Source organism: Apteryx rowi, unplaced genomic scaffold, assembly GCF_003343035.1.
Source record: "Apteryx rowi isolate R43461 unplaced genomic scaffold, aptRow1 scaffold_200, whole genome shotgun sequence".
Taxonomy (NCBI): domain Eukaryota; kingdom Metazoa; phylum Chordata; class Aves; order Apterygiformes; family Apterygidae; genus Apteryx; species Apteryx rowi.
The window spans coordinates 652519-795237 of NW_020448309.1; the positions used below are offsets into that span (position 1 = coordinate 652519).

The following is a 142719-nucleotide window of genomic DNA, read 5'->3' on the forward strand; positions in this document are numbered from 1 at the left end:
ATAGACTGCTCCACTGTATAGAAAAATGGAGTGGCTTTCTGGAGGATCTTAAATATGGTAAATGTCCTGAAGATTAGTGGGAGGATGCCATACCATTAAAATGTAAGTTAAAAATATAACTTACGGAGCACAGAAATTGGGAGCAGTGATGGAACAGAGGGAGACAAACCATAACAGGGCAGGGCTGGAATTATAGAGAGCTTTGAAATCATGGCCACGTTTGATTTTGAATTGYAGGAGAGGCTGATAAAAGGATTAATAATAGGAGATTCCTGAGTGATCTGATTTTACAGCAGCATTTTGCACAGACCAAGAGGTACTACASTGTTGAGAAGCTGATGCGAATATTGCCGTCACTAAGAAGAGATCAAGAAGTCTGGCCTCTACTGGTCTGACTTCTCTAATACATGGTAAGAAAGGTGGCATGTGTCCGACTAGCTAGTTTACATACTCTATTTACATGTGACAAGTGGAGCTGCCAAATATGATTTCTAGGTGGGAACCATGCTGATTGCTACTTGGGAATCTGACACAGTAGGATTATTGCATTTTCACTCTTCAGAAGTTACCAAGATAGGATTCTGTCACAAGACYGATGTATTCACAGTAGAAGCATATGCAACACAGAAGCCCAAGCCAGTAGCCCTTCTTTCTTTTCCCATCCTGCGTCTTTCTTCCTCCTCAAAAAATACATAGGTTCTCTCTCTTAAATCCTAATCAACAAAGGAGGGAACACCAGGAAATTAAATATAGCTAGAATTAAAACCACAGGATATATTGTAGGATTCCCGGCTGACTTTGGTTCCAAGCTCTTGTGTGCACATTGCTGCTATTTTATTACATGATCATATGACACTGGGCGATGTGACATACTGTTTGTAAACCAAATATTTACTCAATGGGACTGCATTTAGAAATGCAGTGTGCTCTCTGCCAAGTTCTTCCTTGACAGAAGTTGCTTGGTCCACCAGTGTACACAGTGCTACCAAATTGCACAGGTAGACAKGCAAATAAAATGCTCGTGCTGCTCAGGAGTTGTTATTGAAACATTGATGAGAACTGTTCTGCCCGAAAACAGTTGTGCTGAATTTGTCAGTGTATTAASTTGTCATGAAACTGCGCAAGTTGGGGAGGAAACAGCTGGATTAATGCAGATCCCTGTGATGGTACTGCTGATGTGAATAACTGTGACAATTGCTGCCATTGCTCCTGCGTTCTTCTGGGCTTTTAGCCATCCCCATTTTCCCATGTAGAGGTGAAGGGGTAATTTTCTTCTCACTCAGCTGATCTCAAGCAATTTCTTGGGAATTTGTGAGGTGGTTTAGTTGCCCTCCTTCCCGCTGTCCTGTACATATTTGTCATATAGTGGGAACATCTTGGAATACCAGTCATGGTCCAGGGCTCTACTAAATTTGATGCAGCCCCTGTTTGAGAGACCTTATTGACTAATGTTTTGGTGTCTAATTCCCATCAGAAGCAAAGGTGTTTGGGGAGAGTTCAGTACCTAAGTACTTCTGGTCTGGGTCCTAGTCTGAATAGCCTTATTTCTAGCTGCCCTTTTCTGAGGCTGCTCATGGTCCTGAGTAATGAAGTCAGCAGTATTTTACTGTTTCCATGTTGTTACTTATTGGAGTGTGACTGCTGGTCAAGTCCTCTGAACGTTTTAATCCTGTCTGGCTCCTCTTACTCCCTGATCTTGCTAGCCCTGTCCTATAAGGGATGCCCAGGAGATATGCAAACCGAATACCTTGGCAGGCAGTTTGAGCTTTTGCATTGCTGATCCTCGTCAGAAGCTAGAAAACACTTGTACGTTCTGCACGCTCTGAGGAAGGAGCAAACTTTAGCAATGCCATTATAATAATGAGCTTTCATTCAAGATAAAGATCAGATTTTTTTTTTTCTGGTAGTTGAACAAGCCTTGTCAGGCGAGCAGAGTTTTGCAGAGCTGTTCTGCAACGTGCTTCCTGGTGTTCCCTTTTCAGTATCGTGATGGAAAGCYCAGGCTTTAAAGAAGAGTGCTTTGGCAGTAGCTATTGGCCAAAAAAAAATAAAATAAAATGCTGTGAGTGTCCCTGGCTATTAAGGTCTACACCTGTTATCCAAGAGGGGGAAGCTAATATGCAGTATCTGCAAATTTTAGAAACTGAGCACTTCCTCCCTATGGAAAAACTGCTACAGGCTGGTCCCTTGCCAGGAGCAGAAGGAACACCGTGAGCTGGAGATGGAGACTTGCCCAGCAATGCCAGGGATTTAAATTGCATGAGCCAACTTTCTGCGAGTGTTTAGTGGGCAATTCTGGGCGCTGGATGCAGTTTGCATCAAAGGCTGCTCAAGCTGTAATACGTTAATGCTATTCCAGAGGCATTTGGAGCTAACCGACTGCCAAGAAAAATAAGAGCATTGCAAGAGGTTGGCCCGCTGAAGAGCTYGGACTAGAGGGAAGGGTATCCACTGTGTCCTCCCAGCCTGTCTCATCTCCTCGGTATCTCCTTATATCTCATACAGGTTAAGGACAAAAGGTAAAGAAGGAATGAAAAAATTAGAATTAAGAAAGGCTGAAATGCTGTGCTCTGTAGTTACCTTGCTTTACTAGCAGCCCTTGATGCGTGTGAAACCACAGCAGCTGAGGGTTAGCAGTGCCTAAAACTGAAAGAAAKAAGCCCATCTGAATATGCATTTTTCTTTCCGCAAAGCTTAATTTTGTGTGCAAAATAGGGGAGGGAGGTTTCCTCCATTAAATAACTACCTACTTAAAAGAYGATGTTAATTCTCAACCAACTTTTTTGGCTTTCTTTCCTCCATTTTGGGGGGGAGGTGATTAAAAATGTCTGCTTTATATTAATATTGCTGTCTGATGTAGTTATTCTTACAATGTTCCCAAGAAACACTACATCATATCAGAGGAGAACTTTGCGTACCGATAGATCCTCTCAGGTTACCAAACCTATCCAATCTCCTAAATTTAAGATTGCAGGATTAATAGTATTCAGAGGAGGACACATCTGCCCCTTTACTTCCTCTTCTTCCTCTTCTCCTTCCTCCCTTAACTCCAGGAAATCTAATTTGCTTATCCAGGAGTTGAACKTTACCCTCTGAATCTCTGGGAACGCATTTTTGTGTGGTGTGTCGTGGTGCTTAATTTTGGCAGATATGCTCAATAAAATGTAGAGCACATGTTTTCTGGAGGAGTGCCAGGGTCTAAGCATTCAGGGCTCTTAAGATTTGAGGTGGACAAGTGTGTGCCCCTGCGAGCTTTTAAACAGCAAAGACTTCTGTTTTGTAATTTATAGCTTGGTAAAATGATCTCGTGTGTGAAACTATTAATACCGATAAYGTGTGTACAAATATGAATTTTGAGTCAATATGGAAATGTAACTCAGTTGATACTTAAAAGTATGCGTAGAGATAGATTGCAGCTCCTGAAAGAGGCCATTTAATCTCTCATAACTCTTCCACATATTTTTTAATGCTCTTGAGGTTTGGAAGGTCTTTAGAACTTGCTGTGTTTGCTCGTTATCCCAACTGTTGTCTTCCTAATCCTTGCTCCAAGATGGCTTAAATATGTTAAGGCRTATTAAAATATAAGCAGCATTCTTTGAGGGTGTCTGACTAAAAAAAAAAAATTGTGCAAATAATTCCATGCCTGATACTTTCTGATGAAAGACAGTGGCAGGATTTTTCAGAAGCGGATAGGGATTATTCAGTACCTGGKTTTTGAATTTTCGAAATATACCCTCTCCATGGCACTTTTAAAAATCGTGGCCAATATGATTAGTATTATGTAATAYCACAAAAAACAATTCCCACATTTTGATATTTGTGGCAGGCAAGGAATCATACCTGGTGGTGTTCACTCAGCCTCAGTTCCCTAAAAAAAATAGTTCACGCTGCTCAACCCTGTGCTCATTTCTATTCTTGTTAGTCACTAACTAATACTAAAATAAATATTTGCCAAGCGGTGTYGCATTGCTTGTTCACAGCGTGAACAGCAGCTTTTCGTGGTGCAGAAGGGTGGAGGGAGGGTTATTTTTCTTAGATATTAAAGACTACGTTGCTGCTCCATTAAGGCCTTAATACACCTCTACGCCCGACCTTTTTTTCCTGGCAGACTCGAAGAGGAAGCRTGAAAATACTCATGTTATGGTTCCTCTGGGGAAGCGAGTGAATTTATGCCTGCTGTTGCCAGCACCCATGTAGCTTTGTCACTTTGTCATCGTTTTATGTCTTCAGCAGCCAGGCGAATCGAATTACTGCTGATTTCTTTGCGGGAACAGGTGGGGATTTATCCCATTATCCCTTCTGCTTCTCKCATGCATTCCATAGGAACCACGCTGGACCAAGACCGACAGAAGAACAAGGGCAATCCCAGGCAGAAATTTGAAAGAATGTGTGGGGGTTTCTTTTCTTGCATTAAACAGATATTTTTCAGAGCCCAGCCAGTCCAGTGGTTTGAGGGGAAAATTGTTCTCTTCTCTTGGCCTGTTCCCAGTACGTGCAGATGTAGTGGGTGGTAGCTATTTGTGTGGCTTGAATGATAAATGATGTAAATATAATTATCTATCAAATGCGTACTAAGCTCACAGTATGAAAACATTCTTGAGTCTAAATTTAGATTTGCGCTTAAGCTGCAGGTAATACTCAAAAGCAAATACAGCATTTAGCAGTAAGTATGCACAGGTGTAAAGTTTCTACCTGGCTGTTTTGTCAGAGCCGCAACAATAAAATTTATCTCCGAGGCTCTAATTTTTTAGTCAGCCAGAACTGATGGTCCTCAAAAGAAACCATCGCATGGACAAACTTGTCTCGCTTATTCACAGAGCAATACATTTCTAGATGAAATTGGTTTTATTTAAAAAGCAATGTGTAATGGTTGTGTTCCTAGGTTAAAAATGTAAATAATTCATCGGTAAAGTAGTAAGCGTAACTTATTTGAGATTTGTTGGGCAAAACTTAAACCATATCACGCTAAATATAGCTTGCAATAAAATACAGGCTAGCTCTGAATTTTGTAGACTCAGACTCCCTAAAAATTACTTCTTGAACCAGGATGGGATCATTACTTTGCTCTGTGTGCATTGCATACTTTACCTGTTTACTGCATTTGAAGGCACTGTTAAGGGCATAAGTCATTAAAAAATTATGCTGGTGTAATTTGCAGGATTAAGGAAATCTGGAGTGCCTGTCTCCTAGAGTGTGTCTTAAAATGAATCACTCGCGTACAGGGCACGCATTAGTTCCCCCGTGCCTGTCAGGTACAGCAGAAATACTTGGCTCAGATATCCTGCTCTGAGCAAAATGTGATGCCTTTCAGCCCCCAAGACTTAATTAAAGGTGAGGGGTGGGGGATTGCTTTGGGTTGGATTTTTTTTCTCCAGTTTTAGTGTCTGAAATAATGTAAGGGAAGCCCCCAGACCGGGGTTTACAGAATGAAACTGAGGTTTTGTGCCTGAGGGTATGGGAGTCTTGGARGACTGAGCAGGGTGGATGGAGCCGACCCAGGTGTGGTCTCATCCATTCTGCTTCTGGAGTAGTCCCAGGTGCAACCTACTTCTAGAATTATGCCTGCACTTTTTTCTGGCAAAGAGTGAGTTAAAGCAGCCTAAAACAGGGCCAGGAAGCATTCACACTTCAGCAGAAGCACAGTCTGGATCTGGGTGCTTGAGTCTGCTCCCTGGGTCTCCTTTACTAGCATGGTRGACGTACCCAGCATTTTCTGGGCTTTGCCAAGTAGCTATACTGCAGTCGAAGTTTCCAGAGCACGCTCCCTTTGAAGGAAAAAATTTAAAAGCTGACCTTTTGGATAGCTACTTGTGAACCAAACAAATGTACGAATAACTTGTGTGTGCACTGTAAAAGTCTAGTTTGGGTTTTCACTTGCAATACAAATATCAAGTAAGAGTATGATTTCCTCGTTTTCATTACTTGCCTCTAACAACATAGGAATGGATAGTCAGTGTTGCTCATTTTAAAAGAAGGATCGTCTGAAGTCATCTGACTTCCATARCTGATAGATATACCCACATCAAGCTATGTAAAAGGATCAAGTGCTGCATTTTGGAGCAATTTTGRCCAAGCTGATTCCATCTCTAATAATGAGGAACTACTTCTCTGCCTGTAGATGAACACAAAGTAAAAACCAGTCCTTTTGCCCCCTCGTCATGCTTGGTGCAACTGCATTTGGACATATGTATTAAACTGCCAGCTCATCCTTAAATAGCAGCCTCCAGTGAACTGTAAGTGAAACACAGAATGTGCTGTAGCCAGGAATTCAAGGAAGGAGGAATTCCACCTAATAGAAGTGCTGAGATGTGAAAATCTAGCTAGTTTTTCTTCCAGCAACATCTAAGCTGACTAGGATTCTGTAAATGCCGTCTCTGGAATTAGCACAGCGACTAGCAAAGGATGATGTTCTCTTCAATAGCTCMTTGGTTCTGTGGTGCCAACAGGAAAAGTTGTACTTTATTATAGTCCGGAAAATGAATAGATACTTCTGAATAAAGAGATTAAACTAAAAGTGCCCTTCTGTGTTCTCTGCTTTTTTATGCAGTCTCTTCTGTAAAGGACTACTTGAAGCCATCTGTAAAGAACATTATCCAGTAGAGAGAGGTTCTGATTTACTCCGTCTTCTTGAAATCATACTTTCTCTGCCCAGCACTACCACTAGGCATATCTCATTTTAATGACTGTTTTGACATTATTTCACTGACGTTTTGGGGGAACAGCACAAGCTAAATAAATACACAGCTTGCCTTGTTTAAAGGAATTTGATGCCAAACCTGAGACTAATACAGATTTATCATTTTACAGTGTTTGCCCTGCTCCAGGGACATAACAGTTTGGGAGAGAGAAAGCAAAAGAGATTGGTCCGTACTGGTCCGAAGCAAAGCCCGAGCAAGTTTAGAGGTTGTCCACCTGGGGACTCTGAGTTACAATTAATTTTTGAAAGCTCTGAAATAAATTCACGTTATTTCACAACTTCATGACAGTGTGGGAAATTCAGCCCAGGAATTCTCTGCTGCTGATAAACTGCAAATGAAGGTTGTTCACTCGATTTAACACCATCACTTCTTTTTTCCCCCTCTCTTCTCTTCATTCCTTCCCTTCCCTTCGTGTCCCCCCGCCTCCCCTTCTCCCTCAGGCCTGTATAGATGAGAACCTGGATATGGTGAAGTTCCTTGTAGAAAACGGAGCCAACGTGAACCAGCAGGATAACGAGGGCTGGACCCCTCTTCATGCGGTGGCATCATGCGGCTATCTGAACATAGCAGAGTGAGTGAGTTTCCGGCTGTTGCGGGTATTTATAAAACGTTCTGCATCCTCCTCCTTGGGACAGGTACCTATAGCTGTTTGTTGCTCTGTGACTCAGAACATCTTGGAAGCAAAGAAAATGGAGAAGATGCATTCCCCCTGTTACTGAACCCTTAATTTGTCAAGGTTAAGATGGAACTTGGAACTGGTTGCCTTTTGCTGATCCCATTAAAATGGTGTATAGACGTGTCAGGTGCTTTAGCTAAAAACATGCCGAGYGAAAGGGAAACACGGTGGTTGACAGGCAGGCACGTAAATGTGTAGAGCAGCGTAATGAAGCGCAGTTCCACTGCTGCAGAGTTACTTTGCTGCGCACTTAACGTCAGCGGGGAACCCAAGTACAATTTTAAATGTAACATAAGAGGGGTTTGGGATTTTACTTCTCTAACCGAAAGTAATCCTGTACTTGTATGATACAGAAATGTGTATTAGTGTAATTACATTTATATAGCTATTCTGGTGTAAACTGCAAATGTTAGATGCATTACACAGTACAGAATAATTCAGAGATGGATTTGCCCTTGTTCTGAGGATTTGCGAAGTGACTAGCTTTTCTTAATGTAGATAAACCTATGGGAGCAGCACTCAAATTCTGTTTGGAGTCTTTAGAGAGAAAAGTGCAATGTTCTGGGCTTCAGTGTCACCAATATGCTAACAACGTCATTTCTTTTTCTTCAAATTCAGATGCTATGTTTCCGCTACTTGCATACTGTTTGACAGAGATGGAGGAGTAGATAAAAGTAACTACCTGTTAATGAACCCGCTTAAAATGAAAACATTACATTGCTGTATTTTTTTATTTACAAAACAAGTTACTAGGCTCAGTATAGATATAATGAGGTGAAATTCTGTGGCCTGCCATGGAGAGATTATATAATTTAGTAAGTATCAGTACTCTAAAAATATATGTATATATAAAAGAAGAGACAGTAAATATAACTTTTTTGTACAGTCGATGACTGACTTTTGTACAGTTGATGTTTAAAGTGAGTCAGTAACCTACTATAAGCGACTCCCAACAAAAATTTGACTCTTCTTGGCAGGCTTACTGATTTCAAGGATTGAAGTAATATTCTGCAACTGATCTGAGCATTCATTATGCTCGCATAGGACTAATATTCTGCTTGTCCTGGAGAAGATACTGATATCAGACTTGTTCTTGTGCACCAGCAAGTGGCTCTGAGATTTTGAGAGTTGCTCAAATCTATGACCTGGAGTGGTGGAATAATTGGAACCGCAGAACTGGCACACTTAAGTGGTAGTTTCCTGGTTGAAATCTTTTTGTGATATGAAGGCTGCATCACAGGCTAGAAGAATATAGGAAAACAATAACATTTCTCAAGATTATCCTCCACAAAAAGGGATCCAAAGAAAGATCTGCTGCAACTCAGTTATTTCTGTGTTGTACTCCTCCTGGGTCAACTCTTAGTCTTAACTTTGGGTGATCCTGTATCAGTTTATTTTTTCCCCAAATGCTAGTTGTTCTAATAAAATATATTACTCTCCTTTACAAAACCTACCACACTTAATATATTTAAGCCACCACAGCTACCAAAAAGTTGCAACAATTTGAATACTAACAAGTATTTCTGAAAGGAATTGACAATAAATTCAAAACCAACCAAAACTTTTTTCCTACCTTACCCTCCTAGATTTATGTCCTTAAATAGATATTTCCTGTACATCCCAGGGTTGTACTTGTGACAAGATTAACAGGCTGAACAAGACATTACTTGCTCTTGAATGAACTTTTGATCTAGTCGTAAAGAGACAAGTGGAAAAAAAAATGAAGGCTCGTCTTTTCTGCTCTCATCTCCTTTTAAAAAACAGGAATAACATATCATCTTAGTACAAGATATAGGAGACTTAACTGGCTATAGAGAAACAGAAATTATTAGCATGAGCCACTGAGCAGAGAAGGCAGGACCTTGCAGTTAACAATGAACATCTTTAGACTAGAAATTTGATAAGTATGTGGAACACTCATTTGGTAATTGAACTTGAATAAGAAAAGTATTTTGTTCTGCCACTTGATTTACTGTGCAAGTTGCACTGAAGCCTGTTCACAAGGTCTAATACATTGGTCTCATTCACGTAGGTACTTAATTAGTCATGGAGCCAACGTGGCTGCTGTGAACAGTGAGGGTGAAGTCCCGTCTGATATCGCAGAGGAAGCAGCCATGAAGGACCTGCTTCTGGAACAAGTAAAGAAACAAGGTAAGTTGGCAGGGGGCTTGACAATGTGTGTGTTAGACCTGCAAGAGTTTCTGTGAGGAAATTCTATAGGCTGACTGGCTGTCTATAGGTACAGAGAGCTGAAATCTGGCCCAAGAGGCAGCAGAAGGATTTTGCTTTGGYAGCAGAACATTAGAGCAGATGCGGAAGGCTTGCGGCGCAAGATAGCAAAAGCTCAATATGCATTCTCTGTCCTTCTTAGTAGGATTCTTAAAAGCAAGACATCACAATACTGAAAGTTGATCCATTTGATCCATTTACTTTCAAAGTGAGGTTTAATTCTGATTTCCGGCATCAATGAATGCTCTTGTTTCACCCAGAATTGATAAAATAATACTGAGGCGAGATCCATATCCCTGTCAAGGGTGGGGACCAGGAAATGAAGGTATCTGGCCTGGACTGAGCTGTTTTATCCTGATCCTTCCCTAGACTTCTTCTGTACCCTGTCTGCTCTGCCGTTTCCCCTTTTTTCACCAGATGCACCTTTCTGAGGTGCTGTTGTTTGTGCTGTTCCTGCAAAAACATCGCTGCTACAAGTGACTTGAACAGTGTGTCTTGTGTCAAAATGTAGAAATGCTTCACCAGTGTAAAATTTTTTTTAATGCTCATCTGCAGGGGGTTACGTGTATATACATTTGCATAGGAAGAAAGCCTATCCAGGAAGTTCATCAAGAATGTTTTTGAAGGATGCATTTACCTCAACTTATTGGGAAGTGATGAAATGGTAGAGACAAATTGGGCAGATACGAACCAAATTATCCAAAATGTAGTCGCATTGCAGAGTTACGGACTGCATGTTCAGCCTTGAGAAGAGAAGGCTGATGGGGAGGATCTAATTGCTACCTTCCACTAGCTTGAAAGGGGATTATAAAGATGATGAAGCCAGACTCTTCTCAGAGTGACAGGATGAGAGGGAAAAATCACAAGTACGAACAAGGGAAGTTCTGACTGGATATAAAGGGGGGGGGAAATATTTCCCAGGAAAGTGGTGCAGTCCTGGACCCTGAGACCCAGAGAATTTGTGTAATCTCCATCACTGGAGGTCTTCAAAAATCAACTGCATGCAGCTCTGAACAACTTGATCTGGCTTTGAAGTTGCCCCTGCTTTGACTAGGGAGTTGGACTAGAGACCCACAAAGGTCCCTTCCAATATAAATTATTCTAGGCTGGTGCTGGGATTGTTTGTGTAGTGGAAAGAATGCAGTCCTCTCTAATCTATGTTTTCTGCTTGGTGCATGGCAGTTACTTTATTTTTGAAGTTAATTTCAGGGATGGTTAGGAAGAGACCAGTCGCTTGCTACTTTTGTCAACTATATTACTGCACCACTGATGAGTTTGTAGCTGTCTGGCTGAAAGCCAGTTGTGTTAGTTCTCCAACTGCCTCTATTGGAAATTTGATGTAGGATCGCATTCCTTCTGGTGAATAGAAAATTTTCAGTTTCTGGCCTAGCTGTGTTTATGACCAGCTTGTTCTCTGTTCCCTTCCTCCCTCTGCCAACCCACCTTGAGATAAGCTTAAATAGTTCTTTGTGTTTGTTTACTCTGCTCATGTATTTGAAGAGCAGATTTCTGTCTGCAGTCAGTCTTCGCTTTACTGGGCTGTCCAAACCACTTCTTTCTCTTCTTGGCAGTCAGGCTACCTTGGGTGACCAGAAAGATAGAGCCTTTCTTTATGTCCGCATGAACTTGTCTCTCTTTCAAGTGGGTAATAAGAGCTGTACATGGTAGTAACATGGTTGAGACCTTCCAAGGCAGTAGTTTGGTCTCTATTGCAGATATTTTGCCTGACACTTCTTAGGATTATGTTTGGCTTTTTCACTGCTTTGCCACATTGGTGGTATCCTGCTAGGATGCCCTAAAACAACCATCTGTCTCCACTGAGAAGCTTTCCAGTGGCACACTTGAAAAGGATCACAATTGCTGGAATAAATGTGTTATAAACTTCAGATAAGTGTCCACCTAGCCCTGTAGCCTGTCTTTAACAGCAGCTGAAAGCAGGTGTCTAGGGCAAACTGTAAGAACAGGATAAATGTGTGTGATTCCTCTCCTTAACATTTTCCCAGCTTCCAACCACCATGCCTTAAGGAATTCCTGAGCCACATGGGCTTTCTATGTACTTACGAATCCCCAGTGGATTTCTGTTTCGTGAAGTTGCACATTTCTCCTTGGAAGATTTTAGCATGTGTAGTGTTCTGTTCAGTAGTCACAGATGCACTGCTACCCCTCTGTGAATTTGTCTAATCCTTGTTTTGAAGCCATTTGGATTTTAATCTTTGCAGCATCCTGCTGCAGTGGGTTTCATAATTAACTCTGAGTTGGTAAGTGGGTTTTTTGTTTGTTTGTTTTTCTGCTCTGTTTTAAACCTAATGCCCAATAATTTCACTGGGAATCATCTTGTTCTTATATTGAGAGAACTAATCCCTGGCGATAGTTGCGCTTCAACACCATTCTTCATTTTTAGACGTGTCTGTCATATGCCTCTTCATATTTTTCTTCCGAGTGGAAGAGCCCTAGCTTGTTTAGTCTGTCACTGTATGGAAGCTATATTATACTTCTGGTTGGTATGCCATCCTTATGTGACCTCATTAACGTGAAAAATTCTTCAGTTTGTCATATCCACTTACTAAAACAAGGCTAAAATAGTTTTGCCTCTTGTTGGTTTAGTGACAGTTGAAGCAGTCCATCAGCCAGAACCACCTGGCCTCTCCACATCAGTAACAGTTGTTTGCTGGTGCGGGAAACTTGTCCCCCTTGTTATCAGAAGGTCTTAAACATCTGTACTAATCTAAAGCAGATCTTTTATGCCATCAGAGTAGAATATTTTGCCATCTATCCCCCAAATGCCTTTTTTTTCCTTTTTTTTAAGGAATCTGTTGCTTTGCTGCTCAGGGTAATTGATTAAATATTCCTTTCTCTGTGCATGACATAAATGACTCTGGTGCAATACGAGTTGATTGTACTGAGTTGTGTCTGAGGTTGTGCTGCTCTTGGAGATGTCTGAGGGTCTTCTCTCCCAACTTACACTGTAGGTTATACTCACACTATTGTTTAATTAAGTTTGCAAAACTGTTGTTCATGGCTTGATTATTTAAATCTGGGACACTATATATTTAGAATACAATCTTTCCACCCGTTATTGGTTCACAGTTTAGCTGCTCAGTAATTGGGCTGGTTTGCAACCAGTGGCTCAACTTTCAGAATTTTATTTTAAGACAGCCTTGAAATATCTGTCAGTGATGTATAAGTTTTCCTAACTCCTGGAAAATGTTTGTGCTGATCTTTTTGGTTTTTGGAGTTTTTTTGGTGGAGGATTGCAGAGAAACTACTAATATTGTATAGCAAGCAAAACATTGTGTAGGTTTAATAAATACGTGGGCACTTTCACTTGATAATCCCCTGTTCTATGCTTGGCCTTCTTAGGTGTAGACCTAGACCTGGCAAGAAAAGAAGAGGAGCAGCAAATGCTACAGGATGCCCGACAGTGGCTGAACAGTGGGAGAATTGAGGATATAAAGCAACCTCGAACAGGTGCCACAGCTCTTCATGTTGCTGCAGCAAAGGGCTATTCTGAAGTCATGAGGTAGGAACTCCTTTCCGTGGTGGATGCATTGAATTAAAGGTGGTTGCCCTATCTAGCTTTACAGTTGAGAGAGATTTGTTTTGCACCGAGATTTTTAGGCTGCTTTTTCTCAAAGGGCTTTATAGAATTATGTGCCCAACCATAAATGCTTCGCCTAGAAAGAGCTAGAAGATTCCCTTTCGTTCCTCTAGGCCGTTAGAGCAGTGAAAGCTTTTCAGAGCCTGAGACATAAATTAGGTGGTTTAATTGTCACTAATCGAATAATAGCACTAGCTATTAGGACTAGGTTAAACAGTGTTAGAGGGATAAATGTATAATTTCGGTCTATATGCTCCATGACAGTTGCGAGCACCCCAACAGTATACGTGACCAGCTTGTCAGTCCAGTGGAAAAATGCAGTGCCACCCCTATCTCACCACCACCTATCACTTAGTGCTCCTGCTCTTGAAGCCTTCTGCAGTGACAGAGTGATCCTGCTACAGACTGCTTCTGCTTCTACTGCTCTGACGCTAAAAAGCTTATTATGAGAGCAAACTTGCCCAGTGTAGTGTTTCCTGGCAGTAAAACATTAATATTCTTACAGGTAAGGCCAAATTAAGGTTTCCAATAGTAAAGCTTTTTCTTCTGCTCTTTATGTATGGGTGGAGTTACACTATGGAGCTTATGGAGCTACCCATAAGTAGGAAGACTACTCCATTGTCTGGGTTAAAACACTTCTGGAAATGTTCATCTCTCTTGATTCTTTATTTCATAGATTTTTGTGTCGTGACTTGATACATAGTAGCAGCTTCTTATCAAGCTCTAGTAATTTCGTTGTCCTCCGTGATCCCTATTTGTATGCATTCGTTAGAGCTTAGAATTGAGTTATAAGCTGTCTGAGGAAGGAACTGTCTGTGCCTGTGCTGTGCCCAAGGACACCAATTTAACACAGCTCATGTCGAATAGAAATCTAATATCTCCTGAAATTGAGGTGCTGGTCCGGTGGAGAGTTGTGTTTCCAGTACTCGGTGAAAACTGCAGTCACTGTTTGCAAGCTGACTAGTTCTGGACAGCTACCCCTCGGCATTAAATGTTATAACGGTAAACAGATCTCACTGAGAGCTAATATTGTTTCACTCCTGCGTGTTTTATGGCCACCCTCTAAGTTCAAATATAAAACTTCAGTGACTTGAACCAAAAGGGCTGAAAGCCAGGAGCTAGTTAACTCTCAAATGAGACATGGAATTTGCCTGTGACCTTGAGTCTCTTAACAGCTATGTTCCTCCCTTTTGCCAGCTGGAAAATCAACGTAAAGTCAGCACCTGATTTAACATTTCTTTCACAGAGAAACGCTCTGCTATATGATGACTGTGTTTTATTTAGCACAATGGTGCATCAGTGTAAAGCTGCAGGAGTTTCAAAACTGTTAATACCGTTCTGAGGTCATGCTGGATTTCCCCTGTGCTGAAGGAAGGCAGTTCTGCGTGGTGAAAACCCCACAATGTGAATTTTCAGTAGCAATTATACAGGACTTGCAGAATTCCCTTGGGATGGTCTTCAGTGTTTTAAGCAACCGGATAACACTCAATTTTGAGACGTGAGCTGCTCTGTACTTTCAGCAGATTACTTGCATACTCGTGCARATATGCCTGTGAAGCTTCAGACTACAGTTGTTTCTTTTCTGTTTGTTTTTACGTTTAAATCTTCAAGCTTCAGATGCTGTGAAACACCAGTGCTCTGGTCTGCTAGAGAGGGAGTGAGTGGAAGGTATGCAGGATGATACGTGGTGAGGGTGTTCCCAGACAGGTCCGCTCRGATACGACTTGCTTTAACCGTGCAAGGTCTAGTCTGCGGAAATGCATTTTTGGCAATCCTGAGATGTGAGTTGTTTAACTTAGAAATTGCACAGCTGCCAATCAGTCAGTAACATCTCTGCTTCTTACCTGGCTGTACTGCCTGTGTTGTCCCCTTCAGCCAGTTCCTACAGTATAGCCGCCTTCGCCACTAGAACCAACACTAGACTCCGGTAACTAAATGTCCTTTTAATACCAGGTGCTTGGCTGCTTGTTACGGAGATTACGGTCCGCAGAGATGCTGTTTATTTGCTTAGTGCCTGACAGATTGTGGTGTCTCTTGTCCATCGAAGCAGGAGTTCAGACTGGGTTGCTAGTGCCTGATTAGAAATTAAGGTGTTCTCCCTGAAAGGGAATCTTACCAGTTAGAGGCTTTCCAACAGCTTTTACAGTGACAGGAGGAGTTGCTTGTCCTTTCATTATACTCCCCCTTTCTGTTATGATTGTGGACACATCAAGTGGGATATTGCTTAGATGAACAACACGTTAAGAAACTACTGGCTTATTGTGTACCATGTCGCCTACTCTGTGGCTCATGGTGTGAATTCTTCTGTGCAGAGCCGTTCTCGTATGGGCAGAAATCAATATTGCTTATTTCTTTAGGCTTTTGATCCAGGCCGGGTTTAATTTGAATGTCCAAGACAACGATGGCTGGACGCCGCTCCATGCTGCTGCACACTGGGGAGTGAAAGAAGCTTGCTCCATCTTGGCTGAGGCATTGTGCGATATGGACATCAGAAACAAACTGGTTAGTAAGCACAGATGTTGGCACGTTTTATAGCAAGACGCACATAAATTTTATTACCTGTGCCTGGATGCAAGAACATGGCAAGGTTACGTGGTGAACAGTTCTCACATCATATGTAGTGGAGCATTTAAAAGCACCAGAAAACAAAGAATTTTTACTAGAGGAAGGCAGAAAAAGATATTTTAAGTATTACTAAGAAAAAGATCAGTGATGAATCTTGAGGACCAAGATTGTGAGAAAGGATAGATGCTAGTCTATGTTTTCCTTCTTTAGTATAGTCCTGCTAAATTAAGCTAAAAAGTCAGTTGTGGAGTGCAAAATAATATGCTAATATTAAAGTATAAATTATTGAAAACCAGCGAACCCTTGAGAAACTGAGAGCTTTAAATCCTTCCCGTTTTACTGTCTTTCTCATAAACAGGGAAGATTGAAAAATTCACTCAGGTTTGTGAGAAATGAGGGGGAGGGGAGAAGTAGGATATTAGCAAAAAGCCYTCCATCTAAACACGTGGGGGTGTTTCCTTGAGGAAGCCGTGGATTTGCAAGAGTCGAAGTGGACTTGTCTAGGGGTGCTTTCGGTGTTGCCCTCCCTGCTGCCATGTGCAAGCAGTGTCTGTGAACATTGCTGCTGTACCACGGCTGCTTCTGCAGTAGGAGATTGGGGACATATTTACTCGGAGCAGCATCAAGGAGTAAAAGTAGACAAGAGAATTTGCTAGGAGAAATGTGGCACTATATGCTGCGAGTGCATCTCCTGTCCTGGAAACTCATGTGAAAGAAATAGCTCTATGAGGAGGAGCCATTTTAGCATGGTGAGCTCTTTGGCATCCAAAATATGGGGAGTTTGTTTTGTTTTAAATACTATCAGGTATTGTCTCAAAGTGTTCAGAAAGAGTGTGTTGGGTCATGATAGACCTGAAAAGAAACAGACACGGTTATATTTGCTGCGCTGAATTATTTGATGTTCCCAATCTAGTCAAGTGTTTTTACCTGTCCGGGTCAGATGGCCCAGATAATCTGTATTTATTCAGTCACTAGCTGTCTGGTTTCATTCATTATTCATGTGTTAATAAAATGGTTATAGCTTCAGTTGTATTGAAACTGTAGTGAATTTCTTTTTCTTATGCCCCAAAGAAACTTTCCCTGGTTTTGTTTTATTTGTAAATGTCCATGGGTGTGAAAACGGTCCCTAAATTTTTGGCATGCTGATGATTGGCAGCCTATTGGGGGTTCAAATACAGTATAAAACAGTAGAGCAGGCTGATCATGTTCCTCCTCGGTAGAAGAGCGTGCCTTTTAGAAACCTGGAAATTCAAACATAGAAATCCTGACTGCTTGATTTGAGTAGCAGCAGACCGTCAGGCTGCACATCTTGGAACTGCACTCCTATGATTAAGGTTGGTCTGATCATGGATTGCGTCGTAAAAATACCATCACTGTCACTTGGTTTTCCCTACTCTAAAATGAAATAACTAAAACAGAGTTTGTTACCCAGCCTCTGGGGAGAGAGGATGTAGAATACGTTCAGTTTTGTTCTTCACTGGTAAAGAGCGCTTTTTTGACTCTTAATGCCATCGTGGCATTAATAGCGTCTTGGCATGCTGTCTTGGATAGCATCTTTTGTTTTCTTATTGCATGTGTCATCAGGGCCAGACGCCATTCGACGTGGCTGATGAAGGACTCGTTGAGCATTTAGAAATGCTGCAGAAGAAACAGACTGTGGTGAGTTTCTGGATGATCATTTTTCGCCTCTCTAGATACCTTTTCATGCATGGGTGTTCTCTAAAACTTATAATCTCAACAGAAGCATGAAGCTGAGGCCGAGCTATTTTTTTTTTATGTTAGTCTTTGGGAAATCTCTAATTACACCAGTATTTTTAATACCTAGAAATCTAGAAAATTGCATGACTCTCAAGAAAGTCAGTAGCTTATTGACATACAGAATTTTGTAGACTTCTAAGGTATGTACAGTTCATCTTCGGAATTGCTATTGCTTAGTGGCTTTTGAAGCTGGGGAGCTTGCAAGCTAACAAATTGCTCTTTGCTTAATGAACGATTACCCTCGTCAACTTTGTGTTTGTATTTAAGAAGCATGGAGTCAGTGTTGAGAAAGAGATTTTTTTACTGTGTCTCCCTTTCTTACAGTAGTGAGACTTTTGATTTCTTTTTGAGAAGAAATTATGAACTGCAGGGAGTTGCAGACTGAAATGTTCAGTGGTTTCAAAAACCATATTAAACTGTCATTTCATAATGCCATGGAGTTACTGGAAAGGGTTATAAGTAGAAAGCTGGTATGAAAGAAGGAAGGCAAAGAACATCTTGATCAAAGTAAAGCCAGTCATCAAGCTACACTGTTTTAATATTGCTTTCTTTCCTTTTTCATCTGATCTGCTCAATTCATTTGGGTGTTTCCAAGAAACAAACCAACCTTCTTAAAAAAAACAAAAACAAAAACAAAAAAACAAATCATAATGTATCATTTAAAATATTGGTTTTAGAAACATTCTTAATGAGAACGTTGCTGATGAAACCAAGTAAAGTATTTTGAGGAACTGACAATGTGGGTGGTAGAACTCAAGCTCTGATCATAACACAGCTGCTGTCATCCTTAAATAGCATCCTTAACATTCACAGAATCTTTTTAAAAATTAATAAGCTTCTCCCTAAATGAGGTGTTGATAAATACTATCAGTGTTGTATTTTGGATTTCCTCCTGTTACATTACCCCAGGATTCTGCAGATAACTACATTCCTCTGGAGAAAAGAAAAAGCAAAACAAGCACCAGAATTTTTTTTTAGGTCTCTGCTAGCCCATTTTTGGACCTGCTTAGCAGGGACCGGCGACCCTCTAATTCTCTGTATAGTAGCACTATATAAAGACCTTCCGAATTTGTTAAATGACTGTAGCAAGCTGTAGTAGAACTGGGAAGAGAAGACTCTAGACTTGATCACTTTTTCTCAGTGAATATGATTTTTTTGACAAAAATGTCATTTTCTCATGTTTTATTATGTCATTTAAAGTAAAGAAATTGCAGTTGTTAAGGATGAAACAGGCTGTTCCAAAACACATACATTTTTGCACTTTCAAAATGGCTCTCAAGTCAGTTTTTTTAATCTAAAGTTTAAATTTAAAAAGTATATCAGAACAAAATGATACCACCCTTGCCAAATAATGTTGTTGTTAGAGTGGAAAGGGAATTTTGTTTGCTGGAAACAGCTCATTTGGATTTGTTTTGGAATTAATTTTGGTTTGGGAATTTGTTTTCTGAATTTCCTGTGAACGGACTAGGCCGTTTCTTGCACTTCCCTTTGCTGTGTTCCTGCAGTTTATTCCATTTAATAAAATGCTGTACCCTAAAACTTTGGTCCTGCGCTGGATTCCATGTAGCTTTTCACGCGTTCAGAATTTGCAGAGCTTTTGCTTCATGTGCCAAGGGTCAGCTCCTCCTATCCAAAGAGGAAGAATAACTACACTAGACATGACATAAAAAAGAGGCTTGGAAGTGAGCCTTAATTGCAATTCTTTTTCTTTTTTTTCCCCCTTTTCTTTTTAACCTCAACTGTGTCTGTGCTAGATGCTACCAAAAACATTTGGCAGTTATTGTTTTATCCATCGATCTTGATACAATTCACATTGCTGCTACTTGAGCAAAATACTTCAGTTGCTGTGGTGATCACGCGTATTCTTGTGCAATGGCTTGTGCCAGAATTTGAGGGATTTAAGAAGTGACTCAGCCTCACGGGAGATCCATCAGTTGCCTATACAGGGCAGACTTAAACATTTTACTCTGAGAGCAGGTAAATATTAGCTACAGAGGCAGCAGGTTTTAAACTGACGCTAGGCTGATTTCATTTGCACGCAAATACATGTGGGCAGGGTGAGGACAGTACGGTGGAAGTCAGCGTTTGTCTCTGGGTCTCAAGCAGTGACTGCTGCAGATTTCGGTGGAGGTTTTATTAAATTGCAGCTTGAGTCTAAGGACATGCTCAGTGTGTAGCTGTGCCCATATGGAGCTCCAGTCCAAGACAACACATCCTTGAGAGCACTGGATATCTGTTRAATTTGCTTGTTAAGCCACATCCACAGTTATGATAAGGGCAGGTGTTTTTCATTTAACGAGGCTGGCTTGACCTTATGCTGTGATAATTATCAGATTGTGCTAAGGTGGCTTGTTAAAATGTGTATTTTGATTCTTTCTTCAATTTTCTCGGACTTTTTGACAGCTGAGAAGTGAGAAGGAGACAAGGAATAAACTAATTGAAGCTGACATGAACGGCAAGCCTCAAAGCGGACTCTTCACAAAGTAGGTTTCTTTCGTCTTTGTTGACAGCTGTGCAGAATGCCATGGGAGGCCAGCTTCATCTGTTAGCAGTCAGCTTGCCTCGGCTGGTTTTAAAAAAAAATATTGCTGTTCATGTTCATTTTATTGTTTCTTTCAAAGTCTTGAACAAGGACTTGGGTGCTCAGTTGCTTGGTGGTGCTCAGTTCCCCGGTCTCTGCTCTTACTGAGTATCTTTTTGACCTTTGGGCTGAGAACTGCACAGTTGCAGCTGTACAGAACTGTGCAGCCCGGCTGATGGTTGTGTCGCCCTAGGCAGAGACACCCCATTTTTTGGATGAAGAAATACCTGCAAACTTAGGAAATGTGAGACTGACATTGGAATCCGCAACAAATGGGCAATGCTGGATATGCAGATGTGGAKTCTATAGATCGTTTTTCTCCTTTTGCTTGTTCTATATGTAGCAAATCATGTGTATGTGTTTCTAAAAAGTAGAATGCAGAAATATCTCACTTCCCTGGCAGTCATTAAAAGTTCCTATTTTTTTCAGCAAAGAGAAGATTCTTTATGAGGAAGATACGCTGAAGTCCATGGAAATGGAGGAAGAGAACAAGGACTCTAGCAGTTCCAGTTCTGAGGAGGAGGAGGAAGCTGAAGAAGATGAAGTTTCAGAATCAGATGCTGAAAAGGAGTCAGGTAAGACACAGTACAGTCTCAGATTTAATCATTAGCAGAGCAGTAATGTGGGCTCAGTTTGACAACTGCATTTTTTGTTTAATTGTTAAAGACATCCTGAAATCTTTCTTTCAATGTATAGAATATGGAGAACTSTATAGCTAGTGTACTAGAAAGCTTTTTCTAAATGTCAAAGCCTTGGCTTTCCCCTGAAATTGTTTATTAAAAATATTTTCCTTAAAATATCAAAAATTCAAACTCTTTCACTTTGCAGTAGTTCATAATGACTGACACTGAGGCAATGAAGAATTTTCTTCTCCTTTTACACAGTGCCTGTAACACCCTTTAACATCATGAAAACATCTCCCTTTTGATTTCCTCGGTGTTCCAAACCAGTGCTATTCTTTTGAAAAAGGAATGTATTTCCTTTCTCCTTGCTGACTCCCAGACCAGCAGAAAAGAACTTTGGATAGAATTTTAACTTCTACTTCCAGCTCACTTGGATTTAAGCTAATACAGTATTGCATAAGTTTTTCTTAAACAGAATTTTTTTTATTTTACTTGGCTGAATCAGGGTGAATACTTCAGTTACCACAAGACTATAGAAAAGCAGTTGAACGTATGGGAAGGTAGTAATCTGCTGTATTTGGATCACAACACTGAAATGAAGAGCTGAAATTGTTCTGTGCAATTATAGAGACAAGGAACTTTTTTCTTCCTGATTATAGTGTATAATAATTGCAGAACACAGTGGAAAAATAAGGGTTAAGTACATCAAGTGATGTTAGGCTTTATAGTATAGCATATAGCTGGCATCCTATTCCTTTTCTTTCAATCCCATTCCTTTTCCATAATCTCCAAAGCTTCTTTAATTAGTTTAAGCAGCATATATGTGCAGCATGGATAGTTTAAATGAAGAACCTTAATTTTGCAGTAAGCCAATACCTATACTTAATATTTCTGTAAAGAGAGACAGATCTTAGACTATGACATGTTTAATGATTAAACTGCTTTTAACATCAGCTTATTTGGCCTATATTTCAGTATACTAATAAATAAATCCTTGCAAGAGAAGTATAATTTAAAGTTTTGTACTTCTGCTTGTATCAGTAAAATTGTTCTCTGTATTCTAATTGTATGAATTACAATGTTTATCACAGTATGAGGGACATCGAGAATCCTGGCTGATCTTTGCAGAGCTGGTACTTACAAAAGCTATTTGGGTATGACAGTAAGGAGATGAAAAATCTTTGGGCTTGTAAATCAAGCAAAAGTGGTGGAGAAGTCAGTGGCAGAAGCAGTCATGTAGTAGAAGTCACATTTATTTGCTCAATAAATCAGTGTTTTACTAGACAGTAGCCCTGTGTAGTGATGTACCAATTCTTGTAAACATGGCAAGGACTTGATCAAAACACCGCTCAAGTTGATATAGCTGTAAGAAATGGAGCTACATGGTGTTTAACTGTTTCAGGAACAACACAGGATCCTTCAGCAAGAGAAGTGCTACAGCATTCAGCATTAAATTTTGTATGAAGCCAGAGCAGGTGTTTTTATTGAATTAATTCCCTAAGCAAAGCACATTACAGTCTACTAATCTGTTGCAAAGTACTAAGGCCAAATCAGTTTGAGGACAGAAAGCTTAAGGATCAGGCTTTGGGCCTTGTTACCTGTGCTGTCCTTTCCCGGAGAGATTATTGGCCCCTTGGAGAAATTTCAATCAGAATTGAAGCTTACGCCATAAAMTTCTCAAACCTCTAAGAAAATGAACATGAATTTGTCCAAGGGGTTGTGGACATAGCTGTCAGTTGTTGCATATGTAAATGAAGTACACACTTTCAGTACCCCTTTTTAAAAAAAGGTTCAGAACTAGATAACAGCATCATCCCGTGTGTTGTACAAGTGAAAAAGTCCTCCAAAGTTAAGTAGGGATGAAAATTTATTTTCATAGAAAACTATAGATGTCACTGATATTAGCAGAGTTTCAAATACAGTCTTAACAATTATACTGTATCTGCTAGACATTTTAAATGCTTACATGGATACAGAACTGTTTTCGAAAATGGGGAAATTATCTCTCTACTCCCATTCATATGCCTCTTCAATTTCTTCTAATATTTAATATTTACATGGCTTTGTAATTCTGAGCAGTGCTGGACAGACGAAGAGGGTTATTGCCCTAAAGAATTTAAAGTCCAGATTAAGAATTAAAGAAGAAAAAAAAAAAGGCAAAACATTGTTCGGCGCGAACCCTTTAAAGGAAAAATAGGAGTTTAGAACTCCTTTGCTAACAGAGCATAATCTGGGACATAGCAGAAGCTGACAGTATAATACAGAAGCTTATTTTGAAGTATGATTTTGAAGGGCCTCAGATTGTGGTAGGTTTGTGGGATTTACAGGGCATGGGGGAGGTTATGAGATTTGAAGAGCTGAGCAGTGAAATTGCTGGAGTGCCTCAGAGTACCATGTCTCTTACAATCTGTGTTGCTCTTCAAACAAAAGCAGCAAAGTGCTTTAATGCTATTTTATTCATCTTGAGAACAATTAAAAGTTTTGCATTGGCCTATATATAACCAAGAGAAAGATCAGTATAGAAGTCTGTGGTCATTAGCTGGGGCAAGGACAGCCTTACTCTGTACAGTACCTATTACAATAGTCGATTACTGTGAATTAAAGCAGGCTGGGGAAGCTCGAAATGCTTCAAAAAACCCTCGAGAAAAATGACATTTAAAACTGAAATTTCCTGCCACATTTTGGAAGGCCTTGTTATACCGAAAGAGAGAACTAAATTTGCAGTCTCACCAAACTCATTTTGGGGAGATTGAACTAATCCTGACCTGTTTCCCTTTGATTGGAATTCATGATGTTTATCGCTCAAATTTTAGTAAATTAAAAAGCGGTGTCCTACAATGAAGACAAAGGTGCCTGTGATCATCCGATCTCTCACTGTGCCAGCGCAAGGTGCTTTCACTTATCCTTCATCTGCAGTTGACTCCTTTCAGTCACGTTGCTCACAGTTATAGTTCTTTCCTAACCTGTCATTACCACTTGGACTTTTGCCCTTGTAATTAGGATTGACCTTAAAAACCTGACCTCTATACCATAAACTTCCAGAATTGGTCACCAGTCACCATCTAGTCCAGCCTATAATCTCTGCTGACTGTCAGGTCACAGAATCACACAGAATCACAGAATGGTTGAGGTTGGAAGGGACCTCTGGAGAGATCCAACCCCCTTGCTCAAGCAGGGTCACCTAGAGCACGTTGCACAGGATAGATCAGGTCTGTTTGCTTTATAGTTCTCCCCTTCCTGCAGTGTCTTGAATTCTCCCATGTTTTACAGATTTCAGTCTCAAGAAATCAGCAAATGGCAAGCGTGTAATTTTTTTTGTCCAACTCTATATCCGTTTTCACGGTCTCCTGTAAACTGAGTCAGGCCTACAGGGAGAAATGAGTCATCTACCACCTGCTTCCTAAAAGGGCTGTGCAAAAGCGTGCAATATTTCAGAATGTTAGGCTCAAGAAATGAAATATTCGGTGCAGATGACTTTTGGAAGGTCTGAGATAATACAAAGAGAGGGAAGGGTAACTGAGACAGGTGGAGGTCAGCTTCGGTATCATGTAGACTCTTCCTAAGGGAGATGCATGCTTGTCTCTCTAATCCTGGCTCTGTCAGTTCTGCTAACTGCCTGTTATTTTTAAATGTTTCTCTTGGCTAGCTCTTTTGTGTTCCCTGTGTCCTTTGAATCCTGTATTCTAGGGGTGAGAAGGTTTGCTTCAGAAAGATTGATCTCCGAGCTCCAAGGTGCCATCCTCACAGATGCTCCCTACCAAACTGCTTTTTATATGTAATAGCAGAACACTTCATTGGTGTAGGGACATCATTTCTCAAGCATGTTGCCTGTGGCCATGTTTTGTAAGTAGCCTGTATTAGAGCCCTGTGCACTTCTGTCATTTGAACAGAATTTGATTTTTGAATTTTGTCTTTGAACAGAATGCCTGAAGCATAGTCTCTGGTTTCCCTGTGCCACAGCAAAGCCTGGCGGATGTTCTTGTGTCAGTGTTGGTGCATAGATATAAAGAAAGTTTTAGTTCTGGCCCATTCCAGTTGTCTAATGAGCAGTGAGACAGTTGTGAGTTTTGGTAGAGTTCAATTAGCTTGCTTTGGGCATTGTTAAGGATTTCTTTTGGGAATCAGTCCCAAAATGCATGTCCCTGGAGAGGACCTGAAATTATGCCCGCTAACATAAGCAACTGCAGTAGAACCACATAACGAAATCCACTAATGGGCTCGCTCRGGAGATGAGTGATGCGTGCTTTAATACATACTCATATACTGTGATAGTAATGGCACGCTCTGCTTTTCTTCCTGAATTTCKCAAGGGAAGAACAATCACTGAGAAGGAAATAAAATTGTGAATAAACTCTGTTGTCCTAGTTAAGATGTTTTCTGCAAAGATTTTGCTTGTCTCTGGGGGTCAAGTTCAAAAGCTTGCTACTTTACTTGGCAAACATATCTATCTTGTGACTGAGGAAATAAAAAGTCAGTAGAAAGTCTCCTTGCAGGAAAAAAAAGACTGCTTAGCTGTGGCACTGAAATCATCTTTAGGATCTAGAGCATTCTGAGGTCACAGCAACTCTGAATTTGAGGTTAGTGCACATTGTGCTTGTAAAGAAGAGCCTTGGAAGTGCAATACTGAAACATTTGGTTTCTCTTCTTGTTTAAAATTGTAGAAAGGAAGGAAGAGTCCTTTGCCAACCACTCCAGCCATGAAACCAGGCCTAGCATCACTGAACAAATACCACCACCAGAGCCCAACTCCTTCACTGCATCTGCCAGAAGAGTAAGTGAATTTGGAATCGATGGGGACTCCAATAGTGCTTGAAAGCAGTAGGTTTTACTGGGAAATAGATACTATGAAACTGATTTTCAGAGGAGCTGTAAGACTTGAATTAGAGAAGCACAATAGTATGTGATTACAATAAAGATGCTGTGTTAACAGTAGTGTAGGACTGGCACAAAGGAGGATATTTGTTTGCCTCTCCCAGTCTTTTATCCTCTGAAACAAGTTGTGCTGTTCACAAAAGACACCCTGCTACTGCAAGTACTTTGTGTCACTGTCAATTCTGAGATAGCTGATGCCAATCTCTTACCAGCAGGAGATCCTTCACCATCCTTCACCGGCTGGTTCCTGCCGCTGTATCAGCAGTGAAGTTGGCATTATCTCCTAAAGTGTCTCTGACATTGCCAAACTCGGTTGATTCAGTGGCATGATGTTACAGCCCAGTAAGCAGAGAGGATAAAGTTTGCATCTGACTAGATAGCTAGGCTATGAAAGCTTTTTAAAGGTGAAGCAGAGTTACTGAAATCTTATCTGAATTCTCCAGCTCTCACGTCACTCAGCTAGATGGCTCCAGGAGACTCCATGTTCCTCCGAGAACGATTATCTTGTGCTTCTGGTTTCTTTTTGCACCAGAATGTGGAGGACAGCTATACAATGCAGGCTACTTGCCAAAGACTGAAGTACTAGGTACATGTGAGAAGGGAAATATTGCTTGGTTAGACACATTTTTCTTTTTTAAACATGCTACTATGTCTAACTTCTTGGCCAGATGAAATAGAGCTCCTTTGGGCTTTGTTCACCTCCAGCTTACTTAGCTGGGGAAGCGTTAAAGGTAGAAGGGTGCTGCAAAGTGTGAGCAGTGCAGTTAACCTCTTCCTAACTGCAGAGTCTTGTTTTCACCTCATTTGAGCTGTTTGTACCCACAGTAATGCTCTTAGGGTACAGAAGTGGGCCTGTGTGCAAAGCCGTTGTTAATTTGACTTCAGTCCCTTAAGACTGACTCCTTTAAATTCTTCTACGTTTTTGTTGTTTTGTAACTGCCTTTGTCAGATTGGGTTTTATACAGGGATATACGAGTGCTTGTGTTGCCTCCATTCATGGAGATGTTAGTCTGTGTTGTCCTACGTTGTTTATAAACCATAGGAAGCAGTTTTTACTGGGGGATTTGACCTTTCTCTGAGGAAAGTGCCAAAGCTACCTAATAGTATTAGAGTTTTGTAGCTCAGTACACTGGAAGTGCCAAAATCAGCAGAGTACGGATTAACTCTGTGCATCTGCATTAAAATAATGTTAGGTAAGAAAGAATACTACAGAAATAATACAGTGCTAAAAGACTGGAGCGATAATTTCATCTTTGCAGTCTTTTTAGATGAGGGCAGAGCTCCTCAGTAGCTTCCTTTATTTTGGATAATGTCGGATGTTCTGTGTTACATAGAACATAACGTAAAAATGCTTTATCAGCTTTGACCAAAAGCCTGTCTACCTCAGTATCCTGCCCTTGACAGTGACCATCAAATGATGCTAGAGAAGATCTGAGAATTTAGCTGGACTTGCCTCCCACCTTCCAGCCATTTGCATTTCAAGGACTTGCTGAGCCTGAGGGTGGTATTTTTATATTTGATAACCCCTGCTGGATTTTTCCTCTGAATTTACACAGTCACTTTTTGAGGATCCGTAATGATTGGGAACCTACAACATCCAGTGGCAAAGGGTTCTCCAGCTTAATTACACATTGTACAGAGCTTCCTGCACTTGTTTCTTTAAGCCTGCCACATGCTGGTTTTGTTTGCTGCCCCTAGTTCCTTTATGGGAAGGAACAATAAATAATTGATCCCTATACACCCTTCTTGGTGCCACTTATGATTTTGTATACCTCTGTTGTATCTCAGCCTGAAGAGTTCTAATACACTGAATCACTCCTCATACGAAAGTTCTGTCTACTCATCCTTGTTCCCTTTTTCTGAATCTTTTCCACTTCTTTTATATTGTTTTTGAGCTGTGGAGTCCAGAGCTGTGTGCAGTTTTGAAGATGTGGGTGTACCCATCAGTAACACAGGGGCCTACTGATGTTCTGTTTGGTTTTCCGTTTCTTCCCTAATAATGCCTAATGTTTTGTTTGCCTTTTTTACACAATTCAGTGTTGAGCCTCTGTCTTTGTGGAAGTATTTATTGCGGTGCCCAGGCTCCATTCTTGAATGGCAGTAGGCATCACTTTGTGAGACTTTGTAATTGTAGCTAAAGTTCTACATTTGTACGGTTGTTCATTTGAGGAGTAATACACGCTTGTCAAAAGTGCCTCATGTAACAAAATACATGAAGGTCCATTCTGTAATACATATAGAACATGTGATTGCATGATCATACAAAGATTTAAGTTAGAAGGGGCCTCTGGAAGCCTATAGTCCAACTTCTTGCTCAAAGCAGGGCTAACTTCAAACCTGTATCATGTTGCTTTGAACTACCCAAGTCCAGCTGAGCATTGAAAGGTCTCTGAGGATGGAGATATCCCCATCCCTCTGGCTCCCTGTCCCAGTGCAGCATCATTCTTAGGGGAAATTTCTTTTTCCTTCATATCTAAATGGAATTTCCCTTGTTGGAACTTGGGCCTGTTCCTCGTTCTCCTTTCACTGCAGACTTCTGAGAAGAGGTCTAGCCCCATGTTTCCTGTAGCCCCCACCCTTCTGGTTTTTGAAGGGAGCAGTTAAATCTCTCCTTAGCCTCGTTTTCTCCATTCTAAACAAGCCCAATTTCCTCAGTCCCTTCCCTTTCATGTTTTGGGCTCCAGCTCCCTGACTGTCCTAGTGGCCTCTGCTGGACTCTCTCCAGTTTGACAGTCTGTGCAAAGGTTTTGTTTGCAGCTAGTTCTAAAAGAGTTGATTACTTTGGGGTGGGKTTTTTTTGCCTTTACTGAATAATTCCTTTTTCCTAAACCAGTGCTAATAAAGCTTCATTGTTCTTTACATTCTTACTACAGAGYGGGAAGAGGGCATTATGTGGGTGAGGGGAGCTGCACAGTGACACAAGATTTCTTTCATTAAATGTCCTTGGGGATGAGGGCACTACAGCAGCTTGCGTCCCTGTGAGCTCATCTTGAGCTATGTCATGTAATTAAACCTAAGCAGGAATTCAAATTGACTCAAAGTGAAATCAAAGTGTTATGCTTTTAAGTGTAGCCCAGCAAAAGCTGTGGCTTATTAATACTCTTTCAGAACTTAGATTGTGCTTTCGTGTACTTTTATTTCTTCCAAATGTCCATCTTTCTCCTCTACAGTTCAGTTGGCTCAACAAGTCAGAAGAGCAGAAGGATGAGTCACCTTCATCTTGGCGGCTGGGTCTACGGAAGACTGGCAGCCACAACATGCTGAGTGAAGTTGCTGCTACTCGTGAGGCACAGAGAGATAAGAGTTCTTCTATCTATCGTTCTTCATCGAGTCCTCGGATATCTGCATTATTAGACAACAAAGAAAAGGTTTGGCTTCTAGCAAAGATGTTTTAGTGCATCCCGCTAGCACGGTGCTTACCTCACAGATTTAAGACCCTTTCCCTTTGGGTTTGAGTTATTGACATTTTTTTTGTAGCCATAACAGATTTAGGTCTCTCTCATTCTTTAAATATAAATATATATTTTATATAATATATATATAGATATTTATTTATTTATATATAAATATATTTATTTATTTATTTATTTTTAACTATTCCTGTCCTGTCAGTTTTCCCTGCAGAATTGCAGTGTAGTGCCCTTTTTACCTACTTAATGCTGAGTTTGAAGTCTGCTGCCAATGAAAAATAGCTGCCAGTCTGGCAGGGTCCGTTCTTTAATGGAAACTATCTAATCTGGACAGTAGCACACATCCGCAGTGGAAATTATCCTTCACTGTCATTTAAATGGGTTCCTCGTGTGTCCACCAGCTGTACTAGTGAATCTCATCCCATGTATTCACTAGCTGTAGCTGTGCTGCCCATTTATAAGTAGTCCTTGATAAGTCCTTGTTAGAAGCTGCTTTTATTTACTAACATGCTGTTCAGAAAATCATTTTCAAAACTGATACCTTTATGCTGTCAGATTTCTTGTCCAAAAAATGCCTTAAACTAGTTGTTGGATGAGAGGAAATGCTTTCTTAATTGAAGAAAGTGGAACAAGAATTTTGTTGTCATTGAATGCACTGAAAGTATAACAGCTTTGCAGTTGAAATACTTCTTTTGCTTCATCAGGATAAAGACAACAAGAGCTATCTTGCCACGATAGCCCCCAGAAGACTAAGCAGTACAAGCGATATAGAAGAAAAAGAAAACAGGTARGACTGACTGAACTCAGCTTCTGTCCTGTAGGCTATTCCTCTGGAATATCTTTTTTCCTATGTTCATGCTTCATATCTTTTCTCAGCAGTCCCAAGTGCACAGGTATTTACAATGTTTGGAGCTATCTCTGACCTATAAAATGTTCTGGTAAGTTGCTTTCATTTAGATGAGCAGGACAGCAGGCTGGGTTCTCCACCTCTTTCTTCTTACACATATCGTCTTCATCCAGCAAATTAGATTTATGCCTGCTTTTTCCTTTTATGTGTAAATTCCTGATTTCTTTAGTTGGCACCTACACTTGCACTTCTGTAATATGCTCAATAGTGACCTTCAGTCTATGTGTTCACACATATTTCACTTTTTGATTCACGTGAGTTTGTGAACTCTCTCGTATATGGAACTGTTTYGATTGCAGGGGCTGTTTTTACAGTGATTCCGTACAGTTGCCCCTGGACGGAACCACAGTATAAATGGGATAAATGTCTCAAGTATCTTAAGACATGGTTGAGGAGCTAATCCCTCCAAACAGATTCTTCACAGTTTGTGCAAGAAGGAGGAAGTCTTAGGCTTAGCCTCATTTCCAGCCACTCCTACAAAAGTGTTAGAAAGGCACACATAGAAATGTCATAGTGAACTGTAATTGTTGTGAAGAAGTCATAGGAGAAGATGACCATGAGAGAGAATTTTAGCACAGTTTGAGATTCTTCACTGATCTTTTGCTGGAACCTCCCTGCTGTGTTCTTGCTTAATCTCAGCCAGCCACTGTGATTTGGAGTTTAGCAGACAATTTGTGTTTGAATGACTGATAAGCCCGAGTAGTTTTGGCAGTAGCTCGTATTGAGTGGCACATCCAGCTGACTGCTGATAAGCGTCCTTTGCTCTATAAAATAGAGAATGAAGAGGACTGGACTGCATGAACAGATGGTGGCCAGACATCCTCTGTAGTACAGTTTTTTTCCCAATATTCTTTCCTTTCGACACAGCATGAGTACCACTTCATGGAGCCCCCAGGTGTCTGAAAGGGCATCAGAATCAATAGTGCAGTTGAAAAATGAAAAATAATTACAGGCTAACAAGTAAATGGGTTAGTGTTGCATATGCTCTAGGCTGGCTCTAGGTCCAGCCCACAACCAGAGCAGAATATGGCATTTTGCCAACGTGGGAGTTAGGATAAYGAGCCCTGATTTCAGGTAACCATGATAAATAGGACTACTAATAATTTATTCATAAATTGTCAAGTAGTTTTAGATATTGACAGATATTTTATTTGTTGTTTTCTGCTGCTAAACATAGCAAAAGATGTGCCATACTGAATCACTTTTACTTCTGTCGGTGTCTGGATAACTTGGAGAGTAAAAACTCCTTACRGCTGCAATATTTGTCTATTTGTGCAATGTTGTGTGATGCAAGGTGGCAGACAGAATGTCAAATTGCATTATTTAATATATTAAAATACTGTTATGGGCAATCTAAACTTCAATTCCAAGTTTTCTGTTTTAAAAAAGGTCTTGCTCCTCCTCAAGCAAAACATCTCATCTTCTTATGATTCTTAAATAGTACAGCTGGTAATCACAGAAACTAATGTTAAGGCCAGCAGAAGCGTTTCAGTGAGTTGCGTCACCTGTAAACAATGGTGATCCTAAGTGGAGGAGAAGGCTTTGCGTTGTAAATACTCTTCAGAGCAGGACTGTAGAGAAGCCAAAATCACACTCCGAAAGTTTTTCTAAACCAACCTTTTGCTCTCTACTGCTTTAGAGAATCAGCTGTTAACTTAGTGCGGAGTGGCTCTTACACCCGGCAGCCGTGGAGGGATGAATCAAAGGGAAACGAAGCCCCTCATTCTGGTGCACCAGCCACCTATGTATCTACCTACTTGAAAAGGTATGGCCAGCTCTGTTTTATATGGGTTCCTGGGCAATCAGATCTGCTCTTCGCATGCCTGCCAAACTTCATCCTTTTGCTTTCTGTATTCTGCATCAGTGTAATTGGCCTTGGGACCCTCTCACTACTGGGAGCAGGAAACAAAAACTAAGGTTTGCCTACATTTGTCACACTAAACAGTCTTTCTAAAGACCATCATTTTTGTTGACTTGTAAATAGCTGAACTGAATTTAAACTCTTGTTCGTGTAATTCAAATGCAAAATCTTTTGTCTCAATTTTATGATAGTATTATGGATAGATAATAAAAGGAAAATTGATCATAAACAAAGACTAAAGCAATTATACTGTGAAATCATTGTTCAGATAACTATTAACAGGTAAGTTGTAGCTTCTCTATAATTTTGGTTTATATTAGTGCATGTTTATGGATTCAAAATTATCATGAAAAATAGTAGTGTTCTTGTGCATGACTGACACTTGTTAATGAGTATGACTGATGTCTCCAACCATTTTCTTGTGGCAGTAAGAAAACAGTTTCTGCACAGTGTATGTGAAACTGTAGAGGCAATTTCTGATTGCTGGTAGACTAGCCAAGCAGAATCAGGAAAGGAATCCTGTACATAACTTCTTTAATTGGTAGTATCTTTTACCTGTTTGGAAGGCAGAGGCTCAGTTTCCGTGAAGCACCAGCTAATGGCCATCTCTGAATGAGATGAGCAGGTGGCCTGTTCTTGGCCTGCTGTTGGAGTAAGGCAAATTATACGTTACTGGGTTTTCATCTCTAGTGCGAGAAGGACAACCATTCCCTTGTGCAAGTACTGCACCATCACCTCATCTTTATTTAAGGGGATACTGAGAACCATCACAGCATCATGTATAAGCTTGTCATGCTGCAAAGCCATTTGGTCTGTGCTTAATGAAAAGGCCAGAAATGTTTCAAAGTTTTAGATGGTGATTCACCAAATTCTAGATCCTGAACTAAATAACTGTCCTGAAAATGGAACAATTGCTTGAGGTATTTGGGAAGAGACGCATGTTTTATGTCGGTAGTGGTAAGCGCTCTTACAGGACATGTCTCTCCAATTGCTCAGCATATGCAGGCACATTTCCACAAAAGGTGAAGCATATCTGCTTCAAGCACTTCAAGCAGTGGATTTTTTTCGTGATCTGCTGATCCATTCCAGTGACTTCACATCTATCCTGGGACCTGATGACAGGCCAACCTCCGTAGCTTGTCTCTCTTTAAAGGCAATCAAACAAGCAGCAGCTGATTGCRTTGGAAAACTTTTGCTTCTTGCAGCTGGCATGCCTTATTGCTCCCTGTTCTGAAAGACAGTCCAGTCAATAACATCACTAAAATCACTTTGTCTGTGGAACTTTTACAAACTTTGACTCTTTATTTCAGCTAATCAAGAACCAGATTTAGTATTACAGTTCATATAGTTGTACTGTATTTCCTTGGTTAAACTGTACAGAGAGTAACTAAGCTGTTGACCGGCACTAGCGGATTTCTTGTCACAAAGGCTGAATTCTGGCCTTTTGTGGGAGGGTGTTGGATTGTGAGCAATTACAGAGAATAGCTTTGTCTAGTAGCAATCAAAAGTAGGGTGTTTTTTAAGATCTCAGCAGTTTTGCGTTTTATGGGCAAACAGTAAAATCTTAATCTTCCCACTATTCTCTAATAGCTTTCTATAGAAAAGCACAGAGGAATTAAATATAATAATTAAATATAACCATATTGAACCTCTGTTTTTTCCCAGCCTTGAGTGTCAACCTCTAAGACGAGAAAGGGAACCAGGTTGCCCTTTAAGAATAAGCTTTTCGTCACTTCCATGTATTAATAAAACTCTAAATACAATCCCAAAAGCTAAAATCTCATCCTGAGAGAGGAGGAATTAAAATGAACATGACATACTTGGATGTTACTGACAGGACTTCTTCTGTACATCTGCATTCCCTTTTACTTTAGCATTTAACTAATCTCCATAAAGGTATCCAGTTAAATGCTGTACGCGCTTCTATATAACCCCCACATAAAGAGTGAACAGTGGCAACAGATTTTCTTATAAGACATCAAAAATGGCTTTTCTACTGTAAAGGGGACAAAACAGCTTGCAGTGATATTGCAAGTGTTTGTCAGGTTTAGTGGAAGCACATGTTAAAGCTCTCTGTCTAATGATACTGACTGTCATTCATGCTACTTTCTCTGTGTGCATATCACTAGGGAAAAATCTCACAGAACCCTTTTCTGACAGCCTGGTCTCCATTTCAGTGCATATTGGCCTTTGAACAGCTCATTCACATTGCTTGTATGAAAAAGAATTTGGGGGAAAAATGGCACAGCAGACTGAATTAATCTAGCATCCTTCCTTTGACATCATCTCATAAGAGATGCCTCACAGGAAGGGTTCACATACCCCAAAGTGAAATAACTTTTTCACACAGTTAGTTTTTTCTTCATTTCCTCATATTTGCAGACACATGGTCTTACTATTTTTGTTCCACGTAAAAACCATCACAGGAGGTCAGGGCAACAGTCCATGCAGCCCAGACTGTTTCTGAGAGCAACCAGTATTGAGGGACAAGGTGCAAAAGTTAGGATAACTTAAGTGTGATCTTCTTCCCTGCTTGCAATCTCCTTGTTTCCAGCAGTCAAAAGTTAGGAGCCAGGGTTACACCTAGACCATTGTTCTTAATAGCCACCACTGTGTCTAACTTCCATAAGCAAATCCTATTTTGATCTCTGCAGTTACCCCATGGCAGTGTGTTCAAAAAATACTTAAATGCTTTGTGCAATCCTTTTTTTTTTTTTTTAAAGTGTATGTGTAAGCATCTGAAGAGTTTTGCGTTCCACTTGCCTTATTGGTTTGTGGCAGTGAGTTTCAGAAGTTAGTTGTTTTCAGAAGTACTTTTTTTTATCAATTTGAAATGTTGCTTTCCATTTCATCGCCCTTTCCCTGGTGTTTATGTTAGAGAATGCGCAGCAGTGTGTCAGTGCCTTTTTTTATTTCTGATGTCAAATTCTTTACTATAAATTCATAATCTTCCTTTTTATAAATTCATATGGACACAGGTGTTAATTAGCAAGATTTTCCAGCTAACCTTCTTTCTTGTAATTTTCTGGACCTGATAACACCAAATGTGAGCAATTGACTAAAGACATTAGAGTCCATCTCAAACTGTGATATCACCCATGCAAGATAACGGGATGGAGAGTTGAATTCCCGTACAGCTGGCAATGCCTTGGCTCCCTTCTTGTGAGCAGGAGTGTGTGAGTTGAATGTCCTAGCACTGCCGTTCTCCGATCCGGGGTGGGTATATGTAGGAGTGGGCACACTGAATAGCGTCACCATGCTCCTATCCTCTTTCCCCTCTTCTTCCCCTCCCAAGTCCCCCGCATCTCTGTTCTCCCTGGTGCCTGGTTCTGCTTCTGTTCTGCTGTCTCCTCTTTTAACCACTCTGTCTCCCCTTTTCACCCGTTACCTTTTCCCTTCTGAAAAACAGTCCATCACAGGTCTTATTAGATAACGCCCATATTTTCTCCCTTACTTCCTAAGTCCTTTGTCTCCTTTCCAGCCACCTCTCACACCCCAACCTCTGCGCCTTAGCATCCTTCTTCGTGCCAGAGGGTCTGAACATCCACATCGGCCCTGATCCCCCATGGTTGCCACCAGCTTTTCACCTCTTCCTTCTCTTGTTCATTGCCCTCACGCATGTTCCACCACCRTCTTCTCAGTATGCCAGGCCCTGATTTCTCCCCCTCATTTCTGCAACTTCACAGCTGCTTGCTCTGCAAACCCACACCAGCCGGGTTCAGCTCCCTGCTCTCATCCTCCTCCCAGCACATCTCCAAGGCTTGGCCTTCTCTTCCTGAGCACAGTCAACAAGGGGAGGCAGTTATTTCCATTAGGACTTCCTGCTTCCCAGTCCTCCAGGGCAGGAGCCAGTTTTCTAGAGGAAGCTTTGTTTGGGATCGGGTGGAGGTTGTTACCTGGTGACAATAACTTGATTGTTCCTTTGTGACCTGGGTATGGCAAAAAGCCATCAACTGAAGAGCCCAAATGTAAAAGATCTCCCCATGGAGGCCATCCAGGGTGCACCAGTCTCTCCTCTGGCTGTAGAGGGACCAGCTGCTTATTATGGGCTGTCTGGTGGTCTTGGCCTATGAACTTGTTTGTAAATTGGGTGTCAAAGTGATTTGGACTGGATCCTCTCCCGAACTGTCCTTGGCAGTTGACCTGTCCCCTTCAGGTTTTCTTTCAGCCTCAGGCTGCTCTGTCTGACTCGTGCTCCAGTCTTGACTGCCAGTTCCAGTCTGTTTACTCCAGCTTTCCGTACACCTACCGTTCTTTGTCCCAGTCTGTTCTTCCTCTAGGTCAACTTTTATTCTTGAATATTTTTTGGACAGTTTTGGTAGCTGTTTTCCAAATACACGGAGTTTGTGCCAAATGTTCCCTAAAGAAAATCAGAGCCTGAACCAGTCATCTTTGCCAAAGCTCCAAGCCATTGAAAAGAAGTTCTTAAAACTGGAAGTACTGGGCGTCCTTAGGAGGTGATGCAGCCAGATCTGCTTATGTCACTCTTTCCTTCCCTGCTTTAAGCAATCTGATCCTTGCTCATTGTTTCTACCTTTCTCCCATGCGCAGGGGTGCAGTGTGTGCTGCTTTCACTGCAGTAGGACTTTCCGCTTCTGATTTCACTGATTCACCTCCGCACCGTTATTCTCTCACTGAAACTCAGCTGGGCTTATCCAAAAGGTGTGATGCTAGCGCTAGCCTGTGCGTGAATGATCTTCAGTGACCCTGGTGTATTCTAATCTCTCTGCATACATTTTACTAAGATATAATATTCCCTCCCTTTCCAGCTGAGAGCTCAGCTGGGGTGATGTTCTGTTGAATATTAACTGTGCTCTGAAGGACGTGATTTTGTGATGTTTTACAGTGCTTCATTTGGTAGAAGTAGTGACCTCAACAGTCCCTACATTTCAACCAGTCGCAATACATCTCTAGCTACCTCACCCACTACCATTGGTTCATCTACCTCATTGGGCACCCAGTGGCAACCTGTCTCTTCCTGTCCCACATCTCTCGGTGCGAATACTACTGCATCAGCCCGCCAGTATACCAGGTAACAGCTCGCAGCTCAGATAATGCCGAAGAAAATCAGCATTCGGGTTGGAAGTTCAGAATGCTAGAATTGGATTATGGGTTAGAAATACACTTCCACGCAGGAAGCGCGGGTAAGATATTTCAGTATCAGTCTGTGGGACTGTTTCAGGAGTGCTTATGCACCAGGAAGCAGTTAAAATGCCATATGTGACCTTAGCTTCTTCACTCACTGGAGTGCTCAACTGTGCATTCTTACTGTCCTGTTATAGGCAGTGTTTTACTCTGGCTGCTCTTGGGCATTCAGTTTACAAGCTCTTGGAGTTCATTCCTTCTGCTTATTCACCAGTAAGATTTTCTAATCATTTTTTACTACAAACAGGGATGTGAGGTTATGAATTCCTCCTGCTTATTCTTCTCCATTTAAAAAAAAAAAAAAAAACATTTTAATGTATGCTGTTCTCTTCAAAAACAGAGATCTAGAACCAGAAAAATGAACTGTCAGTGCTCCCTTGAGATGTCTGGTCTCACCTGGCAGTCGAGTTCACTTGCTTTGCTTTCCATTATGTCTTCTCTATTTCAGAACCCCTTTCAGGCAACAAACCGATTCTGCTGTAGAGAAAAATACAGAGGGCATCTCTGCTAGCACCCCCCTAGGTGTAATCACAAATCGTGCTGTACTCGGCTCTGCCAATGGTATTGCGAATGCCGGTGCTGTCTCAACTACAGGAAAGGACTTCTCAGCTGAGGAAGCCAGGGAGCGCAGAAGGTTAGTGAGAAAGTGCCAGTTCGTTTCATTCCTCCTGTATGACCAGATGTCACATGTTGGTGATGGTGGGTATGTAAGAACTGTTTCGTAGGTGCGATGTGGAGTTAGTCTGCTGCCCTCGCTCCTTCTTAAAGTTTTGGACTGACTCATCACTGGGTTATAGGTGAAATTTAGTTTCATAATTTTCTACTTGTCTTTTCAGTGTCTCAGCCTTTTTCTTCGGTAGCCATCTCAACTACTAATCTCAGTCCTGAAAGCCTTTGTGTAGAGAGACAGATAGCACAGTAACCACTAGCTGTAGGTTCTGTAACGTGAATCCCATCTTGATATGAGTGTTGGACCAAGACACATTCAAAAAAAAAAATCCCTCTGATTCTTCTCAGCTGAGTTTACATGTGCCCAGATGGAGACATCTTTACTGCGCAAGTCCCCTAGGCTCCCTCTGTAGTTAATGGTGAAAACACAACATTTTCTGGAGCGTGATTTATTTGAGCCATTATAGACGTATGATACAGGAGGAGATGAACTGTGCTCTAGCAGCATATGCTTCTTTCTGTTGACTGTAAAGGAAGACTAGTGCAGAGGTAGAAGTCTGCCATGTACAACCAAGGCTGTTCCAACAGTAGCAGCATTTTGAATGATGCTGAATCTAGCTGGTCATATCTCTTTCTTATCACATGGTTTTATTTTAAGACTGGAAAAATACAAATCTTGGATAGCTGGTGCTCTTTTCAAAGGAAATTTGCCTTGTACATTTATGTAGTGCATTATTTGATACAGAATATCAAATAATACGTGCATGATATGTGATTCTTGCAAACAAGTTACCTTTGAAAGATCTATTTCTTCCAATGGCGTTGATTAAAATAAATGCTAGTAAATACCATGCAGTGATGAACTGTATACTTCTAATCAGCAGCCAATTCATGGGGTGTTTTCAGTAAATAGATTCTTCCAAACTAAAACAAGTTTTCCTTAAAATACTAAACTTTGTGAGTGGAGATAGTACTGTGAAATATTTTAAATGTCCTGAAATTAAAGGACATGAAAAGTAATAATGGAAATTATCACTTATAAGGATGAAGATGGCAGAGCTCAGAAGTGCTATGTAGTCTACAGTCAGCCGCCTGACCTCTCAGATGGAGGGAGGACATGCTTGCTGTGGACTCCTTTTGCTTTAGCTGCAGCAGATCTAAGAAAGAAGGCTAGACTGTGCTGTTTGGAAAATACTCAAACCTTTAAGGGTGTGGGTTTTTTTGGGGGGAGGGGTTGGTTTTTTTTGGTTTTTTGAGGCACTTCAGATAGTGCTTTGAAGGTATTGCAAGCTCTCTGGGTGAACCACATTCTTCATTTCTTTATGCAGGGAAATAATATGAAAGAGCTACTACAGAGCATCCTCTTTGCCCATAAGGACACTTATGTTTAAAATTAGGAGTGCCTCTGTGCATTCCTAGTTGTTTTGCTAGGGTCAGTTGGCTTGGTTTTATTTGCAGTTGAATCAAGATCAGTTGCCTAATGATACTCCTGGTGCAAAGTGAGATTGTGCAAAGAGGACAGGTTGTGTATTGTGCTTTCGGTTCACACTTTAGACGATTCCACAACAGTATCTCCATTTTGGCAAGCCCAGAATAAAGTTTCAAAAGCTTTAGATTCTTCCCGGGAAAAGTGGGCTCCACAAAACCCACCAGACTCTTGGCACAGTCTCCAGACAGGAAGCTTGACTGTGATAGTACTTGTAAATGCCAAAAAGAGCATCTATTAATATTACTGCATTGGCATTTATTACTGAATCAGTTTCTATAAATAATATAGAAGATCTGTTTAAGTCTCCTGCATTTTTTATTAGCGAACCAGCTCTTATGAATTATGCTAATGCAAAGACAAGCACCAGAAAAGTTCCTCCCACCTTTAACTGATGCTTTGAAACTACTGAGGGGGAAAAAACACAGCAATGATGCATTGTGCTTATGGGTGGAGGAAACCTTATTTATGAATGTGGAATGCTGTAATAGCAGGATATACCGAATGGGTAACTGCACATTTTGAACTAGGAAGTGTGGACTTAGAGAAACAAGAGAGGTCACCTAAATGGGAAAAGATTATTTTGGAAGCAGGCCAATTTTGGGAGGGAGGTGGGGAGAAGGAAAATGGCAAACAGTTGTCAGGGAAGCACTGTATGGATTTCAGTTCCCACCGGCAGCTGTTGCAGTAGCATTTGGTCTGCTTCAGTGTTTCCAAAGCTCCAGGTCTCTCTTAGCAACAAAAACATAAACAAGCTTATCATCTAATATTAGATCACAGCGATATCTCCTAACTTGTGGCCTTAAATTGTCCATCTGAAGCCAAAAGGTTAAAGCAGAAAACTCTCTGCTAGGTCTGCAGAGGAATGACTAGCAAAATGGTCTGGAGTACTGTTTTTGCATTGTCTGCCAGCCAACAYGCTTTGTCCTGGCTCGCTCTAGCATTTCTTCCGTGATGTTTTACTTGCTGCTTGTTGGCTAACTAAATTGGTCAGCAAACGCTCCGGTAGTTGCAAAATAGTGTAAATCATGCCCCATGTTTTTAGAGGGAGAGAGAGAGAGAGAGAGAGGAAAGGGGGAGAGAGGAAAAAAAAAAGGCAGCACAGGAAAAAATCAGTTTGGAGGAATTTAATGCAAGCTGTATACCTGGACTGACCGTAGCAAATTGTTGCCTGGTGTTAGAGCCATATGTCTTGGACGTTGAGCCAGCTGCTGCTGTGCATATTTACAGGTACCCAGCTGCCTGTTAGGCCCCCTTAATTCTGCTGCAGCGCAGCAGTTTACTGATGCTAAGAGGCTGGGAATATGCCATTTTCTCGAGCCAATATTTTTTCCAGTTAATTTCTTTTTCTTTTTCCGTGGGAATTTTGGAGCCAGAGCTAAACACTGCTGTTTGGCCATTTTGATGATCTCCTGCCAGTGTCAAATTGTCTCGCATTTCAAATGAATTTATCCAGCTGAACTCTAAGCAGCGCTGTGTCTTCTAACGGTGAATTACAAGCACGTCAGTGCTGTGCAGACGGTGTATCATGTAGATCCTGTTCTTCCTGGTACAAAACTAACATTGTCTTGATTTCCGCCTGGTGCGAGCAGGTGGCAGGGCTTCAGGGGTCTCCTGCTGGCTGCTGCTGGATTATCCGCTGTTAACCAAGATGACAGCGGCCTCTAGCGCCGCTCAAACATCCTTGGCGAAATTTATCTGTGATCCTGCCCTTGTCGTTTCGATGTGCTCTGTGGCCACGTCTTCTCCCAGGAGCCCGTCTAAGCTGCAGCTCCTCTCCTTAGGTGCAGGGTTCTTGCTTCGTAGGACTCCATGCGCGCAGAAGACAACTTTGGCTTTTAGGAGCACTGACGTTCCCTACAGATGGAAGTGATTCTTTAGGAGATCTTGCCAGGCTGGGATGTGCCTTGTTGTCAGACCTGTCTGGATGTTGCTGTGCGATACCTAGCACTGAAAGGATGGTCTCAGGTTTTGGGCTACTCTGAAGCCTTTCTTATAACCAGTCTGGTTCCCAGGGCAGATTGCAAAGCCAGCATGAAGCTCACAGCTTGTAGTTGGCTGTTAGGTCGGGTGAGATGAGCATCCACCAAGAACTTCTGAAACCCTCAAGGGCAGGTCTCAGGTCTGTATGTTCTCAGGAGTTTGAACAGTTTGAAAGGCCACACTTGAATTTGAAAACTTGCCTATTTTTGTAAGAATTAGGAGTTCAATTTGTCCCTCCTGGTCTTCCCCAGGCAGTTCATTTATATGATTGCGTTTTGGAATTGTATTTTTCTTTCCTGTTCATCAGGAAGCTTCCAGCAGGATAGTAATACTTGGTGACTCGGCAAGCTGTTAGTTAGAGACTGGAAATACATCTCTGTCTTGCTTATTTTTTAATGTACTCTTTGACCAGTTTTGCAAAGAAATCAAGAATAAGAGTTAGCTGAGCTTGTTTTTTAAGGAGCTTTGGGGCTGATGGCTCTTCTCTGCTGAGCATCTTGCCCTCTGGAGTTTCCCCTGTGAATTTTTTCAGGTGAACAAAATTCGTTGACACGCTAGATAAATGTCTAGCAAATATTTTCTCTTTTCTGCTTCATTACAAAGAGATTTCTAAGGACCCGGCTGCTAATTATACTAGCATGTAGATTAGGCTTTCTAATTTTATATTAATAACTGAATCCTCCTCCACCAGTACTCTAGGATGAACAATTTTGGCAAGTCCTTTTACCTCGTGATTCTTGTCCTGTCCAAATTCAGAACATGACTCTTCTAGGGTGAGTGCAGATGCCCGATCGGTCTGTTAACCCTTATCATCTGACCGCAAATACAAAGCACTGCTCTAAGAGTTAACCTGCGGAATTTGCACACAAAGGATATTTAAATTTCACTTCGAAGGAACTGGTGGAAAAAATTGTGAGCGTTGTCTCACTACCGTGTTGTTTTTTTCAGTAGCGTTCGACTCTATAACGCGTATCGTTGGGTGACTTAAAACAGAGTGGTCCTGTTCTCCTGGGGAAGGTCCCCAGGTTGCGAAGCAGTGGGGATGCTTGTGCAAGCTTGGGAAGGGACAGCTTTCCTCCCCGTGCCGCGCAGTGGACAACAAGAAGTTAAAAGGCCTCCTCTCGCCCATGAAGAAGTGAACAATCATCTGGCACCTGCTGCTGAAAGCATTTATCTGCCATGCTCTTGCAGTTAATCTCTTTCAGATAAAGACGGCCTTTTTTAAAAAGCTGCTGGTGCAGATGACGTGGGAGGGCAGGAATTCTGCCGGCGGTTGGATTTGCCATGTTGGGAAGAGATGAGGTTGCTCCCGCTGTATCAGAAATCAGGCTGCCTTTTTATTTGGAAAAAGGTCGAGGTGTGGGATGGGGGTCACTGCCCTTGAGCCTCATTCCCTGTAAAGAAGGCAAGCAGGTGTGCTGCCGCATGCTCAGCTGCCGGCTGACTTTATCCAGTGCTCAGGGGCAGGAGGGGGGCGATATTTTGGCATCCACTTTGGGCGGAGGAGCCCAGGCTGTAGGTTGGCCTGCTAACTAAAAGCAGGAATATATGCAGGATCCTACAGGAATGGTCAAGGAAACCAAGCTGGGACCACTCGAGCTAACCAATTTAAAAGACCCGCAGCTTGGCAGCATGGCACGAGCAGAAGGTAAAATTGCCTTTCCCCATCCCAAAATTGCCTTTCCCCATCCCTGTCTCTATGCAGAATTTGTTTGTGTTTCTTCTGTAGTTACTAATCGCAGCCGCTGACGTGTTTCACATATTTGATCGTTGTATCTAATGCCACCTTTGTCTAACTGCAAGTTCTGCAGCCAGGATTTCGGTTACATCTGAGTATCATTATGTGAGTGTTCAGGGTATGGGTGTTTAACTCTGTGTTCAAATACGTTTTCGTGTCCAAAAATGGCCATAAGAAACTAAAATATGTACTACAAGTATTTGTGAAAGTACTGTTTGAGGGTACAGCTGAGAACTAATTTAGCACAAAATCAGCAATTCTGTTAAATCCTTTGCTCCGCAGCACTGATGTGTGGATGTTACAGGTGGAGAAGCAAATGAAGCCATGTAGCTGCCCRGGGATTTCTGTAGGAAAAGTTTTTGAGCAACCGGAATAAATCTTCTATCCCTTAGAACAGCGGGAAACAGAGCATCTGGCACATGATAAGAAATTGCAGTCTTAGCTCAGTAGGAAATGGAAGCCAGTTATACATTATTAATATTCAGTGATGTTTTCTGTAAGTCAGCTGGGGGGCTGATCCGTGATTATATTCCTTGAAACTTTTCAGACATTTGTTAAATAGATTCTTCCACAAGGTGGCAGTCGGAGGCTTCTTAGCCCTATCTGCCAAGTGACCATTTCTCCTAAGGTTTTGGGTTCACTAGCTGAACCCTTTTTATCACCAGCAAGTTTTGATTTTTTTGGTTGCAAAAGGAAATTTCCTAAATATTCCGCTTTTGCCGAGTGAATCTTTTTCGGGAATTTCCTGCCTTGCTTCAGACTGCGAGCTAGCTTCTGGGAAGCTGTGATAGGTCTGCTGGAGGTTGTTTAAAATGTCAGATTGGGTTCTCTGACTTGCACTCCCTTGAAAATGAGAAAGAAAAATTCTGGGGGAGGCAAGACATAGATCCTTGCCTTCGTTCCATTCATCAACTGGCAGAAGCTGGAGAGTTAGCAACTGCCTTTCATCCCACTCCGCTTCATGCAGCAATTTTTTTATTTTTTTTTAAGCAAAGATTCAGCCTCTGAAGACTGCAGACTCTAGCGCGCGTTGGTCGGTGATGCAGTGCTAAACTGCTCAGCGTTGCATATTGACACCTAATGTCCTCTGCTGAGCAGAAACCAATCTGAGAATATTCCAGCCTGGGAAGCTTTGCACTTGTGACATCCACAACTAAATGTGTTCAATAAGTAATTGGAAGCTCAAAAGGGAAAATGTGTTGCTGGCTTGCTTTGTTTTGCTTTTTATTTCTTTGTGTTTGCAGATATCTTTGCTTTTCTCTTGCAGAAAAATTCCCTGGAAATTTTTTTTTAAAAACATTCTCTGAAAGAACCTTAAAGGTCTATGTTCACAGCACCAGCAAGCCTTCACAAGACAATGCAGTCAGTTTAAGGACACAATCACTGTGATATTTTTTGCCTTTTCCCTCTTCACTGTGATGCTGAGTGGGTGATTATAGCATTAGTTAATGCAAAGTGATAAAACTGATCATCTAAATGCTTCTAGTGTGTGTGCCGTCTCCCCCTGCCCCAAACTTCAGGAATTCTCCTGACCCAGTAGGTGCCATTGCTGTATTTTCCTCTTCTCACCAGGGAATTAACAGAGCACCCGTGGCTGAAAGGAAGCAGGAGTGCCTTCCCACTCGTTTCAGCGATTAAAGCACTACTCATTTTTGTATTGCAGCAGTCCAGCCTGTAGGAAGAGTTGTACTGGGCTAGCTGGTGTAGGAACACAGCACGAAAGGAGCGGCTCTGCTTTCTGAAGAGCATACAGTAAGCTTGAACGCAAGCAGATGGGAAAGCACGCACAAAACAAAATCAGTTAGAACTGTGTGTTGCAAAGTATTCTTAGAGCATCAGCTGCCATACATGTAATCCCAAACCACTGTAAAAATCACATCAAAGCAGGAGTTTTGAGGAGGGATGAAGGGTACTTGTTGTTTTGATTAACAAGCGGCAAAGGTCACAAGCCTCTTAATCCCTTGGAATCGGCACCTGAACGTGTTAGGCAAAGCAAAGCTGTTGCAAAGGGAGAATTTCATCTTGTGCTTGTTAACCTGCTAATCATCCTGTAAATAGATCATTGAAATTCAAGCATWTACGACTTGAGAATTCGTGGAGCAAATTGAAGCACAATGACCGTTCATAACAGCCAGGACTAAAGAGAAAAACAAAGGCCTGAAAATGGTGCACACACCGACGAGCCTTTTCCAGCCAGCTGAGGAATGCTTTAAGAGCATGATCCCGAAATCTTGTTATCCTTTTGTCCTCAGCTTATTAAACTGCAGAACAGTGTCTGGCTGTGTCTCCCCTGATTCCCAGTTCAAACGCTTGCGCAGTCTGACATGTTGTGCCTCTCTCCTGCCTGTTAAATGGTCTTGTTAAACGATCGTTAGCCAACTTTTTGCGGCCACTTTTCTAATGAATATTTTCAGTTGCTGCAGGCTGATGCACAGAATGTGGTAGCACAAGGATAAACACAGCAAGGAACAGAAACCTGTTGCTTGCTTAGATGCGAGAGCAGGAAAGTGTCTTTTCTGCCTGTTCCCGTGTAATTGGCAATGATTGATTTTTTGCTGCTGGGTGCATCCTTTATCATCTAGCTTCAGGAATTGTATTTTGGGAACTGCTGTCAGCATTGTTTCCTGCAAAGCTTATACTTGCTTCTCTTCCCTCCCCCAGCTTGCAGAGAGTTTCTTAACTAATGGCAAGTTTCCAGCTTGTAGGATTGCATTGCTGGGATGCTGTACTTTTCCAATTGTTTCCAAGGGAACAGTATCAGTACTTGGGGCTTTTGGTGGGCTTTTTGTTCCTTTTTCCGTTTTTTTTTAACCTATAAATCTAAGTGCGGCCTGAGCTTCAGAGTATTATGAAGAACTGTGTTAGGGAGTAACTTTGGTTTTGCGTGTGATCTGCTTGCAACAGTTTAGACGGGTAGAGTGGTTTTATTAAATTTCACAGTTTGAATAGTCTAGATAAAAAAGCTTTGTAGCCAGCTGGCTTGTTGTGATTTCCRGGATAGTTAGCACTGTTATGGATCTGTCCGGTGAGGATTTTTGAAATGACTGCAGTGTTTTGAGTAGTGATCTTAAGCTCTTGAGAAAAGCTATTTCAAACGTTTTTATAGTCTGAACGTCCATATGGTAATCCATAAGCTGAAGGAGCCTCTCCGGGCTCCCTTACCTGTCGATGGCTGTCGAGTTAAATGAATGTTTAACTTGCCAAGTTTTGACCCCCGTAGGGTGAGCATCCTTTAGGTGAGCGCTTTCCCTGTGTGGGTCACAGAAGTATGAAGATGTACAACTTCAGGAAGTTTTACAGACTCTCAGACTGGGGGATTTTGCCAAAGATGGCTGATTACTAGTAGCACGAACTCTCTGCTGCAGTAGGCAGTGTTTGTCACAGATGCTTGTACGCACGTGCTTGGAAGCCTTCAGGAAAGAGTTGTAACTAGATTATCAGAAGCTCCTGTGTTTCATGGAAAAAATCATCTGTTCTTGTTTGTCTCTGCAGCATTAACAGGGGACTGTGATTTCTTTTTCTGCATCATTTACCTTACTTGAGAGAGGGGGTTTCTCTCYGCAGCGTGTCCTTTTCTTTGCCTCTGGCTTAGGTTCTCCAATAAACAGGCTTGCTCTTATATTCTTGGTTTACCAGCTTGTATATCCAGGCTTGCTGTTGCCCTGTTTTGAATCTCCCCTTGGATTAGTATTTTATTACCTCTCCTTTTGGCCGGAGATGTTGATCAGCATTTGGGATCTGTGTTTCTGTGTTGCACTGACCTGATTAAAAGAGTTAACAAAGAAAATAGGTGTTTTCTTGAATACAGGAAGACTCGAACAGGAGCCAGATTCATCATTCGGTTCCCAACTTCTTTCTAGCTAATGCGCCAACGAAAAGCTCATAGCTCTCTCGTGGCAACAGCACACACTTTGCCCTACTGGGAACCATAAACTTCTGCAGTGGTTTTGCTGACTGTCACGTACACATCTCTAACGATTTTTATTCTGCTGCTTACATTTGCAACCAAAGCTCTGGGAAAAATCTGATCTTCTGCTTTGTGTGCTTTGGACTTGGCATGGTGGCTGCTCTTATTTCATCTATTTCTCAAAGAAAGCTTATTGCAAAAAATGCAACACATGAGACCATTTCTTTAAAGATCTGCATGGACCATGTGATATTTGCTGCCTGAATTCATGGGATGACATAGATGCTGCACTTTAATAAGCAATCTGTTCCCTTGAAAATGTAATTGAAAACTTTGTGGACTGTTTCCAGACTGCCTCATCCCTTGTTTGCTGTCTCTCCTCTTCAACCTGCTGCAATCTGTATTTTTTTTTCTCCTTTGGCAGGCCCTGTGTTGCTCTCCCTTTACCATTCAGACCAGCCTTGCTTTTGTGTCTGCATCGGACCTGCCATCTCATTTCAGTTCATTTGCTTTTTCTTTCCTCTTCTATTTAGCACACTGTAGTGTTTTAATATTCAGCTTGTAAGCAAAGTGAAGCATCACCTAAAATTGTAAAATCTGTCTTTACCCCCCCAAAAAAGAAAACCTTTGATGAATAGAGCAAAAATGTGCCTGGATTGCTAGCAGGTGTGGTGTTTGCTGTTTGAATGTGAAATGTTTACAGCGCAGCCAGTCTTGTATCAACAGCAAAAGGCTGTAGCTGCTTACTCTGAGAAACCAGCTATGTCACTATGCAGTAGCACTGCTGATTTGTATCAGAAAATTCAGTTGTCTCATACTCGTAAAATGGCTTTGGGTAAGCTCCGAGTGGTGGAGATTGCGTAAATGGAAGCCAAAAGTTGGCAATCGATAGAGACTGCAGCACGAACTGAGCCATTCTGACTTGCAAAACGTACTCGCCTGAAGATTAGGTCGCTGCTACAGGTTGGATGCCCAAAATTGCTAATAATGTTTGAAAATATGCTCATCTTTTATGTAAAAAAAAAAAAAAAAAAAAAAAAAAAAAGCAGAGAGCAGGGAAAGAAGTCTGTAAGGATGAAGGGGAAAGAGATGCAAAATGATTTTTCCCGTGATGTATCCATGCATGCTACATCCATACGCTCGGCTTCCTGCATGCAAAGCTGTAGTGAGATACTGAAACAAGGGAAATCCTGCAGACTTACTGTGCTCCTGTAAGCCTGCCAGTTCTGACCCTACCACAAAGCCCTTCTTATGGCTCATCATAGATATGCCCGGGCAATTATGTTTAGTAGCTGATCTGTTCTCCATGGATTTCTCTACCCTCTTTTAGAAACTATTTTTAAAATGTTTTGTCCTCTCTTGCATCCTGTGGCAGTGGGTTCCGTAATTTATTTGTGCTGGGTGTAAGAGTTCTTCAGCTGCTCTAAGTGTGAGCTCATGTTGCTCACGCATCCCAGAAGCGTTCCTGAACAAGCAGAATGTGGCCCACTGCTGTATGTGCTGTTGTATGAACTGAATTCCTCCTCAGGCAAGGACAGTTATTATCATCTTTCCTCCTCTTATTCCCCTTTGCATGCAGATAGCTTCATACTGCTCTATTCTTGCTGAATCCTGCAATCATCCTAAGTACTGGACTTGGAAATTCCACTGATTCAAGGCTGCTGCAGTAAACTGTCCACCTGACTTAGCTACAAATTTAGTTACTTCGTGTTTTAGGTTTTTTGGGTTTGTTTTGTTTTTAACTACTACTCTGAAGTTAATTTGCAGTATATTTTGCAAATGCGTTCTTCCTGTAGGTGGCTTATTACTTCTGGATGCTGTGCAAATAGCAGCTATTCTACATGTGTTGAAAGCAGTAGAAAATGTTTATTGCTTCTTTTATGTGCTATTACTTGGGTAGCCCATATGCACTGTACAAAGGGGAGCAGAAGAGGACTACTTGTCTGCAAAATTAGGAGTTGCACAGCTTTCACTCATCAAACAGCAGCTTTTTCATTCATGAAACAGCAAATTCTTGGGAGGCAATCATCTCTCTGAATTTTAGGTGAGTCTAGTGTTGGCATATCCATCACAGCTAGTGTTTCTGTCTGGATAATCAATGGAAAGAAATGAGCTCTTCTGCGATGCACTCACAGGATCTGTGCTAGAGGCTCTCTCTGAAGGTGATGAATGGCACCCTGGAAGTGCAGTTAAGTGAGTCTAGCCAGCTCTGATGTAGACATCTCCATTGTAGCCTGCTCCTAGAGTATGATTCATCTCCCCTACAATTAGAAGTCTGCAGTGCAGGCATCTTCATCACAGATGAGCCTTCACAATCTCCTTATACTCTTTGGAGATCTCAGCACTATAGTCAGGGGAGTTCAGGCCATGATTTGTCTGATCAAATATACCCAACCATTTCAGGTGAGCAGACTCTCAGGTGTGCTCTGCTGACAGTCAAAGTGGTCTTTAGTGGACAGCTGGGAAGAGTCCAAGGACAAATTAAGCATATTCCTTGATAGGTTTTTCTCCTGTCACTTGGCTAATTACTCTTTGAACATACCTAGGTCTTTGATACTCTGTTATCCTGGAGCAGTGATAAATCTATAAGACCATTTCATTTCAGACACCCTCACTCGTGTATTGTGAGACAGTGTTAATAATCATTCCCCATTAACGAGACTGAAGAGTCCAATCTAATTAATCTTACCTCAGATGGAAGCCACTCCACCAATATGGAAATCAGACTTACTGCTCTGTGGTCTGTCACTGCTGGAGAACTGTTTAAAAATTGTATTTTATTTCCTGTTTTCATTTCTGCTGGTGCTGAAGCCACTTAGTGGAAGTTAATACTGCAGTTTAAGTCAACCATTTCACATCTGAGCTTCAGAAATTTGGGGGAAATAGAAATGAGCCCTGGTGAATTGTTACTGTTTGTTTTGTTGACTTGCTCTAAAATGTCTTCTGCTGAAACTTCAGATTGACTCTGTTCCTGTAGCTTGTCCCACATAAAGATAGGTTCTCACTTAGGAATTTCTCTGAGGTCCTCCACTCTGAATGCCAGTGCAGAGAGTTCAGTTTATATATTCTCATACAAATAATTATTTTGAAACCTCCTAGGTTTGAAAAAATTTAGTGGTGTTCAGCTCCATATTTCAACTGTCTGTTTTTTAGTATTAAGGGACTCAATTTCCTCTGGTGTGTTTGGAGGTCATTTCTTCGTTGTGTTCCTTAACTTTTTTTAAGGTATTTTTGTCTTTGTGAGATGCATGTAGTTCAGTTGGCTTCTATTGTAACAGATTTATTATTGAAGAAGACCGCATATTGCAGAAATATGATCATGAATATAATGACAGGAAGGAGAGTGTAAGAAAGATGCCTGTGCAGGGTCTTTGTTCTTGAGATCTTAATGTGAATGAGAAGTTTTTTTAAATGATGCAATAAGACATGGAATGGTACAAATAATATACTAAATGGTTACTCCTATCATAACAGAACATGTTCAACACTAAAGTGTTTATTTAGAGACTGTCAGGAGAATGTAATTTGAGCATTTGGGTATCTCACACTCATAGGAAAGTTGTCCCTAAACAGAAGAAGAAAGTAGTCTTGATAGATGAAGCTAAAATGACTTTTGTGCATATGAAAGAGAATAACGTTTCTGCTTCAGAGCTTGCAGAGACAGAAAGGCAAAACATTTGTTTCTGTTTTAACCTATTCTGCCCCCCCCCCTTTTTTTTTATTAGGTCATATCTGACCCCGGTGCGGGATGAAGAAGCAGAATCCCTGAGGAAGGCACGATCCAGACAGGCCCGACAGACTCGCAGGTCTACACAGGTGAAAAGGAGTTCCTCATGTTCATGTGCAGGATAAAGAGGCAGTGTTTCTTTTGCTCTTGTGTAACAACAGAGTTACAGCTACGTCTAAGTCAGAATGAGAACAATTTGGATAGCTGATTCTGACAGCTCTCTAGATCTCGCATCAGAGAAACTAATTTTCTCCATCTGTTCACAGTGTTTCCCCATTGTATCAAAAGGCTGAAGGCATTTTTGAACCATTTAATCTATTGCTTAGGACAAGGAGATTTTTTTACCATCTCTCCATGTTGGAGAGATTCTGGCAAAAGTTCCTGTGAACAGTTATTTCAAAGTTCTCCTCCAAGTATACATGAGTTAGAATTCAAAGTTCTCATTTCTGCAGTTTATCTGCCCTTAAGTATGTAGTTTGATCATGTATATTTGGGTTGCATTGACCCAGTGATTGCATAAGTACACTGAGAAGTGTGTTAAAGTCAACCAAATCCTTTTCTTTGTGTTAGCTTAAAGTTGAGGCCCAGAAGCATTAGCCTGGCCAGATATTAGTATGCTGGACATTGTGAACTTGATGCCTGACCTGGAAGACTTGAAATCTAATTGCACAAAGAAGAAATTTCTCTCTCTTACCTTCTCTCTAGGGTGTGACACTTACCGACCTTCAGGAAGCAGAGCGAACCTTCAGCCGGTCTCGGGCAGAACGGCAAGCTCAGGAACAGCAAAGTGAGAAACCTGAGAGCACAGAGCCTACTGAAGACAGCAGTGAGAGACAGGAGACCCGGCCACGGTGGAGCAGAAGTACAGATGAGGAGGTGATCCTCCTGGCCTTACTTCTCATTGCTTCACACTTGATGAAGTCATTTAGGATAGCTGAGAAATTTCTTGGGGATCTCTGTTTATTTTAGGTGGGGGGGACAGACTTGCTGGAAAGGGAATAGTGCAGGAGTACTTCTCACCTCAGCAATCTACATGAGGAATGTGGACATGTAGGTGTTAGAGATCAGCTAGTCCTTTGCTCTCCACTGAGAATATCACTGTTTTATCTCTTGCCAGAAAATGAAACTTTGTAAATCACAGATAATTCTGTCTATTGATAGATTTGTGGCCTGAATCCATCCTTGTTGTATGGACTGGACTGAGGTTTTGTGTTAACATTTTTCACTGATATTCTCTGTGTAACTAGAAAGCTAGAGAGGCCAGTTTTCTCCCCTGCCACCACTCTTTTTATTTTTATTTTTTTAACTCTAAAYAATTTGTTTCTATCAGATAACTTGTTTGTCCTGTTATAGGTGGTAGGGAAAACCAGACTGATACCACACTAGTGATGGGAAGGTGCTCTCACTTTGTGACTATACAATGTTTTTTACATTCACCCCAGTCTGATGGAATGAACTGTACCTGATCTGGTGAGTGGAGGTCATCACTTCCAGCAACAGTGAAGAAAACAATGCAGTCTAAAAGATTTTGTCCATTATCCAGTTACCTGCAACCCCACATCCTATAGTTCCTCTTCATTCTACTAACTTTTGTCATGGCTGTTTGTTTATAGACTGTCTATCGGCGATTAAGGTGCCCAGTACAAACAGACAAACCTACAACACCTGTATCTCCCTCCACATCAGCACCTCTCCTTTATACAAGCTCTTACCTGACTCGAGCAAATAAGTATCTAGATCTTGACTCTGTGAATCCAGCAGACTTCAGAGGTGCAGCCACAGAGATGGAGAAAAATGGTATGTATCCAGCAGAATGAAGAACAATCTGAAAGTGTCAGATCAGGGATTTTCATGAGTTTTAGAACTTTCAGTATATACAGACAGACACAGTAAAGTTTACTTATTATTATGAGAGGAGTGGTACAAGATGTTATTCGTTTAAATGGAATTCCTAACCTAGGATACCAACCCAGAGCACTGCACAGCATATTTCATATAACAGAGGGAGGTAAAAGGATGTTTCTCCCTTTTGGGTAACTTACTGAGATAGTAGTCTGGGGAACTTTTAGATCTTGGAGTTGGAGGGAGTGATTCCACTAGTACAGCCTGTCCTCAGAATAAAACTAAGCTGGGATGGTTTGGGGAGAGCTGACAGGTAGGGTAGTCTCTCTCTGGGCTCTGATAAAGGAAAGTGTGTGGGTAGCTAGATGTAATGGGGCACTGGGATTCCATTTCATTTCATTTAATAACTGTGGGGTAATACAACACAAGCCAAGATGACCTTGGTCAGTTTGAAAAGAACCCCGGTGCCTTAGCAAAAGCACAGATGTAAATCACTGAAACCAAAGCAGTCTTTCTTTGCTTGACTAGAGTGTGAAGATCAAGATTTAGACGACAGATCTCCAAACAAACAGTCAATTCGAGAGAGGCGGCGGCCAAAAGAGAGGCGAAGAGGCACTGGCATCATTTTCTCAACAAAAGACGTGAGTTTTAATTTCTTAAAGAAGAGAAACTCATTCTGTTATATTCAGGGTGAATTTCCTTCCAATTGCAAGATTCAAATTTTTTCCAAGAGTCATTTGATTTCACATTAGTCCTTCCCTGTCCAACAGTATTTCAGACTGGCAGTTCCAAAGGAATCACTTCCCTGTTTGGACCATGTAAGATCGAAACAGCAGGGTTTGGGAGGCCTATTTTTGAACCACAAATCAGTGTGATTTTTGCAGAATTCTGAGATAGCCCACATGGGAGAAGAGAGATTAGAAGTCTAGTTTCTTTGGAAGAAGGAGGTCATGAGCCACTGGAAGTATTTTCAAATTCCTTTTGAGCCCAGATCTGGCTGCCCTTTAGCCCCCCTTGCAAAAGGGAAGACAATGAAGAATAAAACCGGTGTCTGGATCCCCTGTGTAGCATCAAAGAACACACGCAGCATATAATGCGGAAGAGCTCTCTGTCTCGTAGTCATTTTTCTTAGTCCTGGTTTCAAGGGGATTTCTCCAGTCTGAGAGAAGAAAGCCAGTCCTTGAAGCCTTGATTAGAGAATCAGGTAGGAAACTAGATCACCTTTTTCAGCAGGGGAATAAATACTATGAAATCATGGTTAAGAAGTCTGCAACAATTCTAGTCCAGCTATGGACATATAGGCTTCCTCCTGCACCTCAGAGGTGGAGGCTTCCTGCACAATACTGTGGAAACACCTAGTAGGCCAGCTGTAGATATGTTGAATCTTTGGAATTACAGATAAGTTGAACAGGGCTCTACTGGAAATGTCAGAACTCCCATCAAAAGACCTGTTTCAAAAACACCCCCTTTTGATTATTTTCAAATAATTCTTAATTTTTGCACATGGGTACCAAATGTGATTTCTTGCTTATTTTTGTTTTTCTTTAGTTAAATGTTTTACAGCTTGTCCAGTTGTCTACAGGATTATTGTAGCAACATTACTGGCTTCAGAGCAGGAGGAAAATCATTTCTCTTCTCAGAGTTTTTGTTTGTTTCCCCAGTTATCTCTATACAAAACTCCAGATACAACTTTTGTAATACCTTGAGTTCTATATGGAATCAAATGTGATGTCATGATAGTCTGCCATTGCTCCATAAAATCCTAGAGCACAGCTATGGAGCTGTTACAAGAGGCAGTGGGAAGTATCTGCCAAAGTGCAAGCTGTCTGGCATGGCTATTCTTTCCTTCTGGAGTCTTTTTGAAGTGGAGAATATTCTTTGTAACTCAATATTATGTTGACATTTCAGACATGTGGTCATCTCAAGTGTCAAGGCATTTGTTTCCTAAGCAAGTTAAGGAATATTACTCTTTCTCTTAATGACCAAAGTCTAGTCTTCAGGAGCATCGAGTCACAGTAGCCATCTCAAGAGGGTAGTTCTATCCCCAGGACTAATCTTCTAAATGGCCACGAGGTTACCAAACCTGATCTGATAATCATCCAATAGCAGCCAGCCAGACATTTATTTTGACAGAATTTTTCTTAGCTTTAACATCCAAGAGAATTTGGAGGAAAGCACCCTACAAATGGGTGTCATTTGGGGTGCTTGCATTTAAAAAATAAATCTGCCGCCCTACAACACTCCCAAACTCCAGACATGCCACAATAAAAACTCCACTGGTAAGCCACTCAGCTACCTGTGGAAGTTTTCTCAGCTGTACAGAACATCAGGAGATAAGTGATTTCCCCTTTGCTATGTCTGATTCTGTTCCCAAAGAGCATGCAGAACACCTGTAAAGCTTATTAACATGTGGGAAAATTTGGTGTGCTGTCAAATGCTTGCACCATTAACTCTGTTTAAGGTTCTTGCAAGTAGGCTGCTACAATACAGTTTTAACTACTTTGGGGAATATAGTTGACATCTGTTTTCTCTGTTGGCCTGGTCAGATAAGTGCTCTGAGCAAAATTCACTCTAGGTATCCTTCCTAAAGACTGTCCTCAAGCACCTACCTATAAAAAGAGTCTCTCACGCATACTTTATTAGAAACTTCCTCAGATCATAAGCAGTACATTATCTTGCTGTGATAAAAAAAATTTTGTTAATCCCAAGGCTGCCTAATTATATTGGGTGTTTTGTTTTGTTTTTTTTATCCTAGGATGATGATGAAGTTGATGGAAACGAGGAAGTGAAGGAAACTCGGGTAAGTGAAAATGTATGTCTAAATAGCTGGTGCTTYACTCTCTTGAATGGTGATGGCAAGAGGTCTTCTATGGCTTCACTTTTGTTRATACAAGAGATTCAAGCTCTATTCAGGAGCTGAGTACAAACTGGGAGGTAGTTCTGAGTAGCAGATTGCTTATTGAGTTTTGTTCTGAAAGATGCAGAATATAGACTGGCCTAAGTTCAAAAGTTTGCTCTTTATGAACCACATAGACAGTTCTCAAACCCGAAGGGACTGGAGCCGAAGCAGGGGTGAATGCGTTACTGAAAGCGCTGTCAGAAGCTGCCATGTCTGGGGAGCGTGGCTGTCAGGTGTCTCGAGGAAAGCACATGACCTTGTATCTCAGAATTGTTCTGACACTGTTATTTTGGACTGTATGTTTTGAATTTCCAAAATCTGTTCTCTTGTCTCCTCGTGGATTTGTTTCCTTTTGGGAAATTGTCTTGCCAAGCAACACATCAGAGCTCGTTCTTTGTTTCCCTGTTCTTGCAATAATCCCATTATCCTTCTATTCTTTCCTTGGTAACGATTATCAAGTTCTTTCAAATTGACGTGGTTTCTTTTGTTTTTGTCTGTCTTTGTCGAAAGCACATTTGAGCCTGACAACATGACTTTGACAATGGATTTAGGCTAAATTCCCAAACTGTTAAGCAGTATGTGCAAGACCTGGGAAAAATAGCAATCTTAAGGTTGCATAGGGGTCAGCATGCTGCGTGATGTTAGATCTTGGACAGAAAATGTTAAACTTAATAGTCGTCCTTTTGCATACCCTGCCGTGCTCTAGAGGGATTGAAGCATCATTTTATTGAAAAGCTAGATGGTTCTTTGCTCAGAGTTTTCAGTTATATTCTTTGGAGTACACTTTTGTTTTTCTTTTTGCAATACTGAGTCAAAATGGGACAAAGTCACAGTTAGCCTTATGGGGACCAGAGACTTGGGCTAGGATGGCTCTTGGTATGTGCTCATCTTTCAGTGCTGGCCTTTGCCTTGCTAATGCTTACTTTGCAAATGGGAAATGTAGGACATTCCTTCCCACTATGTATGTTAGAGAGGAAGCACCACCTGTTTTAAGTAGCCAAGCTCTTTCCACAGGAGATTCTGTTCATGGCGTGTACAACTTTGTCAAACCTTCCACTTAAGTGACTGAATCTTTCATGCAGGGCATCACCCTTAAAATTGTTTTGAAACTTCTGCAATCTTGCAATGAGATTGAAGGAAGGAAATGTGTTTTGTGAAGTTTAAAAATAATGATAGGGACACCTTGTTTTCAGTAGCCATGTTTTGAAGTAGGAGTCGCTAGTCTTGTTCTTCTGGAAAGTTGTCCTGGATTAGCTAAATTAACTGAGATTGCAGGTTTGGAGACTTCCTTGAGTCTAGTACTAAAATTGCTGAAAACTCTATTGAGCACAGTCCTCACAGCTTTTGTACATGGGTAAACTATTTAACAAGGACTCAGCATATGTTTCTGCCCAAGAATGCAGGATCACCCAGTCTTCTGCAGTTAATGATGTTGTCTTCCCCTGAATTAATAGCAAGGAATTGTCCTGTCTTACTCTTCCCACAATTTTCTTGTGGGTTCTCACCGAATGCACAGCAACTTCCCTGCAGTTCCCTTGGCCTCTTTTTGCATCTGTTTTGTGGCAGCCGTCTCCCGTTTTCTGCTTATGCACCTCACGTGTGTTGGAGCCTGATTTAGACTCTCCYTCCACTATGCTGATGCTTTTTTTCCCCCCCCTTTCTCCTAGTCCTCTTGTTTTTATCCAGTTTCCAGTTCTTTTTCTTTACTGTTTGCCTCCAGGGTTGTGTATCTTATCTTGGTCACTCTTCCTCAATTTGTTTTACAGTTCAAATCAGTGAGATTTCTGTCCTGCTGATTGGCCATCAGTTCAGCAAGAGTCGCTAAGCAGCTACTTTTTTTGAATCTAGAGCCAAGCAGGAAATACAATTAAAAATCATTCATTCATCAATAACCAAGTTGCAGTTCTGGGCTGGCAGGTGCCTGCATCAGCGTTGTGAACTCGAACTCACTGAAATGTCCCAATTTATTTGCAGAACTCCAGAGGTTCCCCTGAGTTCATGTGAGCAGATATGTTTTTCCCCAGTGTTTACATCTTGGCTAATACTAGGAAGATTTTCACAGGCACCAAAAAAGGCCCTACTTGAATTCCCTCTTCCAAAATGTGCAGCACTGGAGTTCAGCAAGGAAAGGTAGATGCAATTTTTGAAAAATGAGAAAATACATGCTGTTCTAATTCTCAGAAGTGGATGAATTATTTTGGCTGAAGCTTTTGAGCACCAGTGTGGGAAACCAGCCCAGACGCTTTGGCTGAGTTGTAGGCAACGGAGTGCAGTCTCGTAATAGGATGTGTCAGGCAACCTTCATGTGTTTTGCTACCAACTCCGCCTTTCTCCATGTGATGTAGACTGCTTGAATACATTGTGGAAAGTTGGAAGGGTAGACAAAGTTTTATTGTGGAATAAATGTTCAAGGGAACAAGGACTTCAGCTGGAAAAACCCTCTGGGGAAGCAGCTTTAGGAGACTTTTTGCATGGTTCCACTGGGAAGAATATATAAAGGAAAGAGCCTTTGTTCGGCTTGAGGAGACCTGAGCTCAAACCAGAGATGAGAAAAGAGTTTGGCCTCGGTCTAGTCTCCATTACTCAGAAAGTAAAAATTGCAAGAGCCTCAAAGATCACATTAGCATTACCAGGCTGAGCGGTGTGGATGGACTTGTATTAGGAATCTTTTCCTGCTCATTGCAAGCCAATAATTGTGAAATATCAGTGAGAATCGGGAGTTGTGGGATCAGAGTTTTAGCTGGACAATCTTTATAGTTTTATACGAATTAATGGTTCTAGTTTTGGATGTAGCATTTGGAGGATAATAATGAAGACTAAAGAGAATGATCCAGTGTCACATTCTGGAAAGGGTTTTCCTTATTCCTGGCTCTTCTGGTTTTGACTTGTAGCTGACTTCTATCATCCCTATGACATAGCAGGAGAAACTGGGCACAAATCTGGAAGAAAAGTGCATTTTAAATGATATACCGTGCCTAACAGAAGTAGAAAAACACTTGTAATCATTTGAAGAATTTTATCTCCTTGCATTTCTCTTCAGTGGCATTAAAAATATGCCTCACCCATGTGTTGTACAGTTTATCAAGGGCAGTTCAGATTTTGTAACGCTTAGTTCTGTGCAGTACCGTGCCTTATAACTGTGTGGATTACTGCAACATCTTACAGAAAGATTTAAATACAGTGGAACACACTGAGTGTCATTTTGTGACGGAACAACTTTCTGGGCAATAAAAGTGTCAAAGAAAACATCTGTTTTCGTGAACTTCCTCCAGGATAGTCTGTATAGCACAATATAAAACCCAGACACATTAATGGAATTAACTTTTATGCAGGAATAACACTGAAACATATGATTATGGATTTAGATCACAGTAAGTTTATTAAATAAGCTTCATCCCTGTCTCGCTGTGTACTTTGATTTATGAGACTTGAGTATTTTAAAGTCTTCAAAACACCACTCAGCCTGTTCTGTAAACATGACCTTTTCTGCCTAGTTGTAGTATTAATGTGAAATCACCAGATGCAACAGGATGCTAATAAAAACTGAATTCTTAGCTTAAAAGGACTGAATTTCTAAACTTGATTCTGTGGAAGGGAAGACCAATGAACTGGAAAATTCTTTATGCAAACTAAATGTCATAATGTGATAGCTGTTGCAGAGCTATAACTTGGGAGCCCTGATCTTTCATATATTCTATTTATCATCTATATTTTTGCTTTTAATGGCTCTTTATTTTCTGTGGAAAAATGCAGTTTAGCTTTTGTAATTAGGCTGTTTATCAAATTCATCTTTTTAAATAGATAAACAACCAGAAGAGCAAAAGTAGTTTCAGACAGTGTTTTGTCACTTGCCTGTTGCAGTCAGACTGCACCTAGCAGGAGCCCTAGAAATCCTAAGAACTACCCTGGATTCCACTGTTTTACCACCCTTTTATTTCCCAGTTTCAGCAAAGTGAAGTATAGCACTGTGCAGCCTGTAGACATGACAGTGGACTGTCTTTTTAAGCTAAGGAAGGATCCGAGTCCTGCACTTTCTAGACTCAGATTGCCTAATATGGTAAGGTATGTCTTTGCAGGCTGCACTGTTTTGCTGAGATACAAGGGAAAGTTGATTAGTAAAAGGGAACAAAATAGGTGCACCTCTTGCTAGCTGATACGAAAGGRAAATCTCTTGATCTACATAGCAATATGTGATACTGTTTATCATACGCCTTAGTGCTACTAGCCCAGGGTCCCTTTAGGGGAATTAGGATGCAAGTATTTTACCCTGGTTTTACCCTTGAATATTTACTTCTAGCATAGATGCAGTATGACGTGGGAGGGAAGCCATCTGGCCCATGTCCAAGGTAACGTAGGTGGTGTACTGTGTGTCACTTGCATGACTATAGTTAAATTAGAGGGTATTTAATTATGTTTAAAATAACGCTATGAGAGATTGCCTCTGTTTAATCCTGTTTTGTAAACAAAATGCTACAATGGGTGGTGTATGCTGTGAGGAAAGGAGATCTTTAAATATGTGTACAACCAGCAATATAAAGTTGAGTCTAAAATAGCAGAAAACTGCTGCAAGAACATGAGTTAGCATTTTCCCATAGAGCTTTTAGTATGCTGAGGAACAGTTTTATTGCATTTACAGTGCCCTGGATTCTTTGGGAGGTGGAGGCGGGAGACACTATAGAAATTAAGATGCATTCTGCAAATATTTCTACAAAAGCTTTTTCACATCTGCACGGATAGTTTACCTCATGATTTCTCCAGCCTAATAAGCCTATGTTGATTTTTTTCTTAACCTTAATATGTTCTGAGAGGGGCATGAGACTTGCTGTCTACTCTCCCTGTGATACAGCATCTAAGTCATCAGCACGGCTGCCCCGGTCCTATTTACAGCGCTGGGAAAGCACATTGTGCCTAAAGCCAAGCAGTCCCAGGGTGCTATGTAGACTACAAGGTTACAGCTAAATATGTTCAGGTTAATTCCTGTAATTCACCGAGTTGCTGAATTAGGAAGGTGTAATGTGAAGCAGTGTCCACAATGGAGATGAGTAACACAAACCCAGCTAAAAAATGATCTGCGAGTCCTGGGGAGACGAAACAAAACAGCGAGAACTCCAGGAATGATTTACAAGGTCATGGAGTCTTAACTATTTAAGGTAACTGTAACTTCTTGTTTAGTAAATTACCCTCACGATTCCAACTTAGTCCAAGGTGACTAATCTTTTCAAGTGGTCAGTAATTTCTTTTAAAGCTATGGAGCTGAGGTTAGCAAGGTCCTGCTCCTTTGCCTACGTAGGAGCCATCTCGCGGGTGTCCTGGGATCCTTTTGCTTTCTCTCCAGATAGGACTGAGAGCAATGCAATGGCAGTCTGGGTAGAGTGGCAGCGGGAGACAAATTTGTGCCATGTGTATGTGATCTCGCCACCATCAGTGGATGCAGCCTGGCCTTCTGGAGAGGGCACTGCTCATGAGTAGGGTGGCTATTGGCCTAAAGCGGTTGGCCTGAGGAATAGGATTGCTCCCTGGCACACGTCCCAAAGACAGAATAACTCTTTTTTTAATATCTAATTGTGTTAATATCTAATTGTGTTAATAATTTTCTACTTTGAAAGTTTCCTTTAGGGAAAGGAAAATATCTCTAACCGCTTAACTGCTTGTTCTAGGTTCTGCATCCTTCTGGGAGCTGACGATCGTACTTCGTTGTCAGCCTTCCAGTAGACCGGGGGATTCCTCCTGATGTAGTTGAAGACATCCTCCAAAAATTCCAATTAGCTGAATTATTTGTGGAAACAATAGTAGATGTYTGCATAGCCATTAATGGCTGTGTCATGTTTACGCAGATGTCTGCCTTAGAGAATATATGAATTGTAAATATAGGCAATTGGAGATGGCTTCAGTGGGTGCTAGCTCATGAATGTATTGCACTCTTTTCTTTCTTTTCTATTATTAATTCACCAGTCTACTGGGAAATGCTTTTTTAAGAGTCTGTGGCAAAGCCCCTCTGAAGCGGGCAGCCCTTGTTGCCCGCAAGGACCAAGCAGAATGGTGCATTCTCATGTTTAGTTAGTGAATGATCTGTCTCCCGGATATGTCCAGAAGGAGTAAAAAGCAGAAGCTGCATTGCCATGTGACTAACAAGGAGTGAAGAATAATCTACATTTGTCTGGAAAAATGAAGTCAAACCCCCTGAGAATAAAGTACCCTTTGGAAACTACCCCTGTAGGAAAAAATTGTGCGTTCCAGTGACTCAAATGTGTTGATGCTGTTTGTCACCCTTGTCTTTAAAAGGTTGCTTTTTTTCCTCTGAGTTTATATTCTCCCACATGCTTCTGTTCAGAAAGAAGCGTTGTATTTGAAATGTCGTTGTTCGTTGTTTGCTTTTAGCCGCGGAGTTTCCTTTCTATAAGTAACATTGGCAGAAGCTGCTTTGTTATTTGGTATGTGAAGATGTAGAATCCTTAAGCTGTAAAACTCCTTCCTGGCAGAAATTTGTCACCAGCTTTGGTTTTCACTCCTCAATACACTTTCTTCACTCGTTACAGTAGGTACCTAGTACGTAGCTGGTGCTGGGCGCTGGTTTTGTGTAGTCTTTTTTCATTGCTCCTAGATTTCATCCTTGAGAGCGAACATAACCTTCTAATACTGTACCACAACCTGTTGCTGCTGTGGAAGGAAGGCCAGAAATAGGCTTGAAACATAGTAAGATAGGAATGCGTTGAAGTTATGCATTTGTTTGGCCAGTGACACTAAACTATTGGTTTGTGTCAGCCGGTTGCCTCCATACACAAGCTAACACAAAGGTTTTATAACCATGGGGCGGCTGGGTTGGGTGGGAGGTATGCAGGATCTGATGAACCTGGATTAAAGAGCAGAATGGAGCATGTCTCTGTTTTGAGCGCCCTCTGAGATTTTCATTTCTCTATTCATGTCACATTTTGGAAAGTCCCTTTTAGGCTGGAGTGGCTGTGTTTACATCTGGTTCTTACACTGATGTTCACTATCTTTGTTTCCCCAATATGGCCTGTTGGTATCACTGTGAATTGCTGCTGCAGTTCTCTTTGTAACTCAACGTGTTTGTGCTTCTTCCATCTTTTGTAAGAAAACTGAATCGGGGAGGAGGGAAATCATCAACAAACGCTTCCCGAGTGCAACTTTTGAATGACCTTTACTGGAAAATATTGTGTTCTAACCCTGTGTTTTCCTTAATGGCAGCATTTGGTGAAATCACAAGATTTTTGCATGGGCAATGCTCTGAACTGGACTTCGGATTGGACAGTGGAAAGCATTTGTCCAATTCTTATAATGCTGCTTTTTGAACAAAACATAGTATTGACTTTGTGCAAGAAATCTGACTGTGAAAAGACAGGACMAGATTTTGGATGGCATTGAAGCAAATTAACTGTAGACATCAGTCCTCCCACTGGTGTACAGACATAGGGTTATGGCATGAAAATATGCAGTTGCTGAGGTTGCCCCAGGCCTCTCAGGTCGTAACCATGATTGCAATTACAGCCATGAATGGAATCAAATCTGTAGTCTTGGAGACGTTTATTTTAGGCAAAGTAGTCATTGCCACATCGGTCTCCCTTGAACAACAGGAGCCTGTTGCAGCAGTGATGTTGGTTGTTTCTGATTATTGGTACCRTTATGTCATCTATTTCTGTAACCTCTTTAACATCGTTTTCTTCTGGACATAATGAACCTAGGAGAATGAAATCCTTCTCCCTCTTCCAGAAACTCTTCTTTAAATGCAGTTCCCTACCTCTGAAGTTAGGGAAACCCCTAGAACTGTTAGCAAACACCCATCCATTCCTTTAGTCTCTGTTTCAAATGCTGTCTTTGAATGTTCAAGGTGCCTTGTCCATTCTTCCAAAAGTTAATTCTGCTCTACAGAACTGTTGGAATACTTTTCTCCCGCATGCATAATTTGACACTTACAAGTGCTAAAATTAATTTTATGTGCTCAGATTGTTGCTTTTTTAACTCTCTTCATTCCTGCTTTCTATTTTCTATGTTTGTAAGAAAAAAAAATGAAGTTTTTTATTTATAATGTGCTATTCTCAGCCCACACTAAAATTATCTGCTTTTGCTGCTTAATGCTAATCCAGGTATGTCTGATGGGTATAGCTTCTAGCCTTTTTATGATAAATTTAGCGATGGGAATAAAACAGTGGGTATGACACTGTAATGTGCAAATGTAGAATGTCAGCTGATAATCAGATGTGTGCGTTTAGGAGGCTAGGAAGATCCTTGCCTTCTGCATAGCTTCGTATCTGCAAGACATAATGCCAAGTCTGCTCATGGGAATCCTAGTCAGTGCACTGCAGATGAAAGCCTATTCACTTCTACAGTTTGTATTCCATTTATGGCAAACTGCTGCAGTGCCTTTACATCACGTTTACAACGGAACTTTTATTGCCTGCCCAGTAATTTCTTTGCTACAGTCCTTCAGCCTTCTGTTGCTGAACATACCCATTGCTGCCTTTTTCAGTTCTAAATAAGCCTTGTGAAGCTATAATTGAACCTGTTAAAGCTTGCATATAATTTTGCAGTGATTCATTTACAGTGTTTTAAAGTGGTTTTTATATAGCGTGTATTTTCAATCAACTTTTCATTATCCAGAAAAGCAGTGGGTTGGGTATTATAGTCAATACAGCTGCTACGGCTTTGACCCTGAATTGTCCCACATAACCAACACTCGACTCTCTTGATTGTTACAATATTTCTGCAAACTGGATTAGAGTTCACAGATAATGCAGAGTTGGCTGCGCAAGAAACAAGGTTTATTATTGCAACTTTTAAGACAGGCTTTTCCTCGTATCTCTGGGGTCAAATAATGGTGCTGCGAGTTTCAAATCAATCGATTATGCACAGAAATGAACAGTTTGCCTAGAGAACCAGCAGAATTTCTTTACACAAAAGGTGATGGGATCACTGGATAAAGATGTGTGAGAGCAGCAGCGTATGCAAGATTCAGACTTTTCTTTGCATGAGTTCCGCTTCAAAATTTTTGGTAATGCTCTTGTGACTTTCTACTGCGAGATCCCATGTAGGGGAACAAATGATTTGTGCCCAGTTACGTGGGTGTAGCAGTCAGCTACATCCGTAACCTTTCGTCTGGCTGTGGAACACCTGATGATAGAACAAAACAGTATTTCTGACTAATGTCAGAGCAAATCTCACGTTCATCGTGGGCTCTCCCTTTACAAATAGCAATGCCTGTGTCCGCTTTGAGCATAGCGGAAGACGAGTGCAAGCCATTAGATTTTCCTCCTGGGAGAAAGCAATGGTACAGTTTATCATGTGCAAAGACTGTCCACTATCTAGGGCTTAAATAATCACAAATATAGGACATCATATGGTGGATGCAGTCATATGATTTATTAAATTTTTCCCACTGTATAAAACTTCCTTAAATTCCTGTTACTACGAAGGAGAGGTACAATAAATACCCTTGCACTACGGATTTCTGTTTTGTATGCCAAATGAGTAACATGAAGGCAACTGGTAATCTAATCTTGAGTCTGTTCTCTCTAGCCTGCACCAATAGTTCAATAGTTAATGGGTATTTCATGTTTAAACTGAATTTCTCTGGCATTTTTACAAACTACTTTAGACCCAGAAGAATTATTTTACAGACATGTAGTGGTTTTGTAGCCTGGCTCCTGGAAACTCCTGCCAGGAGAGTTTATTTCACTCAGTTTCTTCAGAGAAGTGTCATGGGAATAAATGTGGCTTTAGAATTGATTTAAGTATTGCATAAAATATGAAATATAGATTTCAGTATTTCCCTGAACTAGGGCATGACTAAACATACAAACAGTGCACTCTCCTCCTGCAGGTGTAACATCCAGAAATGAGGCTTGTGAAGGTTTTTAATTAAATAGCAAACAGCTAAATTTTGTAGAAGGAGGTACCAGCAGTGTCCTGCAGTTTATTGCAGTCTTTCTTTAGCGGGGCAGGGGGGTTTACTGCTTCTCAAAGCCAAGTGAGCAAAGTGGTCCGAGTGATTCAAAGGAAAACATGAAGCGCGTTGCCTGCCTTTCCCGCTTTGTGCTGCTCCTCCAGCCGGGTTTTAACTCTCATCTTGTCTACCTGCAGCGCAGCACCGTCGTTCTTGCATTGCATTGCTTGCAACTTGTTTTGTTTAATTTAACAGAGATGTAGCCAAAGAGACCCTGCCAGAAGGTACACGAGGTGGACAGCATCCTGGAGCTGTGTGGCCCCAGTTCGTGTCCTCAGCTCACGCCCTCCATCAGCTGAGCCATGCAGCCTTGCAGGCCAGCCTTGCGTAGCTGGAGAAGGGAATGTGCTCTTCAACACCGTGCCTGCTTTGAGGAGATAGGGAGGTTTGGCTAGACATGAAAGAAAAGTCAACTGAAAGGGAAGTAATTCAGTGGCTATGTGGATGTTCTCAGGTGTTCAAGAGGTTGCAGTAAACCTGACATGGAAAATGACAGGACTTTGAGGAGATATTTTTGGAACAAATTTTCCCAAGGCTACCAAATAATCTCTCTGATCCTTCAGTGCTAGATTTATTAGAGTTCTGGTCTCCCAAGAAGACTTCTTTCCTTCTCCACTGCACTCACATGAACATGCTGTGGGCTCCCATCAGCTCCTCCTTTTGGTATACCATCTTCCTGGATATGGATCTGCCTCTCAAATTAATTACAAAAATACAGTCTAATTGGGTATGAACACAGGTATTCTTACCAAGTTTGTTTATGCATCCAGTTCTTGTCTTTGCCTGAAATATCTAGGAAGGGAGAGGACAACCATCTTACAGGAAAAGGAATGATTTTTGAAGAGTGATCGTAATCAAGACCATTGCTCTAAGTATAGAACGTATTTGTGCTGCTGTACTCAAAGATGAGAAGAAACTTTAAGATGATGTTGCCYGCAAGTACATTGTAGCATGAAGTTACAGCCTCCGCAGAATCTCATGGTGGGGTTTGTGTTCAGTGTTTGTGGAAACGCTCATGAAAGATTTATTTGCATGTCCTCCTGGTAGCTGTATAAATATTCCTAAGCAGAATAAGCACCTCCACATCTATAGCACAGAACAGACTGTAGTTGCTAACTTAGGAATGTTCTTAAGAGACAGAAACAGTCAGATCTAAACCATGACCTTGAATATACAAACATCAGGATGTGAGGASAGCAGAACTGCAAAAGAAGAGTCAGGTTTCCTGCTTACACAGGGGAAGACTTGAAAGGAAACTATACGAGATGACAAGAAGAAATTCATAAATTAGGCACTTTGTTGAAATAGTGATGAAACCTGGCATATTTTGCCATATTGCATCCCATTCTGCTCTCTTTCTCCTGGGTAATAAGGATGATAATTTTCATGCTACCCCTTCTCTTTCAAATGAGTTATTGTCCACCAAGATGCATTTTGTCAATCTGTGAGGCATCTGCACTGGATGACTAATTAATTTTTAATTAGTAGGGAACAGAAAGCTAGTTTTTGTTTTGTTTTGAGGTGCAAGCTGTGAGTTCTGTACTTTAATATTGATTTCAGAGCTCACCCCTCCTCCTCAGAAACGTGACTATGGAGGGATGCAGCAATTGTTGGTCTAGGATCAGCCTGGAGAAGAAGAAGAAAACCTGCAATTTAGAATTATTTAACCCCACCTTAGTGACTAAGCTGGGCTTTGTCAGACTTGTAATTGTTGTGCCACTCTAGTGTGCTGGTTGCCACACAGGTTAGCCCAGTTTCAATTACATGTGTAGTGGTGTGAAACTCCAGAAACTATCAGACTAGTGTGAAAGGCTAACTAATATGTGCACGTTCTATAAATACACATTGGAAAATGTCTAAATTACTTTGTTGTTGCTGTAGGGCAGAGTCAAATTCCACACTGTTGTGAAAGGAGGAGGATGGGGATGGTGAGTACAGCAGATGGAAGCTCAAAAGATCAAGGTCCTGCCACGGTCTACTTGAGCAGCAGGGTGCCTGTCACTAGCTTCTTACGTGCCTTGACTTAATTTCCATACCTGTAAAAGGGAATGCAAAAATATTGTTAGGCAAAATTAGACCTCTCCAAACTTTCCTCACCTGCAGTCAGTGAATGATGAGTGCCATCCTTCCTCTTGATGAGGTATCAAGTAGAAACCTGATCTCTAAGTGACTTTGCGTGAGAGGGACAACCGCACAGTGTCATTTCCCTCTCTCCATGCTCACTCAGCAGTGCTGCATCGCTCCTGGGTAGTAAAGGTGCTGCATGGTGGGAGAAATTAATGCAGCCACTATTTCAAGCACCATTCCCAACTATGTATGTCAGTAAAATTAGCACGATTGCCAGACAGTAGGCTAAAAAGGGGCAATATTACAGATCAACAGAGACACGTAGGTGTAGCAGTATTTATATTTTTACATGCAGCTATTTGGTCAGCAGCTGATTCTAGTTCAGGTTGGTGTGAATGAGTCCAGATCAGTACAAAGCCTTTGGTACTGTCAGCCCCAGCAGTGTGGTACTGTTTCATTAACGCTGGCTTCCTGGAGCTGGTCCAGCACGGACACCTGAGCTGAGGCCTTTCCAACAAAGAACAATGTAGCTTGCAACCTGACGGCTGCTGCGATTGACTCCCAGATTGTATTTAGTGTACGGGGGCTCTTAAATCAGTACACGCGGTGTGCGGTTCAGGGCACGTTTCCCCGGCGTTTATCAAGTGAACGTGCTGCGTATCTGTTCGGTTTGGACATGAGCAATGTCCACTCTGCCCATCAAGTGAACAATCTTGTGGCCTCCGAGACGTGGTTAATGTTGCAAAGAGCCGCTTTCCAGCGGGCTAGGCTGTACAGCAGCAGTACAGCTCAGCAAAGAGCTAGCTGGGAGTTGGCTGGAAGAGGTGCATGYCCTCCCCACCCTTTTTCCTCTTCTCCAGGCTCCATTCCGCTCCTCCTCAGTCCCCAAAGCTCCTTTGAATGAGCCTGTATTACCCAAGCAAAGTGTCGCCTTCTCACGCCTCTGAGCGGGCTTAGGAGCAAACACYGCAATCCCGCTGTGCCGCATAGGACCGCGTACACCCTTTCGTGGCATGAGCCCCTCCGCGTCCTTCCAGATAGCGCCCCTTGTCACGGCTGCAAAACGCGCGCTCGGGCTCGCGACCGGGATCTCGGCTTTGCAAAGCGCAGCCAACTTGCCCCCAACCTCCAGCTTTTAGCCCGCCAGGCCTCGGGAACTTGTAAGTTTTTCTTCTTCTTTTTTTTTTTCTTTTTTTCTTTCCTTTTTCCTACAAGTGGCAGCCCAAATCCCGAGTTGAAAGTGAATCTTTGCTGCTGGCCTGCTGCCAGCATTCCTTGCTGAGCGCGTAAGGAGCTGGAATGTCAGAAAGCGGCAGAGGGGAGGGAAGAGCGAAGCGCGTGTGTGTGTAAAGGCGTCTGGAAGGAGGAGGACGGAACAAAACACAACTTCGGTTGGCCTGCCCCTTTCCCAACCAGTGTTTCTTCCTGATTTATGCTCTCGCCTTTCGCTTAAGTTGCGCAGCTCAGCGCAGCCACGGCGGAGAGCTCGCGGCAGAGCTCRGGAGTCAGCTGGCTTTCCCTTGCAAAAGCTTCGCGCCTAGATAAACCCAGCTGTTTCTCTGGCTTTGGAGACTGGAGTCGTCGCCTCCTGCGATACTGGCGAGGGGGAGTTCGTCAGGGGAGTTCGTCAGGAGCGTTCGGGCTCTGCTGTGGCAGGGCTCTGGATGAGAGGAAATGTCCCATTGCGGAAAACTTGGGAACGGGTCTGGCTTCTGAGGGTGGCACGGCGCAAYGCCCCGCGCTGGAGCGCAGCTGGTCCTTGACACTTTCTCTTCAGCTTGGACAAGAAACCTTGTGGAGCCCCAGCAATCCCTGCAGCAGATTAATGCCTAAAATTATACACCCTAAACAGAGGGGTTTAATTACCAGAGCTGGGAATAGTTTAATTGGTTTGTTCTGACCTTGGAAGAAGGACCTGCCCAGCCACGGGAAGGCGAGACTCTTACTGCTTCTCAAGAAGTTCCCCAGCCTGAGAGGCCATGTCGTCCTTGTACACCAGGAGTAAGGAATATACCCGGAGCAGGAAGTCTCAGTCAGATTCTCCCCCATCCTCTCCTTCCCCGATTGCAAAGACGCTCAGAGTAAGCAGCCTTTTCGTTTCTGTATTACACGAGCCCTGCTCGGCGCCAGCTCCGAGCAGAGCTTGTTGCCGTTGGGTTGTTGTCTTACCCTTGGAGACCCGCGTCTGGGGTTTGCTTTGAAAAGAGGCCGGTTTGCGTGAAACTTGGGAAGGTTCCTCTGTGGCAACAGATCTTAACAAAACCGCGAGTTCGTAGAGGCYTTGCACTGTGATTATTTGCATTAGTGGTTATAGGGAGTTGCTGTAATAGGAGTTTCCCCCTCTGCCCTGCTGTCGCAGTAGGCAGAAACATCACTCACCCGATATGTTATTGCTGGGAGAAAACCTCCTGGATGGAAATGAGGCAAAACCTGACCAGCTTGTTAAACTGCACTCTTTCCAAAAKCATTTTGATATTGCTGTGAAACCTAGGTTTGCTACCCAGTGGGGCCTTTAGCCTCAGGGTTGTGCTGAACTGTGCTACATTTTAATAATTTCAACCGCAAAAAAAATGAAGAAAACAACCTGTAACAGGAGACACTGCCAAGTCAAGGTAGTGGTCCTCCCCAGACTGCGGAGATGGTGTCCTAATCTACTGAGATGCTTTAAAACTGGAACATTTTGTAACAGTATTGTTAATAGCTTTGGCATCATGGGAAAGGCTATCGCGAACCTCTCCGAAGTCCATGTCGTTATACGGGCAGTCTCTTCTTAGTCGAGAAAAAGTTATCATGCCGTCGTCAAAGCCTGGAGGAATTAGTTGGAAAAAGGCCGGCTAATTTTAGATGCAGGCATTACGTTAATCTGAGCGCTGTATTTGCTCAAATCAGATGTGCACTGTCTGCTCATTTTTAGTGTCAAATCGCCGTCTGGTTTAAAAAAAAAAAAAAAAAGAAGCAGCAGCAGCAGCATGGCCCTAAATATGTAAAAGGGTGTTTAACCCACTGCCGTTTTGTTAATGGAAACAGTCCCTGACCTCAGGAAACTTTAGCCTTGCAGTCTGCCGTGGCTGCTGTTTGCCCCTGGGCTGTTAACCGTTTAGCCCAGGAGGGGTAGGAGCCTGTGCTTTCTTCCAGTTTGCAATTGGGATGTCTCTTGGGAGTTTTTAGATAATCCAGAACTATCCTCTGCCTGCTAAAATGGTCTTTCTTCAGCAGTTTTTACAGCTGTGCTTACCATTCTCCGGTAAATCGCCGACTTACTGATCACCAGCCTAGTAGTAGGTCGGGAACCCTTCAGATAAGTTCTTAGAGAATAAAACCAAGAATGTTTTAATTTCTTGAGTGTTTTAAAAGCAGTTACGTTCTGCATGCACAGACTGACTCATTTTCCCTTCCGTATTCATTTTGGGCATATAAACAAGTGACAAACGTCTCGCCGTAGCTGTGACTGCGGTGTTTGCTTGCCCGTTGCGTGGCTCTGCAGGGCTCCCTTGATGCAAGCTGGTAGGATCTCCTCGTTTTCTCAGCCAGTAGCAGTGACAAGTCTGCGTGCTGTTGCAGGGCCCGGTGAATGCCGAAGGAAGTGGCGGGAGCTCCCAGGTGTGGCAGATGCAGCAGCTAGGGATGGAGGAGTCCCTGGTGAAAATGCAAAAGCCTGGCAAAGGGCTTTCCTCCGCTTCTCATGGCCTTGCGATGGTGGCGAATGGAAACACCTGAGGGTGAAAATCTTGATTCTCCTCATGGTAGCAATGCCAGCCGCTGCCCCAGAGCATTGCTGTGGCAGGGTCCAGGCGGTGGGGGCAGCAGTGGTTGCTCACAAGTCATTGTAGGAAACAGTTGTCCCATCAGAGTCATGGAAATAGCCAATGCCTTAAAAGGCTAATTTAGGAAGGATTTACTTGAGACTAGAACAAGACGTCTTAGTTAACTRTTTCTCCAGAAGAGTGTAATTCTGCTGTGAGCAAGAGAAGCAATAAAGCGTGGTTTCCTATCGATTTGTGGTCTATAGATAGTGGRGGGTGTCTGTGCGTGTGTGTCCCCATGCCCACAATAATGGCAGCCCTTGCAGCAAAGTACCACTAGCCACCAGCTTTAGCAAAACAGGCAGGAACGCAATATCTTTGAGTCATTTCTYTTTCGGTCCAGTTAGATTGATGCCGACTGACCTGGGGACTTAAAAGTTCCTAGCTGGGCAGGGGGGAGAAAATGGATGGGCTGATAGGAAACCTTACGCTCAGTGGTGCATATATGTAAGCCTCTTGGAGAACCAGACAAATTGGAGAAAATCTTAGTTATTAAGCTGCCAGTGCCAAACAGCTGCATTCAAATGTCATTTGCAAAGTGCTTTCCTACAGTGTTCCCTGCTGCACTTGCCCTGCTGGTTGTAGCATTCCTCCTTGCATCTTATGATAATATTGCATGCATTTTTTTTTTCCCCCCTCATTTAATTGATGGGATATCCCCAGCTGCACAGCCGAGAAGCGTGAGCACTTTGCAATGAACTCTTAGAAGTCATGAGAAAGGCAATCTCCTTGAATACRGTGGGGCAGGATGGTGAGTAAAAGGCATGCAGAGGAAACTCTGATTCGAGTCCGGCGTTTGGTGTGCAGCACCAGGGCCATGGTGCAAGGTCATCACCATCCTATTGCCATTAAACCTCATTAAGCTAAAATATCTCATTTCTTGTGTTTAACAGAACGCTCAGGAATCCTAGTGACCAATACAGAAATAGCCACATAAATCCTGGTAAATCCTCCAGGGTAAACATCACTAGCTCCACCTTTCCAGAAGCATCAGTTGCTTTAAWGAGGATATTACTAGAAAATGAAAAAATAAAATCCCTTGAAATTGTTTCAGAGCTTCCAGTTAGTTAGCTTTCATTTTGGTGGTGGTGGTTGTGGTTTCCTTTTCAGCACAAGTTTTGTACCGTAGACTTTCAGCTAATGGTTTCTCTTCCTCCGACAAAATGCCAGTCGTGTAGGGCATTACAGGCAACTCCATGTTATGAAATGTTTGAGCATCAGGCATAAGTAAGAAAATAGATGGCAGGATTGGAAGGACTAAGGTAAAAGMGAGGACCGAGTTTCATTTATTTTTTTTAAAGACTCTGTTTATGCCAGGCCAGTTGTTTTTTTCATAGCAAACACCCTGTGCTTTCATTTTAGGCTCATCCCTCCATTCCTTGGTACTTTATAACCCTTGCATTTCCCCATGCGTCCCTGGTAAGCTAGGAACATGAAAACTAAAGATGAACACTCACAAATTACTGCACAGACTGTAAATGCAGCTTTTCGGTTGTTTCCTACCTCTTTGTCAACCTTCCTTCCCTTTACAGAGCGCTCCTTGGCCTGTCATCCTACAAAAAGAACATCAAAACCTTAAAAACCTCACGCTTTTTACACTTAATAGTGGCTGCGTTTCTTTGACTAGCTGTCATCACTTGCTGTTTGTTGCTCGCTACGTGAGAAACTGCGTAATTACTGCTCCTAGCCCTAGTTCACCATTTCAGTACGCAGCTTTTTCCCTCTGATGGCAGATTAGTCCCTCATTAAGTCGCCTTCAGTGCTTATGGCTTGAACTCTCCCAAGCGGATTTTTGGCAGTACGAGCTCAGTAATAAAGCGCTGAGAATACTCAGTAATCTGTACTGATTGATTTTAATCTACCTTTCATTTTGAGTATCTGCAGGAGTCACGTGCTAAGTGGTGGATGTGGTGTAACCGCTACCACCTTGCAGGGGCCATATGTTTTCACTTAAGTCACTCGATAGTAACACTCGGGCGTAGAAAGCAAAGGTTTTCAAATTGCTGTGTCTGGTAGCTTGTCTCCAAATCAAGCCTGCAGTTGTTCTAAACAGCGATTACCATGGCAGCAAATGCTTTTAATCTGTGCGTGATGCGGACAAGTACTTTTAGAATCCAAACCAAATCTTAAAGGGGGGGGAAAAAAAACAAAAAAAAACTAATGCACAAAATCATTAGCCGCTTGAGCTGCGGAGGCTTTATATGTAAATAAACCCAGCATGGTTTGGAYATTAAAATATAAATAATGGCCTAAAATCTTAGAGGTCTGCTAAGGCAGCCAAACCAGACTTCTTTTAATCAGTGAGGGATAGCCATAGGTAGAAGCGCTTGATGGAATTACAGCCTCGGTAGAGGTTTGAATATGAATGTGTCTGGCAGCCAGTTTTCACTCTCTGAGTGCTTTTGSTTCTGCAGAAAGTTTAATCATGTTTCAGATATTAATGGTAACAGGTTTATTCTCACATTAGGTAGAACCGTGTGAATAATTTGGCTGGCTTTGCTGCTGCAAGAGTGTTATAGAGTAAAGAGTGTTTTGTAAACATTTCTCCAGGAAACTTTGTCTTCCTGGTTTTCCAGTTAGTGGCTTGGACTTGTTCTAGCTGTGATAAAAATGGTGCTGCATAAATTGAAACGGGGTCAAATAAGTTGTACCATGATATTTTTCTTTTTAATTTCTGGATTGCTGACTAGTTACAGTATACATATATGTGTGTGTATATATATATATATATATATATATATATGCATGCCTGTGTGCATACATATACACACAACCCTTCTCTCCCATTAGCCAATGTAAAACGTGGGATACTGAAACCTGAACTTCAGGATAATTAACCTTGGCCTGTGTTCTTCAGTACCCGATTTTGTTTATCACATCTGATCCTTGGTTATTTCTCAAGTATCAAGTTCCTTGATGGACATCAGGAACAAATCATTCTATATTCAGTGTGTTCTCTATTTTTTGAGTTGTCATCTGTAACTGTCCGTAGCTAGAACGATATCGTGATCTTCTAGCCATTTGTACACCACCCATTAGTTAGATGTTCTCTACTGTGAACCAGTACACAGACAACTCTCTTCTTTCACTGACTACATCTGTACATTTAAATAAAATGGGCTAGGGCACATTTTCGGACCTAAAGTGGCATGCCCCAGCTTGCCTCCCTGTGGCTAATTTGTCTTCCTCGACTCTCCTCCCTTCCAAGGAATAGAGCAAAGTAATCCAAGCCAAAACCATACCAGGGAGTCTGTTAACAAAGTAAACAGGCCGAATGGTCATGGACCCGGTGCTTGATCCCGTGCCCTGGCCCTGCTGTGTTTAATAGGGCAGATGAAACCCAGTTGTCCTTTCACATTACCAAAATAACTCTCGTTTTCTACCACCGCTGTGAAAGTGTGTGCCGCTTCTGTGGATGAGGATTCTTCAGGAGTATTCAGGCTGGAGAAACGAGATGCACTTTCGCATGTAGCATCCAAGTCCTGGAGGGATCTAGCCTGCTTTGTGACCTGGCTCTTTTTGGTATATTGGTTATTGGTCACAGAGAAAGAAACATGCAACCTAATATTCCAACCTCATTTAAAAACTCTCCCTTTGACTCTCTATCRCCTGGTCTGCAATGGGTGCCTTTAAAGAAGCTGGTTAAGCAGCCAGAGAGAAATGACTTGCGATCGCTCTGCCTTTGTAACCGTTGCCTTTAGATGGGCAAGGAGGCTGGAGGTTCAGAGTATGTGTGAATGCCAACATGAGGTTGCACCAGGAACCAGATCAGGGAATTGGTCTGGATTATAAAAGAGGATGAAGGGAAAAGAAAAAAAGGATAGCTGTAATTTGGGTCAGTTCATAGAGCAGACACAAAACCAAGCCTGTTAGCACAACTGAGATGGGGAGGTGCTGTGGGATGGGAATGAGTGACCGAGGGAAGTGATAGGAAGAGTGGATCGAAACCCTGTAGGCAGGAAACCACTGAATGCTTCAAACTGCTGAACTGGAAACCAGTGTTTGCTTCAGTTCCAGAAACCACCTCCGGACCCATTATAGTTTTGTTCTTCATAAATGAAATACAGACCCATGGAAAACAGGGCTAGGAGAGCGACAGAGCTCAGTCCATCCATCTCCCCAAAGCTCAAGCAGCTGTACCTGTGCTGTTCCTTGTAGCCGTGTCTTGTGCTTGGAGGCCTCTGCTAGTAGAGATGGTGTCTAGCGTGCTGGAGCTGCAACTGGTGTTTCTTGCCTTGGTCAAATAAAAACATATGGACTCACTTTGGGAAATTGTTACACTTCTACAGGGAATTGTAAATTGTTTTTAATGACCYGAAATTGCTGAGGTTACTATCCTCCTTGGAGCAGAGGTCCTCAAACTGATAAGTGAGACGCTACGGGTTCAAATCACTGACAGTTGGTCTGGAGCTATTTTAGACTGGAACAAATGAGAAGGGAAGGAGGCTGTGTAACTGTCTTAACTCTAAAAGCACAAGATGCTTAGCATGATATAGACAGTTCAGCGCACTTAAAACAGCCCTAATCACTTTTCCATGCAAGTGTTCGCTGTGACCGTAGCAGTTGTCACAGGAATGCTATGTGGTTGCAGGATGGAGGAGGTGTCCGCCAGACTACTTTAGAAAGGGCTTCATGCTGAAAAGTTGGCAGGTTGGCTTTAGACAGCTCAAATTCTGGCTGGTCTCCAAATAGGTATTTAAATACCCGATGATAACACCTGGAAATGTCCCAGAAAAGTGTTTGCAGGGGCAAGAAAGAAGTTGCCTGCAGACCTATGGCATTCTCACACTGCAGAAGGTTGAGAGTACAGATCTCTTCTTGTGTCGCCTGGTTTTTATTTCCTCCTGTCTGGAGAGTTTTCTCCGAGATCACATCACTTTGCAAAATTAAATTTTTCACCAATAAAATTTGATCCCCTAGAAAAGAGGGAAAACTAAGAGCAACAAAACCAGGTTTCTGAATTGTGGCCTTCACTAAATTAAAATACAATCCAGCCTGACGTTTTACATGGAGAGTTTTATCCCCAGGAGATGGTGGTAATAAAGTGCAGCTGTTGCAAAGCCAAAGGGCCATGTGAGAGAGGCGCGGGGAACTGAGGCACAGGCTGGCGATAATGCAAACCGTTGTAAAACTGCAAAATATTTAGATGTGTTTGGGATCTCAGGAGATGTGGTCCTCACTGCATTACAGCCTTACGTGTTTGTTTCTGATTAAATATGTGCTATCCTCATTGTAAACGACGTGATCCGCTTCAGCCAGTTGCCAAAGCCCCTATTCCTTCTTGGAGGTTCTTTTAATATTATGCTTCAGTAATAGCAGTTTGTATTAAGCAAAGCTTGTTGATTTATAGTTTGTGCAAACATATTTTGCACCAGGCTTTTGGGAGTTGGAGGTTAGATGGAGGTGGTTTGGCTACACCGGATTATTAATCATACGAATGGGGTTTGTAATCCTTGCATTTGCACAAATGCAAACTTTACTTGGAAGACAGCGATATTTATCATCTCAGCTGTAGCAGACTTCAGCAGGGTAGCTTTCCTAGGGAGGCCGCGACCTCAAAACCCACTCTCAATTTCTGAATTCAGAACAAATCTTCTAATTACATTTGCATCCGTTTGAAAGTCAGACTTCCCAGGCACCGAATAATTGAGCCCAAAAATATCTGGGTTGAAGGACAAGTGTAAAATACCAATCTGATGCGTATCCGATGGGGAGGATTCTTCCACCTGACTGAGGACTTTGATATATAGCAGGGGGCCTTCCTCATCACTCTTCCTCCTAGCTCAGCTCTTCCTGTGCAGCTCCAGTAAGACTTTTAGCTGCGACAACACAACCCACCGGGGAGGTTGTCCTTTTTACAGCTGCTGTGCATCAGCGTAGCCAACTACGTAAACCTTTGGTGGTGTGGGAGCAGGAACGCTGCATAACGACAGGAATGTGTCAACTTCTTGGCAAGCAGCTTCCTGTTGTATCGGTGGCGTTTTTGCATAAATGTGGGCGAGAACCGGCCCTAAAAGCAGCTGGTTTTATTTTATGTTTAATTTCTAAAACAAACGGGACTCACCAGGAGGATATTTGCCAACAGAAGAACAGAATTCGAGAGGTTCCTAAAACTTCCACTCTTGGTTAGGAGCAGGGAGGGAAGCATCTCGTTAAATGGTGGTTATTTAATCAGGACTGTCGATCAGGTTCTCCGAAGCAAAACACACCAAAATAAATGCCTTGAGAACTATCTTAAAATAGTGCAGATTTTCCTGAGGTTGGCCAGTTGGAGATGAAGCAGCATAAAATGTTCCCAAAGCTGCGTTTTTTTTCTTTTTTTGGAAAAAATGTAAATAGTAGACTTTTTCTGTCTTTGCTGGGTCAGATCCTAGCCACAGAAAAATGCAACTGAAAGCAATTAGGCCGGTTTCTGACTTGGCGAGAGAAGCGGCTGATCCTGCCTTGCCTTTCAGGGCTGCGTTTTCTCTTAACCCTTCCACGCGGGATTTGGTTTTCATTATACTTCACTGAACTTCTAACAGCCGTGAAAGCTTTTCAGTCTTTCAGGGAAGTCTCCTGCGTTCCGTAATCCAAACGCATTTCTAAAATCAAAACCGTAGGGTATTCTCAGCGCTTTACGCCGTCACGGCTCTCCAAAGGAATAAAGCCGCTGCCGATACCTAGCTCGGCCTTTTAATCGGGAATGCCGAAGGCAAGCGCGGTGAGCACGGGGGGCCCAGAAGGAAGCGGCTTGCACAGGAGAAGGAGCAGAGCACCCTTGGGCGAGTCCGGTATGCTGCTATTTGCCCCTTTCCTCTTTTTTTCCGCGGCCCGTCTCAGATTTGCTGCTCTTTGCCAGCCCATCTGGGTTGCGTTCACCCTGACCCCGCGCAGGAGGGCTGCTGAACCCCTTGGCTCTCCTCCGCCAACGCTGTATTGAGACGGACGGGAAGAAAGGAGTTGTCATCTCTCCGGTGACTGACTGTCGCTTTTGGGGGGACATGTGATCGTGGACCTCTCGCAGAGGGAGGTGGTAAGAGCCAAGGATTATCAGGAGCTCGAGAGCGCGCCCCCAAGTGCTCTGCACTTTAAGCTTTCCTTTAAGAGATATCCCCTTCCAGGCCTCAGTGCTCTTTTTCAGGAATAGCGGGATATTGGCTCAGCACTGGCTGCCAGGAAAGCGTGCTGCTGTCTGAACCAGGACAGCCGCTTCTAGCTCCTAACTTCTCCCTAGGGCCTCCTTCCCCTTCCCCGATCTCTGCAATGATATGACCCTGTTTAAAGGGCAGGAAGGGTAATTTCACAATCCGGTGCTTCTGCGGCTCTTAACGTTTCTTTTCAAACTTTCCATCCTAAGGGATATAGGCTGGGTAAAACTGATGGTCTAATTCCAAATGTGCCATATTAACAGCCAGGGAAAGAGGAAGAAACCTTCTTACAGTTGATGCACCATGCTTCTTGGCATCCCCTTTTTAACCGTAGCAGGTTGCACAATATTTGTTCAAGAAAAACCAGGAAGAGAAACCCCTTTCTGGCACTAACGTAGAGGACAAGCGCATGTTTGTGCTTTGGTAGCCTCCGCTTTTGTTTCCCTCCTTTCAAGATGTCAAGGAGGGAAAGTTTTAACATTCGCGTTCTGACTTTGACTTCCGAGTTTCTAGCTGTGCAGGGCTGGAACAGCATCTCAAAGCAGATACCACCTTCTTCCTCATTTACATACATCTCACAGTAAGACTGTTAACGCTTCGCAAGCTTAAATGTTCTATTTTTGTTGTTTAGAAGTGGTTTTAAAAGGAAGACCAGTGGCTGGAGAAGAGATGGTTGCTGCAGRACTTGCACATCTCTGTGTCAGATATCTTGAATGGCACAACCGGACCCTGAGTTTGCAAGTTCTCAGTCACCATTTTGGCTTATTTCCTCTGGCTTCAAAGTCTTTCTTTTTGCTAAGAATTGCTACTTTTCACATCATCTCTTTTAGATGGAGCCTTTTTTGAAGGTGGAAAGTGGAACTGTTTTTTTCCCCACATTCAGGCATTTTTTTCTCCTCTATCATTATTTTTAAAAAAGATGAGCAGAATAAGCTGTTCCTTCAAACATCAGCCTGAACACTGGCCTTTGTGCAAAACCCCCCAAAATATTGAGCCAGAACTTGATTTAAAATAAATAAATCTCCCTTTCTTCTAGCAGCATGTGGAAGAATGATCTGCTGATGAAAACTGTTTTGCAGCTTTTGTTATAGCAGGGCTGTTTCCAACAGCTGCTGTAACATCTAGTTCAGGCACTGCTTTCTAGATCTAGGCTTTGTCCAGTTCCTCTCAAACTTAATCATCTTTGTCTCAAAAATACCCCTTAACTGAAGCAACATGGAGAAAGGCACCTGAAAATGGAATGGTAAGGGAAAGATTAAGGCTTTCCAAAGAGCTGCGAATGTAAAGATTTCCCATAAATCGGTGCTGTTTCTGTAAGACACTGGATTAACTTTACGACGCAGAGATGTGCTGCTGCACCTTTGGCCAGCTGCAAGAACATGGCAGAAGAGACCGTGGAGAAAAGAAGAGGGTTAAATGAGTCCAAAAGGAGACAAATTTGTGGAAAGAGAATTCACTGAGCACTAAGAAAAAAATCCCATTTTCAGCTCAAGAAGTGTCTGAGGTGTCGAGGGCTGGAAGGTGGCAGGGTGTAGGAGGGAAAGTCACTACACACTCGCTCTGCTTTGATGCTGGCAGCAGCAACAGGAATGGAGCTAACTGGTCTTCTGGTCTAACCTAGTATCTTTCTTCTACYGAGAGATAACTGCAGCCCAAAACAATACTGCTCAGCATCCATCACAGCAAGGTTTTCATAAAAAAACCCAAGGGTCTGGTTTACTGTATCTTTTGTTGTTCCCAGCAGTTGTATTTAAAATGATTCCCTTGTCCCATCCTTCATTTGCACAAGCGCACTCCTGCTCTCTCTGCCTATGGAAAAAATTGTCTACTGCGGAGGGGGGAGACAAAAATGATTCTTCCATCCTCCCGCCAGTGCACAAGCTCGCTCGGGGACCTGCTCAGGTTCTGCTTTTGTTGCTTGGTTTTCATGTTGCCTTGTGCTGCCACGTGTTAGCTTTTTCTCAGTGCTGTTAYAGTACGTAAGCAGGTGTGTTTGTTGCAATAAATGTGAGCTTGATATTAAGTGGATTACTGGCCCRGCTATTTGTCATTGTAAGAAAAGCTGCCACTGCAAGGGATTAGCGCAGGGGTACACAAAGTGCACAAACAACTTTCACCAAGAACCTTGTTAATCGCTTCCTAATTCCCCTCTGCTGCTGAACAGAAGAGGTTGGGTCATTGGGCCAAAATTACAAGGGACCTGTCAGGTTTCTGGGCTGAGGTGAGGTTTTTTAAGAGGTAAATGCAAGTGGCTGTACTAACAAAAGACCATGAAGGCATCAGCCAACAAGTTTGCGGCTAAAAATGGGAAGTCTTTCCAATGATATCATGGTGCGAGAGGTCAGTCGTGTGGAAAGTCCTTCTCARCCTACTCACTTTGAGCTTCTTGCTGAGAGTGGCCCAAACCACAGCCGTTTAGACAAGTAGACAGATGTCTATATGAGAGCAGCAGACAGCTGCTGGGCGTTTGGCCCCCTGAGAAGCTTCCTGGACCATGTCCTAAATCACTTGTGGAAATGCARTGGGCTTAGTTATGGCGGAAGGTTGTCTACTGTCTCCCTTTGCTGGTTTCTCATCTGTATGATGCAAAGAAAGCTTGGATCAGAGCAAAATACTGCAGGGCTTCTGCCTGCTGCCATGGTCCAGGTCCCATACCAGCATTAGGGCAGGCTACTGGAGTGTTGGGTGCTCATCTCTGTGCCCCTGGCCGGCACTCAGACCTACCTGAGAACCCCAGCTGAGGGTGGCCCGGCAGGCACAACTGTAGGGAGAACGTGCTAATAGGGTGTACTTGCTCCTGGTGAGCTTTGGATTTAGCTCTTGCTTTTTCAGCTGAATGTGCCGTCCATCCACAGGGCTTCAAGCGTGCTGGGATTCTTTATTTCTTTTGTACTGGTCTAATCACCGCATTTCACTTCTGAGGGGCTGTATCACAGAGGAAGCAGGCCTTCCAAATTACTGTGATTGCAGATTGCTTGGGGAGGCTCCTTTCTTGAATCGAAATTCAAGCTTAGGGTTAACTTAGGGCCAGATGAATTAAAGATTTAATGAGTAGGAATATGTAATAGGGAGCAGTGGCTCTACGTGCTGCCAAGCTGAAGGGCAACTTTTGCATGTGCGCTGGGTGCAGTCCTTATTGTTCTGGGAGTTGCCCATGTTGTCTTCTGCTCTGCCTGGTCACTTTGATTTTGATCGGAGAGATTTTAGGCTGATAGTTGCCTGTTTTTCTACTGTGCTTGTCCAGATAAATGACATAACTTACTGTAGTTGCTCATRGCATGTTCTTCCAGATATGTGGCCAGCAATCAGAGACGTCTTTTGGATATCAGGTGGGAGCAGGAGTTTTGGAGCCTCTAAAAGCTCAGGTGCTGGACAGGCAGCAATCTGCCTCCCAACAAGGCATTTAGCACTAGATTTAGTGGTGTATCTAGACAACAAAAAGTTCAAYGCAAATGTGTTTGGGCACTAAAAGCCTGGCCCCTGTTCTTTTCTGTGATGTCCTTGTTGTGTTGACTCTTGCACTTATTAAAAAGCATCTAGAGCGATAACTTGTAGAGCTTAATGGTGGTTCGTGCTTAGAACTAAAACTGGCAGGGGAATATTGGGCCCAGTTTCCAGTTCAAGGGACTGAAAAAGCATTAGACTGCACCTCGAATTTGTGTAAACATCTGCTGGACAAAGGGAAAGCTAGCTGAGAAGGAAGCGACAGATTTGTGTGATGTATCCTGTATTGCATCTCATTTGATTTCTGCATTTGTAAGAGAACCGTCCAATCCAGAAAACTCATATTAACAAGTGTGGTTTACCACAACTAGCCCCTATAGGATATTAGTATGCCAAGCAAAACTCCTCCCTAATCTACTCCATGTATAAGTTGGCCCAGATGGTCTTTGGTTTATAAGCACAAGTGGGCTGCAGCAAAGACAGTGTTAAGAATTGTACCGCAGTGATTTGGATGCTGATAGGGAAAAGGAGAACCTGGCACAGCAAATATTTTGGCCAGTGTAAAGCTCCTCTGCCTTCACATGTAGCTTCTTCTGTTTTCTTCTTGCTGTAATGAATTTCTCCTTTCCTTGCCCATAAAGAAAAAATACTGTTTGTATTTAATGGAGTTACACACAAATATGCAAAGAACTTTGGTCTTTGCATGGTCCGTAAATCAGTCTCACCCACATCACGCATAGGACACTGATCAAAGTCAAGAAGCGTATTTTTGATTTAGAAAGGAAAATATAGATTAGTTTTGGTCCAAGGAATGGATTTCAGTTCTGGAAACTAGGATTTGAACAACAAGGTTCAGTAATTTTTAGGTTAGCAAAAGAAATGAAATCCGAAATGCTTCAGAGCGGTTGAAGCAATTGAAAAGATTCAGGCAGGAAGCAGTGATTCCCAGTTTGGGCATGGGAGATAATGCTGTTCAGCTTGTTGTAAACCAGCTACTTGTATCAGAGGTAGGAAAGTGCCCCTAAGTGGTATCTGTGCAATTCTTGAACTGAACCTTTAATTCTCCTGGTTATTAATTGTCTTTTTCTTTCTTTTTTTTTATTCTTTCTTCAGCATGAAAGACTTTCCAGGTAAGAATTTTGTTTCTTGGGTTTTTTTCTACTTAGTATTTATGGATAGCATATTTTTGTCTTGCTTTGGGGATTCCCAGTACTTCAAATCAAAAGCATAAGCTAAAGTTGGGATTGGCCATTTAGTTCTTTCCTTAACTGAACTGTTGGGCCGTCTTTCATCCTTTGCTCCCCAAATTACTTAACAGCTACTCTGTAGAGGAGAAAACCCTCTGTGTCCTATGGGAATGGGCCCCTTCTACCATGAGGATGGGAAATGCATGGGAAATCAGTACCCTACTGGGGTTTGGGCTGATACCGACTGGATTTTTTTTTCAGTTTTTAAAATGGTGGTGGCTTCCTGGCCTTCTTTTGGCTATGCCCTGCCCTGCAGGGTGGAGAGTGCTCCCAGCAATCCCAGTGCTTGTTCTCTGCTGGGTCTGGCACAGCCTTGAGACGCAACCAGTCAGGTTCATACTGCCTATCCAGACTGATACCTGCTCCATGGTGCTAAGTCTTTGTGTTTTAGGTTGGAATCAGCTACGAATCCTACCACCAGTGACACGTCCTCCTACAGTGATCGTGCCTCCAGCCGCTCCAGTGCCTACACCCGGAGAGAGAACCGGTTAGCCTCCCTCAGCACCAGAACAGAAGAGGAGAGTAACAGGGACTATAAAAAAGTAGGATTGCTTAAAAGTACTATTGATACTGCGTGCACCTTAGAAGCTGCCTGTTGCTGCAGAAACCTGCACTGAGAGTCTTTGGAAAGAAAAAGGGGATTTTTTTCATTCATTGCAAATCAAAAATCACTTAGTCTGCATGCTATCAGCCAAGCCATCATAAGGCCTTTAGTTTCCATTGCCTTTGGAAATCACACTTTTTTGAATGCATCCGCCTTTCAAAGGGGCGAAAAAGGACAAGGGGTAAAAGGAAACCAGGCAAAGTCAGATATCTGGGGAAGATGGAGTGAGGCTGGAGAAATGCTGGGAGAGATTAGTAAAGAAGCAAGAAAGAATATTGTTGAGCACTACCAGCATATCCCAGTGGGCTGCATTACACTCCAGATTTTTTTTTTCAGAAAGCTCCATAACTTTCAACGTAATCCTTGAAAGCCAGTAGTATGGACTGCCGAGTCCTCAGAGCGCGTACACACATGCTAGTAACAATGCAAAGAACATACGAAATGTAAACAGATTAAGATGACCTTAATTCTTAAATGGCTATAAAACTAAAAAATATGTTACTGGAAAGTCTTGCATGGTAAGCAACCCTCCACTCTTCCTTATAAACAGGTTTGTCCAGCAGAAACAGGCACTATGCCTAATTTGTCCTCTTAAAGTGACGGAAATTCTGCTGGTTTGAAGGAACTGAGGAAAAAAAAAATCATCATCTTCCGTTTAGGGGTGGCCTAAAATTAACCTCAATTTTCCTCCTTTTTGAAGTAAAAGCACAGAAAAGCAGCTAGGGTGTGTTGTGCTTGGGAGCACAATAGAATCATAGGTTTAGATACATTCAACATGCATTCTGTGTGGATAATTGTAGTTCTTTATTATTCTTAGTGGCTTACCTAAATTAACTCCCCCCTTTTCTTTGCTTCCTGGCTGTGTTTAAAGAACTTATAAAATTGACCAACTCTTTTCACGCGAATTGTGAAAACATGAGTAGAACATCCAAACTGGGCCTGTTTGCCCTTCTTCTAATGTCCTGACGTGGAGGAGCAATCCAAACCCCTCAGTTGCGTCTGTTCAACGCTGAGTATGATACATGTCTACTTGGAGCAGTATGGCAGGACTGGGTCCGTGCAGCGGTTGAAGAGCAGCCTTGTTAATTCAAATATTTTGTTTCTTTTTGCAGTTATATGAAAGTGCCCTGTCTGAAAATCAAAAGCTGAAATCAAAACTGCAGGAAGCCCAGCTGGAGTTGGCTGACATCAAATCAAAGTTGGAAAAAGCAGCCCAGGTAAGGCAAAACCAGGCTCTTAGACTGGCAAAACTGAGCATTGCTGATGACAAGCCAAGGTGTGTTCTAGTATGGGGAAATGCATGAGAGAAAGAATTTAGCTCRTGTGAGGGAAGGTGCTACAGAGGAGACTATATTATCGTTCACAGAAATAAGTATGGTGTGAATGATTCTCTAAGGATTAAGGATTGTTTCTTCTCTGCACGAGTGCGTCCATAGACTATCCAGGCCTCTGTGCTGCATCCTATGAATGCCATTCTGTTTTAATAGCTTTCTATGTTTATTTTATGTAGCAGAAACAGGAGAAAACTTCTGACCGATCTAGCATGCTGGAGATGGAAAAAAGGGTGCGTATCTCTGCATTCTTTGCCTCATGTTGCTGTGGTGGGCATAGTAATTTCTCGAAGGAAAATGCTAATTAAAAGATAGGTTATGTTTTTGTCTTGTGGAGTGGTGCACAGTGATAATTGCGTTCTGACCTTTTCTGTGTCTGCGACTTTTCTGCTTAGCCTTTAGATCAATTAAATCTAATTTCTGTCTTTTGTTACGAGAAGCTGCAGACTTACAAATTATATTTTGTGGTGCTAAGGGACTGTTGATCCATTGTGCTTTAAAATCTTTTTGATCCTTATAAATAAAAGGACTGTTTCGGTGGAGGAGGGAAAGGGGGAACAAGACACAACRCTAGCTGGGTGTCAGTTGTGCAATTATACTTGAAATCTGAGTGTTTGAATGCTCTTTTTTCCTAATTGAGCAATCAGATTACTGCAGTAAATTAAGCCTAACTTGCAGTCTCTAGTTAAATCAGTGTCTTAAATGATCATAGATTCATTCAGTTTGGAGGGGACCTAAGGAGGTCTCTGGTCCAATCTCCTGCTCAAAGCAGAATCAACACTGAATTTGGACAAGATTGTTCAGGGCTTTGACCCATCCAATCTTGAAGACCTCCGATACAGAGATTCAGCAGCTTCTTTGGGCCCCTTATTCCAGTGCTAATATATCCTTATAGTGAATTTTTTTCCTTATATCTAGTCAGAACCTCCCCTGCTTCAGTTGATGACCATTATCTGTCATTCTCCTGCCGTGTACCTCAGTAAAGACCCTGGCTTCAACTTCTCAGTGGCCTCCTCTTAGGTATTGGAAAACTGCTGTTAGGTCCTCCTAAAGTGCTTCATCTCTGAATTTTTAGGAGTTTTTCTGCCTTGTAAAACCAAATGTTTAAATCCAATTCCTACCATGAAAGATTGTAATTATTTAAATGTAAACTCTTCCTGGGATTTGCTAGGGGTATTCCAGAGGAGGTCACGTTCAGGATCTCCACAGGACAGGAGCAGAATTAGGCAAAGCACATCAGCACCCACTACAAGTGTGTGATCTACCTACCAGTATAGGTCCTAGGTTTCTACTGCTGAAGTTAGGCAGGTTCCTGAGGCTGAGCTGCCCCTCGGGCCCATGACACTGCTGCGTAAGCTCAGCTGAGCATCTTTACGCCTGTCTGAAACCTGTGATTGAGATTCTCAAAGCAGTGACCCATGTGGTCCTGATTCTTAGGTGTGCTTAAAGCAGGCCTAATGCAGTTATCAGAAACACAGCAGGCACTTTTGTCTAAATATAGCAGCTGGAGAAAGTCATGTACATGGATGTAGATCTTCTTTTGTAAAACAGCGTGGTGGTCAGAGCACTTGGCCAGAGTGGGTCTTCCCCAAGCAGAGGGAGTTCAAACCACGAATCTCATCTCCCACCTGTAAGACTCTTCCAAGTTGTGGCAATGTACTGCATCACTTTTGTTGAGTTAGGATCACTACAGCTGCAAATACAGGTTTCTCAGTTTTAGAAAGAAAGTGCCTGACTGTTGCTCCGTGAAGATGGTGTTAACAGGTTAAAAGGTTTCTTAACAGATTAAAGGGTGTCTTGTTCTTGCCTTGCTTCCAGGATGGCTTATGCATTTTGCACTAAAGAAGCACTGGATGGAGTGTGTTGGCACTGACCCATGGCTAACAAAAAGGCACCCAGAACCTCTTTCTTCCAGGGCTGCACTGTCCTGTTTTGCTTGCTCTCCTTCTAGCCTCATGTTTCTTTGCAGAGAGCAAAGGAGTGGGGGAAGAGTGCATAAAGGCTGTTCCTAACCCATACTTGCCATTTCCTCCTGATCAGTGCGCTTTCCTGGGGTGGTTTGAGTCCTCTCATGCTGAAAAAGGCACTGATTGAGTGTAGATCTTTCCCCTCTAGCTATCCACTGAGGGCTCCRCCAACACTCAAATAGTAAAGCATACCTGTGTAACCATCTATATCCCAAAATTCACTGGAAGCAGACAGCTTTACAACTACAAAGTCCTAAATTAGTCTGGGAGAAGCAGGATATCCAGACACCTTTTCATGTTTAGTTTCCTATTTGACTGCCTTGGTGGGTTTCCTCATTGCCTTCCCCCTTTGCAGTGTTATTGTCTTGGCAATGATGAGTCCTAAACCTTTCACTCTACCCATTCACTGTATAGAGAATATACGTGCTTAGTATGGTGCTGTCCCCAGAGCCAGTAGCCTAGAAGTTGGTCTGGTGATAGTCTGTGCCAGCCCACACAAGTCTCTTGGTGGATTTGGACCTCTGTTAGATGAAATCTCCTCCAGTCTCAGAAAGTTTTTTCAAGGTTGATCTTTGTTAGTACTAATTTGGCATCCTTCAGTAGCTGTGCAGATACATCAGTTGGTGATGGGCAGGGCGGGACAGTTAAATCCATGGCTTCCTTTACCTACAGAGCTCAAAATAACATWTCATCAGCAAGTCCTGGAAACTGGGATTAGTGAAGGGGTCTAAAGAGAGCTCAGGATCAAGAGAAGATCTGCCTAAATGGGCATAGCACATATTGCCTGTTGCTTTACCTGCTGCCATGTTCCAGGGTGGTTGCACTTCCGTAGTACATCTACTGATCAGCTCTTGCTTTTGTAACCTGTATATCACTTTGGGATGCTTTTCAGTTAATGCTCCTATAGAAATACAAGACTCTGTATCTTTTTTTTTTTTTTTAAGAAAATATACTGTAAACTTTTCTTCTAAATCCACATGATCATCTTTGTTATGAATCCTTCCAAACAGGAGAAGCGAGCCCTGGAGCGGAAACTCTCTGAAATGGAAGAGGAAATGAAGGTATGAAATAATCTATGCCCTCTGTCTGTTCTATTTTATTATGCTTTGTATTAATGTCTTTTGGGATTGTCATCCAGGAATAGGATACTAAAGGTATACATGGGAAGGGACTCATGTGTTACTTCTGAGTGTGTCCCTTTACGCAGTCAGAGCTTACATTAATGGCCGTGTTCTCTGAACACGAAATACTAATAAAACTGCTCTGTTATCATTCATCTGATTGCRCCATATGTTTATTTGTTACTCTGTTTGATCTGAGAACTGTGAAAGCTGTTTCTCCCTAAATGCTTTCCCAAACTAACCTTTTGTGGCATCGATGAGTTTCAGTGTGCTGATCCTCTGTGTGCTGAAAAGTCTGCGGCCCAAGTTAAGCCCTTGTGGTTCCCTCCAGATGGGTAAGAAGGCAAAGCTAGCTTTGGAGATCACGCACACCAGCCAGGGGAAAACACAGAGTGATTGTATTTCTGTATTCCTTTCCTAAAGCATGTGGAAGGAAGGCTGTGTCAGTAAGTCAGCCGGGAATAGATTTCAGCAAAGAGGAATTTGCTTCCTGATGAAACATGCGGCATGGCTTACTGTCACAGGATGTCCCCCCACAGACTGCTCCTTTGCGTTCTCCTCTCTCTTGTGTCGTTGCTTCAGAGGATGGTAGTCCTACTGTCATGGCTTGGATGCCCTGCGAGCACTGGGCTAGCGGGGAGCACTACAGAGCAGGAAGCAGTATGGTTTGCTGCCTCAGTACACACCAGCGTTACGTCATTTTATGCTATACTTCTACTCTAATGCTCATATTCACCAAATGCTCTTTGTTCTGTGCCTTGTGGTTTCATTCCCTTTGAGCATGATCCAGGTGGGACCAAGCTGCCTCCCTTTAACAAGGAAGGACCCTGCTCAGGGCTGAGAGCGCTGACCTCTCCCAGCACAATGCACTGATGGAAACAATTTCCTGCCGTCCTGGAAGAGGTTCCAACTTTACAATTCTGTTTGAAGCTGCGTATGTTTACCGTGCRCACATCTTTGAGAAGAACCATTGGCTTGTGCTGCACTCTTCTACTGCAATAAGTAACAGAACGATTTGCTGGAGTCTTACTGTAAAGGCTCTCTTGTTCCTTCGAAGAGCAGAAAATAAATGCGGACATATTAGATAGAAGGGGAAGGAGAAAGGACTGAATGTGCCTGAATTTCATATTCTGTGTTCACTCAACAGGTGGCAGCTTTTAGCTCCAGAGAGACTTTTCTGTAAATACAAAAATATGACCTTCAAGAGAACACAGACAATAAGAGTTTGCATATTTTTCAGCAGGAAAAAACATTTCTTTAGCTATGTCAATCACACCAAAAACCAGCTCAGTCCATGGAGTAAAGAGACAAATTGGTGTCCTCTAGTGGCCTGTCAGTTTTGAACATTTACATTGGTTCAGAAAGCAATTAATGAGAGAAGGGGCCTGTAGGGACTGTTGGATGCGCAGAAACTGCCTCTGGCTCAAGTAGCCCGAAGCTGCAGATTGGTGGAAACCAAGATGGTGCAATGGGAAAAACACTGATAGACGTTTGACTTGTTCTTATATTGTCCCCGAAGCTGCTGGTCACTGTTGGAGACAGGACATGAGCTAAAAGAGCCTTTGGTCTAATCAATGTATTTGCTATTAGCAAAAGGCCCCAAAGCTGATAAGGAGCTATCAGATCCCCTAGAGTGACACTTGCTCTTTACTGTGTTCCTACTGCATAAAACAACCAAAGTAGCCTTTTGTTAGTGGAATAAATAGACATGAAATTTGAAAACATCTCTTCTGGGGTACTGCTACATTTCCACTAGTCTTTGCAAAAACTTGAGCATGTGATCAGTCCCTGTGTGCTCTGTGGCATTTCTTTCTTGACAGCCACTCAATAAAAAGGAGTTTAAAGTCTCTGAAGATAAAAACATTAAACCGGACAAAGCTCGTGTGTGCTCAAGTCCATAAGGAAAGCGGACTTTCTGTGTCCACTTACATCTTGCCTTAAAGTGAGCGAATCAGCCCTGTTCTGTTTGTACAGACTGAGATAGCCTCCGAAGAACTTCTGTGTTAATCCCAATTGTATATGTGCCGCCATGAAAACAAATCTATTAATTCTGGTTAGACTTGCATTCCGGTTACTTCGGCTAATTGGATAGCTATTGAGCAAAATCAGAAGGAAGAAGTAACTTAAGCAAATCCACTAGTTGCGTTTAACGTGGAGAGCACAGAAGGGAAATAAGCAATCATCTCATGGGAGTACTGCAGTCTTCAGCATTTCTCCCACTAGTCTTTGAATTGAATCAGGCTGTCATGACCCCCATCCAGTTTTTTGATTCTCAGGTGTCTATGCCTAGCACTATGTCCAGTTCTGTGTATCAGGCGTCGTGACCAGAGCGACGTGAAAGCTTTTCCTCTCCTGGCAGCTGACTTCTTAGGAAGAGGAGATACAGTAGTTGTTACAGGAATATCCTAGGTTTCTGTAACAGAAATGCTTTGTACTTCATCCTATGCTTAAGATAATGATCTTTTTCCCTTGCATGAGTTTAACCACCACTAATGAAGCAATCAAGAAATGGAGAGGAGTGGAACGAAATAAGTGATCTCAAAGAACTTTTTGGTGCTAGAGTTGCTCCAGCAGACCTGCTCTTGCAAAGGTGACAGGATAGTACTGCATTTTCCTAGGTGATCCTAGAATTTTGCTGGAGATACAGGAACTTGGCAAAGGAAGGAGAAAGAAAATTAGCATTTGCACTGAACTGAATGCAGTGCCAAGTGCCTGAGGTCCCAACTTAACACTGCAATTTTCCTTGAAGGTCACAGAAGCATCTTTATTCTGTAGCAGCACTGCACCTCCTGGCCTTGTGCATTGTGCATGCTTTGGGCATTTTTATTTCCCCTCGTGTGGTAGGCACAAAATCCTTTAATTGAAGGCTGAACCGAGAAGCCGGCTTTCTATAGTCCGAGTATCAAGCAGAGTGATAAGCAGTCACAGCGGTATCGTCCAGGTTCTGCTCTTTGCCCTTGGCATCAGGCCCAGCTTTCTGGCCATTGCTAGTTTTCACTGAGCATGATAAGTAGAAGGCTGTCCTAGCTGGAGCGCACGTACACATTTCAGCATAGATGATCCCGTATTGCCTGCTGCAGTGTGCTGATGCTGAGCTGTGTTTGATCCTGCCATTTGGAAGTTTAGTGCTATATTGAAAAATACAGGTGGTCTCTAAAACAATCATCATCCTTTCCATCTTGCATCTCACTGCACCCCATTCCACATATGTTTAGATCTTTGACGTCTTCTGCCAGCCAGATGCTCAGCTGAGTTCTCTGCCATTAAACAGAGAGCTTTTATAACCTGCGATAACACAAAAAGAGATGGCTCTTCCGGTATGAATCTTCCTCCTGCCTCTCCAGGGTGTAATTCATCACAAGATTGACACCTCAAAGAGTGTGATGAATATCTCCTCACTGACCACAGGGCGAGCCTGCACAGATAGGGTAGATTAAGTGATGGATAAATGAACTAAAATTTGGTTAAAAAACATGAGTCACACTAATAAGATTTCTCTGAAGCTTTTGGCAGTCTGCCGGCCATAGCTCTGTCTCAGGACCTCTCGCTTTATCTGGTGTCAAAAGTTTGATGGAGGCTGAAGTTGATAAGACTGGTTAATATGGAAGGGTAAGTAGCAGTAGGCAACATTTTAGCCAACTTCCTGCCGTCATCGGTGTTGCTTCAGTTGGTTTTGCAAGGCTTTTAGATGAGATATCTTGATTCCTTAGCTGGACATAAAGGTGGTGGTTTTGAGTAGTTAGAACTGAGCTGAAGGGTAGAGGCTACGTGGAATGCTTCTCCTTTATACAGGTAAGAGCCCTGGGACAGAAAGGTGCCAGGAGGCAGCGAGTCCCTTGGTAACGGTAGCCAGCTCCATGTCATGCAAGTCAGGTGCGAGTTCTTCATCTCACAACAGATACATCAACGGTACTGCTGGTTAAGGAAAGTTTGGTTAGTCCCACAAATAGTGACCTCTATTTGAGTGCTTTGTGTTGACCAAAATGATAAAAAAGAGTTCATTTCCCAGCAGATCCTTCCCTTCATCTCCTCCCTGCTGTCACAAGTGTGTGCAGGGAGGAGCACATCGGTTTGCGGACAGGATGGAAGCTGCTTTGATTGCGAGCTAGGGTTGTTTTTTTTTTTCACTTGAACTCAGGATTACTCTTCTCGCAGATGTTTCCCTTCCTGCCTTCTCTCTGCTCAGTGCCCATGCTCCCGCTGCCAGACTAGTTGTCAGGAGGAAGGAGGGACGGAGCCTGCCCAGAAAGCAGCTCTCCAGGCCTCAGTATTTCCTGGCATTTGCCACTGCTAGAAATGCCCAGCATATGGTTTTGCTTTATTGTCACTGGGAAAAAGTCTTCCGTGTACCAAAACATGGCTGACGTTGGTGTGGCTTTTACTGCTTCACTGTTTTACCTTCTGCATTGCTTCTGTGTTTTGTATCTTCCTGTTGCAGCTATAACTGTGCTAACCCTGCCTTTCGGGGCTTTATTTCTACAGTGTCCTTTGCCCGTTTATTTCTTTTGTAACTAAGATTGCCGTGTTTCCATACGCCTCTTGTTTAAGATGCTGTCACTCAAGCTCCTCTAGTTCAAATGAGTGGTTTAAATCCCTAACTTTTCACCTCCGAAGAGCAGAGATAAATTTAGCCTGGTGACAGAGAAGAGTTAAATCTGGGCAGAGATATATGGAAAAACACACACACGCGCACCTTTTGGCAGGACCAAAACCAGAGCCGACATCAGAGCCGTAATTCAGGTGGCACAAGGAAGAGGGATGTGAGCAGATGCGATATATGTCTCGGTGATGTGCTGTAGGACAGTGACATTTTAGGCGCTTCAATCTGGGTGCATTTCAAAATCTCCCGTGAAGCTGTGACCCCTCTTTGCTACACAAGACTGCTTTAGCTTTTAGGAGCATATGAAGAAAAAAGAGTTTTAAAGAAATTCACAATTGCCAGCAGTGCTTTCAAAGCCCATGTAGTTGATAAGCCAATGTGTCAGTTCTCCTGGTAGTTCATGAGTTGAGGAGCTATGTGCTGGTGGAGCTTATAAGCTCAGGAAACTGAAATATAACCCACAAAAGACCACCCTGCTTTGTGGTGGGAAACCCCTTTACTAGACCTTTCTGAAGGCTGAAGTGTCCTCGGCGTGTTGTAGGGCTTTCCTTGCATGCATCTGAGCTGCTGCCCGTCTGGCATTCACTGCTGCTAATTTTTTTTATTATTCGTTCTTTACTGCTTGTGAACTAAAGTCACGTTTCTGTGCCCTTTTGTCTTCGTGGTGTGTTTTCTCTGTGTTTTTTCTGTCCCTTCCTGTCACTCTCTGCAGAATCTCCACCAGCTCAAACAGATTCACACTCTGAGGCAGATGAATGAGCAACTGCTGGCTGAAAACAGGGCTCTGACCCGGGTCGTGGCCAGACTCTCAGTGTCTGCCAAGCCCCGCGAATCAGAGGAGCTGTAGCTGCTTTCCCTCCGACTCATCTCGCCTCCCTCTTCCACTCTTCCAGGCAGGTCTCCGCTCTTCTCGTCCGAGCTGTTCCCCTGCCTTGTTGCTCGCGAGGGTGTCTGATGAAGCATGCGGCTCCCAACTGGCATGTGGCAAAGGATTCTTTGGCAGCCAAAAAGCCGAAAGCATGGTTTTATTTCCCCGTTTGGGGATAGGGTCTCAGCGTAGACTGTTTGCATTTAGTTGCGCTGATTTTGGCTCTGCTTAGAAGATGCTGAGCTCGGCCATTTTACTAACCACCCACATCCGGGGGGGGGGGCCACGTTTTCCCTGTGGTGCACATCATCCCGAAGAGATCTAGGAGGACATGTTCACCCCTTCTCACTCAGAGGCGTAAAGAGTAGATGTTGGAGTGGATGGCACGGAAAAGGCTACTGAGGAGCAGGAGATCAGCTGCTTCCCAGTGACTTAACACTGGCAAACGGCTTTGGGGTGACTTGTTAGTGCCGATAGGTTAGCCAGCATCCCCTTCCCCATTATTTTATCTCAAAATAGGTGTGTTTTATGGTATGTCTCTGATCATAATAGAACTCTTATTTAATTTGGCTTACTTCAGTGAGAAGCTGGCACCGAGCAAATAAGGTTATCCAAAGCCAGAATTAAGAATTTAATACRTTTCTTAGAATATTATGAAATGTGCACATTTCAGACGGGAAGGCAATTTTTAAAAAATCTAGAGCTGGACAGTTCTCAACAGATTTTCTTGATCACTTGAGTAAGGAAACAAGTTCCTTCCCCCATTTTAAAGAAAGAGTTTTTTTACTCTGAATTTATGTGCTGCAGCATCTCCTCTGCCTTCTGTGGTCTGGCTACAAGGAAGGTGAAGAGATAGGAGGCAGACCAGATGCTTTTTCTTTCTTCATCTTGTGTTTTAAATTCACCGCAGAATAATTAGTGTTTGAAATCCAAGGATGAGCCTTCCGTAAGCTTTACACTCACATGTAGTGCAGTGAAATTTCATCCTTCCTTGCTGCATCTTTGGTTCAGTGCTGAAGTAGAACAGAAAATGCTTCCTCCTCCAAGCCCTACTTGTGTTTTGCAGGTTAGTAGGGAGGTATTCAGGCCCCTTCAGATGGCTATTTTATTTAAAGAAACGAAGCAGCAGTATGCTCTAGTGGGCTGGAAGTGGCACTAGGGTATGAAAAAATCTATTCTTAGAATACAAATTATACCAAAAATGATTAATCATAGAAACAAACCCACCAGGGGAGTTGTGGCTTCCCATTTCCAGGAGTCTCAAATCAAGACAAAATGTTTTATCCTACACGTGCTTTTGGGCTGAATATGTGAGTGAGTGTTTAATATTTTGTGGCCTGAATAGTGCAGATGGTCAGATTCAATGATCTCACCGTCTTTCTGGTTTAAATCTGCGAAAGCATTCTTGAATTTGTCACTGACTCACTTGTTATCATTAGCAGCGACTTTAAGTTATTCTCTTGCCTACTTTGCTTTGAGATCTGAGAGGGAAAATGGACCAAAATACTTCCAGGCTCAGGGAAATAGTATTTCACAAACTCTAAGTCACCTGTTTCTCTTTTTCTGCTAGGATATAATCACATTATCACCTCTCCCCGGCTAACATCCTCTCTACTCTGAAGGTGCCACCACCTTTTCTCTCATGCAGGCTAGCTGAGACATATATAAGCATTAACAGCTTGCGTATAGCTTTGCAGTTTACTGCTTCTGGGTCCGAGCTGAAGCAGGGTTGTGTGTCTGCGAGCTCATCGGATTTTTTTTTTTTAATCTCTTCTAGTAGATCTAATAAAGGGTATTACTGTTACCTGTAAACCTTGTCTCACTTGGGTCCTAAGACATCATAGCTATACAGTAATACCACTGTTTGAAACTGTGACAGTTTTACTACTACACAGCAGCAGTGCCACTTTTTAAAGGATCTTGTTTTCTAAAATCCACATAATTTTCGTCCTCTTGGGAGGAATGAAATTTCACAAGTTTGGTTTTAGTTTTCAGAAAGCTTCCCTGGAAACTGATGGAGTCACGCTACGACCGTGAAACTTTTCAAGAAGTATTTGCTTTACACTTAGTTACGTTCCTTGCTTTTCCAGTTAATCAGCAAAGTTGCACTGAAGCATGCTTGCAAAAGGCAGCCAACATCAGAGCTTCCAGTAAGCTGTAAAATTTGAGTTGTTGCTCTCTGATGTTGCTTATGGGAACCTGTGGCAGAATTCTCTCTTCCAAAGCCAGGAAACAAATGGCAGGATTTCAGAGCACTGTCTTATTAGAGCATTGGACATGTTCAAGACTGCAGGGCACCCCAAACAGTGATGCAGAGAGGAGAGGGACAGTCCGTCTGCAGACTGCGACAGGGGGTTAAAATTACTCCAGCACATTGGACTTGAAGGCACTGTGCTTTTTGGTGAGTTTTAGATGAAGCTCAGGAGCAAACGAGATACTCAGTGAGACAGCAAATGCTTTCCCTGTTTCACTGCGTTCCTTGGCACTTTGGTGACGGGTGATGCCTTTCATCTGGCAGTGCAAAATTGCATAATGAGTCGTGACTTCTCTTTCCCTAATGGTCCCTGTCATGGAAATTTCCCTGTAGCACCAATGCTGAGACCAAGGTGACACATTTTAGAAAGGACACAAATCACTAGCTGAAGCTCCATCCAGCCCATCACTTAGTTTTGCTTTTTCCCCAGTACATTGCCATTCTGCACTTTTCTCCCTCCTCTTTTTCTTGCAAAACCTTCCATTGAGAGCATTGAACGCCAGGTGTGGCTGTAGGGATGGGGTGCACGGAGTGCGTTGAGGCCACACAAGCATGTCTTGGCTTGACAGTTAAAAGAGGGAATTGCTCAAGCAGGAACGGTGTGTGATGGCGTTCGCTCTGGGGAGCCACCTGATCATGTAGCAATGGTAACGGAGGAGGTGCAAATGAGGCGGCTGGGAAGGAGTTTGTGATCAGAAGTAGATGTGCACGCTTGCACAGAAAGGATAGTGTTGTTCTGCTGGGGAACAACAGCTGGGATTTCATATTTGGGGGAATTCCTGTGTCTCTAAGACCTGTATTGACGTAGGTAAGTCGTCACTGTGCTTATGCCAGGGTTGTTTGTGCTCGCATGTGACCCCACGCCATCCTAGCTTGTTCCAGCAGTGTCTGCTGCTGATCGCCCTCAGGACTGCTGATACCCCTTGATGAGTGTTACACCTTTTGTGTTACACCTTTCATGTTACACCCTGAGACAGGCCAGGTTGGGTCTCCTTCCAATTCCTGAATGGATGGGGACAGTCACGTCCTGTGAGCCATTCACTGAAGGTCACCCACCTGCAATGTGGGAAACGTGGGGATTGGGGCTTGTTTGGCCAATAAAAAATGCTTGAAAGGTTTTGTCAAAGTTATTTCTTCCCGTATTTCCAATAAAAAGCACTCCAATTTTTGTCTTTGTTGCAACCCCTGTTTTAACTCCAGTATTAAACATTGAGCACCATTGCGGCATCTCCCGTGTCAGTATGTTCTACCAGTCTTTTAGCCATGTCATGAACGTTTGCATTAAGTATCTCTGGGATCCCAAAGAGATTTGTTCTTATTCTAAAGAGATTTTGCAAACCAGGGTTAGTCCAGTTTTGAGTCAGAAATCCAAAGCAGAAAAAATTTGCAGAAAACCTTTGCTTTCCCCTATAGTCCTGGCAAAAATGAAAAAAAGATCCAGGAAAAATGCCTTCTCGGTTTGCTTTTCTGCTGAGCCCTAATTAGACACTGGGAACAGGTTGGGGATGAGACAACTCAGAAAAGGTTCCTGCCCTCCCAGCCTGGTCCTGACTTAGTGCTGGGGCGGCGGCACTGCTTCTCACCAAGGGCTTTCTTGGCTCCTGGGCTCAAGGCTCCCCTTGACCCCTCCACCCTCACATTTCTCTGAAAGCCAGGCCTTAAAAAACATGGAGACGTTACAGAGAAATTACCAACAATTTGGAAAAATCCTGAGCGCTATAAGGGCGGTGGATGACGGGTGTACAGTAAAGAAAGCCCTGCACGCTTCTTTGGCACACCGATCTTGAGAAGGACGTGAGCCGAGCAGCCGACTGCTGCTGCGGCTCTGTGGATGGGGCTGTAACTCCCCTTCTCCCTGCTGCTTTTTCCTCCGAGCTGCCGGGCTTTTCCAGCCAGCTGTGCCGCGAGTTGTAACCCTGCCTTGTCTTTGTCTTTGTGCAGATTTTGACAGAGCTGAAGTCAGACAATCAAAGGCTGAAAGACGAAAACGGAGCGCTCATTCGGGTCATCAGCAAGCTCTCCAAATAGGAAGCCTGAGCAAAGGCAGGATGAAGAGGGGTGTCCTACACAAGCTGCCAACCCTTCCACCAAGCCCTCCCCACCTCTTTTCCTCCTGTCAAAAGTACAGCAAGCATTTCAGCCATGGGATCAATCTGTCACGCCTGCCTTGCCCTGCCCTTTGCTGTACATTCCCTTACTGCCCTTATTTCCCCCACAACACACGCCCCTGCCATTTTATTATTTTTAATTTAAGCATGTTGTGGTATCTCGGACATTTTATTCAAGGGAGAAGAGAAACGTGAGGACTGGGTTTGAGCTGCCAAAACTTTTTCTTCCAGAAGCCCAGTGTTTGGTGTTGGACTCCAGTCTGGAGTAGGTAGCTTCTACTTTTAAAAGTGATGCAGAAATACCTGAAGAACTAATCCAGCATGTCCAAGCCCTTTATAGGTGAGAAACGTGAACAGGAGCTGTGACTCTGCAGATGCACGTCAGCTGCCCATGTGAAATGAGGGACTGGTTAAAATATGATGCTGTGAAAGACACCGGGGCTGATTTCTGAGACAGACTGGTGAGAGCTGCTTTGCACAGAGACCTCGTTCTCCTTTTGCCCCAGTAGACCGAGTCTTTTTATTTAATGTAAGATTTTGAATCTGTTCGGTAACATCAGTGCTGAATCTCAGTATCAAACCTCTTATCTCTCACCCTGCTTTTCCTCTGCAGCCTGGGTGATGAGGTATCATGCCGCATCCTTCCGGTGCTCCTATCTCAGTTGCTGCCCAGTTAGTAGCACCTGCTAATTGCATCTAGACTCTTGCCCCTTGGGACAGGATATATCACAGATACTTGCCAAGGTTTCTGAAGGAGGAGCTTAAACCAGTAGAGCTCATCTGTGACTTTCACATGCATACGTTACATCTGAGTGTGAATCACCTTGCAGGGACCTGTGTCCGCACAAGAAACCAGCCTCCCTTTCCTGACAGTGATCTGGAACATTTTCCTGATAAACTGTTACATGGAGGAAGAGCCCTGTAGAGGAGTCCGGTCAGATATTTCAGGTACTTTGCTTTGATGAGGCTAGCCAAAGGAAATGCGGCGCTGTTTTGTTTCTAGGGAATGGAGATGAGAGAGGGAATGCCGGAGGCCAGCTTCACCCACCCATCCATTGGTGAAAAAAAACTGACACAGCCAGGTTTCAAGGCAGAGGAACATGAAGCAGTGACCATTTGGCCTCCTGCATGCCTTGCAAAGGTGTGGGTGCACTGGTGTCGGAGTGGCAGGAAGGAACTATCCTTGGGCATGCTGGTAACTGTATCTCTATGATGAAAGTCTTTTAACCAGTCAGAAGCTCGCAATAAGACTAGACCTTGAAGGAGACCTCAAAAAGCTCTTTTATGTTATTCATACTCAGAACAGTTTGAAATTGTTCACTCTATGGGCATTTAGACAGTGACTCCTCCACGTGCTGTGTGATTTTGATGATAGCAGCAGTAACCTGTCATCAGATCTCTTGAGCTTCCACTTAACAGGCTCCTCACAAAAGAGACCTTTCCTTTCCAGAGACTTCTGGCTGTATCCAGACCTCTTTCCCATCCACTTACGTACATATTTGACCTTTCATTTCCTTTGTCCTTTGGTTTCCTTGCTCTGTGTGGCTGAGAATTAGGGTCGCAGTCATTGAACTTGTAGGTCACTGTGAAGAAATGTTACCTACGTTCCCAGGTGCTTCTGCTGACTTTTGGCATGTGGATCCTGCAGGGCTGGTAGGGATCTTTCTGCTATGAGCGATATAGATRTGATACTTGAACACGAGCGTAGTTCCTGAGCTTGCTCAACAGGGTAAAATTTCTAACACTCTATCCTGGGCTTTTTGGAACCTTTCGCTGGTTATTGCTTCAGAAAGTATGTTAATTTTCCTCTCCCTTGTTTTTTTTTTCTTTTTAATTCTCAATTTTTTTTCCATCCCCTCCCCATCCTGCCTGCCTCCACCTCTCTAGTTCTCATTAGAGCTGCCAGTTTTTCCCAGGGCAGGTCTAGACAGAGCTTCCTCTTCCATCGCTCAGCCAGCGGGGTTACTTGTGCATGGCATGAGATGCCATTTCTCCTGGTACACTGAAGCACTTCCTCTGCTGCTGTGCTTTGGGGAGGAAGAGACCAAAGCTGGTTAATGGCATCAGGGTTTCTGCAGAGCACTGCCTAATCCAGGCATCTTTTTTTATTACTTTATTTTAACCCTGCTATATTTAACAGCTTTAAGTCTTGAAACCTGGTCAATGCTTTTTCTGCACGCCTTTCCCTCTTGGTGCACTCTTTATGTAAGTACTTCTGCATTTCTTGATGTTTCTTCTTTACGGCCCACTCCTTGCTTCAGACTTGGGCTTTCTCAGCTCTAAATGTGACAGGAGTCCCGTCACTTCTGTGCTGTATGAAGACGAAGAAGTTCACCTGCTGGGGCTGCTGCTGTCGGTCATTTTGGCTGTGAGCAGTGCTGGCATGCCAACACGTGAAACTCAGATTGTGTGTTCCCAGCAGGACAAGGGACAAGATTGCAGAATAAAGATCCTGTTCTTCTCACAAGGCAGGTCCCTGGAGGTGTGAAGAAACCTGGTACCTGTTTAGGGAGAGGGTTCAACCCATTCTGACAAATCCATCCTGCACTGACATTTTGCCCCTTCCTACCAGGAAACTCGTTGCGTTTTATCCTAAGGAACAATATGCAAAGGGTGCAAAAGGCTGAATTCCTCTGCGTGGCACCTTAAGCCAAACCACTTTAGATGAAGTGTCTGTTTAGCACTGGATTAGCATCCTAAGCTCTAGTTAGGGTATAGGACCCACCAACAGTTTAGTCTCAGTGACTAGCCAAAGCTGTGAGTATTTCATGGTAACAATGTAATTGAAAACCAAATTCTCGCGTATGACTTTTGGTCTCAGTTAACCATGTCTGACATAACCAGTGCACTGAGGAGATGAAATAATAGGATACCTTGCGTTCTGCACTTGGGACAGAGTGCAAAGCAAGCAGTTTTTAAAACTGATCCCTATTTGAATCCAGAGCATTTGCCAGAGGTGCTCTCCTTTGGAGAGCACAGAAGCTTTTTTCTAAGCAATTGCTTGGGGTGAATTCATTTTTATTGCTTGGGGTGAACCCACCTATTGTGGCTGCAAGTTTGATGACTCTTTGTAAATAAACTCCTTGGAGAAAGCAGGACTAGCTTATGAGATGGGGAGAGAATGTATTTTTATGCAACTTTGAGTGGCCTTTCAAACCCTGAGATGAATGATTTGTTTTACTGGTTGTTGTTATATAGTATAAGTATTACGTGTTTGAAAGTTTGGGAATAATATTCACATCTATGATGCTTGTAAACACAACAGTATTTATAAATGAATAAAATAAGAGTTGATAAAATAGAAGCTTTGACTTTGCTTCCATCTTTCTCTAATAAGAACCAAGTGATGAGTTCGGATGAGGAACAGAGCTGGCCGTGGGATCCCAGCACCACCTGGGGAGAGTGAGTCCGGCCAGTTGGGTTAGTTAACCTGTAACTTCAATGACAAAACTAAAAGCACAGAAATCATTGTGTGAGCTCTTCATTTTTTCCCTATGTCCCCATTTTCTCCAGCAGCTTTATTCAGCTTATGTTTTGCATTAGAAGTATTGGGCATCTGTCTCTTGAGGCAGCCTGCAAGTCTGGATTCTTGCTGTCGTGGTCTCACTACAAGAGCATCGTCCCAGATCAAATTAAACGTCAGCACTGACCTGGAGGCCGAAAGGGGGAAACTGCTGTAAGTTAGATGTTTAGCTTGCAAAGCCTTGCTCTTTTCAACGTTTCCATAGCACAACAGTAGCAATCATCTTTAAAAGCAGAATTGCTCTGGAGCTATGTGCCTTACACAGTTGCAAGACGAGAAAGGCAACTTTGCAGACCCCACRTACATGTTTAGGGAAAGCTCAAAAGAAGGAATTGGGAAGGTACGTCCCCAAAATCCATCCGACTCTGTTAGAAGGCACACAGGAAAGGGTCACATCTGAACTGAAATGTGGGAGGCCTCTTGGGGCATGGATGGGGAAGAAATGTTCCAGACATTGTTTTTAAATAGGAATTAGAGGAGTTTATGAAGCTGAAAGCAAAATACTAAAATGGCCAAGCATTTTCTTGCCAACTCCGGACAGCTGGAGACATACTCCAGGCCCAGCCCCCTTTTAGTGCGTTCACCCTCCGCAATGCTCGAGCCTGACTTTTGCTCCACGCAGGAGCTTAGCCAGGATGAGCCCGTAGCAAAGATGTGAGCGCTGCAGCCCTCATCTTCAAACGTGTGTCTCAAGTGAGGTTGCTAGAAAACTCTACGTAGGTAATGCGGTCTTCAAAGCTGGTTATTGCAGCTTGAGCGCTTTCCCTGGGGGTTCATGGGTGTCCAGCACCTCTGCAAAGTAGGGCACCAATATGTGTCCTAAATGTGAACTTAATGTGAACTAAACGTGAACTTAAGGACCAAACTGTAGGAGTTCAGGTGCGAAGAGCTTGGTGGTGACCTTCGACATCTCTCCAGCCAGGCTTAAACTGAGACGTGGACTCAAACCGCTCGGACGGCGGGCTGAGGGGCAACGTGCGTGTGTGTGAGCTCGCGCACGTGTTTCGGGGGACCGGGGCTGCAGGCTGGCCCCGTGCCCGGCTCCCGAGGGGCCGTCGCTCTGCCGTCCCTCCCTCGGCCCCGGGCTCACGGCCTCGAGGCCTGGCCTTCCCCGCGGATGCCCCGCAAGCAAGAGCAACAGGGACAAGGGGGCTCCTTTCAGCTCGTTTCTTTAATAAGGAGACAGATATTGTTACAAAATAACAATTCAACATAGAGACAGAACCGACAGAGTCCACACGAGAGGAAGGGGCTTTAAAAGCAGCTTCCTGCCGGAGCCGAGTGCTGCAGAGACCAGGACGGGGACAAGGCGCCGGGCGGCGGAGTGGCACCGAGCCCCGGGGAGGACCACGAGGGGCCAGGGGCRGCGCGGGGTCCTGCTCGGCTTGGCCACGGCCACCACGAGCTGGGCCGGGCTGGTCGCCTCCCACTAGGGCCCCAGCGGCTGGGCACGGACCGGCTCGTCCCTCCGGCYGCTGGCTTTGCCGCTAGACGTTTCAGGTGCGACCAGGAAAGGATGAAGCAGGTCTTTCCCCACCACCACCACCAAAAATGGACGCTCGACCATTTGGGCAGGCAATGCCCAAGCAGACGTTCGGAAATGACCCAGACAGCTCCGGAAAGTCCTTTGCACCGCGAGCTCCTTGCCGTATCCCAACACTTCCATTTCGGAGATGCCACCGGTGGGAGGAGAAAGAAATGCCCCTCCCAGCCCTGCGAGCTCTGCCCAGTGGTGGCCCCAGGGGGACGGCGGCGGGTGCCACCACCGAGGGCTGCCACCCCAGCTCCGTCGCCGAGCCCCACGGGAACCGGGAGACGGCTGACACAGGGGGGTGGGAAATTGGGGGAGGGGGGGTCACAGCTCACCTGCAGGCCCTTCCCCGCTGGGGTCCCGCCGCGCCGGGGTCTCATATGGCTTCTAAAGTTGCTTTGACAGTGAAACGCACCAACACGACACAGGACGCCGAAGCCACGATGGTGCCGCTACCCGGCCATGGGAGAAATGCGACAAGATACAGGCACAAGACACACATGGAAGTCACGGCTGCGTCGGTGACGGCTCACCCGCCGAGGGCTGGCTTGGCTTAGGCATGCTTTGTTTCTTGGCATATTTTCTTCTTTTGCACTTTTTTTTGTTTTTTTAAATCGAAAATAAATCGGGACGGTGGAGAGCACTTGGGCAACAAGGAGTTCTTGCTCGTCGCCGTCTCTGCCCCGCTGGGTGAAACGCGGTCGGGCACGGAGGTGCTGGAAACGGCTGCCTCGCCGGGGCGTGTTGTACGGGCCAGCGCTGGTGCAGAGCTTGCAACATCGCGCTCGGCTCTAACCATGCTGCTAGTTATATATGGCTGCATCTCATGCACTGTTCATGGTGTATATATATCTATGTCTTCATATATTTAACTACACACAACTAAGGGGGGGAGGGGGATCAGAGGCAGCGCAGATGGCTTTAATATGTTGGTTGTAGTCCCCTTTTTTATTAAAAAAAAAAGAAATATTATGTATTAAAGTCACAGTCCCTCCCCCCCACCCCAAGGCTTAGAGTTCAAATGGAAAACAGCAGGGTCGGGATTCTGCTCTCGCAGGCAAAGCGGCGCCTGCAAGACCCCTGGGCGATGTGGTGGAGCGGCGTGAAATCTGAGGGTGCATGTGCATGTGCGTGTGTGTGTGTGCGTGTGTGTGTGTGTGTGTGCGTGCATGCATATATACGTGTGTGTACAGGTGTGCATGCACACCTCCGCCTGCTTCCTGCGGAAAGCTGCGGGCCCATGCACACTCCCATATCGCTAACGGGAAGATCAGCACTCTTACCAATTCCTGGAGTTGTCTTCCCCCCCTCCCCACTCCCCCCTGTATAAACATAAGCCAAGGAAAACCCTGGTGCCCAGCTGCACGGGACTCTGCCGTGAGACTGATTGGAAAGAACGATTCCTGCAAGTGCCCTCAGACGGGTGGCACCAGCAGCACCTGCCACCTCATCTTTCCAGCTATCTAATTTGGCTGCAGCGGGACCTGCCGGCATTGCTGCCCTTGGCTCCGTGTCGCTGCGATCCTACAGCACAACCTGCAAAGCCCCAATAACCTCGCAGGCAGCCCCAGCAGGGGGGGATCAGGTGGTGCCCTGCCAGCCCGGTGAGGCTGCCTGCCACAGGGACCTTCTTCACCCAGCCCTTTGGACCCCCATCATGGCCAACCAGCTGGGCCAGGAGCTGCCCCTGCTTGGAGCCGAAGGTGGCACTGGGAGATGCTGCAGCCCCAGCTTGGGCCAACAGCAGCACCGCGGGGCAAGCGGGGGCTCCTCGGGGTAGTCCCGAGCCTGAGGACACAGACCAAGTGCAGCAGGAGGTGGTGGTGGAAGCAGTTTGTGGAGGTTTCTGGTCCAACCAGCAGTTCCTGGAGGTCTCTGATCTAACCTCAYGCTCAGAGCAGGATTATTCCCAACACTGGGCAGTGGCTTTGGCTAACCGAGCTTTGACCCCCCCCCCCCCAGGATGGAGATTCTTCCTGCTTTGTAGACCCGTCCAGGGCTGCACCTCCCTCCCAGGGAGAGCCTTGTCCTGCTGCCCAACTTGACCCTTGTGAGCTGCAACCTGTGGCCACTACCTGCCTGCCACCAAGTCTTCCTCCATCATCTATACCTGCCCCTCAGCCGCTGATCACATCCCCCTTGGCCTCCCACCTCCTCGCTGGACCGAAGTGCCAAAGTTCCTCCACTTCTCCATGGGCACTGTGGTCCCCCAATGGGGAAGGAGGTGGAGGAGACAAAGAAGGTTCTGTATTTTAAGTGCAGCCTCCCCAGCATCAAACACAAGGAGGGAACGCCCAAGCCCAGGGGCAGCAGCCCCACGTGTTCACCCTGAGCAAGAGCTGTGACCCCGGGGCCGTGCCTGGACAGAAGAGCGAGTGCTGCAGGGGGCTGCCGAAGCATCTGATGATGTCGTGGTGAGCTTAGCTTTGGCACTTGGTCCCCCAGCTCGAACTGCTCTGGGCACCATGCACCGAGGTCCCAGCCCTTGGCACGAGCAGGGCTGGCCACCTTGTGCAAGGTGGTGTGCTTGTCCCCCAGGGAGATGTCCCCAATGCCTGGGGCATCTCTGTCTTCACCCCAAAGCTCTGTTTCTGCAAAGCTAGTCCTGCTTGCTAAAAAGGCAATTCTGGTAGCTACTTGATTGTGCAACCTAGTGTAAAAATCCCAAACACTAAGGCCGCTCAACCAGGCTCTCCCCACCCAGATCTTTGCCATAAACTTAAGCAGTCCTTGCAAGGGGAGGGCTGGCCCCAGGGACCTCAGCCACAAGCCCAGCCAGCTCATCCCCAAAGGGGTAGCTGAGACGCAAGGAACCCCATGGTTCCTCGGTCTTTCTCTGAAKGAGGACTGGGTGCTGGGGTGAACACTGGAGGGACCTTAGCTGAAACAGCAACCGCAGGCTCGAAGGAAGAAGGACGCACCCAGCATCCAAGACAGCAAAGCAAAACACGGTAAGTGCAAGGCCTCTGGGGAATCGGAGCCAGTATGGGCACAGCAGCTCAGTCAGTACTCCAGTACAGACTGGGCTGAACTGGGCAGGGCCTATAGTTCCTCCCCCTGCAGCAGGGACTGATGTTAGCTTTCCAGCTAACGTGCTTGGTGCGGGACGTGCAAGGAGAGCAAGATGCGCTGCCCCRGGGGAAGAGGCAGCCCGGAGAAGCTCTTTCCCAACCAGGGCCAATATTAGCAACATGGATATGGCTTAGACCCCCGAGGGGCAAAGGAACAGGGGTGCATTTGGCAACTAACAGCTTTGTGTGGAGCAGCTGCTCGCTGGGGTTTGGGGGTCTTTGGTCCCTTGTTGGGCCTGGCCTCACTCGCACCCTCCACGCGGGCATTGCTGCCTTGGTGGTGGGATGCCGTGSTGCAGCAGGAGCTCAATGGGACCACAGCTGCCCGAGGCCAGAGGGTTGGGGCTGCGCTGGGGTTGCCCAGGGGGATGCAGCTCTCTGGCAGCATCCTCCCAGGGCTGTCTGGAGGGGCAGACCCCAACAGCAGGGCCGCACCTCAGGGACATGCTCTTGGCTTTTGGAGTGGCCGCAGCTCACAGGGATGGCTACTGGCATGCACAGGGCTGAGCTTGGCCCCACGCTGTGGGGCTGCCTGCTCCCCCTCCTTGCTTTTGGAGACCTCTTGGTGGAAACCTTCGTCGTGGAAGCATCTGGATCCACAGGTTTTAATCAAGTGTCTTCAGAAAATATATGGCAGTGCAAAGCATGATGGGAAATACATGCAAATCACCCCAGAGCTGTCCTCATTTGACCTCTGGTGATGTGACAGCACTCAGCAGAGGCGGTGGCAGTCGGTAGGGCGCCTGGCTGGCCAGAAGGAGCACACGGATCCGTCTGGTGGACACCATGGGCCCACCTGGCACAGCCATTGCATGCACAGCCCATGATGCCTCTCCTCAAAGCAAGGTGTCAGGGCCACTTGTGCTCGGACTATCATACCATGCGGGGCCTGCTGCAACACCATCTCCCCAGCCGGATAGGGCTGAGAAGCCTCGGTTCCCTGCCGCAATACCAATTTGCAGCAGGTTCCCACAGTCTCTGCACACTTCTCACCGGAAAAAAATAAGCCTGGAGATGGCTGTGGGACTCAGCAGTTCTCATCCTAACACCACATCTCTCACCCTTCCCAACTGGGAAGGGTGAAGGGAGGCAGAGCAAGAGAGGGGAGGCATCCTGGTCTCTCCACCGTTTTGATGTCCACGCAGATATGCATGCCCAAAGCAAGCACAGTGGATCTGGTCATCTCACATTATCAGGCTCTGGTATCATCTCCATGCAACGTTCGACGGTTCCCCACATGAACCCAAGAGGAAGGATGGAGGAAATGTTGCTGTGGGCTGGTGATGCTGCGACCTGGGAAGTCTCCAGGACTGACAGTTGCTTTGCACCCTGGGAGGGATGGTGTGTGGAGGCAATGGGACATGCAGCAGAACAGAGCGATGCTGAAGAACGAAAAGAACCATCYATGTCTTTAACCTCTTCCCCTGGAAGCTATTGGGACTGTCTTAAAACCCTTCCACAGCCTTCAAAGGGTATTTCAGCTTAAAACAAAAAACAAAACCAAAGGTTGCGTAACTGAGGTATCGATAGCTCGGGGTCACTTAAAATGTCCACAGGCCCGTGCCGTGCTGGCCAGCAGATCTTCCTATTTGTTTTTCCCAAGAGCTGCATCTACTTCCTCCTCTGGCTTCAGCGAGTGCCACTGGGCAATGGGCCGCCGGGGGTTGGCCAGCATGTCGGACCAGTGTCGCAGCTCCGTGCCCGTGGAGTTGCAGCCCGTGAATATCTTGCCAATGGCTTCATTCTTCCCCAGCTTGTCATAATCGAGGACTGTGATGACCACCTGCACTTTCTAAAGGAGGAAACCTTCTTTAGAGGTGCGGAAAGGCACAGAGGCCGTGCTTGCTCCACAGCCTCTGTGCTGCCTACAAGGCCTGGAGCAGGCCCTGGGGTAGCTCTGCAGGGTGTCCCAGGAATGCCGAAAAACTGAGCCCCACCATGGCCCATATTAGGGACAGGATCTCCTCCATGTCCACRGTGACCTCAGCTTCCTTGCCTAAAGAGCCCAGGGCCTGCAGGCCACAGCTGGTCCCAGCTCATCCTGACATGGCCACCTGGGAAAGGGCTTCAAGGGACAGCGTGGGGCAGGGTACGAGCTGCAGGCTATGGCGGCTCACTGAGGCTGGGCTGGGCCAAGAGGCAAGTGCAGAGGCTGGGACGGGCCATGGAGGGGCAAGATGGGCTGGCAGAGGGTTGCTGACACCCAGTGCAGGACACCCAATGCACGTGCAGTGGCACCATCTCTGTGCAGGGAAGCCTGGGCACGTGCCAAATGTTCAAAATAATACCCCCAGGACCACCCTAGGTCCCTGCTACACCTGCTGCTCAGCGCTGGGGTGGACACTTTGGGGCCAGCAACAGAGGAAAGCTCCATTCCAGCCATGAGCCGGGGCCTGGACCTGGGGTTGCTTCTCCCATGGGTGCTGCCCAGCCTCCCACCTCTGCCCCAGCCACCCTCAGCATCTGCCCCAGCTCAGGTTGAGACAGGCTGTATTTCATGGGTAGCCAGACCAGGAGCTCCACAGGGCACCCAGATGCTAAGAAGTGGCCAGACCCCTGTCCGGCTTCCAGAAGCTCCCACAGTAAGAGGTGCCCAGGGCAGCCACGGGACCAGCCAGGCTCTAACCCCCATCCTTCCCAAGAAAGTCAGCATATGAACCTGTATCTGCTCGAAGGGAATCTCGAAGCTGAAGGACTCGTTGAAGTAGGGGTTCAAAGTCTTCTTCTTGACTGTAGTTTTCTTCTTCTTCAACCTCTTGCCATTCTGCAGCAGGTGGATCTTCACGTAGGGATCTGGGAGAGTGGGAAGGTGTGTCAGCCAGGGCTGAGGTGCCCATGGGATACCCTGAGACAGGTTCCAGCCCAGGACAAGATTCACAGTGAGGGAAGGAGTCCTGACCAGCTCTCACAACAGTGGTGTAAACAAGGCCCTTCTCTTTGCTTGACTCTGGGCACCTCCTGGGCACTGTTGTCTGGCAGATAAAGGTGGTCTGAGGCTGGTGGCTGGAGGCCAAAGCCAAAATATTTGGGCTTGAGAGGATTTATAGGAGCAGCTGGCCAAGGAATGGGGCTCTTCTGCATCCCATGGATTGTGGGTCTCCTTGGAGGAGGGCTGGAGATGATAGAGTGAGACTGATGGGTGCTGGCTTACATTCTGCCTGTAACCCTCTCACCATTTCCAGAGCAGGACCCCCAGCAATAAAGCTGAACCTTTCTAGTCATGAAAATATTGCTGTCCTCATGGTTAAGCCAGGTCTGGAAAGAGATGAGGACTCCTGAGCAGAGATTTCAGCCTGGAATGGATTTCTAGCATAAAATGTGCCACCAACTTAGGTCCACATCCCCAAGGCAAGGAGAGTGGGACCAGCAGCAAATGGCAGAATAGCATTTTCACCACCCAGCTCCTGCAGCATCCTGGGCCCAGACATGCCAGCAGACCCCACTCAATACATCCTTCTGAAGCGACAGGAGGCTCATCCCACCACCTCATCTCTCCTCGCCCCCTAGCCCCAACCAGACCTTCAGCTGCCTCCATATCAGGAGACCTCAGGCTCTGGAGACAGCTACCCCAAGCCCTGCCAGACAGACAGACCCCGGGTCCTCTCCCAGCGAAGGATGCTGAGAGCACCACAGTGGGGCAGAAGGGCTCATGCTCCCAGCAGCAGGGTGACCCTGAGCCTGCACCCACCTGAGAGACCCCCAACGTCCATCTTCTTCAGGTTCTTGGCCTCCAGGATGCAGACAGTGAGTTTCCCGGCAGTGGGCACATACCGGAGGGAGATGCAAATATCTCCTAGCTTCTCTGGCTGCCAAGCAGAGCAGAGCAGGAGGCAGATATCAAAGCCTTGCCGGTGCATGACACTGCAGAGTCAGGACACAGTCTTGCACGCAGTTCCTCCCAACCCAGCTTAACCTTCAAGCCTGCACAAATGTGAGGCCGGCATGAGCTGGCACCCCATGTCCTGGCACAAGGGTTTGATCACTTGTCTGAGGCAGGTCTGTTCCAGCACAGCACCCAGACATTGATACTCTTCATTTTTCTTAAACAAAGGCTTTTGCACAAAGGAACAACAGGGCTGGATCCTGCCCAGGGCTTGGGACTGACACACCTAGCATTCAGGTACGACCCTGCAGCTAGCGCAATCCTGAGCGCTGTGGAATGGCCCAGAAAGCAGAGTTTGCCCAGCAGTCGGGGCCACCCCACAGCTCAGCTCTGCAGGGCAAAGGTGTGAGCCAGCTGAGAGCCTCATGCTGGCCCAGCTCTCACCTCCTCCTTCTCGCCACTCTGCAGGTCCCGCCACTCCTCGATAGGCTGGCCCAGGTCCACTGTGTTCATGGGCACTTTCACTTCGCCAATGATGTCATGCTTGGAGAAGCGATCAAAGTCATAGATGGCCATCACCAGCGTCTTCCCGCCCAACTCCTGGTAGGGGACCTGCACGAAAAGGGCCACCAGGCTGGCAATGGGCTCAGAGGACTCCATGCCAGGGAGCACCCACTCCCGACAGGGAGGGCCAGCAAGCAAGGGGAGGGTGGAGCGGGAGACACAGTCCCATGTTGGGGGAAACAAAGGGGTTCACCTTGAAGGTGAAGGTCTCATTGAAGGCAGGGTTGAGTGTCTTCTTTTGCACTTTGGTCTCATATTTCTTCTTCTTGTCAGGGAGCAGGAAGACCTTGACATATGGGTCCGAGGTGCCACCCATGTCCAGAGCTGGCAGTTCAGCAGCTTGGAGGATCCCCACTGTCAGCTGGGAAGGAAGAGGGGAGTCTTCAGTGAGACAGCCCAGCTACATGCTGAAGTCCCTGACCCCATTCCAGGTCCTGGGTACTCGCCTCCAGCACGAGATGGGGCAGGATGTCGTGTGGGGCAGCACTGAGCTCCCCTCCTCCCTCATGAGCCACCAAGGTTGAATCCTGATGGGACAGGGAGATTTCTCCTCTCCAAATTTCCCCCCCATGCAGGGCAAACCGCACTCCTGCATTTCCTTAAGCAAACCCCAGTCCCTTCATCACCTGGTTTGCCTGGAAATCATAGTCCAGCGAGAACTGCAGCTTGCCCAGGTTCTCCGGCTCCTTCTCCTCCTCCTCACCTTCCCCTTCCGTCAGGCCCATTTCTGCATCATCATCATCCTGTTGGTCCTGCAACAGCAGCAGCAGTGCCCAGCTCAGCTGGGAGCCACAGGTACAGCTGCCCCTCACCTGGAGGGTCATAGCCCAGCATCCCAACACCCATGCCAGAGAGAGGGAGGGAGACGCATGAGTACCTCCAGCCTCCCTGGCCCTATTGGCATCACAGCAGCCACAGTGAGGAGAGGCCCTGGGTCCTCCCCATGAGGGGAAAGGAGACCCAGCAGGAAATAAAACAGCAGTGGAGCAGCCCGAGGTGGCACTGGTTCTGCCCACAGCCACACAGATGYTGTGAAGCATGGGCGGCACAGGGATGCCTCAGGGTGCCAGGAGTTTGGGGTCAGCTCCAGCCAGGGAGGTTTGCTGCTTGCATGGGGCAGCTGCATGCAAACAACCTATTGCAAATGGGTGCAGCGACACTCTAGCCCTCCCGACCTGTGCTTGGGAGAGAGCTACAGCCTGCGATGATGGCTCAGCAGGGCCATTTCCAGGCATTGTTAACTTGGGAGTAGAGATACAACCCAATTCTCCTATGTCTGAGAGAAGGCCACCTCTCTCCACCAGGCTGATAAGCAGCACAGTCAGGATGGTAGCACAGAGCAGCCGTATGCCAACAGACTATCGAAAAGCAGACAAGCAAAGGAGCCCAGTTTAGCTTATTTTCCTCTTTGCACTCGCAGACCAGACGCCAGGATGCATTTAGGGCTGGCAGCCTTTCCGAGCAATGGCCCACCAGTGGGAGCTGCTCAGCTCCTTAGTGCTTTGACATGCCTTCAGATGTAGGCGGTGGGTCCCCGATCCCACCCTGGAAGGAGCTGATAGAGAAGTGAGGTTCAGTGTGGCACCTACCGTGAACAGCATCCCAGGACAGTGAGAAAACAGAACAACACAGAGGGTGGGCAATGAGAGCACAGGGAGGGAAGAGAATGACATTATAAACAACAACGACAACAGCTAGTACTAGGGGTGGTGGCGGGCTGTCTGCCATGGGACACAATGACCCATATCAAGGTCAGGAATTGGACTTTTGGCTTCAGCCGTCTGTTTTGTATGGGCCCGTTGAGCCCCAGAAGGGGCTAGAGCAGGACAGCAGAGAGCATCTCTCCCTCCTTTCAGGAAGCACCCCCATATTCCCTACTGCTATGGAAGGGTGCAGACAGGCAGGTCTGGTGGAGGAAGGCTCCTCACAGTGTCTCTACTCAATGTTCATCTGTCTGGTCCTCCCTGGGTGCCCACACCATCCTCTGTGGCTCTAAACAGCAGGAACAGCCTCCCAAAAACTCCTGTCCTCATCAAATGGCCCTGTGCTGAGCTGATGATTTGAAAAGGCCAGGATCGCCCCAAATCTGTTGGTACCAAAGCCTCCTTCCAGCTGCCACTCCYGGCTCCCCTGTGATGAGGAGACAGTCCCAGCTCTGCTTTGCAGAGCAGCACATGCCTTTTGAGCGTTAGCTTTTTTTGGGATGCCAAAACAGAGCAGGATTTTTGGCCTGATGGGTCCTCCTCTCTCTCTTAAAAGCAGTGYCTGGCTCAGCTTCATGAAATGAGAGAATAACTCTGAATACCAAGGTGGGAGAGACAAAAAGGCATCAAATTGACTATTTCTGCTTCAGACAAAGCAGTCAGCCAGTCCAGCCCAGCCAGAAGCTGGTCCTGTGCTGGGCCATTAGGAACTGAAAGAGGAAAGAGAGCAGCAGCAGCAGGATCCTCAAACCAGGTGGCAATCACTGTTGATGAGCAGGTTGCTGAAATAGCCCATGCTTTCCTGCTAGCCTGGGGAAGAGAAGGGAAGGCTGGCACTGACTCCTCACATTAGGAGAGATGGGGCAAAGTCTGACCATGTCCCCTTCTGGCCTTCACTCCTATGGTGCTGGGAGCAGTCACTGCTCACTGGCAGCACACCAAAGAAAGCTGGGCTGCTTCCAGAGCCATCTTCACCCTTCGATCCAAGTTGTCCCTTGCTCCCCCCTCACTCCACATGCAGAGGGGGAGCTATCTGCATGTGGGCAGGAGAAAATGCTTGCTAGGAAAGCTACAGCCCTGGCCACCAAAGGCACTGAAGGAGAGCTTTGTGCACCATGGCACAGGAGCGTCACACTATGTCTGCAAGCAACCCCCTTTTGCAGGGACAGCTGGACTCTTTCCTTCTTAAGCCACGCTACACCTCCTGGTGCTGCTATCTTAGCACCCTGGAGACCCTGGGGGCTCTATCSTGCTCTGCTGCCTGAGCAATAAATGCTTTGATGATGTGGTTCATAATTCAACCAGAAGGATGGTTCTAAAACTACAAGTATGGGATGCAGCTGAGCATTCAAGAAGGGCGTTACCTGGTTCCCTGATTTCATGTCCTTCATGTTCATYGCGTTCTTCATGCCCTTGCCCTTCTCCTTCTTGTTCTTCTTCTTCTTGCAGCAGCACTTCTTGCAGATGCAGAAGCAACAGGTGAGGATAAGCAGCCCAGCTACCACGGCGATGGCAATGAGGGCCCAGGATGGCACTGTGGACAAAACCCGGTGCCCCAGTCAGCCTCACAGCTCCCTCCCCGTGTGAGCCACCCCACTGCCTTGTCCTGCCTGCTGCTCCTGGAAAAGGAGCCAGCTACTCACAGGGAATCTTGTTCAGCTCATTCATGAACTTCTCCCTCAGCCTGGCGATCATGTCCTCTGCGCTCTCACCCGGGCCCGCGGCCTCGGTGGAGTTCTCCATCGTTGCTGTGGGCATTGTGGTGGCCACGGCCTCCGGAGCCATCATAGAGGCTTGCTTGAACGTCATGGTGGGTCAGGGACTCCCTGAAACACAACGTCACTTCGGTGGTCAGTCCGCGGCACATCCATCCTGCCCTGTGCCTTCCTCCTTTGTCATGTGCCCCACCAGGCCCCTGCTGCTGCCACTCTGCCCCACACCCAGGCTGGGCCCCGGACCCGTCTGCACCAAGGACAACATCTGCATTTACAGCAAGGGTGACAATTAGGTGCTTGATCATCTCTCTGAGGATTGTGGAGTCCAATCGTTAGAGCAAGGAAGGACACGAGAGTCAGGACTCCTGGGTACCCTCCAAGGCTCTGGGAAGCCCAGGTGATGTCCAGGTTTCCTGGATCGTTCCACCTCTCCTTTCTAGCGGCACTGCCCCAGCCTCCCTTGGACTGTGCCGTGTGAACACAGAGCACAACTGCGGCACCTTCCTTGAGCTCTCCCAGTCAAAACAGTAGCCAAGGAGCCAGAGAGACTGGTCTCCAAACACCTGCTGTACCATCAGGCCCTGGCCTCCCCAGCTAGGCTCCCTCCTGGAGGAGCCCAGGGCAGTGAGGAGGCAAGTCCGAAGCCTCTGGGAGCATCACCTAGAAACACATCAGCACTGGTGCTGGCTTGGAGCCTCCCGGGGACATCAGGGATGCTGGTATGGAGGAGGTTTGCCTGGAAAGGCCATGTGGGATGAGGGAAGGGGTGTTTTCATCCCAAGGAAGGATGAGTGATGCCGGGGTGCTGAGCATCAGTGAGCCGATGCCAGCAGGAGCATCACATCAAGTGGGACAAACTAGACCACTGCCACGTGCCCCTCAGGGTGCCATGCTTCTGGGGAGGGGAACATGGGACACCCCCACCCGCTTGGCTGTCAGCAGCCATTCTTCCGTGAAACAGAGATGGGAAGAGGTGGTGGGGACAGACGATGCCCTGCCTGGCACAACCAGGAGGACAGTGGATGCATGACCCTTCCAGCTTGGACAGTGAGCTCAGCTGGGGCGAAGCCATCCCTGGACCCACAGCGCTGAATAAAACCTGGCCGGCGCGGGGGACCTGCCCATTGCTGGCACTCTTCCAGCCAGATCCCAGCACGGGGAAGGCCGTGTGGATGCACAGCGAATGCAAATGGGAGGCTGCAAAGTGCACGAGCTGGATCCAGTCCAGATCTGCACCCGCAGACACGATGGTGCACAGTAGCGGCCAGCCCCTGCTGTCAGCAGGGCCCAGCACCCCGACCTGGCATGCAGCACAGTGCACTGGTGCGGGAGCCTCCCAACTTGCTCCTGGCTCTGGGAGAGCTCCCAGGATGCAGCAGGGAAAGGGACCATCCATGTCCCCTGGTGCATGTCATCATCCCCCCGGCTCCAAGCCACCACCTTGGACCCATGGTCCTGCCTGGGGTTACGCACCTTGCCGGGGGAACGAGTGAACGTGGCCCTGGCCAGGCTGCAAGGGAGCATGCAAGGGCCTGGGGCTGCCCCTCAGCCGTGCACACAGGTGCCGGTGGGGTCAAGCCAGCACATGCATTGCCCCACCGCGTGTCCACCAGCCCTCTCCCATGGGGACTGCAACGGGACATGTACCCACTGGTCCCCATGCAGGGACTGGGTGGCATAACACCCTGTCATGGGATCTGATCCTATACCTCTCTTTTATCAGGTTACAGCACAAAAAACACGAGCTGGAGCCTCTGCGGGGCCATGTGAAGGTGAGACATCTCATTTGCCTGATCATTAACCACTTTCTGGCAGCCTCAGCAGGACGGTGGAGCCTGCCGGCTCATTGCCAGCTGGGTGCCATGTTCTCACATGGCTCCAGGCTCCTTTCCGCCTCCTGAGCCCTGCAGGGCCAAGCTCCCTTTGCCAGCCCTCCTCTTTGATGGGCCTGGTGGCATTCATGCTCCATCCAGGAGAGATGTGCAGGTACGTCTGCGGGGTGATTGCTCACAGATTCAGCTCAGCAGTTTCRGAGATGACCCTTGAGGGATGATAGCAGCACCTCCTGCACTCATCCATCCCGTAGGACTCCTACCCCATCCCTGCAAGTGCCCCACAAGGATGGGCCACCCACCCCATGGCCCTGTGGATGTGGTATACGTTCCCGCAAACAAACCATGCTCAAAGTGCCTCCCTGGCCCAGCTCTGGACCAAAGCGCCAGGGACCAGGCTGAGCATCCCCTCACCCATGCCAGCTGTGACACCATCAGCGGAGATTTGCCACGCTCATCAGAGGCCACGTGCCACACATGTGGGCAGCGAGTGGACACATGTGCAGATGTGTGAGCACCCATCAGGACTGCAGCGCTCACGGTGGGGCAGCTGGCTGGATCTGGCCCCGGGAGAGCAGCGCTCCCAGTGCACAGAGGAAGGTAGGATTCAAGACAGAGGTCCTCAGGAATCCTCAGTGACCAGGGCAGGTCCCGAAGAGACTCTTCAAAGATCAGCTGGTGAAAAAGAGGCCTTTGCTCCAAATGTCGGGTGCCAGAAAGAGGCAGAGCAGAGCCAGTTATGAGCTTGCAAAGCAAAGATAAGAGTCGGCAGCAAGCCAAGCGAATTAATGGTGCCAGTGGGGTTAAGGAGAATGAAAGGGCTTTTAGATATCCAGTGGTGGAAGCAAAGAGCCACGCAGGAGTGCTAATAACTGAGGAAGGAGCTGGCCATGCTGGGGGTGAGGGACCTCTCCGGCAAGGGAGGAAGCCCCTTTCCTCCCTCTCCGAGAAACCCAACATTGCCACCCCCACGGCTCCTCCTCGGCCCTCCATCCCCTGCGTCCCCCATTCCCTGCAGATGTTGCAGCAATGGAAATACTGCAGATGATTGATAGATAATTATGTTAATAATGCAGTAAATAACTCAAAGAAGGATGATAACCTTCACCAGCACTTCTGAGTCATAAGCCGTCGGCTCAGGTTTATACAAGCGAGCCGTGCTATGCTGCTCTCATCCCTTTGCAGCCAAACGATGGTGGGTTATGGCCAGTGCAGCCTGCATGGGCTTTAGGAAAGCCCGGGGAAAAACTGGAGCTGAAAATGAGCATCCTTGCCTCAAAAAGTCGACCCGAGAGAGACCCAGAAGAACAACATCTTCAGTTAGCGCAGTCCAAGGTCACGTCTATTAACAGCAAATGCACGCTTCGCTGCTTTGTATAAAAAGCTATAAAACTCAAAGGCACAGCTGAGATTTCCAGGGCTGCTTGACTTAAACCAGCCTCGCAGCAGCCTCAGCCACCCTGGGAAGGAGCTGGTCCCCACCGCAGGACAGCGCTGCCGCGGCGCACATCCTCCCTGCAGAACCCGAGGCAGCATTCTGGCGCCGCGCAAGGCGCTGCGCCAAGGGCTGTTGCAGCCGTGTGCAAAGCTACCTGGAAAAATAAGCTCCCTTTTGACCTCAAGCGCTTCTAGCAGCAGCGTTTCTGGTGGAAATGCAATTCCTCCCTCCGCCCGGGGCTATCCTTGCTGCCTTTGAAAGGCGGAAAGCACAAGTCCGACCCTTGTTATCTTCCAGAAACCCATTTTCGAGCACAAGGGAAGGGGCACGCTGCGTTTTCCACCACCCTTATCATTATTTTTCTCCCTGAACTGCTGATGAAGGCATTTCTGCCCATCTGTTATGGAAAGTGCAGAAAACTGCGTCACGAAGGTGATAAAATGKGGCCATGCAGCCCTTCCTTCATGTTGTCTGAGCGCTGGTGTCCTATTAGTTACAAAACAGCCCCGGTGGCCTCCCTGCAAAGATGCTCAGCTCTCCACAGCGGCTCTGGGTATCTCGGGTTGCAGCAGCCTGCCAAAACGTGAGCAATACTGTGGCTGGCAACAGCACTGGTGGCTCGGAGGCCAGCGGATGTTGCTGGTCCAGGGCTGGAAATGCAGCAGCCCTGGTGATGCAGCAAAAGGGCACGAAAGCATCAACGAACGGGAGGAGGCAGGAGCTCTGCACTGCAAAGCTCAGACGAGCCGGTGGGCGCTGCAACTGTTAAAATGAAATCTCTGAGGCTGGTTGCCCCTGGGGTTTTTTCTTTTTTTTCCTGTGGCGTTGCACTCGCCCTGCAGCACCCCGACCTATGTGCAGCAAATTGAAATGAAAAGCAAGGAAAAGAGAAATGCATCCATCATCTGAGGTGTTTCCAAATGCTGCAGGAGCAATGCACAGGGCAAAAAGGCAACGTGCAGCAGCAGCGACTTCAGGGTGGCAGAAGCTTGTGGGTCTCTGGCTTGGCAGGCACGAGCCGGGGCCAGCACCACTGGGGAGATGGATTTTACCCATCAGAAATGGGATGGGGAAATGTAGAAAGTCTGGCTGAACTTCTCCTGGGCCATTTCTGGGCAACCCCCGACCCCTCAAGAGTCGGAGTGGGAAGGAGATGGAGCAGACCGGCAGATCGGCTGGAGGATTTTGCCTCCGTCATGCTCCCGAACACCCTGCTGGGCAGCCCTGCAGGAGCCCCACACTGGGAGGAAAATCCCCACTGCTGCCTTGTGGAGGGACTCATCCAGTCTCGGCCCAAATCCCAGTGCTCAGGGAGCTTCTGGACCTCTCAAGGTGAAGCACATCTGGATTTGTGCCGTGAAAGACCAAAACAGCATCTGCGCAAGCAAGGTGACGCCCAAAATTATGGGGGAACGGTATCATGGGAGAAGAGGGGAGCATCTCTAACTGGAAGTAAAAACTGGAGTTATCTCCTTTAGGATCAACTTATTTCAGAGCCGGATCTGATGGGAGCCATCCCAGATGAGCAGGGGGTGATGGCATGAGGAAGCAAAGAATGGTAGTAAATAATACTTTCCAAGGTTAAGAGCTTGGGGTATTTTTTAGTCTGTTTATTTTTTTCATTTCATGCCTCCTTGTGCTGAGCATCTCTGCCCATTTATTTCCCCACCAATGACAACCAGGACTTGGTAGAAAAAATGCACTAATTATTGCAAATTTATGACCAAACCGTGACAGCAGAGGTGATGATTAGGTGGAAAATGCTACCGGCATCCATCAGCCCGGGAGAAAACGAAGGGTTTGTGGATGCTTCCTCTCAAACCTGTGCCGTCCCCAAGCATTTCTGTCTTTCACAAACAAACACTCGCGCCATCTGAGGGGCGTCTGCAAGCCAAGGTGGAGAGCAAAGGCCCTGCTCTCACCCTGCGAGGCTGGCGCTGAATATGCAGCGCCTGTAGGAGCAAACCTGGCCCCGGCCAGATGGAGCAACAGATCAGTTGCAGGGAGAGGGGCACATGCGGGTGCCAGGCAAGCAGTGTGGCGAAGCAACGGCACTGTCTTATCCCAAAATTTCAAAATTCAGGGCTGGCGCTCAAATTTCCAGACCATGGAGTCAACCGATTGCAGGATGCATCGATTACTTTTTTCTCCCTTGTTTGAATGAGCGCTTCGTGCTTTGGATGCTGAAAGAGCTCTGTGAAAGATGAAGGCAAAAAAAAAAAGGCCAACCCCGAAAGACATGCTCTCAGTCAGCCTCGCAGTTTAGGACATTGGGGTCATGAATTTTGATTGCTTGAGGGTACGAATCCACAATTTGGCTTCAAAGCAGAAGCAAGAAAGGTCTGGAAAATGTCACTGGTGACGGCCAGGTTGGGTGCAAGAAGAGTTTGAGAAGTGCTGTCAAGGCTCAACCTCCCATCGTTCGGATTTTAGATAAAATGCCCTTTGCTGAGATGCTGCAGGGCAACTGGCTTGTCCGTGCTAGGAAAACGCACATATCAGTGGCTTCTTCTGAAGCTGGATGCAACAGGGAAGAGGGTGCAGTGGCACCCGTCTCCTCCCCACCCTGAGGACGCCAATGGTTGGATTTGCCTGGAGCAGTGGGAAGCCGAGAGCCGCTCGGAGGTGGTTGTCACGCGGGGCACTTGGTGCCAGCAGCAGTGAGGAGCCAGCTGGAGGCACAGCGGGGAGAAAACCCAAGACCTGCTGTTGCCTGCAGCGAACCCCCAGGCTGAGTGGTCGCCCTGTGCTTTGGCTTGGCCATAAACCTGCCACGTGCCATGCCGCTGCATGCTAACATCCCCGGCTGCTCCCACCTTGAAGTGCTCTGGGCCATCACTAGCGGTGCCCCCCATTACCTGGGGGCACACAGACAGCTGGGCGAGACCAGCCGAGACACCGACATCTCAGTAACTTCCAGGAGGCTCTTTCAAACCTCACACGTTTCCCATTGGATCGCGAGCGCGAGCACATGCATGTGCACACACGCACATGTGCATGCACACAGATGCATGCAGACATGCACATACATATGCACGCACCTTGCAGCCCTCACCCCAGCTTATCGAGGGTTTGAGGGCCGCAGGGCGATGTTCTCCCCTAGCCCGCGAGGCCGGGCATGGACACGACCGAAACGATCCTGCTGCCCCAGCAGAAGGTGGATCGGTGGGGACCGGAGTGACTCAGGACCCGGCTGACTGCTCCATCCCTGCTGCTGCTGGACCCCCCACAACCCAGTCCCTCAGGGAGGATGGCAGTGGGGCACCAGCTTTGCTCCGCGCCAGCAGTAGCCAAAGGGCTGCTGTTTGCTCGGGATTTGGTGACATCCAAAGGGACTAAGCCAGCGGTGATGATTCATTGCGCTGGGCAGCACGCTAGTGTTTACAGCAAGGGGACAAAGCACCAGCAGCAAGTGCGTTCATCATGCCTTTGGGCAGCTGTCAGCGGTGGGAACTGAGCTGGCCACAGCGGAGGCTCGACAGGAGCAAGACGGATGATCCCCAGCTCAGCGCGGCTCCCCAGCAAGATTCCCATGGCCGAGTGCTGCTGGGCCCCAGCAACGTAATTACTGCTGGGCTTCGCGGCTGCGGATTGGGGCAAAACCAGCCCRCACAGGAGCTGGGTTTGCAGCTGAGAGCCTGGCTCGGTGTCACTCCCACCGGGGACAAGGCAGATAGTATGTGACCATCATGATGCCACCATGCTCAGGGACCTGCAAGCATATCTGCCCAGAGCGGACGTTAYGGTCTCTCGGGCCATGGACACAAGTGGTGTCAGAAAGCCCCACGTGCCGGCACGACTTACCCAGCCTCCAAGTGCCACCTGGCTGGGGAAGCTTTGCAGGGGCCACTGGAGACAACCTAAAGAAAGGGAAAATAATTGTGGTGAGATTTGCAGGGCTTGGGCCAGTGAAAGCTAGCAGGAGCTGGTGGCCAATGCACAAGCTGCCGCGGCCCCAGGCATCCAACCTGGCAAGGCCTGTGGGAATGATGGTGAAAAGTGCCACAGCCCAAAGGGCAAATGGTACCTAGCCCCCCCCCCCCCCAAATGGTCTTCAAATGTCTCCAAAAACCTTTAAGATGGCAAAAGACACCAGCAATGCCAAAACCTCCCCTTTTGCCTGCCCACCACGGTGTGCTCCGGCCCCTGCACCCCAGCCTGCCGGTGACAATCTCCGGCTTAAAACAGGGGTGCTTGCTCCTGGCTCACTTGGAAACATGRAAGATTCAGAAATAAGTAAGGATGAAGGAAATGAGGGTGAAATCCTCGCCGGAGGGGAGCTGCACAACCTTTAAACATGGAAGCAGGCTGCACAGGGTGCAGTTATTTAGGGGYTGGTGAAAATACTGAAAAAAAAATGAAGGTGCCTTCAGGAAGGGGCAACTCAGGTCAGGTTTATCCCACCACACAGGGAAGGAGGACGCTGGGGCCCATCTCTGCAGGGCGTCCCTGGCTCCCGGAGGCCGGGGCAATGCCCGGCTTCGCTGTGGAGGCTGCACTCACTGCGTCGCCGCCACCACGGAGCCCTCAGGGAGGGCAAGAACCCTCCAGACATTGCAACAAACTCGGTGTGAGACCAAGGAGGGGATTTTTTTATTTTGAGCAGCACTGATTTCTGTCACGTGCGTTCCCTCATGGCCTTCCCCATAGCCACAAGCACCGAGATGTGCGTGTCCAAGTTTTCTGGCCAGGATCGCTCATGGTGGCACAGAGGAGCAGGGTTTCACACTCCTCCGAGGCTGAGCTGAAGCAGCAATGATGCTGTACAACCTTTGCAGCCTTTCTGCTCTCTCCCGCAGGGCCAGGTTGAGTTTACTGCCCCAGCAGTGTTCCCCCAGCTCACCGGAGGGGAGGGCAGGGGCTGGGGGACATTTCCAACTTTGCGACCAGTCTCAATCCCTCCTCTCCACATCACTATCTCATCCACGCAAGGGGACACCAGATCCCGGCCTGAGTCTCCAGCCTCATGGGTGGAATGCCACATTTTGCAATGCGGCCGCAGAGGTCCTGGGCCTTAGCCTCCGCCTGGCAGCCTCCATTGAGCCCCCAGAGCCTCCTGCCACCACTGGGACCAGCGTGGACCATGGTCACCACCTCCTCCTCATCTCCAAGTAGACCTCTGGGGGAGGTCAGCTCGCTTTGACCTAGTCCGCTCAAACATCCCAAACTTGTTGAGTGTCTAGGAAGCTCTCCACGCACCACCACCTCCTTCTCCCACCCCTGAACCACAGACACAACCACCTTCATGCAGCCCAGAGCGGCAGCAAAAATGCCAAAAGAGGCGTCACTGGCTGTCAGCGCCTCCTGTAACTCGGTCACAGACGGAGCAGAGCTGAGCTGGGAGGATCAGCTTAATAAATGATCTAAGTGCCCTGCAGCTACTGCAGTTGCTGCCTGGCTCCTCTGAAGGTTAATCATGATCAGTGCAAACATTTTCAAACTCCACCTGGTCTCCTGGGCACAGGCATAACATAGAGACACAGGAAAGCTGGTGGCCCTCGGCKCTGGGTGAAAGCCCACGGCATCATGGTGGACGGAGCGAGCTGGTGTCAGGGTGCAAGGTTTGGGCGTCGCAGGGGGACGACACAAAGCTCAGTGCCTCCTAGCAAGGGTAAATCGCCTTGGCCAGAAATGTCTCGGAGGCAGAGAAACCCCTCCAAGAAGCCAGCGCTTCTCCTGGGGCAGCCTTCCTCCTGGCACAACCCTCTGCACTGCCATCCCTCCTCCCGGGCTCTAGAGTGAACATCAAGGGGCTCTCGCTCACGCAGCCATCTCATTTTTACACCAGATTCCCACCCTCATAGCCAGCCATGCCCTGGGCACCCCCAACCTGCTCTGCCATCAGCTGGGGACTTGGTCGAGGTCCTTTGCAGGATCTGCAGCAAGAGCTGCCTGGGCTGGAAGGTGCAAACTCGCTGGCTACCCCCTCCGCCAGCCACAGYGCGATGAGCTGCTGTGCAACAGCTTTCATGCCCGGGTCCGAGCAAACGGGAGCTTTGCAAAGCTGCAGGGGCTCAGCGCTGATCAGAGCCTGGGCGGCTTGTGGCCGACCCCTCCGGGTGCGGAAAGCCGCTGCTCCGCTCCCTCACCCRCACATCTGGAGGCAGAATGAAAAGCCGCTGACAGGAGAGAGCTCTGTGGTCTAGCAATTACCCTGCCAGCTCACAGCAGCTCCTCGTCGGAGCCGCTGTGCTGAGGGCTTTGGAGCAGACTGAGGAGCTCAGCATCTCTGGGAAATGCGAGGGGGAGAGATATGGCCAACAGTGCTTCCAATCTCCTTGGAAGTCAGGGAACGGTCAGAAGCATAAATCAGGCCCGCTGCCTTCCGCGAGCTGCTGAGGGTCATTTAGTGCAAAGGACTAAGGGGGCTTTGCAAAGTTTTCCAGGCAGCTGGGAACACCCGTCCTTCTTTTGTTTCAAGCTGACGGGGAAAGAATACGGTTGCCATTTCAGCATCACAGTAGCCCCGCACAGCTCTGCTACAGATTTGCCACCACTTTTCATCTTATAAAGTCATCCCACGAAAGTTCACGGCCTTTGGGGCGCTGTGCAATCACAGCCCCAGACTCATCGCCGTTTTGCTGGAAACTTGGCTGCTCCATACTCCCACTCGAGGGTTTTACCCCAGGGCAATTGGAGGATTTGTTGCTGCAGGAGGAGCAAGGCGACTGCCTTCCCTTCACGTCTCTGCGGCTTGCCAAACAAAAGCAAAGCTGCCAGAGAAAACACGCAGTCAGGCGAGCAGGGAGAAAATAGCTGCGTTTAGCAATCTGGACCATTTCCAGTTTAATGCAGAAGAGGAAGGTTTTGCAACACTCCCTTAACAACCTGACCTGTATTTTTTGTGCAAATGCTAATAAAGGTGAAATAAATGGCCCTCTGCCTAGGCAGCCTTTTCCTGCTTTAAGGACTTTGCTGGCACCGGAGTGGTGAAGGACACRCCGGAGCTCTTCAAACACATCGAGGACCCGCAGTGACATTGCCTGCAGACAGCCCCTTGGAGGGAGAGGGCAGCCTAYGAAATTGCCTTCGATTTGTTTTAATAATGCTTTGAAAGAGCTCTGCAATCATCAGCTGGGTTTTTAAAAAGAAGAAGGCTCGGCAGGGCCGAACAGCAGCTGGACCCGGGTTAAGGAGCTGCCGTACGGGAAAAAACGAAAACCACAGCAGCCTCTGACGCCAAACCGGAGGGGAAGGTCCTGGGCACAGCGAGGAGGCTGGCGACCTCGTGAGGCTGAAGCAGGCCACATCACTCACTGCAACTGACCTGTCCCCGCAGCCCGAGGTTCCCTGGGGGGCCTGGGATGGGTTTGCCCCCACATGCCTGCTCTCAAGGGTGATGGGAAGGCTGCCGAAGCCAGCCACATGGCTGCCCAGAGCCAGTGGGAGCATGGCTTTTCCAAAATGAGATAGCCAGGAGGTGAACACAATCCTTTGACAGGGACCAAAACCCACATAAGCATTCAGCCAGGTGACACCAGGACCTGTGCCAGGTCTAGGGAAGCCCCACACAGCTCTGGAGGGCAGCGAGGCGGTAGGAAGGATGGATGCAAGGAGCATGGTCAAGATCTGGAGGAGTTCTGGAAGAGCCTGCAAAGACACAGCATCAAGCTAACATCTGCTTTCTTGCCAAACCAGGATGCCTGTGTGGGCCCTGGCCAGGACACGGGAATGCACCACGAGCATCCCGGCATGGCAGATGGTCTTGGAGCCCTGCAGGTTGGTGGCCTCACACGGCTGGGAGAAATGTCCTTCTCCAAGGGGAGACTTTAGCCATCACTCAGGGGGCTACCAAAATTGCATGACTTGCTGAGAAAAGTAGTCCATAAACTCCTGTTAAAATCCAGTGCACGTGGCGGGCCTTGACTTCAGCACCTTGCTGCTTCAGCATGGACCAGGAAGACCTCTTGCACCATGGGCTTGGATGTAGTCAAAGGAGGGAAAGAGAGAGGGGACATCTTTGGTAGGCAGCCTCACTATGGAGCTGGACTAGCAACTGGGAACTGATCTGTTGTGGTCAGGAAAACGCGGATGAGGCAGCGGCCCAGTGACAAATGGCCATAGATGCTAATAAATTCATCAGCACAATGTGATGCAGGTTGCTGAGTCCTGGCCTCGCCGCACGAGATGTCCACCTTTTCGGTGCAGAGAGCCACTATCAAGCCCAGCCAGGGAACTCAAGGGGCTTCTTTCAGCTGATGCCCGAGGCAGCGGGTAGCACAAGGGGGTCCAGCAGGAGAAAGGCAGGTGTGGGGTCGTGGGAGCACTGGGAACTGCAGAGCCAGCTCGTGGCCAGCTCTGATTTTGACCTTGACTCGCACAGTCTCCAGCAGACGGGGACAGAAAAGGCTGCATCCTTTTTGCTGACTCTGCACAGACCTCATTGCCAGCTCTCCATGCATGGCAAATGCGCAGCGCAACTAAGAGACACTGGCTTCATCCCCAAAAGTGCTTTTTATCTCCACAGGGAGACCTGTAGAGACATGCTGTGGCGGCGGTCTGCATCTCTTGACCCAGAGCCATCAGCCAGCACGAGCTGTCCCCGGGGAGCCAGCGCAGCCGCCTCCCAGCAAAGCAGGAGCCGTGTCGGGTGACGGTTGTGCCGAGCCAAGCGGGGCCAGGCAGGAGTGTTCCTCCATCACGGGGCCAAGCCAAGGCTTGGCTCCAGCAGGTCTCAGCATTGTGATGGGACCCGAGTGATCATCCACCATAAATCCGCTGAGGTTTTGCCACAAGTGGAGAAGAACCAGTCCGTGCCATTGCCTCTGCAGAGAGGTCACCAGAGCAGGGCTGCACAGCTCCCCACACCCACAGCCGTGACGCTGACACCCCGTGAGCACCCACGGGCGTGCAGCAAGGAGGGGAAATGAAACCAAGGGCCCTGGAGTCTCGGGCATCCTTCTGCCCTTGGAAGGGCTCTGCTCTACCACATCTCCTGGCCCCAGCAGGAAAGGGCTTTCCGGACAAGGTCGTGAGTGGCCACCCTGTCTGCCTGAAGACAGCCCAAGGTCCAGAACAGGGCTCCTGCCCCAGGCCAGGGGCACAAGTGGGGTCTGCAGGGCCCCCAAGGCAGTGCCCATCTGGACCAGCACCATCCCAGAAGGAAACCCGTGCCAGCCCATCGCAGCCGTCCCGCTCCCTGTGCTACCCACTCTGCACCCAAACTTTCCTTGCAGAGTAGGCAGTGCCCAGCACACAGGCACCCAGCTGATCCGTCTGCACGTTGCCTCCAGCACCCTCCCTTGCACTGGGGGCACCCACCTGACCTGCCTGCACATCCCCTCCAGCACCCTCCCTTGCACAGGGGGCTCCCAGCTGAGCACTTGCCTCCAGCGCAAACCCCCAGGCAGCCCAGCGCTCCGGCTCCCCTTACCGTGTGGGTGCCAGCCAGCCCACCTGGCTGCCGCTGGCCTCGGGCACCAGCTCCCGTGTCACCCCGAATGCAGCCTGAGGAACCCCGCGCGCTTCCACTCCGGGCACACTGAGGGGCACGGGGGTGCTGAGCACCAGCGGCACGGCACACGGCTGGGCCCACATGCATGCATGTGCACGGGGCTATGCGTGTGCTCATATGCATGTGTGTTTGTGCGTGCATGTGCTCAGGGATGTGCTGGTGGCTAAGTGCTAGCGCCCGTGCTCTGCAAGCACTCACGCATGCAGGTGCACGTGCTGCACTCACATCAGTTTGCGCGTGTGCGTACCAGCGCTTGCCCAGCTGCGTGTGCATTTGCACGCGCTTGTGCGTGTGCACGTCTTCTGCATGTCAGTGTGCATGCATGTGCATGCCTGTGCCAAGTGTGTGCACAGCTGCTTGCGCACCCTGTCTGCATGCACGGCCATGTGAGTGCCCATGTGCATGCACGTTGCTAGAAGGGCACGACGTGCAATATGTGTTGAGCACCTCCATATTTATATCTGGCCACATTTGCATGTGATGTGCACGATGGGCATTTGCATTTAATGAGCCCGCCATGGGCTCCAAGCCTCCACTCGCTCCACCCTTAGCTCCTCTCCTAATGAGAAACACGCATTTTAGTTGGAGCCTGGACAGGGTCTAACATCGACTTCGCATCACTGCTCTTGCTCTGACCACCGGCTACTTAAATGCAGCAGACACCAGGCAAGGCGCCACATGGGGATTTGGAGCAAGAGCTCGGAGCTGCGTGTTGCAAAAACCGAGCTGCTGTTGGGGGCTGGAGTTTCCTGGGGAGCCGCGATGACATTGCCGCAAGTAACTTTGTGCCTGTGAGAGTCTTCAGGCCTCGCTGCTTTAGCTAGTCCTTAAATGCCTCAGCTAATTAACTCAACTAATTGCTCTGGAGGACTGATATCTTGCTGCCGCATGCCCTGGCAGCCCGTTCCGCTTTGGATTGGGCAGGCGGGTTGGGTTTGCCGCTGCCACTGCCCCACGGAGAGAGCACGAATCTCCGCTGTTCTTCTGGGCAACCCAAGGGGCCAAATGGGGGAAACTGAGGCACAGGAAGGGGCTCGGGTGCAGCGGCGCTGCTTGTTGCATGAGTCCTGACGGGTCCAGCCAGCCCCCCTCGGCTGTGCCCCAGCCTGACCACCCACCTCAGTGCCCAAAAAGCAGCGCTTGTTTTTAATCAAATCCAGGAAACGGGCCAAAAACAGCTGTGCTGCTGCCCAGGGGCTGCGGGGAAAGGTGTTCGCGACGAGCTGCGGCAGGTCCAGGAGGCCGCAACGCCCCAGCGAGCACTGGGGAGTTCTTGGTCCCCAGTGGGGCCAGCGGCGTGAAGTGTCGGCAAGGCACCTGCACCAGCACAGGGATGGGCAAGCTGGATGTCAGTTTGGGGCTGTGGGTGCTCCTGGAGGGCAGGGTCAGCTGTAGGGTGTAGGGCCTTGCAGGCACAGGAGGGGCAGCACGTGGGGCAGCACATGGGGCAGCATGCAGGGCAGGAGGGGTGTCACGGGGGACAGGAGGGGCAGCACATGGGGCAGGAGGGGCAGCGTCTGGGGCAGGAGGGCACTGGAATGGGGGCAGCAGTGAAGACACTGTCCATACTTGTGAAGCCCTCACTCCATTGAGGACACCTGGAAGATTTCTCCTGGGACACCTGGAGATTTTGGTTTTGAGCATTTTTGGTGTTAAGAAAAATTCCTATCCCCCATTTCTGGTTCCAAATACCAACTCCTTTAAGGCAGAAAGGAAGATACAATACCCAAAACATCTCCAGAGAAACCTTAGACCATCTCCACCCCTTCTCCCCACTTTTAAAGCTTCAAAACTCATTGCTGCATCATCTCCAGAAGGTTTTTCTGGATGTTTGAGGAATCCCTCAGCCCACGTGCTGCAGCAAAACTGTTGGCACRCCATCTCCTGGGGCGGCGGCAGAGCCCATGGCTCTCCACAGAGCGTCCCACCCTTTGGTGATGCCCAACATGAAAATTCCTGAAATTCCTCCATTGGTCGGTTTTGGACTGGATAAATCCAGACAGCCCCGTCGAAGCTTGAGGAGCTCGAGGGAGGTCATGGGCGAAGCTGGAGGGAGTGGGGAAGCAAGGAGCCACCGTCCGCTCCACCACCTGCCCATGCTGTGCAAGGGACATGCCATCATGGCCATGACTTATTTCTTCTCAAACCCTGAAGGGCTGGTTTGGGAAAGATTTCCAGGAAAAAGGGTTCAGCACCCTGGAGTCCTCTGAGGTCCTTTTTTGGGGGTTATGAGGGAGGCACTCAAGGAAAAACAAGGACTTTTAACTGCAGTCCAAGCCTTGAGACCTTGGGTAAAAGTTGGCTTTTGCTCACCTGAGGAAGAAGACCCAATCTCAGGCCCCCAAATCGCCCCCAAATGGGGGCTACCATCTCCCACACTGCGTGTTGCATCACCTCCACACCAGCAGGGATAACAGAGAAGCCTATTAGCACTTAACGACACCGTCAGCGTTTTTGGAAACGCCGATCACCAATGGGTCAGGATCACCCTGATCCTGCCTCCACCACCGACATGCCAGGCAACCTTGGCCACGTCCCCTCACCAGACGCGGTGGGGAAGCCTGAGCTCTGACGCTGGAGTAAAGCAGCTCCCACCACCCAGAGCAGCAGGTTCCCCCAGGGGTTGAAGACCAATGGGTCCATCCTCAACACTCAGCGCCCTTAGGAAGCGGCTCCACAGCGGGAACACCAGGAGACTGGCCAAGTCAGCCACCACCTACGGCCCCCTGCGGCCGCGCGAGGAGGGAGGTCCCTTGCTTTGTCATCCGCTGCTGCCAGGAAGCGTCTGCTGCCGCCTGCCCTCCCTGGCTCTTAGGTCCCCCTTGGCCTCCCCTGGGCCACCCTTTCCTCTGTGCCAGGATAAGACCACCGCGGGGCTCACCCTAACCTGTGCGGGGCCGTCGGAGCGGCTCGAGCCGGCAGTGGGCGGCGGGCGCTCTCGCAGACACTGCAATGCAGTGCTCGTAGGGCTTTTTTTTCTTTTTTTTCCTCTCTCTTTTGGAAACCTTTTTTTTTTCCTCCCCTTCAAAAGTTGCAGCAGGAGGTTTGAGAAGGGGCCGGCATGCAAGGACAAGGTCCCTCCCAGGCRGCCGCAGACCTGCCTAGCTGCCTCTGCCACCACTTAGTGCCTGGCGCCGCTCTCGGCCGGGGTGCCCAGACCCGTGGGGCACCCAGACCCGTGGGGCTCCCCTCCCCGCCCTGGCACCCACCTCCACCCACCAGCACCCAAAAGCTTCTGGCCACCTTGGTTGAAGCACCTTCTGTTCCCTCCAGCCCAGAGCTTTGCCCCCGCAGCTTGCTTTGGTGCCTGCAGAAGGTGGATGCCCCAGGAGAGCAGGAGAAACATGGTTTTGAAGGCAAGAGGACCCACGTATCACCCACGGCCTCCTGCAGCCCACACGCCAAAGCCATGTAAAGATAACCCAAGGTTTTTGCTAAACCGATGCAGTGGTCAACCATGTCCACCAGCCTGCAGTTGCTCCAGAGGGACAAAGTCCCACCCAGCGCCCAGTCCAGGGACGCAGGCACTGGGCCCCGAGGTCCCACAGGGTTTTAATTACTGATGAGCTTCCTGCAGGACCTAATCCAGCGCACTCAAGGCTAAAGGGGGGAGGCTAATGAAGCCGTTTTGGCCCATCAGCTCTCCCAGGGGCTCTGGCTACGGCGGTTGGGAAGAAAGCAGATCCCAGCTTTCACCTCCATCCCTCTGAATGGTGGCTCCAGCTCACACCAGGACACGGAGGGGAGCACCAGGGCCCCTCGAGCCCTGCATCGATCTAATAAATGAAGCCCCCGCAGCTTGACGTTGAACCCCTCTAACACGGCTGGGACGCTTTGCCGGCCCCAGTGCCCAGCTGGCTCGGAGTCAGGGCTCCAAGCATTTTTGCCTCAGGAGAGGATTACCGCTGGATTTGGGGAAATACCACTCGCTTCCTGTAGAAATTGCCAGGAGGGTCGAGGCTTGAGCTGCAGGGGCAGGGTGGCATTTCTATGCTGCAAAGGTTTTGGGAATTGTCCCCAAGTTTGGAAGGAGATGGTACGGCTCAACGCGAGAGGGAAGCTCAACAGCTAGTTAGTCCTGGTGGGTCGATACATGCAACCCCACTCGCAAGGGAAACCCCTTTTCAGGTGCTCTACATGTCCTGCCGTCCTCCGAGAGGTTCAACGCTCAAGATTATTTGCCGTTATTCCTCCAGTTTCACAATGCTTTGTATTTATTTGACAAAATGGCGTATTTTGCAAAAAAGGCAACGATTTGGAGCTAGCCACCCGCTGTCCCCCTACCATCGCTCTGTGCCAAGAAAGACCCAAATATCTTAAAGGCATAAATAAATAAATATGGTTATAAATAACCAGTCATACCGGGCCTTGGCCCAAGACCAAAGATGGGTTAAGGAACCACTATTAAGCCTGCACCCCATGCTGCATCGCCCCCAGGGCCCCTCACACCCCAYGCTGCAGTATCCCGCACCCTGCTCCAGACCTCTGAATGCATTACCCCAAATCCCTCATGCATTATTGCTGCACTCCGCACTGCATTGCCCCCAGCCCCCCCAGTGCATCACCCCTGCACCCCCTGGTGCATTATCCTGCACCCAGCGGTGCATCACCCCCTCCTCTGCCGCCAGACCCTGCAGCCACTGCAAGAGCCCAGCTCCTCCTCTCCACGTTAAGCGGCTGCACTGAGCAGCAAACCCCGTTCATCAGCATGTCTCAGGGATGGGAGCGGTGCGGATCTGCTGTTTGCTGAACTCCCACCGGGTTTAAGCCCTTTGCCTTCCCTCAGAGCCCTGGACCCGCCTGCGAGGGCATCAGGCAATGCAGCAAACGCTGGGGATAAACAGCCGGCAAAGGAGCCCCTTGCAGGGATGCAGACCCCATCCTCAGGCCTGCAGTCTCTGCGTCACCCCCTTGCACTGACTTCTGCCGTTCTCAGCCCCAAGCTCCGTGGGGAAGAGCCCATGTTCACCCAGGCTGGCTCGGACACCGACCCCAACCATCAGCAGGACTGGGGCGCGCACCTCCTGTGGAGCACGATCAGCCCGGGTGAACAGCTGGCCGTAACCTCCCGCCGAAAAGCCACCCCCGAAGGCTGAGCGCATGCAAACCCAGCCCTGGCAGAGCTCGGCCCCGTCCAGCACCACGGGGGAGAGGCGGCTCTGCAAAGCAGCCTGCAGGGCTGGAAGATGAAGCCTTGGTCTCCCCATGACCTTGAGCACGTTACAGCAGGGATTTCAGGAGGAGAAGGTGACAGATTAACGAGGTTTCCGATTTACCCGCAGGACAGGTAGCAACTCCCACCGTTCCCTGCCTCCAACACGGACAGGGATGGCGCGCTGGAGGCTCAATACCCCAAGCAAGAGCAGCAATGCCCAAAATCCTTGCCACAGCCCAAAGGGCAGCGGTGCCCACCAAACACCTGCTATAGAGGTCTTAAATCAGGTGCAGGTCAGACTCAGCCTAAAATCGGCCCCRACGGTGCTTTGGCGCTTTGCTGGTGGAAGCTGGTTCAGCTCCTGCGCCCTTCCACCAATTTGCACCACCCGGGGATCTGGCTCGGGCTCAACTGTGCTCCAAAGTGATGAGCCCCGTTCTCTAATTTCCCCAGCACCGCAGCCAAGCCGGCCCTTGCAGCTGGCTTAATTAAAAACCCAGGGCAGCGGCTACAGTGCACGTCGCCCGCCGACAGGCCGTGATGGATTTTGTTTACGAGAACCGCTCGAAGAGCTGCTGGGCGCCYGCTGCAGCGCCGGGATGGAAATCCCACTTTCGGAGCGAGTTCATTTATGTCCAGCTCCGCGCCCAGCCGCTCCGCCGTGAGCCAGCCTGCACCGTTCCTCACCCTGAGGCACAAAACTAGGGTATTTCCAGGATCTCGGAAGCAGTTTTGGCCAAGGAAAATCCTGCACACGTCCCCAGGCTTTCATGATTCAAGCATCCCTCCCACACCTGCAGCAAAGGGCTCCACCGCAGGGAGCCTCCAGCAGCCCTCGCAAGCAAGAACATGGCGCTGGAGGTTTTACCAGCACCCCAATGTGATGGTGCTGAGTTATATTTTAAATAAATGGCTATTTAACTCCCCCCAGGTTGACACCTGAGGTTCTTGGGACCCCCCAGGGCCTCCCTGAGCATGCACCCCTGCTCTGCTCGCTGGAGCACAGCATGGACATGGAGTCCCGGGGTGCAATCCTGCCCGGCATCAGCCAAGACAGCGCATGAAGGTGCAGACCGAGGAAGGGATCTGGGGACCCGAGGAAGGACCTGGCCTGAACTCGKGAAGCCTCTACCCAGAGGGGTACCCAAGCAGGCTCAGCGCTCCCTATCTGTGGGGATAGGGGAAGGTTTCGGGGAGCTATACAGCAGCCGGCAGGTCTCCGGGGCCTCGCTTACATCAGGCTGTGGCTCCGCAGAGCATCTGCTCAGCGCTAGGCCAGCTCTCTGCAGGCAGCCAAATGCAGCTGCTGGAAAATACCCACTTCTTCACAGCAAGGCAGCGCGGGGGCGGGTGAGGCTGGTTGTGCATCCTAAACCTCTCCTTCCCTGCYGGCAGGGGAGGGAGGGCGATTCCTGCTGCTGCGTAACTGGAAGGTCCCCCCCATCCTCCACCCTCACCTCTGCGGAGCTGGGGAGAAGAGCGGAAAACAGCAATCCTGCAAAATAAAAATCAAGATTAATGAAGTTCAGGCAGTAATTAGTGATGGCACATTTTGGAAATTGGTTAGAGGAGTGCGATGCAGCGATTAATCACATTCAGGTCATATTTTGGACAGTCCAGGTAGGCTGGTGCCTTATTTCTGCTCTCCAAACACAGGGAAGTCCATCCCGCATTTGCACCCAGAGGCCGTCACTGCATCAGCAGTTGCTGCCCTTGGGGGCTGGAGAGACAGGGCTGTCCACACCTACCTGAACCTRGGGGAGTTCGTTAGATAACGAATGGCTGCTCTGAACATTGGCTTGGAGCAATGAGTTATCTTCCATCTGGGAGAGCAAACCCAGAGCCTGAGCTCTGCACTGCCCACTGGGCCAACAGGCTACAAATTATCCTCCTGGAGACCAGAGGTGGCCCAGGAGACCTGGGCAACCCTCCAGCACTCCAGAAATGTCAAATTAGGGAACCAATGGCAAAACCTGCACTGTCCAGCACCAGTATTTGTGGTTTGAAGACTCTGCTAATGAAATTCCCAAGTAGTCAGTGGTTGGTTAATTGAGGTAATTGATTGTGAGCATGGAGGACAGTTTGGCAAACAGCACGATGAGGAGGATTCACCCTGCCAAGGCTGACGGGGGGCAGAGGAGACATCCCTCATGGCCCATTTTTGGGATGGAGCCTGTGCACCCAGAGACATAGAGAGCCACCACACTCCCTGTTGTGTGTCCTGGGGCAAACAGAGGGTTTTAGGTAGTGCTGAGGTATTTGGCAGCACCTAGAGACAGGTTTTGACACCACCAGGCCATTTCACTCCCGGACATAGAGTGCTTTGCAGCTGGCACAAACCAAGAGCCAGACCTGAAGACCAAGCTCAGCCCATCTCAGGCAGACCCAAAGCCTTGCTGGCATGATGCCTGGGCACCTCTCTGGCCTTTTGCACAAGCATGAAGATACCATGAAATCTCCCACTCTGCTTGGGACCTGCACATCTAGTGTCAAACACAGCATGTCAACAGGTAGACACACCGGTCTAGCATTTGGATAGCAACAAATTCACAAGCCACAGCCTAGGATCATGTCATCCACGGCTTAAAACACAACCATGCGCTAGGAAGGAGCTGGAGGACTCATCACCACRTAACTGCCAGTGACAGTTAGGACAATCGCACCAACCCCAAGCTCAGTGGCAGCATTAGCCAGAAATGCGGACGGCTGAGCCCCCAGCGAGCACCCTTCACCCCACTCAGATGAGTTTGATCCGAGCATCTCGCAACACCAGCGAGATGACTACAACGGCATGATCCTGCTTCAGATGAGGATGACCGTGGTCTCTCTCCCTGCAAAGCAAGGGAGCTGCAGAGYGTGGAGAGCTGCCATGTATCTGGGGAGACGTAGCCTTCCCAGTGCAGCTCCCCAAGGACATCAGACCGGACACTGAACCCTCTCCTTCCTCTGAATCCCATTCGCTAACTKCTCACAAGGCGCTGCAGTGACAGAAACGTCAAAGACGTTATCTGCAAGCCCCTCTCTCACCCAAGATCCAACAGCCGTCTTCTGCCATTATTTAGTGATCTGCTCTTCCCTTCCCATTTAAAAAACTGGACAAACCTCTGCCTCTCGTTGCCGTGTCTCCCCGTGTGGGTCCTTCCTCCCACCATCGTCTCCCGCGCTGGAGCCTGGAGTCGACCCTCTGCAGGGACAAACTCCATTAGGCTCAGGGAGACAGGGAAGGTTTAATTATTCAGGCTGTGGTGTTTACACAGATACACTGTGGTTTCTGAACCCATTTGTATGACTTTGCTCCTAATGGGGAACAGAGTCTAATTAAGGGAAAACATGACTTGGCTTCTAATGGTCATTTAATTAACAGAGAATTTTTGGCCTCTTCTGAACCTTTCTAAGTTTCCAGCTGTGGAAGAAGCCAAAATTACAAACTTCATCCTAAGAGAACCTACTTGGGGCTGGAAGGACCTTCTTTAGAGACAGGGAGCATCTGCTCCCACCACCCCGGGGCCAGCCCTGTTCATAGACCCACTTGCACCTGCACCCCAGCAGCACCCACTGGCAAACGCCGGGAGGACGCGGGTGAGTCAGGCATCACGGAGGATGGATGCTGCTGGAAGTGGGCAGTCCTACAGCCATCCCGGGACCCAACCAGCAGGCCCAAATTCAGGGTCTACTCCTGAGACCACCCCAAGCCCAGGACCAGCCTAGTCTGGGCAGACCCAAAGAACAGGCACAGGCAGTGTTATTCGCTGGTGTCAAATTCCCAATTTCTCCTCGCCCCCAGCTATGAAACCCACTGCCCAGTTAGGAAAGGTGCCAGGAGATCATGTAGAGGCTGGGAACCCTCCACCAGCACCCCAAGATCCCAGCTTTTCAGGGGCCACGCACGGCTATGGTGCGCGGGGGTAGCAGCTGCACCAAAGAGACAGCTCTGCAGCACCCAGCCAGTGTCCGGCACAGCACCCCATGGGACCAGGAGCCTTGCATTTTTAAAAGCCTGCCTCACCAAGTGAGCCTACAACTCCCATTCACTGAGATCCTATAGTCGGGTCAAGCCACCTGCAGCTTCACCAACACCAGCGGAGCCGGTTCATCGGTCCTCCTGGGACAACAGGGATGGTCCCCAGGAAGGAATGGACAGACATGGAGAATCTCTCTCTCCAGTGAGGGCAGCCAAGACGCCGCTGATTCAGGATCTGTAGCGCATGGGGGATCTGCAGGAGCCCTGGGGGCTCCAGACCTGCACCAGGTCCGTGGGATCTCCTTGCTCAGGTGGGAGAAGTGGCGCCGCACCCCAAAACAGTGGCCCATGACATGGAGATGGTTTATCCCAGCAGTGTGGCAAACAAAACCCTCCAATGCTGCCGGTGCCCAGCCTCCATCACCCCCAATGCAGCTGTCAGCTCCTGGGGACTGTTTTTATGCCGTAAAAATCCCACGAGATGAAAAGCCCCCCCAGGTAATCCAGCTGGGGGAAAGAGCAGGAGCCTGATGCAGAAGGAAGGCACAGCCACATGCCCACACATGCGTGCAAGCCTGCACCCAGGGCCAGGTGCCAGCACCCACGGCCTTGCTGTCCCCACGCAGGCCACGGTGCCACGTCCACCTCCATCTGCAGCACGCGGCCCCGACCCCGCGCTGCCGCGCAGGCTGCAACGCTCTCAAGCACCAAGGCTTGCCCCGAGCCACCGGCCGGCTGGGCTCAGCACCCTGCATGTCACCCCAAACACAGTGCAACGTGAGCGGGGATGGGGATGCAGGAGGGAGGGGGCGGCTGGGGACACGGGCTTGCAGAGGGAGGGAAGCATCCCAGGGATGCAGCTGCGTTGCCACTGCCCTCAGCGGGAATCGCAGYGCAGCAGCCCCCTCCCAAATCTGGAATAACTGCATTAGTGTCACCGGATCAGACCCTCCGTCAGCACAATCCACCCCACCGAGGCGCTGGCCCGGTGCCCAGGCACTGTCAACTATCAGCTCCAGCGGCTCRGGCAGCACTTTCACCCTGGTAACCCGCTGCTGCCCGCGCTCCTCTCCTGCTTTACGCTCCTAGAGGTGAGGGATGCTTCCAACTCCTCCAGCCCTGCCACTTCTTGATGGGCTTTTCAGGAAGGTTATTTATATCAGGGCTGGAAAACAGGAGCTAACAGGCTAATTGAGTGTGTTTGATGGAGTGAGGCTGCTGCTCCGGTAGCACCAAGTGTCATCATGAGACGGGAGCTGCTGAGATATTTCATGTGGAGAAAGCCACTCAGAAAAGGATAGCACGTTTCCCTAGCCCCCAACCCAAATATGAGCAGACCCCATTGGCCCCATGGCACACCCTCCCCAAAGAAGCGGCCAAGGGGGTGCACACAAACCAGAGGCAGAAAAACACAGAAGAAATTAAGGGTGACCTTGTCGCCCTGCCGGCAGCCACACGAGGTGCCCATGGCAGACGGGGCCACCGGAGACCAACACTGCAGCATCTTCCTGCAAAACTGTTTGCCTGGAGACGACCTGGCAGCCCGGAGCCCGAGACCAGGATAAGTCCCCTGGTCCCACGGCATGAAGGCAGCAGAAACCTGGGGACAAAGCGCATCCATCCTCCCTGCTCAGAGCCTGAATGAAGACCACGCCAGGACGGACCTGCTCTCCTTACYGTGCTTGCACAGTCATCTGTAACATTACTTCCAAGCCTCAAAACCCCAACCAGAAAAGCAGAAATGCCAGTACATGAGCTGAGACCTTGAAACTCTGCACACGTGGCTGCTGCTTGGGATAACAAGGCAGCTGCCAGGGCTCAGCATGGACCAGTCCCCAAGGCCAGGCAAGGTGCTTCTTGCCATTTCACAGCAGCAGGAAAGCACAGCTCGGGGCATCTCCTGGGGCCACAAACCCTCGCCACCTTCCTCCCGCTGACCACCCGGACCAGCACCCAAGGACCAGGCTGACCTGGGGACAGCGGGCCACCCGGTCCTGCCACATCAGCCACCGCCATCCTGCCCGCGGGGCCCCGCTCGCCGGCTCATGGAGACGGCTCCYGCCCTCCTTCCCCGCTGTCGCCTCCGAGGCAAGCTCATCTCTGCTACCTCGCAGCAGGCGCTGGCACCCAGAAGCTTATCTAATTAAAAATAATGATGTGCTCGGGTTCACCCGTCTGCACCAGAGGGCAGGCCCAGCCACGGGCCCTTCCCCAGGAGATGAGTAATCGGGAGCTGGGTTAGCCTGCCTGAGAATTACACAGTTCCTGTAAAAACCCATTCGATTAGCTCCCCGACCGGCTGCAAGCTCATTTCTTTGCACTTGCAAGTCCCCAGAGCCATGCCTTGCTGCAGGGTATTTTTAACACCCAACATACACACGTGCCCTCCAAGCGTCTGCAGGAGACGGAGGCGCCGCGGATGGTGACAGATGCCTTGCRCCCACGTGAACCCCATCAAGATCCAGGGAGCCCAGCACGAATTCCTGGCCAAATCAGCCCCATGGCCACCATACATCAGCTAAGGGTCCCGGGGCCAGGACCAGCTCCCAGTTCCTCCCTGCTTCTACACCGTGGAGCCAAGAGCCCTTGCAGGAAGGGGAATGAGACCTTGGCTCACAAGGGAGACTGCATAAAAGTAATTTAAGGACTGGGTGTTTTAAAGGCCGGTTGCCTTCCTTTTACAAAGGCCCTGCTTCGGCGTCACAATAGCTACATTATTTAGAGCAAAAACAAGAAGCAACAGTAAAATACGGTCTTAAAGGTAGCCTTAATCCATCGTTTGGGTACCAGATTAATGGTTTATGATGCTCCCAAGTCAAAACAAGCAGCTATTGCTTCTTTAATGCACTGCCGTGCACTACAGCAGCTCCCGTCAGCCCTGCTGAGAYGGTTTGGACAGCTAAAGGTCGAAGTATTGGAGGGACTTGGCACATGGGACCAGCTCTGCCCCAGCCTCTGCTCCGGGACCTTGGCGAAGTCCTGCCTCGCTGCACCAGCGCGAAACGGGGCAAGGATCCTGGCCTCCACCGTGAAACGGGGCAGAAACAGGCACAGAGGGGACGTCACGCYCGCCCCACCGCAGCTCCTGCAATTTACTGTGGAAACCATGACAGGTTTGGAAGTCACAAGCATTTCCCCAGGATGGTCTTTTTGCACCCAAAAAACCCTTTCTGCTCAGCATCTTTAAGGAGAGATCATCAGCCATGGAGCACCATCTGCTAAGWGGACAGATGCTGGGACAAACCTTCAGGTTCACCTGCATGGTGGCTCCCAGCAGGACGGGAACCTTTGGTACACAGTCGTTGCAATAATAAAACTTCACCGAAATGGGCATCACCCTTGACCAACAGCAGACCAGGCATGGGGCCTTGGCTGAACAGCCATCTGCTGCCCCAACTTGGAGGCAGATCCTCAGCTCTTCTTCGAAGAGCCTGGAAGGAAGGTTATATCACAGCATCCAAGGAAAACCAAGGTGGTTCATGCCTCTGGGCAAAATATGACAAAAATGGTCCAGTGAGATGCCACGAGGCAGCCAGAAAGGATACGGGCAGAGATGCCACCTCTGAGAAAGTTTGATTTCATCCCCTGCAGCAACTTCATGCTAGCCCTGCATCTCTGACTGCCAAAACAACCTGCCTGGGTATTCGGGTCCCCACCAGACGGTTGCTCTCCAGGCTTTTATGCTCCTTGCCATGCTGCCTGAGCCTTCTGCACATCTGGGTCTGCTGGTCCAGCCTCTGCCTTTTCCACCCGGCAGCACAGCTCTGCTCAGGCACCCAGCAGGGATGCACACGGTGACGTTTCTGCACATGGGGACGGTGGCTCGCACCCAGCGACGTCAGCAGGTGCCGACCAGACAGCCCAGAAGCTGTTGGGAGCCCGTCCCTGCAGCTTAGAGATTTTCTGTGCCTTTGACTCAGTAAAATCAGGACAGCAATGAGGTAAAACGGTGGGAAGATGCAAGTAGAAGCAAGCAGGAGATCTCCACATGGTTCAGCAGATTGCTGGGGAGTGGGGGCCCACGGCCGGGTCCCAAGGCTCTTGCTGGCTCAAAACCTTGCCTTGCACCCATGGGTGCAGCTTGCTCTTCCCAGGTCTCTTCCAAACCCCGTCTTTCCCTGCACCTCTTCCCAGCCTCCCTCCCTCTGAGGAGGAGGCAGGGGGAGTCGGGGGCCCAAACCTCCCTTGTCCCCACCGCCGCTGCTTCCCTGGCCCACGAGCACACAGAGCTGGGCTGCAGGAAGCAACGAGGGAAGGAGGCTAGAAAGATTAAACTGGGGCTGGTGCAAGAGCTCCCACGGGAGCAGGCGAACGCGCAGCAGCAGACGTTCCCCGCTGAGCCAAGCGGCATTTCGGTGCAATCAGCAAATGGGCCAGCAACTGCTTTCGCTTGCCCCTCCCCCCCCCACACACACACACCCCACCACCTCCCCGTTAAAGCTCTCGTCTTTCCATTTTCATCAAGTGTTATTGCGCTGCTCRGAGAGCTTCAGAGACCCCATGGAAGGAAGATTCATTGCTAATTAGCTGGGAAGCAAAAAAGAGATTGCTTGAAGATACCCGCTTACACAGCTACAGTCAGGCACCTGCAGAGGCAAAGGTACAGTCAGTCTGGGCACGCCGGGAGCAGCCCTTGGCCTCCCAAGCTCCCAGTACAGCCGTGCAAACACAGCCCCATGCCAGCAGTGAGCTGGGCATCAGTGCAGTCTGTGTCCCACCACAAGGGCTTTCCTCAGGCCCTGCCAGCCTGCCAGCCTCGCAGCCCAAAGGGAAAAGTCACCATGACTGCTGTAGGCAGTGGCAGGTTGGAGAAGAGCAAGACCTCCCAAGTCTTGGAGATGCAACAATCCACTAGGACACTAGGGAGCGAGCACAGGAGAGGTTGCAGAAGAGCATCCCTCTTCGCTAGCCGAAGATCAGGGCAGGCTGTGCAGAGACAACTGGTCGCAGGAGCTTTTTGGGTTGTATGGGTCCCGCAGGCTCTTGGCAGTGCCGGCTGCACCATCCGACTTGGTCCACAGCAGCCGAGCCCTGGGGAACAGCCAGGTCCACCCAAACCAAGTCCAGCGCAGGCAACTGCCACGGCTCTCCCTGGGCTTGCAAGGTTGCAAGGCTGCGAATCGCCAAAAAAAAGCCTCCCAAGAAAGGGGACGGGGTGCTGCTCCCCAAAAAGCGGGTGCTGCCTGCTGGACCGCAGCAGCCAGCCTGTCCCCCTGCACCGGTAACGCCGCAGCGGCTGTGCCTCACTCAGCCAGCGGGAGAGGACAGCACAGCTAAATAGGGCAGCAGAAGGAGACAGGCTGAGTTATTAAAACCATCCAAAGCCCCCGGCAGCCTCGCACGGAGCGGCACACAGGGTGCCCTGCCTGCTTGCTCCCGAGGTTGCAAAGTTTCCCTGCTTTGCGTGCTCCCCGCTGGGCCCCGAATTCGAGCTTTGGTGGCAGTGGCCCCACGAAACGGCAATGGCTCCTGATCAATAGGAGGAAAAAAAAGAAAAAGAAAAAAAAAAGAGCCAGACGGCTCTTGGGAAAGAGCCAGAAGCTAATCCAGGAGAGAAGCGAGACGAGCTGGATCGATTTTAGAAGAGAGGATGGCGAGCGAACGCACGTCGCCAAGCAGCTCCTGCTCTGCGCCGTTCTTGGTCTAAATTAATATGGGGTTTCATTCTTTCCCTTGCAAACATGAGTGGCTTCCGGGGGYGATTTCCAGGGGTGCAGGCTCAGCTGAGATGGCTGCAGCGCCCCTGGGGTAGATCCTGCCAGGATGCAGCCCCCAACGAAACCTCTGCTGGCTCCCAGCACGACAGGAATTGCCAGTGTCAGAGACCCGGAAAACCAGCTCCTGGACACCTCCCCCAGCCGCCGCTTGTCCGAACCCAAGCCACAGAGACGGAGCAAGGTGCTACGGCCCAGGGCCGCCTGCCCTGGCACAGTTTCCAGCCGCGGGGAGGGAGGAAGGGGGTGGCCAGAGACACCATGGCCACGGGCTCGGCAGGGACGCGGCATTGCAGCCACCCGCAAGCCCAGGGATTTAAATGCAGCACAAAGCTCATCCCAGGGCACTCTGAGAACTAACGTGACTGAGCCTCATTGCACGGATGACAAGAAGGCTGTCCCTTGGTCCCCCACTCGTCTGAGCTGCAGCTGCGCCCCTGCTCTGCTTCGGGTGTTTTGGGGGAATAACAGCAATGCTTTAGGGGCTCACAGCTGCACAGATGGAGCCGGCGTATCCCAGAGCACGATATTCCCCCAGGACAAACCCAGAGAGCCCGGCCGCTCGGGAAGCTGCAAGCGCAGGCAAAGCACCAAGGCTCCCGGCATCCGACACCAGCTCTTGCAGCCGCTCGCCCCTCCGAGGGTCCCCCCGTGGCYGGGAACCTCGTCGAGGGTGCGAGCAGAGCTCTCGCGAGCAGCAGGAGCAAATGGATGAGCTTGGCACGGCCTCACCGCAGAGTTCATTGCGGCACAAGRCAGCGGCTGCTCGCAGCAATGCAGGTTTTTGGGCACGGAGAGGGCCAGCAGCCGCACCGTCACCCCCCCAGCAGTCATTCAGCACTCCCAGGGCTTTATTCATGGCAGAAATTCCCATAACATCCCTGGGAGACAAGCAAGCAGAGCCCTGCAGGGCATTTCCGTCTCGCCCCGGCCGCTGGGTTCAGCAGGTTCATAAATCCATGCATGGCAATAAAGTCCTTTTTTTCCCCTTTGCACCCTCAAGGCCCACGGGTGCACCGGCGCAAGCAGGGAGCTGCTGCCCCGGGGATCCCCTGCACGAACGGCGCTCGGCCACATCCACGTCTCTGCAACCTCCACGCTGGCTGCGGCCGCGCAGCCCCGCGGCTTCACRCCGAGCCGGGATCGGCTCCGGCATGGTCCGACTGGGGCAGGATCCCCGCACGCCACCTCCAGCCAGCGCAGGGGCAGATGGGCTCATGGGTTAGACAAGCCCAGACTTTCTCGAGGAGGAAAGGTGCCTCCAACACCCTGCTGCAGCTCCACGCCACAAGCACTGACATTTGCCCCACGTTTTCTGACATCTGCTAACGCTGCAGCAGCCCAGAGCCCCCCTCTGCTGCTCCCGTGCAGGACTGGGAAAGGTACGCCTGACGTGACACACTTAATTAAAACACATTAAAATGTTAGACTGCATTATCTGAAGAAAGCCTTAAAGCCACCAGGACCCCCCTCTCCCAGGCAGGTTCTCATCACAGATGCCGAATTGCGCACGCTCGGCCCTTTGCTCATGTAGCAGCGATATAGAGGGAAAAAAAAAA

General features: G+C 46.8%; 2 protein-coding genes across 5 annotated transcripts; one reads left to right on the forward strand and one right to left on the reverse strand.

Annotated features, from left to right (window-relative positions):
• The first annotated feature begins 4242 nt into the window (after positions 1-4242).
• On the forward strand, positions 4243-100969 carry PPP1R12B (protein phosphatase 1 regulatory subunit 12B). 4 transcript variants are annotated; one of them, XM_026063771.1, is made up of 26 exons: positions 4243-4274; positions 7139-7269; positions 9407-9525; positions 12964-13123; positions 15559-15703; positions 17351-17425; positions 19928-20007; positions 20535-20680; positions 25390-25499; positions 28771-28968; positions 29715-29797; positions 31557-31682; positions 36092-36235; positions 36625-36810; positions 37372-37557; positions 50432-50522; positions 51139-51309; positions 52047-52230; positions 52804-52916; positions 55031-55075; positions 82690-82706; positions 83215-83365; positions 84540-84644; positions 84938-84991; positions 87736-87786; positions 97510-100969. In XM_026063771.1, the coding sequence occupies exons 2-26, from the start codon at positions 7163-7165 to the stop codon at positions 97594-97596; spliced, it is 2934 nt and encodes a 977-aa protein (XP_025919556.1). In that variant the 5' UTR covers positions 4243-4274; positions 7139-7162; the 3' UTR covers positions 97597-100969. The 4 variants fall into 4 exon arrangements, with proteins under 4 accessions (XP_025919556.1, XP_025919558.1, XP_025919557.1 ...); XM_026063773.1 differs by lacking the exon at positions 36092-36235 and having other exon boundaries at positions 4254-4274; XM_026063772.1 differs by lacking the exons at positions 4243-4274; positions 7139-7269; positions 9407-9525; positions 12964-13123; positions 97510-100969 and adding exons at positions 13535-13706; positions 88114-88181; positions 88637-89674 and having other exon boundaries at positions 55031-55087.
• A 6417-nt stretch (positions 100970-107386) lies between these two features.
• On the reverse strand, positions 107387-113700 carry SYT2 (synaptotagmin 2). The gene is made up of 8 exons (XM_026063777.1): positions 113535-113700; positions 113256-113425; positions 110815-110931; positions 110382-110549; positions 110069-110236; positions 109490-109607; positions 108461-108594; positions 107387-107593 (listed from the first exon to the last, which is right to left on the reverse strand). The coding sequence occupies exons 1-8, from the start codon at positions 113698-113700 to the stop codon at positions 107387-107389; spliced, it is 1248 nt and encodes a 415-aa protein (XP_025919562.1).
• Positions 113701-142719: the final 29019 nt, after the last annotated feature.

Excerpts from the sequence above, each read along its gene's own strand:
- PPP1R12B (XM_026063771.1), top strand. The coding sequence starts at position 7,163 with ATGGTGAAGTTCCTTGTAGAAAACGGAGCCAACGTGAACCAGCAGGAT. Across the intron at positions 31,683-36,091 it reads GTATCTACCTACTTGAAAAG|TTTTGGTAGCTGTTTTCCAA; the intron begins GTATGGCCAGCT and ends TTTTTTGGACAG. Across the intron at positions 51,310-52,046 it reads GCAGAAGTACAGATGAGGAG|ACTGTCTATCGGCGATTAAG; the intron begins GTGATCCTCCTG and ends GTTTGTTTATAG.